The following is a 144179-nucleotide window of genomic DNA, read 5'->3' on the forward strand; positions in this document are numbered from 1 at the left end:
TTGAAAATCACAAGCTTTCGGAGGCTTTCTCCTTCGTCAGGTGAGTGACGAAGGAGAAAGCCTCCGAAAGCTTGTGATTTTCAAATAAAACTGTTGGACTATAACCTGGTGTTGTAAGATTCCTTGCCTTTCTTCATGTGAGAGTTTAGCAAGTTTCAGTTGGTTGTCTGACTATGGAGACATCACAGCGAAACCCAATCCTTTCTTCATCTCATATATCTCATACATGTACTTTTCAGGAGGGGTTACTGAACAATCAGGATTGGGACTAGTGGCTGATTTTTCCCCTCATTAGTCTAGGATCCTAAGGCCAATTACACAGCTGCTACAATCATCCCAGCTGATTCAGCACATACTGGAGATGGTATCTTCTAATCTGCATATCTCAGTATCACCTTGGGAAAAGGAGTTCTCTGTATTAGTTAACATGTTGAATATATACTTTGACTATCATCCTTTGCGTAAATTAAAAGATTTTGTTCAAAAAGTGTGCTTTTGCAAATAGTAGTTGTGGTTTGAGGAAAAAGCAGAAATCAATTGCCTTTTGATCTGCACCACAAATACAAAAGTCAACTTTCAGCAATACACGTTTATGTTTATTTCAGGTCAGTTACAGGCAGTATTATGTACAAGTTGGAATGAAGACCATAATCTAGAAGTTACAGACATTTTCTTAATAGCTACATTTCAAATAACTTGACATCAGATGTAGCAAACACAGACTGTATCATAAATTCAAACTTCTCAGTCTACCCTCCCTCAGCTTCCCCCACCCCCAAAAACACACAAGCAATAGATCAAGGTTAACGTGACATTCCCTGGACTGTATATGCAGGCATTAAGATTACATTGTAAAGCTCTTGTACTCTAATAGTTATGATCTATATGATTCACACACAATTCTTTGTGAATGGAAAATAAATCATTTAGCTGTTCTGCAATATCCCAGACTGCAGAATAATAAAGCATCTTAAAAATGGAATATTGCAACAAATTATATATAGTACATATAAACAAAATGGTATACATTTTAAATAAAACATTTGGAATAATGCTAGAGTTAGGATCTGAATTTTCCAGTAAAGTAGATACAAGAAGCTATCTGAAAAATGGTTTTCTATCTGTATAAATGATGCTCATAATACAGCCTACGGCCCATTGGCAGCCACTCTTCCCAAGACTTTCTGTTCTATGTGCCTCCTGGCCTTCATTCACAGCCTGCCTGGTTGTGGGATGTTGACCTTCCAGGGAATCAATGCTATTCTCTCTTTTTCTTCACTTCAGCAAAAGAAGCCAAGGGAATGAACGCTATTGGTTACTTCAGCTTCCATACAGCAGATGAAAAGACTCCATTGAAATACGTTTTAAGTAGAACTATTGGTCCTATATTTTTCTTCTCTTGTTCCTGTGAGACTGCACTTGTCCTCCACTTGGCAACTGCTCACAATGGCATTATTGATATCTGGAGCTCAATTTGTGGGAATCACAGGCACAGATCCACACCATCTTATTTCACATTGCAGTGTATTGCAACAATCCCAAGTGGCCCTCAAGCAAGACACTGATTGGGATTGCTAGTGAGTAATACTGATCAATACTATCAGGAGTTGAAAATGCAGGAGATGATTCCAGAGATGATATTGTAAAGCTCATCATTTTACCTGGAGAATCCTGTGTTCAATTTTTTTTTATACAGACCCGGCGATGTTACATTGTCCAGCAATTAGTAACAGTCTCAACTACACTATTATACCAATTTCAAAAGGGAAAAAATGTGATAAATTTGAATCACATGCAATATATTTCAGAGCAGAGAGAAAAGGTTTGTGTAAAGATAGGATATAGGCAGCATATTAAATATTGCATTGCAAACAAAAGTGGAAATCACAAAAGAGGGGTCAAATTTTACCTTTCTCTCAAAAAATATCCCTATGTTTGCTTTTCTGTTTTCAATATACTCTTAACAAAACCTCATGTAAAAGGATAAACTGGTCATTAAAACAAGAGTTCATCAGTTGAGAGTGACATCTAAACAATTAATGCAGTAAATGGGTGCCTGTATACATATATACCAAAGGAAAGCAATGTACATCAACATTAATGCAAAAAAAAAATCCACATTCAGCACAGGTACAGAGAGTCAACTGTAAACACAGGCAAGTAGTTTGCATTAAATTAGTAGAGAGGCTTTGGACCTTGACTTTCAAATTCTGACCAGGCATCATTCAGTTCCATGAATATCATCTTGGCATATTGTTCATATGGCTGACCAGTGGCCTGTAGGGATAAAGTGAAAATCCATACATCAGTGTAGAACATGATATTGGGAAACAAACTATAACTAGCTAAACACTACAGAGTTATTCCATTTGATGAATTACTTTGCTACCAATTCATCCTAGAACACAAGGTGAATGGCTCAGGCCAATGGCTACATAATTAACTAAGATTAGGCAAAAGGTACAAACAGTGATCTTATACATTCTTCACAAAAACAAAAATATGGAGTGAGAAAAGGGCATTCGAGCCCATCAAGCCAAATCCTTCCATTTACAATCTATCCTACCATGGATTCTACTCAACTGCAATCTATTCAATCTCCTATTTAATCTTCTTCAACATACATTTATCCCCAGCCTCACCCCAACAGGATAATTAAGCAAAACTTCACTATCAATTTACACTTGCACCACCTTTATGCACCTGCATAACGACAGTGACTGCATTATAATTCATTGTTTGGGAAATTTGAGAGATGTGAAGAGCTGCTATTATAAACACAAGTCTTTCTTTCAAGCCAAACCAGTTATTTTCCCCACAGACAACACTGCCACAGTCCCAGGAGCAGAGGAGGCATTATGCTCCTCGGTGTATTTAATCATGTCTGTCTATAAAGGGAATTAGGGGTTACGGGGAGCGGGCAGGAAATTGGACATGAAGCTGAGTTCGGATCGGTCAAGGCCTTGTGGGTGAGGGAAGCGGGCCCAGGGGCTGAGTGGCCGGGTCCCGCTCCTACCTCTTGTGTTCTTTAGATTTGAGGTTAGGATCAGATCAGCCATGATCTTATTGAATGGCGGAGCAGGCTTGAGCGGCCGATTGGCCTACTCCTGCTCCTATTTCTTATGTTCTTATCCTAATACCCTTCAATCCCATTCATGACCAGATATTTATCCAGCTCTTTTCTAAAACCATAAACATTTAAGAAATTGCAGCATCACGTGGAGAGACTAAAGGTAACACTAAATTATGGTGACTGTTCACCATACAGATGAGGAATAGTAAAGAGGAGTTACGCTTTTATAAGCAAACTTTTTTAATTAAAAATTTACACAGGTAACTGACATTACAAAATCATTATGGCAATGGAGCTGAATTTGTAATATTAATCCAAACTTTGTGCTAAGTATTCATGCTCGCTGGATCAAAATCCTCAAACTTCCGACCTAACAGCAGTATGGCAGCACCTTCACCAAATGGACTTAAAGAAGAAGCCTCACCACTACCTTCACAAGAGCAACTAGAGATAGTCAATAAATGCCGGCCATGCTAGCAACACCCATATTTCCTGAATGATTATTAAAATAAAATTCTAGGGATCAGCACTTGATAAACCTAGAAAATCCCAGTGATTTTCCAAAATTCAAACAGCAGACCAAATGTGATACAACATGGAGACACAATATAATAGATAGAAAAAGCAAATCTATTTGTGGATTTCAAGGATGTTTCATGCATGCTTTTCTACATTACAATTGGATCCAAACCAGAAGAACAGGATAAAATGGCAGGAAGGTAAAACAAGTACTGATTAGATGACAGTAGTATGCTTACATCTACATTTCTCAGAATTTTAAAGACCTGGATAATGTCTGCCTCAAACTGCTGCAAGTTTCTCCCCATAAGTTAGAGCCCCAAGGCCTAATATCATTCTGGTTGTTCTTCTGAGCCTTCTCCAATATATCAATACGCTTTTAGAGATCGAGATCCTGAAATTCCGGGGGGAGGGGGCGGGGAGGGTACCAGTTCACTGATGGGAGAATGGTGACCCACAAGCTTGGACTCTAGCCCCATCCCAAATTGTGAGAATGTGGCCATTTGCACGGTGTGGGCAAGGGCACTTCAGCAGCACCTGCTCTTATCTGGCCTTCCAAGGCAGAGCAGCCCACAGTCACTTTGGGCAGATGCTGCTGAAGTGCCCGAAACTAGAGTCTTAAACTTAAACAAAGGAATTACATAGGTATGAGGGGCGAGTTGGCTAAGGTTGATTGGGAAATTAGATTAAAAGATATGACGGTAGATAAGCAATGGTGAACATTTAAAGAAATATTTCATAATTCTCAACGAATATACATTCCATTGAGGAATAAAAATCTCACGGGAAAAGTGATCCATCCGTGGCTAACTAAAGAAGTTAAGTATGAGGAAATAGCAGACACGTTAAACAAATATTTTGTGTCTGTCTTCACAGTAGAAGTCACAAAAAACATACCAGAAATAGTGAGGAACCAACAAGGCTTTCTCTGTCGACTAAATTCTTGAAATATATGTAAATGAAATTCATATTTCGGGAGAGTGAGGAACTTAAAGTAATTAATATTAATAAAAGTACTGGAGAAATTAATGGGACTAAAAGCCGACATCCCCCGGACCAGACGGTCAACATCCTAGGGTTCTAAAAGAGGTGCCTGCAGAGATAGTGGATGCATTGGTTATGATCTTCCAAAATTCCCTAGATTCTAGAACGGTCCCCGGAGATTGGAAGGTAGCAAATGTAACCCCACAATTCAAGAAAGGAGGGAGAGAAAAAAAAACAGGGAACTACAGGCCAGTTAGCCTGACATCAGTAGTTGGGAAAATGCTGGAATGTATCATGAAGGATGTGGTAACGGGGTACTTAGAAAACCATAATATGATTAGGCAGACTCAACCTGGTTTTATGAAAGGGAAATCATGTTGGACAAATATACTGGAGTTTTTTTTGAGGATGTAACAAATAAAGTAAATAAAGGGGAACCAGTGGATGTAGAATCATAGAATCACAGAAGTTTACAACATGGAAACAGGACCTTCAGCCCAACATGTCCATGTCGCCCAGTTTATACCACTAAGCTAGTCCCAATTGCCTGCACTTGGCCCATATCCCTCTATACCCATCTTACCCATGTAACTGTCCAAATACTTCTTAAAAGACAAAATTGTACCCACCTCTACTACTGCCTCTGGCAGCTCGTTCCAGACACTCACCACCCTTTGAGTGAAAAAATTGCCCCTCTGGACCCTTTTGTATCTCTCCCCTCACCTTAAATCTATGCCCCCTCGTTATAGACTCCACTACCTTTGGGAAAAGATTTTGACGATCTATCTTATCTATGCCCCTCATTATTTTATAGACTTCTATAAGATCACCCCGAAACCTCCTACTCTCCAGGGAAAAAAGTCTCAGTCCATCCAACCTCTCCCTATAAGTCAAACCATCAAGTCCTGGTAGCATCCTAGTAAATCTTTTCTGCACTCTTTCTAGTTTAATAATATCCTTTCTGTAATAGGGTGACCAGAACTGTACAGTATTCCAAGTGTGGCCTAACTAATGTCTTGTACAACTTCAACAAGACATCCCAACTCCTGTATTCAATGTTCTGACCAATGAAACCAAGCATGCTGAATGCCTTCTTCACCACCCTATCCACCTGTGACTCCACTTTCAAGGAGCTATGAACCTGTACTCCTAGATCTCATTGTTCTATAACTCTCCCCAACGCCCTACCATTAACGGAGTAGGTCCTGGCCCGATTCGATCTCCCAAAATGCATCACCTCACATTTATCTAAATTAAACTCCATCTGCCATTCATCGGCCCACTGGCCCAATTTATCAAGATCCCATTGCAATCCTAGATAACCATCTTCACTGTCCACAATGCCACCAATCTTGGTGTCATCTGCAAACTTACTAACCATTCCTCCTAAATTCTCATCCAAATCATTAATATAAATAACAAATAACAGCGGACCCAGCACCGATCCCTGAGGCACACCGCTGGTCACAGGCCTCCAGTTTGAAAAACAACCCTCTACAACCACCCTCTGTCTTCTGTCGTCAATCCAATTTTGTATCCAATTGGCTACCTCACCTTGGATCCCGTGAGATTTAACCTTATGTAACAACCTACCATGCGGTACCTTGTCAAAGGCTTTGCTAAAGTCCATGTAGACCACGTCTACTGCACAGCCTTCATCAATCTTCTTGGTTACCCCTTCAAAAAACTCAATCAAATTCGTGAGACATGATTTTCCTCGCACAAAACCATGCTGACTGTTCCTAATCAGTCCCTGCCTCTCCAAATGCCTGTAGATCCTGTCCCTCAGAATACCCTCTAACAACTTACCCACTACAGATGTCAGGCTCACCGGTCTGTAGTTCCCAGGCTTTTCCCTGCCGCCCTTCTTAAACAAAGGCACAACATTTGCTACCCTCCAATCTTCAGGCACCTCACCTGTAGCTGTCGATGATTCAAATATCTCTGCTAGGGAACCCGCAATTTCCTCCCTAACCTCCCATAACGTCCTGGGATACATTTCATCAGGTCCCGGAGATTTATCTACCTTGATGCGCGTTAAGACTTCCAGCACCTCCCTCTCTAATATGTACACTCAAGACATCACTATTTATTTCCCCAAGTTCCCTAACATCCATGCCTTTCTCAACCGTAAATACCGATGTGAAATATTCATTTAGGATCTCACCCATCTCTTGTGGTTCCGCACATAGATGACCTTGTTGATCCTTAAGTGGCCCTACTCTCTCCCTAGTTACTCTTTTGCCCTTTATGTATTTGTAGAAGCTCTTTGGATTCTCCTTTGCCTTATCTGCCAAAGCAATCTCATGTCCCCTTTTTGCCCTCCTGATTTCTCTCTTAACTCTACTCCGGCAATCTCTATACTCTTCAAGGGATCCATCAAAATTGGCCTTTCCCCAATTTAGAATTTTAACTTTTGGGCCAGACCTATCCTCCTCCATAGCTATCTTAAAACTAATGGAATTATGATCACTGGTCCCAAAGTGATCCCTCACTAACACTTCTGTCACCTGCCCTTCCTTATTTCCCAAGAGGAGGTCAAGTTTTGCCCCCTCTCTAGTCGGGCCATCCACATACTGAATGAGAAATTCCTCCTGAATACACTCAACAAATTTCTCTCCATCCAAGCCCCTAATGCTATGGCTGTCCCAGTCAATGTTGGGAAAGTTAAAGTCCCCTACTATTACCACCCTATTTTTCTTGCAGCTGTCTGTAATCTCCTTACATATTTGCTCCTCAATTTCCCATTGACTATTTGGGGGTCTGTAGTACAATCCTATCAAAGTGATCTCTCCCTTCTTATTTTTCAGTTCTACCCATATAGACTCAGTGGGCGAACCCTCGGATATATCCCCTCTCACGACTGCCGTGATGTTCTCCCTAATCAAGAACGCAACTCCCCCTCCTCTCTTACCTCCTGCTCTATCTTTCCTATAGCATCTGTACCCTGGAACATTGAGCTGCCAGTCCTGCCCCTCCCTTAGCCATGTTTCAGTAATAGCTATAACATCCCAGTCCCATGTACCCATCCATGCCCTGAGTTCATCTGCCTTGCCCATCAGACTTCTTGCATTGAAATAAATGCAGTTTAATCTAGACTTCCCTTGGTCTTTGCCCTGCTTTCTCAGATCATCTGTCCGGTCATGTTTTGTACACTCTCCCTTACTGCCTTTTGTTTCTGTCACCACTTTACTTCCCACTGACTTCCTGCATCGGTTCCCATCCCCCTGCCACATTCGTTTAAACCCTCCCCAACAGCACTAGCAAACACTCCAAGGATATTGGTTCCAGTCCTGCCCAGATGCAGACCGTCCAATTTGTACTGGTCCCACCTCCTCCAGAACCGGTTCCAATGGCCCAGGAATTTGAATCCCTCCCTCTTGCACCATCTCTCAAGCCACGTATTCATCCTAGCTATCCTGTCATTCCTACTCTGACTAGCCCGTGGCACTGGTAGCAATCCTGAGATTACTACCTTTGAGGTCCTACTTTTTAGTTTAACTCCTAACTCCCTAAATTCAGCTTGTAGGACCTCATCCCATTTTTTACCTATATCGTTGGTACCTATATGCACAACGACAACTGGCTGTTCACCCTCCCCCTCCAGAATGTCCTGCAGCCGCTCCGAGACATCCCTGACCCTTGCACCAGGGAGGCAACATACCATCCTGGAGTCTCGGTTGCGTCCGCAGAAACGGATGTCGTATATTTGGATTTTCAAAAGACATTCGATAAGGTGCCACAAATGGTTGTTACGCACGATAAGGGCTCATAGGGTTGGGGGTAATATATTAGCATGGATAGAGGATTGGTTAACGGACAGAAAACAGAGAGTAGGAATAAACGGGTCATTTTCTTGTTGGCAGATTGTAACTAATGGGGTGCCGCAAGGATCATGGCTTAGGACTCAGCTATTTACAATACATATTAATGACTTAGATGAAGGGACCGAGTGTAATGTATTCAAGTTTGCTGACAATACAAATCTAGGTGGGAAAGTAAGCTGTGAGGAGGACACAGAGTCTGCAAAGGGATGTAGACAGGTTAAGTGAGTGGGCAAGAAGGTGGCAGAAGGAGTATAATGTGGGGAAATGTGAGGTTATTCACTTTGGAAGGAAGAAAAGAAAAACGGAGTATCTTTTAAATGGTGAGAAACTATTAAATGTTGATGTTCAGAGGGATTTGGGTGTCCTTGTACACAAAACACACAGTTAACATGCAGGTACAGCAATTAGGAAGACAAATGGTATGCTGGCCTTTATTGCAAGGGGGTTGGAGTACAAGAGTAAGGAAATCTTGCTGCAATTGTACAGGGCTTTGGTGAGACCTCACTTGGAGTACTGTGTACAGTTTGGTCTTACCTAAGGAAGGATATACTTGCCTTAGAGGTGGTGCAATGAAAGTTCACTAGATTGATTCCTGGGATGAGAGGGTTGTCCTATGAGGAGAGATTGCATGGAAGGGGCCTATATTCTCTGGAGTTTAGAAGAATGGGAGGTGATCTCATTGAAACATAAAAGATTCTAAGAGGGCTTGACAGGGTAGATGCTGAGAGGCTGTTTCCCCTGGCTGGAGAGTCCAGAACAAGGGGGCATAATAATCTCAGGATAAGGTGATGGCCACTTAGGACTGAGAAGAGAAGAAATTTCTTCACTCAGAGGGTTGTGAATCTTTGGAATTCTCTACCCCAGAGGGCTGTGGATGCTCAGTCGTTGGGTATATTTAAGATGTGGAGATGCCGGTGATGGACTAGGGTGGACAAATGTAAGGAATCTTACAACACCAGGTTATAGTCCAACAGTTTTATTTGAAAATCACAAGCTTTCGGAGCTATTCACCTGACGAAGGAGGTAAGCTCCGAAAGCTTGTGATTTTCAAATAAAACTGTTGGACTATAACCTGGTGCTGTAAGATTCCTTACGGGTATATTTAAGACTGAGATCGATAGATTTTTGGACTCTAAGCGAATCAAGAGATATGAGGATTGGCCGGGAAAGTGGAGTTGAGGTAGAAGATCAGCCATGATCTTATTGAATGGCTGAGCAGGCACGAGGGGCTGTATGGCCTACTCCTGCTCCTTATTTCTTATGTTCTTAGAAGATAATTAATTTCACGGGACTTCAGATCCAAAAAGGAGCCACTTTGCCTCAAAACATAAGGTAATCAAAACTCAATACTATTTGCCTCAAGGTAACCCTGAAACGTTCCCTTGATGCAAGGAGCGCAGTCGGAATATATGCCCACTGTTCTTCCCTATATCCCAGAAAATGGCTGGACCTGAAATAAAAGAGTGTGGAATTCAGGTGTAAACTGGTTCCATCTAATTTTCTAGGCCCTTGACCAGAGATCTGCCCAAACTAGAATTTCAGGCCCAGAGTGCCCAAAATAGCTGGAACCTTTTAAATCGACATTACACAATAGATTAATTAGCATCCACACCATCTCCAGCAATACTAGAATCAATCCACAAAGAAATTTTATGAACTATTAACCCTATCTTTATTTCCTGTTTCGATAACACATTTCGTTATCAAATTAATTATACTTGCATTTTAAACAGAATACATTCCAAAGACTCAGATTATCCTTCATACCCAACTCATAATGCTGATCATAACTCATAATTGACAAAACGTCATCTCACTCATGGGACACACCTCATACCCCTCGAGTCTTCAGAATGTAAATTCTGTTTCTGTGAGGACAGCTTCTTCACCTTTGGCAAGATTCCATAGGAATCTTTGAACAATCATGGACTGACAGAAAAAACTTGTTCAACAACTTTCTAAATTTAGCAAAAAAATTTATACAACTGCTTAAAATAAATTCAAATTCAAAGGGAATTAGCAAGTTTCACTATTAATTCCTTTTTGTAAAAATCAAAAAAGGTGTGAAGAATCTTCAATTTTGAGTCAAAATTTCACCACACCAGTTGATTTTTTTTGTTTAGACTGGGAGTGATGATATCAATATGGGAAATAGCTAACATGAATTACTGAGCCTGACAGCATGAGAACACTGAATTATCAGCAGAAATGCAGTCAGTAACAGGTTGGTTGGAAAGAATTCCTTCGCCTGAAAGTGCAAAGGATCTGGATTAACATCAGTAGAAATAGTCAGTAACACAGTACAGTACCTGTCAGGAAGTACTCAGCCAGAAAGCATGATGCAGTTGAATACCCAGTGGGAGCTAAGTACTCCCCCTCTTCCCCCCCACCCCCCACCATCACTCCACCCCCAGATTGGTGAATGCATGCAGAGAAATATAACATTGCACTGTAAGACTCAGTTATTCCTCCATCCAGCTCTACAAATACTGTAAAAGCATTTAGTGGTCAAGTGTTAAAAATATTTTCAAAAAATAATTACACTAATGACAGTCTTCAAAAAGCTTTTTAAAAGTGACTGACTATATAAGCAAAAATTTGATTTAAGTGATCAGATTTATATAAGACAATTCTGTACTAAGGAATTACTATTGTGGCTTGGAAATATTGTCCTAGAATAATGTGAAGTTGTGGTAGCTGCAGGGAAAGTTGAAAACCCGCTCCTCTCTTTCCAGCAACACTGTTCTGTAACAAGCTGCATGAAGTTATTTTTTAGGTGTTGATCAGCTAGCAATGGCAGCATAAATCAGGACTGGGGGTGGGGGATTGAGACATACAAGGACACTGATCCTTTATTAAAAAAGGATTCTCAAAAAATTACATACCTAAAGATTAAAAAATTGAAAAAGTTTTCTTTGCTGCAGATATTGCATATGCTGCAGTGCAAACATTCCTAGCAATCACAATGGCAGGTGTGTAAACAGGGATTTGAGCAGGCTGTTCTTTGTTAATCCAGGAGCTGCACCTGCTCAATATCTCTCAAAGTACAATCACATTCTCTAAATAAAGTATTTTTATTTGTGGCTTTGCTTTGCTGAACACCTCCGCTCTGTCCGCAAGCATGACCCTGACCTGCCGGTCGCTTGCCATTTTAATTCCCCTTCCCACTCCTACTCCTACTCTGACCGTGGCCTCTTACACTGTTGCAATGAAGCTCAACGTAAGCTCGAGGAACAGCTCCTCATCTTTTGATTAGGCACTTTACAACCTCAACATTGATTTCAATAACTTCACATCATAACCGCTGCTCCCATTTTTTCCAAATCAGCTAGTGCTGGTAATGGTTCTGCTGCTGCCATTTACAGCTGCTGCTGATCAATCTTTTGTTTCTTAACCTGTCCCATTACCACCTTCCTTGTCTTGCACTTTTGTCATTTAATCACTCGTGCCCTTCACCCTATCAGAGATCTTCCCTTTTCTGCTTTCCTCCCCTCCCTTTCCCTGGCTCTGTACTTGCTCAAAAACTAACTCTTTTAATATCTTCCAGTTCTGACGAAAAGTCTTCGACCTGAAACATTAACTCTGTTTCTTTCTCCACCGAAGCTGCCTGACTTGCTGAGCTTCTCCAGCATTTTCTGTTTTTAAGTTCTTGTTTGATTGCTATCCTGCTGGATCGAGCAGCACAGTGCACATATGACTGAGATACAAAGGAGAAGTATTACAGGCAATTATCGTAGAAGTGGCTTAGTACATTTGATCATGTTTTTACAGCACATCACAAAAAACTACACCTGAAAACTGATGTAAAGACAGAGTAATGAAATACATTTGATCATGATAGTTATAAAATAAAAACTTACGGTATCAGATAAACGCTGAATGAAGGGCTGCAAATGGTTCATTCTTCCACGGAGATGCAGGCATGCTGCTTTAGGAAAATATCCTCAACTTTCTCTCCTTGTCTCTCGAAGGTGCTATTTTTTGCTGGGGTCCAGTCATACAAGAGTTGGCAGCCATCTAGTATCTCACTGAAGTGACCATTCATCATGAGTGAGCCGAAACATTGTCCTCACCTGATAGCTCCACATGCAAACTTTCTAGCAAGGGTCACTTGACAGCAATCACAAGTGGCAATCATGACTGACTTTTCCCCCTCTTTAGTACAGGACACTGAGGCAAATTATAGCACTTCAACCATTGCTCCAGCTGGGATCAGCTAACTCAGCACAAATTATTCCATTCTAGCTTGACTAGATGGACCAGAAACACTGAAACCCAATATTTAGTGTTATGCAAGGTCCCATACCTGACATCTTTAGCATTTACTGGTCAGAAATACATATCTCTGTTTCCAGTTCTAAACAAACTCCTAAATAAAACAAACTCTTATTTGCAAGAGCTTTGTCCTGCCCCTTTGAATAATTTGACTGTTTATCTCTCTGTTCAGGCCGATCTACTTAATGTGCCAAACCTTCAGTTACTCCTACCCAAACCGAGGACATAGTTGCTAGGTTGAGTCTGTATCAGGTGGTAAGGAAACCAACACGAGAAGTAACCTACTTGACATTGCCCTCACAAACTTACCAGTCACAGATCCACCTGCCCATGATGGCACTAGAAGGAATGATCACTGCACTGTCTTTGTGAAGACAAAGTCTCAAATCTACAGTTGAGTGTTGTGGCACTACCACCGTGCTAAGTGGGATAGACTAAGGACAGACCCAAAACTGGGCATCCATGAGATATTATAGGCACTAAATTGGGCCGCGTAGCACCCGTTGTTTCGGCACTACATGGTCTCTTTGACATCCAAGATGGCGTCTTGGATGCGCACGCACGTTTCCAGCGTGACGTGCGCCGGATGCCATCTTGGTATAGGAGTTAGCGCATGCGCAAATACCGAAAGCATGTAAAGTAGGGAGAAGATGGATTCAAATCAGTGTGCAACGCTGATTTAAAGTGATAGATACCATTTTGGAACGTAACGCTCAACTCAACGCATAGTCTTAACTCCGATCATCTGAACATGCCTTACAGTACCTGGAGAACCCCCCCACCAGCGCTATTTAAAGGGACCATGCAAGATTTACAGGTTAGTGGTTGGATTATTGCTTCTGGCTGCCAAGGCATTTGCAACTGTTTTTGGAGGTCTCCTAGACTTGAATACTAGGACGAGGGGACATGCCTAACATTTAGAGCCAGGACGTGCAGGAGTGATGTTGGGAAATGCTTCTACGAGCAAAGAGTGGGAGATGTTTGGAACGCTCTTCTGCAGATGGCAGTTGATGCTAGCTCACTTGTGAATGTTAAATCTGAACTAAGGGTATTAAGGGATATGGGCTAAGGCGGGTATACGAAGTTAAGTCACAGGTCCACCAAGATCTCACTGAATGATGGTACAGGCTCAAGGGGCTAAATGCCACTGCCACTTGCTGCCTCCTGATATGCACCACCTTCTCCTGCAAGAAAGCAGGACATGTGTCTGGGTGATGTGCCATGATCTGTCATGGTTGAATAGCTGCCAGTGTGCATGGCCTGTGAGTTGTGGGTGTGTGGCTTGAAACAGTGGTAATGTGTAAGGGTAAGAGGAAGCATCCAATTGGAAGAGTTGAGTACTGATGGAAAGAGTTTGTTGGTATGTGGGTGATGGGGGGTATAGTGCATGGAGCAGTGGATGCGGCTAGTGGTGTATGGTAGGAGACGCCACTTGATCTCACTCACCTTCATCACTCGTGTCAAAGCAGTGAGCTTCTTCATGCACTGCATCCATGTTTCATGATGCTGTGCGCCTGGCATCGACTTCGCCCCCACCGCCTTTTGGGTATATGTTTGGTGGAGTGCCTCTTGTTCCCAACCCCCCCGCGGATATAGGATGTCCCTCCTTCTGTCCATTTCTTGCACAAAGGTCTCTAGTGCATCAGTAGAGAATCTTGGTGCACGCGCACTCGCAAGCCTGGTACCAACTCAGATCGGCAGTTTGGTGAGGTCTGGCATGCAGATTGGAGGATGTGGGATTTAGTAGTGCGAACCTTTATTCAATGTTTTAACATAACTCAGTGTGTAAACACAGGGATGGGACTTGCATCAGTGTTTCACGTGTGCGATGTCCGATTTCCATTCTGTGCTGGCAGTAGACTGTTATTTTCAGCAAGTAACATGTACCAGCTACCTTTAAAAGATTTCTAAGAAACATCCTCCCTTTTAGAGATTGGGCCCCATCTGCTGGTGAAAAGTGCGAATTGTATTGATTCCATGAGCAAGGCCCGGAATGGAACGCTGATTGCAGGTTAGTCCTCAGGCTGACTGAAACTCGCGTCCTGCCTGTGCAGGGGTGAATGGGCGCGGGGTACTAGCGCGTCACGCTATCCGCGCCCAAAAACGGCCCTTATCCAATTTTTCCCCCTATGGGTCATCAGCAGCAGAACTGTGTACCATCATTTGTAATCTCATGGCCCAGCACATTCCCCCTCCTTGATCACCACGGGGGTCACCATTGACCAGAAACTTAACTGGACCAGCCACATAAATACTGTGGCTACAAGAGCAGGTGATAGGTTGGGTATTCTGCAGTGAGTGACTCACCTCCTGACTCCCCAAAGCCTTTCCACCATCTACAAGACACAAGTCAGGAGTGTGATGGAATACTCTCCATTTGCCTGGATGAGTGCAGCTCCAACAACACTCAAGAAGCTCAACACCATCCAGGACAGAGCAGCCCGCTTGATTGGTATGCTATCCACCACCCTAAACATTCACTTCCTTCACCACTGGTGCACCGTGGCTGCAGTGTGTACCGGCTGCAGGATGCACTGCAGCGACTCACTAAAGCTTCTTCAACAGCACCTCCCAAACCCGCGACCTCTACCACCTAGAAGGACAAGGGCAGCAGGCACATGGGAACGCCATCACCTGCACATTCCCCTCCAGTAACACACCATCCCGACTTGGAAATATATCACCGTTCCTTCATTGTCACTGGGTCAAAATCCTGGAACTCCCTACCTAACAGCACTGTGGGAGAACATTCACCACACGGACTACAGCGGTTCAAGAAGACGGCTCACCACCACCTTCTCAAGGGCAATTAATGCTGGCCTTGCCAGCAACGCCCACATCCCATGAACGAATAAAAAAAATAGCCAGGAAACCAAACATGGCTCAATGGGAATGCACAAGGGCATACCAGGAGCAGTACCAGATGTACCTTAGAATTAGGTATCAACCTAGCGCAGCAGGAGCATGTTAAACACCAAAAAGCAGTAGGTTATAGACAAAGATAAGCTGTCCTACAATTAATGGAGAATCAGAGCAAAGCTCTCCAACCCTACTACATCCAGTCAAGCATGGTAGTGGATAACCAGGTAACTAACAGGAAGAGCAGGCTCCATTTTACATCACAACCCTTGACCATGGTGGAGCCCAGCATGTGGGTACAAGAGAGAAGGCTGAAGTGTTTCAAAATCATTGGACAATCCTATTTGGCTCCCTTCCCAGAATTCCCACCATCATAGATGCCAGTTTCCAGTACATTCAGTTCAAACTTATGTGATATTAAGAAGTGGCTGAGTGCACTAAACACAGCAAAAACTAAGGGCCCTGTTGACATCCTGGTTGTTATGTTGCACTAGAGCTAGCTGGCATCTACTTGACAATATTGAAATTACCCTGATATGTCCTATCCACAAAAGCATGATAATTCTAATCCAGCCAATTACCACCCTATCAGTCTCCTCCCAATCATCAGTAAAGTGCATCAAGCAACCCCTACTCACCAAGAATTTGCTCACCAACACACAGTTTGGGTTCAGTCAGAACCACTGAACTCCAGATCTCATCACAGCCTTGATCCAAACATGGACGCAAAGCTAAATGCCAGAGGATTGGCAATAGTAACTGCCTTCGACATCCAGGCAGTATTCCACCAAGTATGGTACCATGGAGCCCTAGCAAAACTGAAGTCAACAGAGGTCAAATGGAAAACCCTCCAGTGTTGGGAGTTTTACATGATGCACAGAGGATGGTTGTGGGAGGCCAACTGTTACAGCCCCAGGGCAATACTGCAGGACAATGTGGACAACATCCAGACTTGGGCTGACAAAAGTAGGTAATATTCACACTATATTAAGTGGCAGGCAATGACCATCTCTAAGAAAAAGGTCAACCAGCTCCTTCTAACTTTCAGCGGCATCATAATCACCAAATTTTCCACCATTAACATCCTGGCAATCACCACTGACCAGAAGCTTAACTGGACCAGCCATTTCAGCACCATGGTTATAAGAGCAGGGTAGAGTGCAGGGACTTGAGTGGTTCCCTTCCTAACCCTTCAAAACCTCTCCTGTCTACAAGGCTCAAGTCAGGAATGTGGCAGAATTTTCACCACTTACCTGGATAGGTGCAGCCACAATAACACTCAAGAGGTTCAACGCTTTCCAGAATACAGCAGTTCATTTGATCATTGCCCCTGCCACTGGAATCGAAATCCATCATCGGTGCACTGTGGTTGCAATATGTACTATCTACATGATGCACTGCAGCAACTCACCGAGTTTACTTCGACAGCAACTCCCTCCCCACAATCTCTGCCACCAAGATGGACAAGAGCAGCAATGTTGGGGGAATACTATTACATCTAAGTTCCCCTCCAAGTCTCACATCATCCTAACCTGGATATATATTGCCATTCCTTCTTAGTCGCTGGGTTGGTATTCTGGACATCCCTACTTATCATTATAGGAGCACCATCTCAAGGACTACCATGGTTCAAGAAGGTAGCCCACCACCACATTCTCAGGGTAACTAGGGATGGGCAATAAATGCACTGTTGCCAGTGTTATTTACAAATATAATAAAAAGACCCTTGCTGAACTGCACCAGGATGATATTTCCATTTTTTACATCAGTCAGTCTGTGATCTAAGATTACCAATTTAGTATAGAAAAAAAGAGTTTTTTGCAGACCCATGTTTGTATCTCTATGCAATATGTATACATGTCATAGCATGTGAGGTGGGGTATTAATTGGGTGGGGATAGATTGTCTAACACAAGATGTTGTATTTCAACATTCACGATCCATCCAATTTTGAAATGTGTGGGGATCACTACAACTGGGTTGAATGCCCTTCGTTAGTCTTTATCTGTTGGCCCAGATAAAAACTGCATTCCCCGAGGTGAAAGGTCTCCCAAACGATAATGATTTTAATATACTGGGAAGAGACCACAAGCACTAGCACAAGTATACTTATATTGAAAAAGAAACTTACTTTATCAGGGTGAACAACAAGTACTGCCTTCCGATAGACTTTTTTCACCTGTTCAGGAGTTACCAGATCTGCCATGCCAACGGGCTTCCATTTGGTCTCCCCTTCCCACAAAACAGTATGCATTGTTGACAGCAATGCACGTATATTTCGTTCTTTTCCTTCAATCCAATCCAATAACTGAAATGAACAAAAAAAAATTAAACTCAATTCTATGAGTAGCGTGTAACCAAGAGAACAATAGGGGAGATGCTGAATTTCAATTCTGGGCATAAGATGTCCTCTCAGAAGCGAACTTTCTTTACATAGCAAGATATTTTGGTCACAAGAGATATATTTAAGAATACGATTCCAACGCAGCCTTATCCTCAAGCAATTCGCAAAAATAAATCACATGTGAATTTTTACACTCAATGTGAGGCATAGTCGTGCTGGGGATTAGAACAATTTTCATTTTTATTATACTTTATCAACATCTCATATGCCCTGTTTAGGTATAGCAGGAGTCAGATGCAGAATAAGGCTGCTTTTACTTTGCCCAGAGTGCCTTAAGCTCAGCTTCAGATAAGCATTTATTAACCAGCGGGAATATTTCCACCTCCCACACCAATGAAATTGCCAATTTGTGAGCAGTTTTCTGCTATGGACTCGCTAGGAAATGGCTTGAGATTTCCCAAACTCATTTTACACAAGATCCTTCCAGCCAGTAAAGATAGAAGACTTTCATCTCATCAATCTGGGATACATTAAGGCCAGGTCCCATTGGTGAAAAGACAACATTCCACCAGATTATGTTCCTCAGTCCCTTTCTAAAAAAAATGTCCCATATCATTTGGCCTCTTAATTGAATTATCATCTTGGGGCATTTCAGATATAGGATATCTCTCCGCTTGGTCTTGGCTTGAAATCAAAAGTAAAAAAAGTATACAAATTCTGTTTGTTTAGCGGAGACTGCAGCCTCTTTTTTGCGCTGATACATTCTTCCTATCATAATGCGGACAGCCAAATGGAAATTAACAAGGCCTAATGCCACTCATTGTTCTGGAAGATCCCATTTTATTCTTTTAGTTAAGATACCATCTAAGTAATGAGGAACGATTAAGGAAATTTGGCTTTTTCTTTGGAAAAGACTTCAGCTGACTTAATTGAAGGTTTCAAGACACTGAAGTTGATCCAGGAAAATTGCTCGTCAGAAAGTGGGCAGAGTAAAATTGATCAATGAAAAAGGGATGGGCTTGTTTGCCTAAAGTGCTTTTCTTAGTCCTAAAAAAAATTCTTACATTCCCTTTGTCCAACTCAATTTTTTTTGAAAAGGGGAGAATTCTTTTTGATGTCTTTTTCTTCATTTTGACTTTGAAGACATGTTGGAATACCACTGAACTGTCTAGTCAAATATGCACAAGAGCAAAACGACAGGGTTCACACTCAGCCTCCATGTCTGATTCAGCCTTTCTTGGAAGCACTTGGCTTCCTTCTACTCAATTAACCAATCTCATCATTCCCCACAATAACACTGCTGAGATTGACAACTTAGTAGAAGATTGTGTGAGCAAGCATCCGATCACTTTGCCACTAACTCTGGGCTAGTGGTCATTCAGCTCCCAGTGGCCAGTTTCAGAACAGAGGCTTGGGAGCAGCCTGACCATCTGCCCTGGGAAAGTGCAGAACTCCAGAAGATACAACAAAGACAGCATGGAAAAATTCTTTGTAAAATGGTCTTATCCACAAGGAAAAAATGTTTTACAACTGAAAACAGCTATACAGAATGTTACATTTGCCAATTTCATTGCCTGAATGGTAGAAAATGCAGTTCACCTTCAGTTTCTCTGGATCCATGTCTTTAGCCATCTCCTCCTTTCTCATTTCAGATATCGTCTTAGGACCTCTCTTCTCCTTCTGGGATGCAAACCCTTGGCTTGACAGCAGGTCCTCAAAGTTACTGTCTGCAACCTTTGGTCGAGTTACTAAAATAAGTCCAAAAACATTACTATAAGTGACAAGGTGCTTTGGGTTAGCTGAATAGGAATAGCATTTGGGCTGGAAGGCTTTCCTGCAATTTACAGGAACTGCCAATACCTGAATAACCAACACAGCCAGTACCTTTTAACTTGCAATGTACGCCAGTTCTAAATAACTAATTTCTAGAGGACCACAATCCCAACCAACATCTTGCTTAAGGGTCACTCTTTGGAGCAATGCAACATTATGGTGGGATACAGATCCACAGTGAGCTCGGCTTCAACCATGCAACTGAGGACAGTTCCCCAGAGAAAGAAATAATAAAAACAGTTCTATTCAATACGTCTATTGAATTGGTCTGCTTCACTAGCTGTATGGAAGCTAGAATAATCTTTCCCCCTAAATGCATTCCTTTGCTCTTCAGAAAAAAATGCAAACACTAAATCCTAATATGTTAATTAACATCCTGCAGCCAAATAGGCATTAAAAGGACGCTCAGAGGCACATGGACAGCAAGTCTTGCTCCCGTGAATGGAGACTGAGATGGAGCAATTAATTTGTTACACAACATAAGCTGCTTTTGAGGGATTCGGATGTGCAATTTAGTTTCTTAATCCCAGTTTTCTTGCATCCTCTTCTGAAGGCACTGAATCTTGCTGAGATATAGTTGCATGGGTATTGACTGCCCTCTGCTACATTACACCCACCCACCCCCATTCTCCACATGCAAATCCAGACAGTGAAGACTGCAGCCTATTTGATTGTGGGGGCAACACACCTGATCCCGATTTCAAACTACATGCACATCACTGGACAGCAACCAGAAACAGAAATTGAGGTTGATTTTTCCCCTCCCCACCCTAAGAGCATTGATCCCAATTGCAGCAGCCCTACCACCATCCCCACTGAAATCAGCTAACTTGTTGGATGCTATGTTTCTCTAAATTCCTTCCCAAACATTTTGACCCCCTTCCTGTCTTCCCAGGTCACCTGTCTTTGACTCCAAGAAATGTAAGTGACCTGTCCTCTGCCAATGCTTCTCCTGAACCATCCGCAGGAAGGTACACAAGAGCAACCCAGGACAATGCTCCCTTTTTTTTTTGGTCCCTCCTGTTGGGGAGGCATTTTATGCCTTCAAAATTAATGCAACTGAAATCAGTAACTTGGTGGAATGAAGGAAAGCAAAACTGTAGGCCACCAGTCTGCAGTGAAGGAAAACAATGGATTGGATGGGGAAGTACTTTAATCGGTAAACATCTGCAACTGAAATCTTGAAGACCAGTGCAGCGGTGCAACAAGTTATAGTAGTAGTAATACATTATACAAAAGTGATAGGACACAAGTTATGCTGCTGTTATCCTCAAAGCTTCTGATTTCAGCCATGTCATTGTGGGAGAGAAAAAAAGTGTCATCCTTAGGCTACTCTTGCAGGCACCTGCCAGTTCACTCATGTGTCTTCCTTGGATAGGAAGACACAAGAAAAGGGAAGAAAAGAAACCTTCATACTTACCATACCCAGGACCTCGTGGCCCACGTTCCTCTCGAGCACCAATCACACTAGTAAAGCTCACATTATAGTTGGGTCTATTCTGTGGAGATGATTGGGGTATTGGTTGCTGGGGCTTTGTCTGTTGTGGCTTAGTTTGCGGCTGTTGCCAGGCAGTTGAACCTTGTTGCCAAGCAAATCCTGTGTTCTGCTGCCAAGAACTTCCTCCCACTGGTTGAGGGGATTGTTTCTGCGGAGAGCCCATTGGCTGAAAAGATCCCCCTGGTATTCCAGTTGGTGTGGTGGGTTTGCTTGAAAATGATGAACCACCTATTTGTGGAGCATATACAATATTTAGACTTGTGAAAAATAGTTTCAAACACAAATGATTCCTCGTTTTCCATTCACATCAAAATTCTGGGACAAAAAGTGGAGTGTGTTTATGGCATATTTTTTGCCCTCAAAAGCAAGGTATTCACAACAGTCATTGCAACTGTTTCCTATTACAGACATTGAAGCACAGATTTTATAATAGGGTTTGCCCGATTTATAGGTTATAAATCCAATAAAATGAATTCAATCAAAGAAATGGGCATCACCCACATTTCCAGGGATGAAGAAAACATGAGTTGGAAGCATTGCCGAAAACAGGTAGGATCATAATGTAAGTATGATTTGGCCACAGGGGTCTCCTGCCTGCAATTTTCCAGTGTTCTGGCATTTAGGATGTCCTTTCTTAAATCTGAATATGTGAACTGGATATCCAGAGTTGTTAGGCAGTGGTAATACACAGAAGTTCATTTAAAGGGCACAGCAATGTTAAGTGTATTTCAGCCATTTCTTAACAATTTTCCTCTTTTTTTGTTCTTTTCTCTGTTGGCAATTAGGATCTCAATTGTGCCAATTCTTCAAAAAAAAATCCCTATCATCATTACTACCAACAATGAGTTTCCCAATGGGAGCCTCCCCGAAGTGTGTAGAAGAGGAAGACTTACTGAGGATGCCAGGCAGATCAGGCTACATGAGATGATCTGCAACCAACTGCTGGTACCCACATCTGCAGACTGAGGTGAACATACCTCGCTTTAGCACATAATTAATGTAGATGGAGACTCTTCTTCCCAATGAAAGCTGAGACAGTAGTTCCAATGGCACAACTATATAAATGCAAGTTCGTTCTTTCTTCTTTCTACTAAGATATGTGAATGTCTGAATAACCAAAATGTTGGAAGCATATCAATCACAGCATGTCGTGCTTTAGAAAGAAAGAAGGAACTCGTATTCATATAGTGCCTTTCACAACCTCAGGCGTCCCAGTTCACATTCAGATTTAAGAATAGACATCCTAAATGCCAGGTTACTGGGAAATTGCATGCAGGATACACCCACTGCTTAAATAAACTATCTAGCAACCACCATGAGGAATTACCTGTACATCGTACAACTCTTATTTTTATGTTCTTATGTTCATCAAGAGAACCAGTTGCAGAGCTATGCCAGCTAGTGCAAGACACCTGCAGCATAGGGCTGGCACATCCAATGACAGTAGCAGTCACCTGTAGCCTGAAACGTGGCTTCACCACCTTGCAGGCATGCTGCAATGCTGACCTATGGGGATGATGCTGTGAAGGGGAATAAAGGCCCTCCCTCCTCACAACCACCATATGCATCTTCACCCACACTTCAGCAACCATTAAATAAGCGGCCAGTGCTGAGCTGCTCAGTCATGAATTGCAGACATGTGCCTACACTTTGGGATTCCTTTCCTTTTTATTTGTCCATCACTTCTTAGTGACAGTTACATTTTTGGATTTTCTAACCCTCTACTCGATGATTTTGTGTCTCACTTCTTAGATCACTCTTATTAGTGAGTTCCAATTCCCCATATTTTCCCCTAGTGCCTTTTGTGGCTTTGAGATGTAAGGAAAGCTTTCATTAATGTGCCTGGGATAACAAGCAACAAACCTTGGGGTGCAATTTTAATCCTACCCCCGTTAAAATGGCCCGGCTTACTTAACTGCCCTGGAACTGCCAGGATCACACCATCTGCGTTTTTAACCTGCTCTCCTAAGTAGGCAGCAGGAACACCTAATCAGAGCCGGTGGAGTTCTTCTTTACATATACATGTCGGATTCCAATAACATCGTCGGGACCCAACTGCAATTTTAACTCAGGCCTGAGTGGGGAAGCTGCTGCATCAATTCTTCTGATCAGTCTTCAATGCTGGCTTGCTCAAATTCCAAGGACTGGATGTACTTACTGTTCAAGAATGTGAAATTTGTTTTAATATTCCCAAACCACGTTATATTTTCCTATCAGCTTGATGTTATAGCCATAGTACATAATTAGACTTGTTCAATTTTATATTAGCTTCTTGTAAGCTGACTATGACGTACCATTACATCTAGTTTAAAACAAAATATTCTGAGGTCCATCTTGTGGTCAATTGTCCATTCAAAATTATCTTGTGTAAATCATATCCATAAAAAATTCATTCGCACTCTCAAACCACTCCTCCGGACTATGAACTTCCTTTTTTCTTTGTTTGTCTGAGGAGGATGGTTTTGGTTTCGCTTTCTCTACTTTGGCAAAAGCATTTTTTTTAAAGAAAACATCGCATACACTTTTGGCTATAGAATGGATAATTTTTCCTCGTGATTTACTGCAGTATTTACAATGCATAATTTGTTGATGTAAAGCAAGGGGTTAAAACCCTTTGAACGTTGTGAATTTAAAACCTACTGGACCTTTGCAGAATCTACCCGGATTAAGGGTTAATGTTGCCCCTTTGGAACATTTGAACAGAACCAATTTAAAACAACATGCAAAGGTTTCTTTGGTTTGCAAGACATGATTGATGAGAAAGAAAGGGAGTACAATGGGAAACTAAGAAGTCACAGTCTGCAGAACTGATATCAGATAAAACAGCTAAAAAACCTATTGAATCAGCCGTTATAAAGCCACGCAAAGTCATGAGAGAGAGAGACAAGCCATCGTGGCAACACTAATAATGGGGGCCTGCCACATTCCATGGTATCTGAAAAACATACGTGGCCATTGCACCTGGTCCCAAGCAAGATAATTGTCAATCATTAAGGCCTAGTCATGGTTGAAGCCTGGCAACAGGGGGTGATTGACCAAAATGACATTATCCCTATTTCAACGACACCACAAAGGGCAAAAACAATATGAAAAGACATCAGGACGGAATTCGTACAGCAGTCAGGTGGAAGCCTAACGAAGCTGACCTACAGGAGGGACGTCCAGCAATAAGACTTCAAAAGCCCCAAAAGACTTGATCAATCTTAACCGGCCTTGAAGCAGAAATCCTTGATTTTAAGGTGTTATATCAAGTGTAACTTGATTTGCTTGCTGCTTCTTTAAGTGTAGAGTTGTTTTGCATGCATTACTTGATTTTGCTTCACGCTTGCGTGAATTATAACATTAAGTAATCACTTTTGATTAACAAAATTACCACGAACGGGGACTTTCTTTGTCTATTTGTCCATGTTTAAGAACCACTGGAAAAGTAGGCAAATTTCCTACGTTGGCCAGCTAGATCAGATTCATTTTTCATTGCATTAAGTGATATCTTTACTCCACTCATTATTTAGAACACTGCTGGTGTTATAGGTGTTCTTGCTGCATATTGTTTGGCATCTACTGCTCTGCAAATGTCAACTGTTTTCTGTACATCTAGATTTTTTTGTCTTAGTAGTTGGCTCTGACTTTATCCATTGTATGATTCCCATCGTCTTTCATGAGGCTATTTACAAGGGACCTTTTTTGCAAATCTATTACGTATTGAACAGTGCTTTCTCCTTGAACTTGAAAAGTGGTTTTAATCAATGTCTTTTATAAACAATATTTTTCTACATTATGAAATGCTCCTCAAACTTGTAAATTAATAACTTCAGGCTGCATTTATACACTCCCTCAACATACATCAACACCTTTTATGCCTCTTCTGCTTCCTCACCTATTGCATACTGACTTGTACTGTTTTTTTTCCTCCAAGACCCATTTCCATTAAAAAACAAATCAAAATGTTTTCCTCCCATTTTCTCTACATTTTTGCAAGATTTTTTGTAGTCTCAAATGTGGTTCTTCAAATCTTCCATTTTGATTCCAGCTCTGATACCATGTAAAGGCTCACAGCCTATCTGAACACCACCTTTCAAGGGATTGTCCGCAGCATGTCCCAAGCTTTATTCAAAACTGTTTCCTTCTCTGGGCAAATGAGGGTGACATTTCCTGTGGGGGCGTAATCGAGAAGTTACACCCGAATTTAGGTCTATTCGTATGCCCATTTTACCAATATCTATTTACACCCAAATTTCCTGCCAACCTATCAGTATATGCCGGAACATAAAAGTGGACATAAACAAACGGAACTCAGTGTAAACAATCGGGGCCCAAGGAAAGAACGGAACTCACATCATATATTCTTTTTTGTATAAAAATTAAAATTTCAAGCCACCTAACCATTATTCATGCACATTAGTCAAAGCATCATTATGACCATGTAATTGCAGAAGCATTTCAATTTTTAATGTGACTTATAACGATGCTATAAATATGTATTCAAAGAAACAGAAAATATAGTGCAGGTCTCAGTAAGGAAAAAGCTCAGAAAAATTGCAATAAAACGCCAAACATTGTTTCCTTCTGCACCTAAAATTCTAGGCTTAAATTTCCACCCGTTCCGAACCAGCATAATTACAGGAAACTTACGTGTGAGGTTCTTTAGTTTGGAGGCGGAGCCATTATAATAATCTGAGGTGCATTTGAGCGCAGGGATAGTTAGACGGACGTAAAAGAGTGAGAAAATTTGGGCATTGAATAATTATGTGCGTAAAACTTGCACCCAAGTTTCCTCGATCATTTACGCTGGGTATTTGCTTCATGCCACAATTACACATGTCTCTGAGCACAAATACACAGGAAATTCCACCAGATGGTGTTTATATATCAATCCCATCTTTGGCCACTAGATGGTCTGTACAACCTTTCACTTAGTACTGGAAATAAGGTTTGTAAAATGATAAAGGCAAAAAATAACACTTACAAGAAAATGATTCAACTTATCTAAAAACACTTTTATTTTTGAAATGCCCTTAACAATATTTTTCATCAGAGGTCTATGCCTATGTGAGAAGCCAGAGTCTCGAGCTTACTTAGGTTTCAGGACCATTATTATTACCTGAAGATATTCAAGCTAGCTGGCTACAGCTCCAAGCATGCAGTGTGAACAACTTCTACAACAGTTTTGATTGACAAGAAGAATGGCCATTCACGTCAGAACTTCTTTGTAAGGTCTGCTCCCTCCAATGGAAAATCACTCAACAAAAACTACTTTTGAGTAACCTGATTTTTCTTTTTGCATAAAATATTAAAACAAGGTGAAGCATGAAGGACTGTACTATTATTCAGGTTTGGAGGAAAGTTCTAAATAAATGTCCTGAATTTAAACATTTAAGTTTATTTTGGTAAACCATACATTGTTGCAGAAGTATTTGGTTGTGAATGAAATCTGCAAATTAGTTTAATTTTTTAATTTTAAATATATTTTGACCTTTGCTATAAAAACCCATTCCTTAAATAGATGGACTGTAAAATGTAGCTCCTCCATTCTGCACATAGATATTTATTTACATCAATTTGGTAAGTGAGGGGAACAAACTTGTTTATCATCTACTTAGTGGGCAAGGACAACACTATTGATTCATTTTCAAAGAATCAAAAAAAAGTTACTTTAACTGTCTCTAGGAACATCTCTTACAAATGTCTTTCCAAATTCAACAGTATAACCCCTGACTGATCATAAAGAATACCAAGGGAAACTGGCTAACGAATAAAAATCATGCTTTTGGTATGCATTTTGTCTCGTCATATCCCACTTTAGGTATCATGCCTGTATACATGCAAATTTCTTGCAGCTGATTGAGTTTGAGGGTCCTTCAGTGCTCAGCATTATGCAGTTACTGAGAAATATTCACCGTATCTTTGCAGATAGTGAGCTGAGCATGCTCCGACTTCCACTACAAGATCATCCTCAGCAATGATTACCATCACAGCCTGCATCCTATTTCAATCTGATCTATAGTCCCTTCAACTTCTTGCTAAACTTGGAACCTTAGACCAGGAACGTCCAAGCTTTTTAAATCTTTGTTTGCCTCTTATTTGCATACCTTGAAGCCAAATAGACCATCTTAAAAGGTGCATTAATCTTCCCTTTGCACCTCTATTAGTGGCCATGCCTTCAGTCGCCTAGGCCCTACGCTCAGAAATTCTCTCGCTAAATCCCTACACCTCCCTCTCCTTCTTTCAGACCCTTCTTAAAACCCACATCTTTGACTAAGCTTTTGGTTATCCCCAGCACTCAACCCCTAATATCTCCTTCATTGGCTCAGCATCCATTTTTTCCTGATGCTTCTGTAAACTGCCTTGGAATATTTTTCAACATTAAGGGCATTATATAGATATACATTGCTGTTGCTGCTTCTGCTGGTATTACAAGGCCTTCTTCTCTATCATCTCCACTAAGAAAAATAAGTTAGTAACTTTTACAGAACTAACCTGCTAAATTGGCACCAAGAGCACCCAAGTCAGCAAAGGGATCCAGAGTTTGAGGCTTGGGCTGGTGAGTAGGAGTGTTATGTACTGAGTTGGTAGGACTGGTGTTTGCTGATCTGCTGGCACCCCCAACCCCACCTGTTAAAAAAAGAAAATATAGGAAAATTAATCCATTTCTACATCCCACCCTCATGCTATACACCAATTTATTTCATAGACAGCAAGAAGACAATCTGTCCCCAGGTCTATGCCAAAGCCACTTGAGCAATCTATCAGAAGGTGCACTGGAACAGCCATGGTCATCATATATAATTTAAGCCTCCTTCCTTGTGAAAGAAGGTCCTAGCTCCCCAATGTTCCAGAACTCTCCACGTGGGGATTTCAGAACACAGTCACATATTTGTCCAACATGCAACCTCACTGCAAAGTGGCAATTTAATTGAATGCTTTAGGTGGCTCCTTGTTCTCAAGGGACGGGACCAGAACATTTCCACTTTTTAAGCACCCAATATTAACATTAAGCTCTCCCAGGAGAGGTATAGTGTGGATTAGATACAGTTAAAAGTTCTCTCTATCCTGCCCAATGTGCCTTAAACCCCAACTTATAAAAGCACTCCCTGCTGTATGTTTCCATTTCTCAGATCAGCCAACCTTAGAGTGCGATTGCCAATACAGTATGTTTTGAATTGTGGGCATTGTTGTGGTGTGGGTACCTGCCTATAGGCAACCATGTTCAGACACCCCAAAGTTATTTGACATTTAACCCTTACAACCAGAGTGAAGAGACTTTCAGCTTATCATGTCTAAGGTGTATCCTAGAGCTGAAAGGAAGCCATTGTAAATGTAAACCATTTCTCCATTCTCTCCCACCAAACATTAATGCATTTTGGAATCTGGAAATAAGAATCTGGTATTATTAAAAGTGACCATAAAGCTTATGGATTGTTTTAAAAACCCAACTGGTGTACTAATGTCTTTTAGGGAAGGAAATATACTGTCCTTACCCGGTCTGGCCTATATGTGATTCCAATCCCATACAAATGCAGTGGACTCTTAACTGCCCTCTGAAGTGACCTAGGAAGCCACTCAGTTGCATCAAACTGATGAGCACCTTCACCACACAGGGACTGCAGCTGTTCAAGAAGGCGGTCCACCATCACCTTCTCAGGGCAACTAGGGATGTGCAATAAATTCCAGCCTTCCCAGTGCCGCCCACATCCAGAGATTGAATTTTTTAAAACCCTCCCTCCTCCTCTTTTCAGCCTTGGTGGTATCCTGCACTATGGTCCCTTCACATTAGTTTCTCAGTGTGTTTTTAAAAAAGCTCCCAATTTCAGCCTACATTAACAGAGTCAAAGAAAGATATGCACACCAGAAAACATCAACTTTGCTGGAAGAGTCTCTGGAGGGACTGGCAAGAGAGCAAAGGGAAAAGAAAAACACTTCCATGCAAATCTCTAATGGTCACACTGAATCCTTAATCTCAGTCAGACAATTAGAGGAGATAGAGCAAAACAGATGGCATTTTCCCAGAGAAGGGGAATTGAAAATAAAGTCAAGTGAATCCAATTTGTTCTCATGTACTTTCCAAACTTTACCTGTGCGTTATGATGTGAGCTGGCTGCAGGGAACAGCTCAGTCAAATATACTTGTGAACACAAATGTAATTCATTTTGTTTTTACCTGAGGGAGCTGTTTTGTTTGCCCAGACTGCTGAACCACCCGGTACACTTGAAGATCCCAAGCCCCATCCTCCAATTAGATCTGGTTGCACAGAGACAGTTGGAGTACATGGAGGACCAGGGGAGACTCTACCTAAGTAAAGTAAAGTTAACATTTTACAGTGTATCACACTGTTTTTTTTTAAAACAGGAGGTTCTAAAAGAACCATGGGAGTCAGCTAAACAGCTAGAAAAAAAAAAGAGATTACAAATGTACACACTACTAGGATCAGGCCTGAAAGAGCACAAGATATTTTATCTTCCATTTACTAGCGTTACTGAAAAAGTCAGGACAAGTGTAAAACAGGTTTCCCTGCTAAACGTTCACACTTACTTTCTCATTAACATTGTGATCCAAGGAAATTATACCCCCAAATGTGTTTGGGTATTGTTAGAAGTCATCAGTGTCCTGGCTATCTACTGCTTTACAGAGAAGAGTAAACTTAAAAACTGAGTTGAACCAAGTGGAGATGAAAAGAAAAAAAACACAAATGCAGGAAATGTGAAATTAAACAGCAAATGCTGGAAAATGTGCAGCGTATCGATCAGTGAAAGAGAAATGCAGGTTAACATTTCTAGTGGAGCCAGCATTTGGACAGCACATCGTTTTATGCCTGAACAAGATTTAACATTTCCCACAGCACATCTTAACAACTTGCATTCATATAGCATCTTTAATGCAGTAAAACATCCCACCCTTCCAACATTTTTGGCGCTCTTTAATATCACAGTTGCCAAATTTAGCACTTTTCCACTTCAAAAGCCCAGCGTCAGTGTCTGGTTAGGCACGGCACAAATCAAATTTAAAGCTCCCTCTACAGTGCTCCAAGATGCCTCAACTCAAACCTGAGGAGTACCCCCACTGCACCAAGGCCACATTTCCATTTCTGATCCCATCGATTGTGAATGAAATTCCCAACTCAGTATCAATTTGTTGCAAATTAGGAACAATTTTATGCTGTGTACTTGCATCTATTAAAACTGCCCAAATTGATCTGACCCAGTCTAGGGAACAAACATTCATCCCACATGCCTGGACTGAGCTGAAACACACAGGTCGTGCAGGTGAAAGAATCAGCTTTCCAAATCCATTGTTCCAGCCAGCAGCCTATCTCTTAGTACAACTGCGCAGCAACTGACACCTAATGAAAAATGAATTTGACCAAGATACCATACAGATAGCTCTCAATGCAGCCCAAGAGGATTGGCCAGCTAACCGTACCAATATTATTATTCTCGGTTCAAAAATAAAACTTCAAATTAGACTATATACAGTTTCTGAACTCTGTTCAGATGGATAAAAATAATAGATGGTTTTTAAATTGAAATAAGATAAATATCTTGTAATAGGATTTCCTTTTACGTAAATGTACTTTTTATTTTTTTGCTTTATTAAAAATTGTTTCTGCCCCCCCCCCCCACCCCCAATCTGTTTTGACAGTACAGACTCTAGAGGTAGTATTCTGCCAGACAGATACAGAAAGTAGCCAAAACCAGAAACTGTTCTTTCATTTCCACTATCTCATCCTTTCATGCGATAAGAAGAACCCAAAGATTCCCCAATGGCTCAGTTTAGTAAATGTGCTTGTCGTTATGGAATAGATCTCAGATTCAATTTGTGGTCTGTGCTTGCTTAGCTGATCTTAGCTGTGGTAATGACAGGGCACCACAATTTGTCTCAGCATCCCCAAGCTAGGTATGGGGAGAAAAAATAAGCCAAGGTTCCTGCTCCAGATTGCTATCTAGTAATTCCTGTTGGAATGTGATGGCGACTGCCAGGCGAGGATGGAATTAGGTTCAGCTGCTCAGCTGAAGAGACTGCTAACACTCACCGTCAGTGTTCACACATGATGAATGGCCACCGGTGTAAGGTACTAGGGGGAAACAAACTCCTGCAGAATACTACCTCAATAAGAGTCAGTACTGTCAGAACAGATTAGGGGTTGGCAGGGGTGGGGGGGGGGGGGCGGGGAGAGAGAGAGAGAGAAAGAAAAACAAATTTTAATAAAGCCAAAAAAAAGTACATTTACATAAAAGGAAATCCTATTACAAGGTATTTATCTTATTTCAATTTAAAAACCACCTACTCTTATCTTTATCAAGGAGTTACATCACATATTGGAACTATAGGGAGATTGTAGGTACTGTACTTCTTAATGGCAGAAGCAATGCCCAGATACTTGCTCACTAGCAAAAGCACCTAAACAGTATTGGATTAGAAATTAAGTAGGAGCCACAATATACACCAAGTACAGGGAGCATTTGTTTTTACTTTAAAGTCATACTCTGAACTCTTACCCATGTTGAAAGGATCACCAGCAGTGCTATGTGGAGTAGGGGATGGTGTCCTGGCTGGTTGCAGGAATGGGTCAGCCTGTCCAATTGGAGAACCTGCACCACTCCGATTGAGAAACACACCAAGTAAATCCTGACTGGGTTGCTTGGCCTGGGAGTCAAATGGGTCAAATGCTGTTCCTAGGATGAAAAAAATAGTGAGACAAAATGGTTAATCAAAGAACATTTCTGGAACCCAATAAAAGATGTTTTTAAATTACACGATTGTATTATTTAACGTCCAACTCCAGGCATTCTAAATCCATTATCGGTATCAATTCATTTAGTTTTCAACTCAAAAAAGTTTAAATTAAAGCTGCAGACATGTTTTAGTCATTTCTATGCTTAGGATAAAATAATTATATTCAGATATAAAAGGAATGTTACCTTTTGGCTGCTAGCTAGGGTCACTCCTTATAAAACCTGTCAATGCAGGGAGACAAGTTTACAGCTCATGCACAGCAATGCTGCTATGTCAAGAATGGCTTTGTTATAGTAACATGAACCCAAAGCTTTAAATAAAAATTAAAATCATTTTAATACTGTTTGTTCTATCCAGTTATTCTTACTATTCTGTTCTTTATTTTAATTTTACATTTTCTAACATACTCTATTCTGCCAATTTTAACTTTAGAGTTCACTGATCTCTTTTGCTTTTTTGTTCCCAGCATCCAATGTGTAGGTAGAAGCAACTTTGAAAAGATGGTCATTTGGCTGATTAAATATTGGTTCTAAAGGCCACTTTTCCAGCCAATCATATGGCAAAGATTTGACAATCAACATGGTCATAGGTTCAACCAGTTGAGACTTTGTTGTAATAATGTGCAAACAGGAAGGAGCTCTGACCAATGAATATGCTCATGGTGGCTTCCAGAAAAGCGTGATCAAACAGGTGGGCTCATCTGCACCAAGCCAAGGGTTTAAAGCTTGGATTCTTTACATACACTTTAGGAGTATGCGCTGCAGCTTTGTGAGCTTCTGATACCCTCACCCGCAGTATAGAAGGAGTTAGTGATGCCTATTGCACTTCTGAAATTTTCAACATCCAGTTTCTTAATCTGGTTAATCTTTTTCACTGCCCGGGTAATTGCTCACTTTTATCAAGGAGTTAACATTACGTATTGGAACTGTAGGCAGACTTGTTGTACTGGTGCAAACAGGTGGTGCAGTCGGTAAATGTATTGTTCATTAACTCTAGTTCTGCTTAGTTTGCATGGATGAAAGTTCCCTTTCTCCTTGCTGAACCGGTCCAATAGTGGAAAAAGAGTTATGCATTCCCAATTGTTGAAAAGTCACAATCTTGATGAATTTTCAGGCCACAAACCTTCCTAAATATCAGGAAAAAATGTGGATGAGTCCACAATGCAGAAGTGCATTGCTGATTTTCACAGGTGTGCAGCAGGCCATCCACAGCAGGGGAAAAAAGCTGCCTGCCACATCCAGTGCCACCAGACTGACATTTAGGTTTTCCATTGACGGTGCTGCACCTTTAGTAGTGCAGGAAATAATCTCGTGGGGTGGGGGTCTCCATGGCCAGAATTTTGACTCGGAGCCGGGAAGCAGGCCGGGGGGGGGGGGGGGGGGGGGGGGGGAGAAAAAACAGGGAGCAGAGCAAGGAAGAGGATATGAAACAGTAAGTCTTCAGGTAAATCTTAGATTGTATGGATGGGGGGGCACAGTCAGCCAGTTATCGGAGGTCAGTCACCAGGGGAGGAAGAGATCCGGTGTCAGTCACCAGAGTGGGGGGGGGGGGGCGCGCGTCAGGATCGGGGGTGGGGGGGGTGGTGGAGGGGGGTCATTGCGGTGGTCCACAATCGTTTGCGGTGGGGAGTTTGCAGCAGGTAGGCTTGTTGGGCCTGGGGGAAGCACTCCTGCTCCTCCGGGCCCACATGCTGTGCCAGAAAGGCAGTTTCAGACCTTCTTGCCTCTCCTCACGTGGCGTGAAGGAGAAGGCCTGGGAATCCCAGCCTCCTGGTGTTGCAATCGCAAAACTTTTCAAAATTTAGGCCCGCAGCCTCCTTGAAAGGTTTTAGTGACCAACCCGCCTCCTGGGAATGGGTTGGTTGCCTGTCCCTCATTCCACCCCGGTGAAAACTGGCAATGGGCAGGTCTGAAGTTGTTGCAATTTTCAATGCCCCCCACCCCCAACCCACCTGTTTTTCAGAGTTAAAATCCTGCCCCCTGCCTCTGAAGACACAATATGCTGTCTGCTGACAGCTTTAGTGCCACCTGAGAAAGAGGATGAAGTGAGGGAAGACAGTGCTAGTCAGGTAAAATAAAAGAATGTGTTTCTCCTTCATTAAAAACAATGAGGAAATGAGAGAGAACAGTTGGCAAGCAAGGTAGTAACATAATAAATGAAGTCAGCTATCAAGTAACAGCACTGCATATCGAAGTATATTAGAATGAAATAAAATTTCATCTCACTAAAGTTAACACAAATGCTTTCCACATCCTAGAAAATGACAGAACATTGTCCATAAAACACAGGATAAAATGCCTAATGTAAAAAATTGCTTGATCAGGATCCAGTGATAATGTTCAAAGACACAAAGATTTTTTGTATTAGCTGATTAATGTATTGAGTTACAAACGTACAGTCATATGATTCAGTAGCAGGGTATTCATCTGATGGTAATCCTCAAAAGTACCTGCTTTGTTCGAAGTACCTGCTTTGAAAACGAAGCACGTTAGTCTACTAAGCACAAATATTTTATAAATTGGAAGTTGGATGAGGTAAGTTATGATTCCAGGTCAGTATTCAATGACACAAAAAGTCTTAGACATTCAATGAAAAGAATCTTTGAAACCATCACATGGAATTTTTGATTGGTCTCAGTAAATTTCAAAAAAGCTGCCCACTTTTCCATGTACAAGTCTTTACAGTAAATAGAAGTAGACTATATTTTAATGGGGATATTACAACCAAGTCCAATCATTCTCACCCAACACCTACATATGCACATTTTCTAGTAAGGGATCACTGAACAGTGATCAGGAACAAATATCCTGCTAAATTTCTTTCCTCCCTAGCCCAAAGGCCATTTCAGGTGAGTTGATCTCTGCCAAAGTCCTTACTGCTGCCTGGCTGAAATCAGTTAACTCAACATAGATAGAAGATTGAACCTGGGACCCACATAATTCTTTGCAGTGATGTGGCCAAGATTAAGAACTCAACTTCCAATGTGCTGCACCACAGTGCCCAAGGAATTGGACAATCTATACATTGAATAAGTACTGGGATTCTGAATTGCTAAGATTAATTTGCAGATAGAGATTAAAGTATTGTTTGAACATACTTAAACCGCATTTACTCTTTAATTTAGAAACTGTAACTTGAACTCTGTAGCAGGTACTTTTGAGGATTACAGTCACAGATTGTTCCCCTGGTACTGAATCAGATGCCTCTACATTTATAACACAGTAAAATAATTGGTAGACTATTTTGGAAGGCCATAGAGTTCTCTCCCATCAGTAGGGAAAACTGGTTAAATGTCATTGTAAGAAAACATCTGAAGTGCTGATCAGAGATTAGATGCTTCTCATAGGATGAGAGAAACACCCTAAGGATCTTGTTCTGGTAGCCAGTTCTGTTGAAGAGTTCCACCTGAAACAATGACATCTTTCTTTCAGATTTTGACTCGCCTATTGTGATTTTCTAGTACTTTGATTTTATTAAGTTGTCAAAGTCAGCCAATAGTAGGTCTTTAAAGGGCTGAACTGTTTGAATGTTGCACTTATTCTTTCTAAGCCAGAGACTAGAGTCGTTATAAATGCAAGCTATTGTTATTGTAAGCTTGCCTCAGTGGGCAGCACTCTCACTTCTGATGCCGAAAGTTGTGGGTTCAAGCCCCAATTCATGTCTTGAGTACATAATCTAGGTTCAGTGCAATGCTGAGGGAGTGCTGCATTGCCAGAAGTGCAGACTTTCCAACGAGATGTTAAACCAAGGCTCCATTGTTGGTTCAGTTGGTCTCTTAAGATCCCATTCAAAGATGAACAGGGGATTCTCCTGGAGCCTTGGCCAACATTCTTCTCTCAACCAATACCATCAAAAAAAATCTCTGCTGTTTGTGGGACCTTGCTACACATAAAATGTTTACCTATGCAACTTAGACCACATTTCAAAACTAATTCAGTGTGAAGCATTTTAGGATTTTGCGGAGATATATAAATGAAGCATCTTTCTTTCTAAACTGTCAAATTAATTCAGGACTGAAATCACTACAGCTAATGCAAGACTTATTTTCAAAGTTTGCAATGCTCTATCATATAGCTACAATACCTTCACTAATCCTCGGTGATGGTGATAGAGAGGGAGAGGCTGCAGACCTGCGGGGGGTAGAATGTGCTGAACCTGGAGCACCACTGCTCCCCTGTGTTGATGGGATGGAGGAGGTGCTACCAAACAAGTCATTGAGTAAGTCAGAGTTAGTTGGCAGAGGTTTGGCTTGAGCAGTACCGGGAAAGGTCCGACCTGTAGGACCTCCATTAAGACCAAGAAGATCCACACTTTCAGATGCTGAGGATCGAGAAGACTCTTGCTTTTTGCCACTTTTTGGTGTTCCATGCTGTTTTTCCATGCTAGCAGTACTGTGCTGGCTTGAGAGGGACAAAAGTTCATCATCCGATGGCTCGCTGTCCTCATTCACAAGAGCTGTTCGGTCTTCTGATGGATGATTAGCACCATTCTTATCGCCTTTTGTTTCTAGAAAAACATTTTGAAAGTTACATTTTAAATAAAAAATGACCTCACCCTCTGCTGGGTAGTTGTTGTATATTTTGCTAAAAAGGAATTGCCATTTGATTTTAAAAAATGAAGCAACTGACAAAAAGATGGTTCTCTGCAGTTACCAGCCAGGTCTGTGAACTTTTTAAACTTGGCTTTGCACTATACTGTCATTCTACTGCAGCTGGTGTGAAAACCAAATAGCATGAGATTACCTCACAGAAGTAGTCTCACATCCCTTCCTTTTAGTGCGATCCGCAATCAGATCTTTGACCCGACTCCCAAATTACACTGGTTTCATATCATACAAAATTACTTAGCAGCCATGCCAAAGAGATAGTGGGGGTAATTTTAACTTTTAGCAATAGTGTAAAACAGGCACTATCTAAGATCGACGGCCTGTTAGACACCCCGCCTGATACTCCTTTCCAGTGAAGTCAATGGAAGTGAAAATCAGGCAAGGTGTATAACGGGCCACTATCACTTTTAGCGATAGTGTAAAACGGAATGGTTTTACACTATCGCTAAAAGTGTAACTGGCTCATGAATTCCTGAACCTTCTTGCAGCCCTCTGCCAAAGTTAACTCGCACATTTAGAACACAGAAATTTGCATTGGAGATTCACTATAAAAGGTGGAATGAGGTGTTGCAAGAATATGCAAGAGTGCTTAGATACCTTGCCGGGCCAGGGATGGAAAAAATGTGCTTTGTCCTGTGCTCTTTATATTATCTGATGAGGTTTCCACTTCAACCACAGTATCTGAAGCAGCTTTACCTGCAACAAGAAAAGTCAGCTATGTTACTGGGCAATCAATGTTTCAATACCTTACTTTCCATTTCAATTCTTATCAGGAAGGAACTGTTCAGCCTCACATAATTAACATTTATAAAATTAAAGGAACACCATACTCATTGATGAATAATGTATAATTTCAATGATGCCTAGACCAGATCAGATACAACTTCACCTCCACTGAAGTACCCACACATAAAAAACATTTAATATGACAAAAAAATCATTTAATTGCTGGTATTTCTTGGTGTACTTCTGCTTTTTAAAAAATATTAACCCAACCAGAACAGGTTTGCAATTTGCTGCTCTGAAACCTCTCTCTTGATTCTCCTAAGCTCCAAAGACACAGTTCCACATGTTCTTCCTCCTCCTAGCATTGTCACTGTGTTGAAATCAAGTTTTATCAGTCCATTATAACCAGTATCTCAACACTGTTACTCAATACCTCTGTCTTCACTTCCTCCTACAATCTACAGATTTTTCAAACCAAACCTTGCAGTCACTGAACCTTTACTTCTTAATTTATCTGAACATTTATTCTTGCTGTCCTGCATTATGGGGTAAATGTTATGATTTAGTACTCCCAATGCAAAGCTTCACAATGGGAATGTATATCTGGAATTTGGGCCTGGAGGCGATCTATGCACCTGTATTCTCAATATGCACCCCAACAGGCAAAGCTCTGCACTGAGAGCTAAATCATAAAATTTACCCCCATTTACAAATCGGGAAATGTTGTTTATTTTTTAAATTGAGAAATCTAGATGAAAGATTACCCTCACCTAGGTTTCTGAATTTTTTGAAAAGTCAGCAGTTCCCCATTTATAAATTATGTGGATCAAATCATTTGTTGGGTAAATCCAAACAGCAGCCATAGTGCATCTCTCCTTGCTTAAATAAACAGCTAGAATAAAATTAGAGAATTGCACTACAGATGACCGTGGAATACCCAAATTATTCCAGGAATGGTCAGATCCTAGCTTTCAGATAATTTCCCCACTGATTGTGAATTCCATTTATACAAAGCTTTAAAAATATTTAAAACTTTGCATCATCATGAAAGTCGTCTTTCTATGCCATTGAGCATTGCCACACAGCAGTGTGGCTGGAGCGGTAACACAGTGGTGTAGCAGACTGCAGGTGTAAACTCACTTCCCACCGTTACATGTTACTAAACATTGCAGCTGCAAAGAACTGTCCTTGTGTCCAACATAAAGTCCAATATTTTAAAAGTATCATTCTAAAAAGCACGTTCCTGCATGAACATAAGGAGGAATCAGAACAAACCAATCAGCATGTTAAGCACACTCCCCAAAGTAGAGTGCATAATCTACTTTATTCATTGCCTCTACTCTACCCATATAATCTCCTGAGGGAAAAGTTCTACATAAATATTCCCTGATACCAAAAATCCAGACTCGCTATATACCATGTTTCTACTATTCAACCCTAACCTAGTTCCAGTAACAAAGGAACCATTGCTTTCCATGAAGTGTTTGCTTGTTTCAGTCTATACTCATCTCAATAATCTTCAACACCATTTCCAACAAATTATTTATCCAGCAAACACAGAAGCTGCAAGTACTGTACAAAATGTGAATGGTGGAATATTGGCCTTATTCCAAGTATGGACAAGTAGCAATTTTGTCCACCATCACTGACAGAATTATAGTAATACCTGCAGCTAAAGTTTCCTGATGTTCTTGGTGGCTTGAAAAGAGTGTGTTGGGAGCAAGATCTTTGGTGTTCAAATGCTCCCAGGGAGGAGTCAGGTCAAATCGTTTATCAGAGGATTCAACTTCCACTTCCAGTATCACATGAAACAATGGAGGATATTTCTCTGGAGAATCACAGGCATCCAACTCTGGTCTAAGGGTCAGACAGAAAAACAACTGTGCTAATTCAGTCAACAGATACTTAACAATATTAAAATTATTTTGATTGTTGTCAAATTTGATATTCCTTCTAAGATGAGCAGATAATCACAAATGTAAAAATCCTTCAGGATTGAATGTTATATTTATTTCTCCAACAGTCCATTTCAGCTGTTTAATTAGTCCCATTGAACAACTTTGCTTAATAGAAGAATTTGAATTTGTATTCTTTTACATACAAAAGATCATGGAAGAGTTTATTTGGGAAACAGTACACGAAGTTCCACCTAATATTTCACAGGGACATTTTGGATTGATAAGGAATGCTGAACTGTAGCTGCTCTTGAGCTCTTGATATAAACATGAAGGGTTGACTTAAATAACACACAGTGCTGCTGCAGTCATGATCATGTGGAGGGTTGACATCTCTCAGACACTGTGGAAGGTGGACTTAAGAACATAAGAAATAGGAGCAGGAGTAGGCCATACCGCCCCTTGAGCCTGCTCCACCATTCAATCAGATCATGGCTGATCTTCGATCTCAACTCCACTTTCCCACCTGATCCAGCATCCACAGCCCTCTGGGAGTAGAGAATTCCTAGGATTCACAAGCCACTGCGTGAAGAAATTCCTCCTCATCTCAGTCTTAAATGGCCAACCCCTTATCCTGCGACTATGGCCCCTAGTTCTAAACTCTTTAGTCAGGGGATACAATCTCTCAGCATCTACCCTGTCAAGCCCCCTAATAATCTTGTGTTTCAATGAGATCACCTCTCATTCTTCTAAACTCCAGAGAGAAAAAGGCCCATTCTACTCAACCTCTCTTCATAGGACAACCCTCTCATCCCAGGAATTAATCTAGTGAACTTTCATTGCACCGCCTCTAAGACAAGTATATCCTTCCTTAGATAAGGAGACCAAAACTGTACACACTACTCCAGGTGAGGTCTCACTAAAGCCCTGTACAACTGTAGTAAGACTGCCTTACTCTTATACTCCAACCCCCTTGCAATAAAGGCCAACATGCCATTTGCTTACCTAATTGCTTGCTGTACCTGCATACTAACTTTCTGTGTTTCTCGTACGAGGACACCCAAGTCTTTTTGAACACCTACATTTAATAGTTTCTCAACATTTAAAGAATATTCTGTTTTTCTATTCTTCCTATCAAAGTGAATAACCTCACATTTCCCCACATTATACTCCATCTGCCACCTTCTTGCCCACTCACTTAACCTGTCTCTATCCCTTTGTGTCCTCCTCAGAGCTTACTTTCCCACCTAGCTTTGTATCGTCAGCAAACTTGGATACATTACACTCGGTCCCTTCGTCTAAGTCATTAATATAGATTGTAAATAGATGAGGTCCAAGCACCAATCCTTGCGGCACCCCACTAGTTACAGCCTGCCAACCTGAGAATGACCCGTTTATCCCTACTCTGTTTTCTGTCCTTCAACCAATCCTCTATCCATGCTAATATATTTCCCCCAACCCCATGAGCCCTTATCTTGTGTAACAACCTTTTATGTGGCACCTTATCGAATGCCTTTTGAAAATCCAAATATACGACATCCACTGGTTCCCCTTTATCTACCCTGCTAGTTACATCCACAAAAAACTCTAATAAATTTGTCAAACATGATTTCCCTTTCAAAAAACCATGGCCACTCTGCTTAACTTTATGATGATTTTCTAAGTGCCCTGTTACCAATTCCTTAATAATGGATTCCAGCATTTTCCTGACGACCAATGTCAGGCTAACTGGCCTGTAGTTCCCTGATTTATCTCTTCCCTCCCTTCTTGAATAGCGGAGTAACATTTACTACCTTCCAGTCCACTGGACCGTTCCAGAATCTAGAGAATTTTGGAAAATCAGAACCAATGCATCCGCTAACTCTGCAGCCACCTCTTTTAGAACCCTAGGACGTAAGCCATCAGGGGATTTGTCGGCTTTTAGTCCCTTTAGTTTGTCCAGTACTTTTTCTCTAGTGATATTAATTGTTTTAAATTCCTCACTCTCATTTATCCCTTGGTTCCCCACTATTTTTAGTATGCTTTTTATGTCATCTGTGACGTATCTGCCGTTTCCTGACTCCCCATTATAATTTCTCCTGTCTCAGCCTCTATGGGACCAACGTTTACTTTTGCTACTCTCTTCCTTTTTACATACCTGTAGAAGCTCTTACAATCCATTTTTATATTTCTTGCTAGTTTACTTTCATATTCTAATTTCTCCCTTTTTAATCAATTTTTTGGTCATCCTTTGTTGGTTTCTAAAACTCTCCCAATCCCCAGGCTTATTACTCCTCTTGACAACATTATAGGCCTCTTCTTTCAATCTAGTACTATCCTTAACTTCTTTAGTTAGCCACGGGTGGATCACTTTTCCTGTGGAGTTTTTATTTCTCAATGGAATGTATACTTGTTGAAAATACTGAAATATTTCTTTAAATGTTTGCCATTGCTTCTCAACTGTCAAACCCTTTAATTTAATTTCCCAATCTAACTTTGACACCTCGCCCCTCATACTTATGTAATTTGCTTTATTTAAGATTAAGACTCTAGTTTCTGACTTAGGTATGTTACTTTCAAACTGAATGTGAAATTCTATCATATTATGATCATTCTTCCCCAGGGGTTCTTTTACTGCGAGATTACTAATTAACCCTGTCTCATTACACAGTACAAAGCCTAATGTAGCCTGTTCCCTGGTTGGTTCCATGACATATTGCTCTAGGAATCCGTCCCGAATACATTCCATGAACTCATCTTCTAAACTACCTTTGCCAATTTGTTTTGCCCAGTCTATATACAGATTAAAGTCCCCCATGATGACTGCATTTCCTTTGTTACAAGCTCCCATTATTTCATGATTAATACTCTGTCCAACGATATTGCTACTATTAGGGGGCCTATAAACTAATCCCCCCAGTGTTTTCTGCCCCTTGTTATTTCTCATTTCCACCCATATGATTCCTAATCTTCCGAGCCAAGATCTTTTCTCACCACTTTCCTTATGTCATCCTTTATTAGGGCTACACCCCCCCCCTCCTTTTCGATTCTGCCTGTCTTCCCTAAATGTCATGTACCCTGGAATATTTAGTTCCCAACCTTGGTCATTTTGCAACCATGTCTCTGTAGTGGCTATTAGATCAAACCCATCTATCTCCATTTGTGCAATTAATTCATCTATCTTGTTACGAATGCTCTGTGCATTCAGAGCCTTTAATTTTGACTTGGGACCATTTTTTCCTGCTTTGAACTTACTTGTTGTTGCACTGCTTTGGTAAACTCTCTGTCCCTTTCTGCCACACTTTGCTTATCTTTACCCAAGTCACTACACTGTTCTATTGTCTTAACTTTACTCATTAGATTTCTAAATCTTCCCTCACCTGACCCCTCCCCACCTCCTTTTTTATTTTAAAGCCATGTCTGCAGCCCTAGTTATTCGATTCGCCAGGATGCTGGTCCCAGCCCAGTTTAAATGGAGCCCGTCCCATCGGAACAGCTCCCTCTTTCCCCAGTACTGGTGCCAGTGCCCCATGAATTGAAACCCGTCTCCCACACCACTCTTTGAGCCACGCATTTAACACTCTGATCTGTTTGTCCCTATGCCAATTTGCGCGTGACTCAGGTAGTAATCCAGAGATTACCTTTGAGCTTCTACTTATTAATTTTGACCTTAGCTCCTCAAACTGTCTCAACAAAACCTCATTCTTAGTTCTACCTATGATGTTGGTTCCCACATGGTCCACGACAATTGGATTCTCCCCCTCATGCTCCAAGTTCTTTTCCAGCCGCGAGGAGATATCCTTAACCATGGCACCGGGCAGGCAACACAGCCTTCGGGACCCTCGGTCGCGGCTGCATAGAACAGTGTCTATCTCCCTGACTATACTATCCCCTACCATAACCACATTCATTTTTACTCCCCCCACTTGAATGGCCCCCTGTACCACAGTGCCATGGTCAGGTTGCCCATTCTCCCTGCAGTTTGTGCTTATTATGGTGTAGACCCTCATCTAGTCTAACTATTTCCATGGCCTTCAAACTGTAGTTAGTCCAGCAATATAAGATGTCCCATGAGACATCGAATCATAGAAACGTTACAGCACAGAAAGAGGCCATTCAGCCCATCAAGTCTGCGTCAGCTCTAGGCAAGAGCAATCCAGCTAGTTCCACTCCCCCGCCCTATCCCCGTAGCCCTGCAAATTTTTTCCTTTCAAGTATTTATTCAATTCCCTTTTGAAGGCCATGATTGAATCTGCCTCCACCACCCCTTCAGGCAGTGCATTCCAGCCCCTAACCACTCACTGTATAAAAAAGTTTTTCCTCATGTCACCTTTGGTTCTTTTGCCAATCACCTTAAATCTATGTCCTCTGGTTCTTGGCCCTTCCGCCAATGGGAACAGTTTCTCTCTATCTACTCTGTCTCGACCCTTCATGATTTTGAATACCTTTATCAAATCTCCTCTCAACCTTCTCTGTTCCAAGGAGAACAACCCCAGCTTCACCAGTGTATCCACGTAACTGAAGTCCCTCATCCCTGGAATCATTCTAGTAAATCTCTTCTGCACCCCCTCTAAGACCTTTACATCTTTCCTAAAGTGCGGAGCCCAGAACTGGACACAATACTCCAGTTGTGGCCGAACTAGTGACTTCCTTGCTTTTGTACTCTGTGCCTCTATTTATAAAGGCCAGGATCCCGTATGCTTTTTAACCGCTTTCTCAACCTGCTCTGCCACTTTCAACGATTTGCGCACATATACCCCTTTTAGAATTGTGCCCTTTAGTTTATATTGCCTCTCTTCGTTCTTCCTACCGAAATGTATCACTTCGCATTTTTATGCATTAAATTTCATCTGCCACGTGCCCGTCCATGCCACCAGCCTGTGTATATCCTCTTGAAGTCGATCACTATCCTCCTCGCTGTTCACTCCCTTCCAAGTTTTGTGTCATCTGCAAATTTGGAAATTGTGCCCTGTACACCCATGTCCAAATCATTTATATCAAGAAAAGCAGTGGTCCCAGCACCGACCCCTGGGGAACACCACTATACACCTCCCTCCAGTCCAAAAAACAACAGTTCAGCACTACTCTCTGTTCCCTGCATCGAAAATGCATCTTCTTTGCGGCATTGCTCACAGCAGGTTGGATGATACACTTCCATAAGGACAGGAGTGTTATACCACATAATGCACAATGTATTCTCTGCTGGTAAAATGGATTTGTGCCCCTTTCAAGCCACAAAGTTAAATTGTTATGTAAACAAAGCCTCAGGTCATTCAGAGTGTAGTTATCATTTGGTCAAAGAATTTAACAAATTGGATTATACTCAGGCTCCAGTTTAGAAGTATATAGCAATTTAAGATTCTAATCTTAAGTAAATAATCTAATAACCTGGTTGTTGCAGTGATTACAGATAACAGAGTTAAGGCCAATCAATTAACTGTATAATCTGTCTATTGGCATGGAAAGGTTGTCTGGACACCTTAGTGCTGAAAATCTGTCTGTAATTCTGAAATGGCTGTAACTCTACACAAGAGAGAAATGGACAAATTTAATTCTGCAAAACATGTTTTCAAACACAGAAGTTCCAAAATAATCAGATTGTAGCAAGTACTGAAGCATTAAAAGCTCGTGAGCAGTTTACAAATATTGTCCTTATGACACAAAATGGTGTCTGTTGAAACAAAGAATCTATAAATGTATTTTCATTGGATAAAAACACACTAAACAAGTTATTACTCACTTTGTAAACTTTAATATAGAGGTTCCAGGAGCAATGAATCCAGTATGGACTTGGATCTGGAATATTTGTGTGTTTGTTAACTAAAGCAGGGAGAAAAAAACAAGAGCTCTTAAATTCTAATAGGAGAGGCAACACTCAAGCTACAATATGTGCAGACCAGGCATTCCAGTTCATAACACTACAGTGAATACAGTTTATTGCATTGAAGAGGGTAAGTAGTACCAGTCATTTTCAACCGAGGTGTCATTTTCACAAACAGGGTATGTTTTTGAAATTACTTGGACTGTACTGTCGGGTTGGAGATCTTGAAGCTGCAGAGTTTTACTAACATTAATAACCGTGAGGGAAATTGTCAGTGTAACATGAGGCTTAAACAGCAGAATGTGCAAGCAGTTTTAACGAGGGACTAAGGATACAAGTAAATGGAAGAGTGTGCTCATAGACCTTCATGGAAAAATAAGCTATCAGCGAAAAGATCTAGAACAGAGGGCGAGTGACCAGATACAAAAATACAAACATGCTAAGAGTTGAGTTCTGGAGAAAGGGAAACAGAAATGCACAGAAACAGTTCAACAAAATGGGCTTTTTTATTTGGAAGAGAGAAGACTTTGAGGTGACCAACTTTTCTAAGGAATGGACAAAGCGGATCCAATTGTTCACTGTGCCGAAAGGTTCAATTAACAAAGGAACATAGCTTTAAAAATCAAGAAATGAAGCGAACACTTTCACCCAAAGAGTTAACAGAGTTGTGCAATAGGTTATAAGGGAAGGCTGTTGAAACAGACAGTATAAACGGGTTCAAAGGGCAATCAGACGGGTTCCTAGAGAGAGAAGAGATTGAGGCACGGAGTGAGCTACCAGGCAAATATGGTTGATTTATCTAAAGAGGGTTGGGTCTGTTGTGCCTGGAGAGAAAAGGTAACCCTCAGCTTCTCTTCTCCACTACCTACCATCTCCTTAAATCCCTATCCCCTGCCTCCTCCACCCTCGCCTCCAACAAGTGTGAGCTCATTGACTTCTTTGTCAATTAGATGGAGACCATTTGTTCAGCTGCTGCTCCACCCCGCTCCGCCCCACCCCCCGCCCCGCCTTTGCCAAAGCCAAACATCCCCCAGGCTTGCTCCTACCCTAGCCCTGAACCCACACCTCTTCCTAGTTTTGGTCCCATCTCTTCTTATGCCCTTTCCAAGCTCATCTTGTCCATAAGATCCACCTCTTGATCCTTTGACCCCATTCCTACTAAACTGCTGACAACTTCCCTTTTTGATTGCTATGTTAGCTGACAACTCAAATGGTTCCCTTTCTCAGATATTTTCCCCTTCCAGCAGAGGTTATGGAATACCAATGCCGAATTCCAAATAATTTTCCATCCTTCCAAACTTGGGGATGAAGGGAGCATGAGCTTCTCCATTGCTCCAGTGCATTCTGTTATTGGGTAACATGGCACCAATTTTGAACTAACTGATGAAAAGTAAGTCGATCTATAATTAACTAGTACCAAGAATTTATACAAAAATGAATTGTTTGGCACATTGACAGATAAATCCATTATTTCCGCCTTGCTTCATAAAATATTCAGTAAATAGGGATAGGTATGGACATTTGATACAAGAACAAAGACCGGAGATTTACGTATCTGCGGTCGCCAGCTCACGATTTTCCAGCCATGCTGTTTAATGGATGGAAAAATCATAAGCTGACGAGCGCAGAAGAGACAAACTCTGGCCAAACTATCCACATCTCCAGCTGCAATATTTACGTATATTACCCTATATTGGCAAGCAGTTACTGATGAAAATAGCAGAGGACTTTTACACCCCACCCATGGCAGCAAGAGAATACCGTTTAATTGAACAAAGACTGGAAAGCTTTGCAGATAGTAAATTAGCCCTCAACATTAATAATTAACCCAAAATGGAAAAAGCTGGCAAAGAACAGGTCAGTCAACATTTGAAAAAAAGTTTAAAAGTTTGGAGAAGCCAGTCATCAGTTTGCATTAATGAAGGGTTTCATCCCAAACATAAAAACTTATTTTTCTCTTTTCAGATGCTGACCAAGCTGCTGTGCATTTCCCGCATTTTCTATTTTTCAATTCTTATTTCTAATATTTGCAATTTCTCTTTGCCTTTAGCAGTAACCCACTTAAGTTTTTCAGTAATCATCTGTGATTAAAATGTTAAGTTGTCTGGACACCTTAGTGCTGAAAATCTGTCTGTAATTCTGAAATGGCTGTAACTCTACACAAGAGAGGAATGGACAAATTTAATTCTGCGAAACATGTTTTCAAACACAGAAGTTCCAAAATACACAGATTGTAGCAAGCTCGAGTTTTTAATAGGACACAAAATGGTGTCTGTTGAAATAAAGGGCCCGATATTACCATGGCGGCGGGGGGTTGATTGGGCGCGTGGGTAACTCGCCCGGTGAAATCAGTCTGCCCCGCGTGCAATCGCAGGCTGATTGGATCCACTTACCTGGTCTTCCGGGTTCCCCGCTGCTAAGCTGCGCGGCGGGCGGACTGCACATGCACAGTAAGGTCTGTCAGCTGGAGGAGCTCCAGTTAAAGGGGCAGTCCTCCACTGACTGATGCTGCAAGAAATAGGAAAAATTACAGCATGGAGCAGCCCAGGGGGAAGGCTGCTCCCAGGTTTAATGATGCCTTACTCCAGGTATCATTGGATGGGGTGAGGAGGAGGGGGAGGACAGAGATCTTCCCCCCCGGCGGGCGGGAGGAAGCGGCCTGCCTCTGCCACCAAGAAGGCCTGGCTTGAGGTGGCAGAGGAGGTCACCTGCACCACCAACATATCGCGCACCTGCATACAGTGCGGGAGGCACTGCAATGACCGAAGTAGGTCAGCCAAAGTGAGTACACTTACTCATTCCCCTACACTCCGTCTGCCACATCACCACCCTCACCCCACATCTCCTTCTGCACTGCCAACACTACTCTGTCACATCACTCCTCACACCCACTCAAACCTCATCTTACCTGATCAGAATGAAGACTTACTCACCTCGCCAGTACTCATCCCGCCACTACCACTCAACCCAATCCTCATACAATCTCATGGCTCTATCTCATACATCTCTTTCACAGTCAACCTCACTCAACCTGCCACTACCTGTGCTGTAGCCACAGGGCATGCATCACATATGTGCAGTAGGCAGCATAAGGCAAACGTGTTGTGAGCATGAAAGGGATGCACAAGGGTGTTTGAGGGTTTGTCATGGTTTTTACTTACATTTAATTTCTGATCAACTCACATTACATATTATATCGGCACCACTACTGTCACGTCTTTGCTAATCTTGTCTGGTTTGTGCAATAATGCCCTTTCCTGAGGATCACAATGAAGACGCACAACTGATGCCACCCATTGTGTCACTGCAGAGTGGGTGTAGGTGTATTTGCAGGGCTCTTTTGTGCAGACAGCTGAGAGACGTCGGCGATGTCCCCGATGGCACCCTGGAAGGATGCGGAGAAGTTGTTGAGGGCAGTGGTGACGTTGACAGCGACAGGTAAGAAGATGGTGCTCGGGCCAGCCGGGAGCAGCTTGGCATGAAGGAGGCTGCAGATGTCCACGACTACATGTCGAGTGACTCTGAGCCTCCGTGTGCACTGCTGCTCAGAGAGGTCCAGGAAGCTGAGCCTCGGTCTGTGGACCCTGTGGCGAGGGTAGTGCCCTCTGCGACGCATCTCTCTCTGCTGTTGCCCTCCCTCCTGCTGTGCAGGTGGATGTGTCACAGCACTGTGTTGTGGAGCTCCACGTGTCAGAGGTGGACGGCGTGGCCGGTGATGCTGTTCGCCCTCCGAGGAGGTCATGACTGCGGCTACGGCGGCCCCCATCCAGAAGATGTACATCTGAGGGGTCCGCAAGGTAGGTACATGTGTCTGGACACCGGGGTAAGTGTGCAAGTTTGTGAATTTTATTGTTAGGAGGAGGGTGGTGGAGGCCAAACTTTGTCCAAAGTGACAGAGTGGCCTCCTGCAATGAGTGAGGATCTCCCCGCCCCCACCTGTCAAATGGACCTTTGCAGCTGCCACAGGCTGATGGCTGCAACACATCCATTTGAACTGGGAGTGTTTCCTCCAGTACGGGAAACAGTCCCAGTTGTTTGCAAAATCCCAACCCTCCTAAAATATCACGTTAATCAGGTCTCTAAACGACCTGAAATACCAAGATAAATACCTTAAGTGGCACCCCGCCGGCTTTAATTGCCGGTGGGAGTCCCACATGCAGGGGCTGCGTGCACATGTCAGTGCATCAGTGGGGAACCCGGAAATGGGGCGGGTTGGAGCCGGGCTCCCGACCCGCCCCGGGAATCCCCAATTTTCGTAGCCCCCCCGCCAGGAACGCACCCGATTGCGGGTGCTAAAATAGAGTCTATAAATGTATTTTCAGTGGATAAAAACACATTCCAGAGCAACTCTATTTTATTTTATTAGTGGTTTCAACTTCAAAGCTGAAAAAACACATTTGAGGTAAGTAGACCTGAAATTGCAGGCCTTTGTGCCCCAGAAATTAACAACATTTTATAAGCGGTAACATTTCTCCCCTAGAGAAACATTGGAGAAGTACTTTGAACTTTCCTATCTCTTGAATGGAACTTTATGGAATTCACATATCCACATTTAATAAATATTAACTGAGTTAATTTTTGATGCTACATGGACCAACCTTTGCTTGAAGTCTTCCGCCAATTGTTGATCGCATGTGAAAGGCAGCAACAATGACATCACCGTGGGCACTAACACCCAAAGAAGCAAATACTTTTCCCTCCTGGATTCGGTGTTCTCTTCGGGATTTAATAAATTTTAAACATTTAAATTCTATTTAACAAAAGCCTTTATTAACAAAAAATCTTACTTGGCCTTATTTTGTCCACACCCATTATAAGCCATTTTGAAAAAGGGTGGAAGAAAACAGATTACTAGCATAAGAGAAGCAATATGAGATTTTACATTCAGGGTATCACTAATATAAAGGGTGTGGTCTCAAGAACAGTAGGATATTAATTTCAGAGGTCTCTAATTATTGGGAGTTGTAACGCATGACCAGACATCACACTGTTCTCTCTTCTCCATTCAGTCTCCTGATATAACAGCCAAAAATCATCTACATATAAAAGTTTTCATCTCGTGCATGCCCATTATATCACCATTGTAGGTCACTCAAAAAATATCACAATTAACTGAAATTTCAAATAAAAACTTTGCTTCGCACTCACTAAATTATCTCTGAGCATATCTCAAAGAATGTAGTCAAACATTTCAATCAATTTTGTTTAACACCAGTTCTATTATAAAATACACTTTATATTATGTATTACTGAAGTTAAATGTGTGAAAACACTTAAGAATCCAGTCTAAGGTTTTAGGCCCGTTCTACTTCAAAACCTCTCCTGCCAATATAGCTACTAAGTCTAGGCACAAATGTTACATCTTTATCTAGTGAAGCAAATCAGTATGCAGGTAGGTTCACTATTGCTTTATTCATACTTCATTTTATTTCTTTGTACAACAAGCAAATAATTGAGTTTGAGCAAACAAACCAGCACTCCGATGTCGATGTGATACTATGCACACACTCAAAACTTTGACACATATTGTGGATAGGTCTAATTATTTCTTTCACCATCTAATTTCCCCCCCCTCATCTCCTGAAGGTACTAACTAATACTGGGGTACAGTGCCATAAGTCACTGGAGTCTCCTGATATAACAGCCAAAACTATTCTCTTAGAGTGGACGAATGCTAATGTAGTTCCCATTTTAAAATGGTGGGGGGGGGGGGGGGGGGGGGGGAAGGTGCAGAATAAGGCAGAACCTGATAACTCCAGTCCCATTTGCTTGACATCCCTTGAGCATCTTCCCGTAATAGGGAAGATGCTCAAGGGAATCATTAGGGATGCAACATACGTCCACTTAGATAGAGAAGGCCGTATGAGGGACACCCAACAAAGCTTCTGGAAAAGAAGGTTGTGTCTTACCAATCTGATTACATTTTTGGAGGACGTCACCAGGTTACTGGATGGGGGTAACCCAGTAGACATTGTCTACCCGCACATTCAGACTTGTGATAAGGTACCGCACAAGAGACTTCTCTACAAGATAGAATTGTATGGAATTAGTGGGAATCTGTTGCAGTGGATTGAAATTTGGCTGAATGCCCATAGGCAGAAAGTGGTTGCAAATGGATCTGAATCTGCTTGGAGACCGGTTACGAAAAGTGGGTCCCGCAGAGATTGGTGTTAGGACCTTTGCCACTTACTATTTTCATTCATGATCTAGATGTAGGTGTTGGGGGAATGATCCACAAGTTTGCGGACAGTACCAAGAGTATGCGCAAGAGTTAGGACACTAGAGGATACTCGGTTACTACAAACAGATCTAGATGTGCTGGGGGATTTTCCAGTTTTTTTTCCTGAATTGGCCTGGGTTTTTAATCTGCGTTTTTTTGCCTCTCTCAGGAAATTACATGGCTCTGAGCGGGTGGGGAGTGTATGTATTGTGATGCATAAATCATCGCAACTTTGTGGGACAGGCTGGATGGACCTGTAGATCTTTACCTGCCTGTCATTTTCATATGTTGATAAGTCTACCCACCCTCAGATACCTTGCCCAAATGATAGCTTGCCAACGCTCTCTTTCTAGGCTATTTAACCATGGAGGGAGTGACACAAGCAAGCTTGAATCTGCCCTCTTCCAAAGGCCACACTAGCGTCGTTTGTCTATGATGCCCCCGCTGAGATCAGCTAACTCAGCTTACAACTAGGAACAAAACTTAGACCCTTTATGGTCTGTATGGCTCACATCTCCACTGGCCAATGCCTTGATCACTGAGCCATTAGGAGAGCTACCATTAGCTGCTTCATTTCTGTATTGTACGTAGGACTCATGTGGCATCCTCTACACTGTCACCTGATATCTAAGGCTAGAAATTATTGTTCACAATATTAGCAAAAACTTAACACATTCATGGGACACTCCTGTCTACTATTTTAGCAAAGATGTTATGCAGTTTATTTTATACTGATTAATGATTGTTAAAACAACAGACACAGGTGTCATATATACATGTTAAGCATTTGTACACTAACATTGCCTACAGTAATTTTTAAGCTCTGATATTTTAAACAGTAATGACGACTGTTTTGGTAGGATTCACGTCACCCATTAATCAACTGCACAGAATAATGGATTGGCATATTCAAGAAGTCTGCATGGAAAACTATCCAATAATAACTCCCAAAGGTAAATGGGTACATACCTCATTTTATCATAATCTTGTGCAGTTGTAAAAATCTTTGTTTCACCAATAAAAACCTCGAAGAAAGGTCGGCAGCCATTCCTCTGTTTATTGAAGCATGGTACTGGGCTCACAGTGACAGTTTTAATGATGAGGGGCTTGCAATGTGGGAGCGTGGGTTTATCAGAAACCATCTCACAGATGTATCCTATATATCTGAAATGAAAAAAAAATAGGAAATAGGAATATATGGAAGGCAGCAAACTTTTGTACACTGTTCTTGCCTAGATGAAGCAAATTTATTGCAAATTCTTGCAAATGTTCTATAATCAGGCTTTTGAAGCTCAAAGATGGAGAGTAAACAGAAGTTAATGGGGGCAATTCCCATATTAAGACATTTTGTCAAACATCTATCAATTCAAACTACATTTAGATCTTTTGGGAGGAGTTTTTCTGAACAGAGGCTGGGGCCCAAAAGAGAATCAAAGAGGAGGTGGAAGAGGCTGGGTTAAAGTAGATTATTTCACATTCACCAGTATGTTGCAATTAGGAGGCTTTATTTAGACTAATCCTACCAGCTATAGTATAATCCTTGTTGTAGTGCAACGAAAGGATGGACTCCAATTATTTCTTGGATTATTCACTATAGATTTATGGTACTGTTAGATCAAAGAAATGTTTGCAATCTAACCAGAAGGAATGATTCCTCTCTGAAATGTATTTAATACAATTATAATTGCAATACCAAAGCATAACACAGGCTGAATTTTTTCAAGTTTTCTCACAAGGTCACTAATTCATGGCTCTAATTTTTAGGCTATGTCGCCTAGTCCTAGACTCCCCAACCAACGGAAATATTTTCTCTATCTATCTATCCTATCAGTTCCCCTTAATATCTTGAAAACTTCGATCAAATCACCCCTTAATCTTCTAAATTCTAGGGAATGCAACCCTAGTTTGTGTAATCTCTCCTCGTAATTTAACCCATGGAGTCCAGGTATCATTCTTGTAAATCTACACTGCACTCCCTAATGTGGGTGAACAGAGAGATCAAGGACTTCAAATACATAATTCCCTAAAAATGTGAGTGCAAGTGGATGAATCCATAAAAAAAGCTAACAGTGAATCGTGTTTTATAAATAGGGCGCAGAGTACAAGAGCGAAGAAGTAATGACAAATTTGTATACATTAGTTAGGCCATAGCTGGAGCACTATATGCAGTTTTCAGTGCCCTATTATAGAAAGGGTACTAAAACCATAGAGTGTTCAGCATAGATTTAGCAGGGTGATGCCAGAGTTACAAGGAGAGACTGGAGATACTAGGACTATTTACACTGGAATGCTTTGCCACAGAGTGTGGTTCAAGCAGGGACCATTGCTTCATTTAAGGGAAAATTGGATAAATATTTGAAACAAAGGAAGAGACAGGGCTAAAGGTGAGAGAGCAGGGTAGCAGGATCAGTTTTGGGTTGTTCTCAATGATCCGGCACAGACATGATGGATCAAATGGTCTACTTCAGAGCTGTAAACATTTATGGTTATGCTTTATGGCTATGAGGAAGTCCACTTGAAAAAAAAATTCTCTTCTGACATAGCTCATGCACCCCTCAAAAAAATATGGCTCACACAAATTTCTCATTGTAGTGTCTGAATCTTCATATCCATCATTTTTCCCTCACAGAAAGTGAAGAAAGAGTAAAGCCCCAATTTCAACATACCCTGCCTGGCAAGAACGGGACGTGTTTGGGTCAGATGCCAGTTTTACATCCTGCCTGATTTTACGCTCCAGTGTGAAATGCAAAATCAAGCAGGTTGTAAAACGAGCCAAACCTACCCCATTACTACCAGGCAGGTTAGGTTGAAATCGGGGCTCAAGTCTTTTCTTCGCTCTGTATAACTCCCAATGTTTCAAGTTGGTCCTCAACATGTTCCTTTACTGGCATATTCAATTTCTATTTCTTACCTTTATTCAAGCTTAGAGTATGCAGCAAGGTGTACTGAGTCAGAGATGTGTGCCAGGAACTAGTGGGGGACAAGTTGTCTTGGAACTGGTACAGCACATTCAGGCAAGAGAGAGACTAGTGCACTGGGGATAGGAGTTGAGGCCAGGAAAGAGTGGTGGGGGATATGGTGGGAAAAGGTAGTAAGAGGCTAGGAGATGGTGGGCAGGCCTGTTGGCAAGTAGTTGGGGATGGAGCTTCAGCTGCAGCCTGGCAGCACTTGGGTGGTGAGCAGAGACAGGAGAAAATCGGGGATGGGGACACTAGCGGCCATTTGAATCAGTGAGCATGGTATGCTAAACACTGTCTCAAACCCATAAACAGGCTTGACTCCAGTCTTGGTAGATGGGTCACTACTGTCTACACCTCATTCCAATGGTTAGATTTCAAGGATCACATCATATCAATTCATTACAAAAAAGTACTTAGAAATGACCCTTTGGCTCAACAGGTACATTCCTTCCACAGACCATGTAGAATTTGCCTTATGACCTGTAGCTAATTTAATTTCCCAAAGCATGCAACACTTCCACGAAAAAAAGCGCAGTGGAATTTCTTTCTAACATCCTGAGATAATCAAGCAACTGCTATTCAGTATTACATTATTTAACCCGAGCCAGATGAGTTGAACAGATAACATACTTGTGGTCCCAACAGCACAGTAATCATTATGTTCCAAAGAGTATTTGACAGGACAAAAACACACACTCAGATTTAGTGATATTAGAATATCAATGAAAGGTTATTTCTAATATTAATCTCTGAAATTGCTTACCTTCTGTGTGAAGGCCAAAGCACAGGCCCTGGTTTTTTTATATTAAGCAACTGGATGGCCGGAACTGGGCAAGAGAAGAGATGGCAGAAGCAGAACATTGCACAGACTAAAATAGCAGAGGCAGGACAGCCATCCTGGAATTGTAAAAAAACAACTCCATGAGCAGGTTACAAATCACATTCCATGAACTCTTCAAAATAAAAAAAGGCTAAAAAAATCCTGAGGGGAAAGTTTTAGACTGGTTTATGATGGAGGACCTACCCCCTCCCCACCCCTTCATTCTCTCCAGAGCAGCTCCATCCCAGGGTGTCAGCCAGGCGGTCTTCCTACACCTTGCAGAATGAACAGGCATTTCATGCTACTTTATCGTAACCATTCCATCCAGTGTGTACAACACTGAACTGATAATGACAACTATGTACACCTGTAAGCATGCCTTAATTGGCAGCAGTGCAATAGAATATAAATAATACTGGGGCCAGAGGTGCAAAGAACCACCTCAAGAGGCAACAGTGGCGCTTGTGGCAAATGGAAATGGCTAACATATGCCACCATTTCTTTTCTGGTGAGGCCAGAATGAATGTTCTGCCATCCTGTTCAGATTTTCACACATCTGGCCTGTATAAACCATCCCCAGCCACCAAGAGAGGCCCAGTAATCTCACATGCTTGTGTATGCATTTTTGAGTTGATGCCACAATATAAAGGAAGTTTCCATAGCATTGGGAACTCAAGCACATTACAGAATCTTTCCACATAAGGAATATTATAGTACATAGTAATCCCGTAAACAGATACAGAGAGAATATTCAATTGTAACTAGTGTATCTACCACAAATAGAAAAACAATCTTGCTGTTGAATTATCATTTAAAAAGCTGAAATGTAAATTAATGGCACATATTACTGGTGATCTGAGTTCTTGATCATAAATAATGAATACTTATAGTCCTCTTGCCTTCCCCTACAGTACCAACTCTTCATAGTGCACTGTTCCATGGGCAGCTGCAGCCCCCTTATACCTTGATGATCCTATTCTTTGTGTGCGCCAAGTCATGAGTGTCAACCAGCTATTCTATCATCGAGGACATGACAGCAAAGCTCAGCTGGTATCTACGCACATATGCTTTCCAGCTGGAGACAGTGGATTGAAATTTTGAGAGCCTGGTTGATTTTCCCCCTCCCCCATTCCAGTCCAATTATAGTATTCCAAATCCTTCCCTAGCTTAATCAGCACAAACCAGGGAATGAATCTGAAACTTCCTGCTCTGCATGGCTTCACACCATATGGTGAATTTACCCAATAACATTTTTAATTTCTCACAGTTTTACTGCATCTTACCACACAGTGAACAGCACACACATTCTTGGGGTTTTGCTGCAGCCAGTGATGAATGTTCTTACACACTGCATATAAGTTGTGTAAACTGGGGGCTTGTCGAGCTGGCCAGCTGCATTCAGATATCTATTTATAAAAAAAAAGTGTGACAAGAGACCAAACAAAAACACAAGAAAATTCATTGTGTAGAGCACTAAATTCTGCTTTACAAAAATGTGTATCTTCTCCAGTTTGGAAGCAGGAGAGTGTATAAAGGACAATTGTGCATCATGTTTAAATGCAAACAACACTATGACATTGCAATGTAAATGATGTAATCATGACAAGTTTTCAAGGGTAACAATGCCACTTTAATAAAACAAAAGACAAATTCAAAGTTTTCATTAAGTGAAAGTGCTCAATAATAGCTGAAAGACAAAAAGTTTGAAAATAAAATTTTAAAATCTTTTACTGGGTTTTTAATTATGGCAACAATGAACTCAAATTTGAGTTTTTAAAAGTCAAATTTACTAAACAACTGGCTAAAAGGAAAAAGTTCCCAAGCTCCCCCATCACTCTGTAGCTGAGCACCAATTGAGTGCCTGGGCTAAAGAGGGGTGCAGAAGGAAAATCAGTCAAGGCATCAGGTCTTAATGACTGTCCAGTGACCCACCCAGGAAAGTGCATTTGTGCATGTCAGGATCAGACTTGGTTGTGATGTATCCCATGGTCGAGTAGTCTGGCAACAATCACAGTCTAGACTCACGAAAAACATGATCACTTGAGAGGGGTCTGAGGTGCAATCACTCATGCAACTGAATTCCAGCGTGAATCAGCGCCTTCAAGAGAGATGGGAAGAAAAAACAACTGAAAAAAATAAAATCTGGGCTAGTATTTTTTTTTAAACTTTCCAATAAAATCATGCAAAACTATTTGGTTTTAATAATCAAATGACAATTCCAGTTTGGATAAATTAAAATAATAATTCTCATTTACATAGCCCTTTATCATATCTTTAAGGACATCCCAAAGTTCTTCACCTCCAATAAATTTACTTTTTGAAGTGTAGTCACCATTATGTGTGTAAACATGGCAGCCAATTTACGCATAGCAAGATCCCACAAACAGGAAATGAGAAGAATGATGTTAATGTTAATTTTTTTAATTATGTTGGTTGAGGAGGAATTATTGGCTTGGACACCCAGAGAATTCCCTGTTCTTCTTTAAATATTGCCTTGGGATCTTTAATCTTCTTCTGAATCATTAGAACAAGCAGACAAGGCATGCCTGTCATAAAGGATCAATTATGGAGGCAAACAGTTGTGCTTGCCAAGGCAAAACATCAATACTGGCAAAATCAGCAGATACCAGGGTCACCAAGAGCATGGGGCACAATGCAATAATGTTACAATAACATCAATTTTTGTCTGATTACACCTCTGAAGCATTATGGAACATTTTTCTACTTTAAAGGTGATGCAAAAATGCTACATTGTTGAATGACATCTTACTTTTACAGATCAAATCACGTGTCTCTCTACAAACACAGAATAGAGTCTGCCAAACATTTATTTTAAAAAAAAACAATTTACCTTTAACATAATCATTGAACAATACAAACAAAACTCAAAATACTAATAACTTCACACTAGAACAAGATACATAAAATGTGTTCTTGTAACCAGCAAATGAAGTTGGCCACTATACACACTTACTCTATTGTGAAACTTGGCACTTCTGTAAGATTTCTGAGATAGGTTGAAGATCGTATAATGATCCAGGTGCCGTGAATCCAAGAATGATCGGACATCATCAATTTGATTTTTGAAACTCAATTCCACTCCTTCAGCTGGATAGGATATCACTGACGGATAGTGGAAACCAGTGTCAGATAGACATATTAATCTCCTAGACACATTACATTTAATTAAAATGATAATTTCTACTTCTAATCCCCAAAGTGTCTACTTTACAACAAGCTATAACAGGCTCAAACATTTAAATTGCAAAAATGAAAGCACGTATTGTACCTATTATCCGTGATGTAATGTAGGAAATATTAAGTTCTCCCTTGGCGTAACTGAAACAAACAAAAAAATTAAATTAAGCAAGACATTATTTAACAAGAATTCTGAAAAGTTTATAACAATAACTTGAATAAATATCTACCTAAAGGAAGAATAGTTATAAATTTTAATATTTTTTTTCCTTTGGCAAATTTTGTATTAAGATGAGGGATGTAAGATGAGGGATGTTAGCAATGGGAAAAGAAAGACAACCTATTTCAAGCATCCCATTTCAAGCACTCCCAAGCTAAATACTAAGTAACATGCCACAATAATGGGCTCGCTTTTACAATGGTGGTGGGTTGGCAGTGGGGGAGGGGGGGTGCGGGGAGAGGTGAAGGTGCGCGTGGCAAACCCGCATGAACAAAACTTACCGTTTCCGATGCGATCGCACGTTGATTGATAGTGGTTAACGTCCTCTCCGCGTTTCGTGCCCAGCAGCTAGCCTGATTGACAGGCTGGCTGCTGTCAGGAGTTCAACGCGGTTGGGGGGGGGGGGGGGGGGGGGGGGAAGAAAGAAGAGAGGGTGAAGAGGGGGACATCGGAGCAGGTTTCAAAAGGTAGGTTCATTTAGTGTTTTCACTTCTTTGCATGATTTTTAAAATTTATTGTTTCTTTTTCCCTGATCTGGCCCTTCACACCTGGTTTCATCAGGTAAAGTGCCTTAAGTATCTCAACGAGGTACATTTGGCTCTTTAACTGTCATCCTGCTGGCTTTAAGTGCCGGCGAGACTTCTGTTTTCGGGTCGCCCGCGCACACACAGGTGGGTTCCCTGGGAAACTCGGAAGTCGGCAGGTTGGAGCCGGCTTCCAAACCCAAATGGGATTTCCGCGATTTTCGGAGCCCCCCCGCCCCCAACTGCCTCCTAAAATCACCCCCAATGTGCCTCAGGTTCAACTTCAGAAGTGTGTCTCCGACTGCATCAGAGAGAATGTTTGCACCTCTTGCAGCAATCGTTCTAATGGCCTACATGAGCGAGATTACCAAATGGATGTCAGTTAGTACAAATTAGGGGCAGTTTTGCAGGGTGGGTACATGCCCACCAGAACTGGGTTGAGACTGCCCAAACTCAGCACCAAGGATTTAAGAATATAAAAATCAACCTTTTTCATCTCCAGAAGGAATCCACTGCTCTACACTGGAAGCAGCTATTTTTGAGTAATTCGATTAGTAATGACATTCACTGAGCTAGGACAAGAGTCTTCCTCAAATTGCTCTCACCCTCTCTATGCATTGGAGGTCAGCAACCAGATCAACCAGCTAGGGATGCTGGGAAATAAATTCTACCTCTATATAATTTAAACTTTGATTTTTCTTTCCGTCACAGAATAATAGGAGGCATAATGCTGGTTAGGGGGAAGATATTGATTCTGGCAGTCATTGGAAAACAATCAGGAAGAGACACCTTGGCTGGTTTTCCCTTTAGTGCCTCTACTGCCATGTTGGCTGAGCACTAACCAGAGATCAATACTGAAAAATTTCTAGTCTCTATGGCTCAATACCACTGCAGTCAGTGCCTTTACTTCAAGCCATTGGAAGAGCTGGAGATCTGTTTTTTTTTTAAATTTGTGTTCCGGATGTCAGCTGATTTATTCTGTTTTAGTCACTATTTAGGTTTCCTTTCAAGAAAATTAATTATTTTAAATGAAGAGTAGAATCTCCATGGCTGAGATTTTTTGCCTCATTCTAAAATGCATTGTTCTCTTTTAATTTCTGGTTCTCCTTATCACTCCCATCCACAATTATTTTCATTTTAATAATGAAAAGGAAGTCATTAATAACTTAGAAAACAGGAGTTCTCAATTATTGGCATTTAGAAATATTTATAGAATCATAGAAGTTTACAACATGGAAACAGGCCCTTCGGCCCAACATGTCCATGTCGCCCAGTTTATACCACTAAGCTAGTCCCAATTGCCTGCACTTGGCCCATATCCCTCTATACCCATCTTACCCATGTAACTGTCCAAATGCTTTTCAAAAGACAAAATTGTACCCGCCTCTACTACTGCCTCTGGCAGCTCGTTCCAGACACTCACCACCCTTTGAGTGAAAAAATTGCCCCTCTGGACCCTTTTGTATCTCTCCCCTCTCACCTTAAATCTATGTCCCCTCGTTATAGACTTCCCTACCTTTGGGAAAAGGTTTTGACTATCTACCTTATCTATGCCCCTCATTATTTTATAGACTTCCATAAGATCACCCCTTAACCTCCTACTCTCCAGGGAAAAAAGTCCCAGTCTATCTAACCTCTCCCTATAAGTCAAACCATCAAGTCCCGGTAGCATCCTAGTAAATCTTTTCTGCACTCTTTCTAGTTTAATAATATCCTTTCTATAATGGGGTGACCAGAACTGTACACAGTATTCCAAGTGTGGCCTAACTAATGTCTTGTACAACTTCAACAAGACATCCCAACTCCTGTATTCAATGTTCTGACCAATGAAACCAAGCATGCCGAATGCCTTCTTCACTACCCTATCCACCTGTGACTCCACTTTCAAGGAGCTATGAACCTGTACTCCTAGATCTCTTTGTTCTATAACTCTCCCCAACGCCCTACCATTAACGGAGTAGGTCCTGGCCCGATTCGATCTATCAAAATGCATCAACTCACATTTATCTAAATTAAACTCCATCTGCCATTCATCGGCCCACTGGCCCAATTTATCAAGATCTCGTTGCAATTTCTCAATAAGTCAAGCTCTGACAACCCAGGTTACTAAAGTGAGTGAGCAGCAAGTGTTCTAACCAGCATGCTACATGTTTTGGGTCTGCCTTAGATATTCTTTGGGTACAGCAGTGCTGTTTACTTCCATAAGCAGCCCAATAATCTTGTATTCAGGAGTGTGCCTGTACTGCCCAGTAAGTAATTATATGATAGCATAACCCAGAGGAGTAACAACAGAAGTCTTGAGATTTGAATTGAATTTTATGCCTCATGAGCATCACTCCAATCTTTCCGAAGATTTGCTAACATTTTAGTGAGACATGGTCAGATGTGAATTATTAAACTGCTTTATTTTAGAGACTGCAAGTGCGCATACAGAGTAACAAATGTAATCAAATCTCACCTTGATTCAACGGACTCGAAACAAGAAATTTTTTTAAAAACCACCCTTTTTTTTTTAAAAGCAGACTTGCTTAAGCTATCCTGGCCAGTCTTTTGATCCTAATCAGTGCTGGGTTTGAAGTGACCAAGTTTCCTCTCACTGGGCCAGGCTTCCTCCCCAGACCTGGCTGACTGACTGACAAACTGACCCCTCTTGTGCTCCTTTGTTCTCTCTTTTTTCCTGTATTCACAGCAAGCAGGAGGGCTGTTCCTCTGACTTCACCAGTAATTCACCAGTGGACCAGTCAATAAAACCAGCTACCTCTCCTCAATATAAATAGTGACCTTTATGGCTTATCAAGAGTCTGGGATGAGGCAACTGATTCTCACTGTCTCTTTCTGAAGTAGACAGTGAGCTATTACATTGCACAAAGTGGCTCATCTAACTTTAATACACAACTTTAATACCTGCAGTTTGAGGCTTTTTTTTTTTAAAAAGAAACTATTTGCTTTAAAACACAGAACTTAAACATAATTCATTCCTAAAATCCTTTCCAAAGAAGAAAAAAAAATCAAAATTCCTGATACGTGACACAGAGGTTTAAGGATCAACCAAGAAACTCATAGATCCATGGTAGCAATTGAAGAGTTACAATTGGTTTCCATAACCCACCGGCCAAGGGGTAGCTAAAGCTAATCCCATTCCTAATCTCTATCCAGTGAACCTTGCTGGAAAATATACATGTAGATGTCAAATGGGAACAGGATTGGCTTGGCCAACATACCCACATGATTGTACAACATACCAACTCATAGTCTAGCATCAGATTTGAAGAATAACCACTTCCTTAAGGTACCAGAGGACTGCTGGTACTAGTAGAAATATATCACAGGAAGAGTCCCCACCTTCAGGATTAGCAGAGAGAACAATAACAGCAGACAAAAGAAAAGCACAGTAAAAATGAAAATAAATGAAGAGACATGAAGAATGCAATAAAAGGAATGGTTTCACCACCGAGTTAATCTCCCTATCTAAACATCGAACACAGTAAAATAGTTTTATAGATATACTATTATGTCTTATGTGACATTGCTTACAGACACCTGGAGGCACAGAGGAGGAGCAGTGCGTTGTGTAAAGAAGCATCTATTGATGTATTTATATTAGTGTGATTTGTGCATTGTTTCATAATCTTCATTTAATCTGCACTGCTGTTCTGTACTCAGAAACACCAGACACACTAATTGATCCTATAGCAGCAAATTACTCACCAACTAGTCCCTCATTTTCGTAAACACTTCCATTTTTCCATACAAGTGACATCCCAAATATTTATGAACTATTATACTGATAAATGTTTTTTTCCATCAACTGGTTAATTCTACACAGGAAAATATTCTTTATTTAGTGTTATGATCCCCAGACGTTCTTTCACAGCTTAAGCTTAAAAGTCGGTGTACTTGAAACTCTTCGCTTTCAACGATCTGATAAAAATTTATTACCGAACAATGGATCTCCCATAGCTGGAGGTTATGCATGCACAGAAGGCTGGGAAACTAGTAATCAGGCACATGCAGAAGACGGGAAACATTGTGACTACATGCAAGTGTGCCACTGAGAGGCAAAAGAGAGAAGCAAGGGGCTCTGACCTCTCAGATTGTGCTGTGCAGGGACAAGAAGCACACCAGGACAAGGCACAGCTCAAAGTTACTTGAATGGAGCAGTAGGGAATCTCAAGGTCCAAGAGACAGAATAGCTATGCAAGGGCAGTTTGCTGGAGGTTGTGACGAACACTTACGTTCTGTGTTGAACTTTTAACTTGTATTTTGAATTTCTAGAAATAGATTGTAAGGGGTTAACACTCAAGGCGACAAAAGTATTTCTCAACAGAAATGCCTCAGAAAGATTTGCTGGAAAGGTGAACCAAGGTGCAGATTTCCAAAGCCAGAATAATGGGTTGACTGAGATGTTAACTGTTTAATTGATTAGAGCCACTATACTCAATCACAAAATTCTTCGCCATTTTCAAAGGTTGGTTATCCATTGAATATCGATGGATGTCTCATGATCTAATGTAATTATCAGAGATGCAGTCAGATATTGCCTTATGTTCTATAGAACTTCAAAGGGGTTCAGTAATATGTCTGTGGTAAGCTTGCCCGAGAAAGGAGTTGACAGTCAATGTCAGATCTTCAGCCAGCAGCCAGAGAGCTTGGTGCTTAATGTTTCGTATCAGGCAGAATAATTAAGCTTATTTCCAAAAACTAGCCTGTACCAAGTCGCAAGAAGTTAAATGAATGGCATCTTTAATAGTTATATATCAAGGAGTAGAGAAATGCATGATTTACTGTTTGGCACAGTTTATTGTTCATTCACCTGTATTATGTAAATAAAACCATTTGTTTATTCAGAGCTTGAGACTCAGTCTGCCAACTGGACAAAGTAATGGTTCTTTGTTACGATCCCTAGGTCATGCTATTGTTAACCTAAATATTGGGCTGAAAAAAGATGCACTCTGGATCGTAGGGGACACAAGGTCCATTTATGGGAGAACCAGCGAAAATATCAAGCACAAAAACCCAAAATATAACAGAGGTATTAGCAGATGGAATGGGTACATTTTCTGACTTTTCCCCCCCCTCAGCACTGTAGAAATTAAGATGGGTTTATGTTATAAATTTTATTTTTAGAAATATATAAATAAAACAGTAGTGGTAAACATTTAGAACGGTGATCAATGGAGTCCAGGAGAAATACGTCCCACTAAAAAGAACAAACTAGCCAGTAATGACATACCATGGATGACTTTTTTTTTTATTCGTTCACGGGATGTGGGCGTCGCTGGCGAGGCCAGCATTTATTGCCCATCCCTAATTGCCCTCGAGAAGGTGGTGGTGAGCCGCCTTCTTGAACCGCTGCAGTCCGTGTGGTGACGGTTCTCCCACAGTGCTGTTAGGAAGGGAGTTCCAGGATTTTGACCCAGCGACAATGAAGGAACGGCGATATATTTCCAAGTCGGGATGGTGTGTGACTTGGAGGGGAACGTGCAGGTGGTGTTGTTCCCATGTGCCTGCTGCTCTTGTCCTTCTAGATGGTAGAGGTCGCGGGTTTGAGAGGTGCTGTCGAAGAAGCCTTAGCGAGTTGCTGCAGTGCATCCTGTGGATGATACACACTGCAGCCACAGTGCGCCGGTGGTGAAGGGAGTGAATGTTTAGGGTGGTGGATGGGGTGCCAATCAAGCGGGCTGCTTTACCTTGGATGGTGTCGAGCTTCTTGAGTGTTGTTGGGAGCTGCACTCATCCAAGCTAAAGAAATAAGGGCAAAATTGAAACTAAAGAAAAAGACATACACTAAGTACATAAACAATAAAGGAGAGGTTGACAAAAGGGAATACAAAAAGGTTAGGAAAGAAGTAAAAAAAAATCAGGAAGGCAAAATGCCATGAAATTAACTTCATCAAGGAATATCGAAAAAAGTGAAGTATTCTACAGAAACATAAGTAACAAAAGAAAAATCAGGATAGGGCCACTAAGGGATACACATGATAAACTCAAAGGCAATGGCAGCGAAATAGCAGAAATATTAAATAATTACTTTGCCTCAAAATTTACCAGGGAGACTAACAAGGTGGGCATGACATTAGAAGAAGAGATCAAAAAAGATATGAAGACATTTACGATAGAAAGGGGGGAGATAATTGATAAACTAATCAAACTTAGAGAGAGGATAAAACCCCTGATCCAGATGGATTGCATCAGTGCATACTAAAAGAAGTTAAGCAAGAGATAGCAGAGGCACTATCACATATATAAAAATTCTTTAGAAAAGGGAATAGTGCCAGAGAACTGGCGGACAGCTAATGTGATTCCTATATTTAAAAAGGGAGATAGAACAAGTCCAGGGAACTATAGACCAATTAGCTTAGCATCAGTGGTAGGAAAGATAATGGAATCCATACTCAAAGATGTAATAGAAAATCATCAAGAAACCGAAAATATAATTAAGAATAGTCAACACAGATTTCAAAACGGAAGGTCATGCTTGACCAACCTTACTGAATTCTTTGAAGAGGTAACAGAAAGTATAGACAAGGGCAATGCAATAGATGTGATATTTGGATTTTCAAAAAGCCTTTGAGAAGAAGATATTGCATAGTAGACTCATGACTAAGGTCAGAACATGTGGAGTCAGGGAACAAGTAACTGAATGGATAGCAAGCTGGCTACAAAACAGAAGAGAGAGAGATGGGGTTAAAGGTAGTTACTCAAACTGGCAAAGGGTAGGAAGTGGTGTTCCACAAGGATCGGTGCTGGGACACTGCTGTTCACCATATACATAAATGATTTGGACTCGGGAGTCGGAAGTACAATTTCAAAATTTGGAACGACACCAAATTGGAGGGTATAGTTAATACTGGGGAGGACTGCGACAATATATAGGAAGACATTAATAAACTTCAATATAGTCAAGTATGAGGTGGCACATTTTGGTAAGAATAATAAAGAGGCCACATACTCCTTGGAAAATAAGAGTTTAAACGGGGTAGAGGAGCAGAGAGATTTAGGGGTACAGATACACAAATCACCAAAAGTAGTGACACAGGTTAATAAGTCCCACATAAAAAAGCAAACCAAGCACTAGGGTTCATTTTTAGAGGGATAGAATTGAAAAGCAGAGAAGTTATGCAAAACTTGTACAGAACCTTGGTTAGACCACACTTGGAGTACTGTGAACAGTTCTGGTCTCCACACTATAGAAAGGGTATACAGGCACTGGAAAAGGTGCAAGAAAGGTTCTGATATCATCCCAGTAAATCTATCAAGAAAGATTGAGTAGGCTGGGATTCTTTTCTCTAGAAAAGAGAAGACTGAGGGGTGAGCCGATAGAAGTCTTTAAGATTGTAAAAGGATTTGATAGGGCAAACGTAGAGAAGATATTTCCATTTGCAGGGAGACCAGAACTAGGGGCCACAAATATAAGATAGTCACTAACAAATCCAATAGGGAATTCAGGAGAAATTTCTTCACCCAGAGTGTGGAACTCACTACCACAAGGAGTAGTTGAGGTGACTAGCATAGATGCATTTAAGGGGAAGCTAGATAAACACATGAGCGAGAAGGGAATGGAAGTAGATGTTGATAGGGTTCGATGAAGAAGGGTAGGAGGCGGCTCACATGGAGCATAAGCATGGGCATGACCCGTTGGGCCAAATGACCTGTTTCTGTGCTGTACATTCTTTGTAATATATAGTGAGTGGGGAAAAATATGGTAGGTCAATGAACTTTGGAAAAAAAATCAAGAATATGATTAGTTCCTTTACGTGTGAATGGGAATTTGTTTTTGTGATAGTGAAGTGCACCCTGTGTTTCTAAATGTTCAAGTTTTAGTAGCTTTTTAGTGAATGTGAAATTAGCACGATTCACAGCTTGTCAGACGCCTTCCCCGCATCCTGCGGACATACTTTCTCTAAACTGCACCCTATAGATATTTCAAGCACTTTCCTCACGCCCTACGAAGAGGTCAGGCACTTTCCTCACACCCGAAAAGCAAGCGGGACACACACATGACAAGATCTTAATTACGTAAATATCTATACAATGATTTTACACACACACGGTGCTGTTACTCACAAAGTTATTCAACAAATGAACATAATGATGATCAATAATGTAAGCACAATTACATGTCCAACCATTTGTTTTCAGACTTATTGACATTTGTAGCTTACATAAGGCTACAATCATGCAGGTCATCAATACTTCAGCTTCAACTCATTTGCTGTCTGGTAGATTACCAAAACCCATTCCTAGGAATTGTAGCGTAGCCTACGCTGCAATAGAGGGGCTGCATGCATTTCTACTGCAGTTTTTCTCCCAACAGCTTACCTGGCTACAGACTGTATCACCTTTGAGGAGGTGTCTTTCAGGTTGTCCTTTAAGTTGCTGAAGAGTCGTCCAGCTCCTCCTTTTACCATATCCAGCAGCCCTCCCCCAAAGGTTGGTTCCATATCTGGAGAGGAGGTACCTAGTAAAGCAGCAAATGGATCAATACAGTAATATCATAAGTTAAAAATCCAGTTCATGCAATACAGGTAAAGTCCAAGTCATTACAGAGATGTTAAAAGCGTTTCTTTATACAGGAGATGGTTAGAATTTGGAATTCCTTGCCACAAACTGGTGTTGAAGCAGAATCCACAAATTCTTTTAAAAAGGTAATTAAACAGTTGCTTGACAAATTGGGGAACAAGAAGAGTGGGATTAGTCTAGGTGGCTAAAGTGAGGAAAAACACCTGTTGTAATATTCTATGATGAATAACAGCAGTAAAAGAAATAGAAAGAAATTGCTATAGAATCAGTGAAAATGTTGAAAGCACAAAATAAATTAAGGAAAAATGTAAATTTTTTTAATTGAGAAATTTAGGGAGTCTTAACTATCAGGAATAACAGCCTCAAAGATTTAGTTCCTATATTTTTTTTTGAATACCTCCACATTTATCAAGACCATCAACAATAGCAATTCTTCTTAATAGTCATCCCAATACTTTTTAATTAAGTTGGTTAAACAGAGAATAATACTTTATCAAGATATATATTGCCCTTCAGTTGTAGCTGGGCCACCACTCCAAAGGTATAAAGCATTACCCTATTTATGCAACAATCTAAAATAAGCTCTGAGCTATGGATTTCCTTTGACTATTTAAGAGCATCCACATATTCTATTAAATATTGCATGTACTTAAGGCTGAGTGTTCTATACTATAATTTGAGGGGGTACTGGGTGGTGCAATGGGTTATGACCCTGTCCTGTCACCTCTCCAACCTGTGTTCAAATACATTCCAGTTTGATAGGATAAAGTGTTCCTCCTGCAGGCTGGAAGTGAAATAAGTGTGTGACAATCCCAAACTAGCTCCTGGTGGGACATCAATTTTACAGTGCAAAACTGCTTGAATCAAGGCCACTGATGTTCACAGAAAAAAAGGGAATCATTGAATTAGATTCCAAAAAAACAGCAGTTACAAGTCCCATAATCTAATGTAATTAAAAATTAGACTTATTCAGTCACTATAAACCAAATGACTAATCGTAAATAGACAAAATTGCAGAATGCGATCCCAAAACACAGGTAAAAATCCCAGAATCCAATGTAATAACTGAATTTGACTGATTCAATCACGGTGTAGCAATGCCCCTGCTTCGGTAGTTAAATTTCAATAATAAAAATTAAAACCTCAAGAAAACAAAATATTCAGTCTTCAACTTACATGCAAGTGCTATCTTGATGTGTTTTCAACTTACAATTAGCACTTTTGATAAGACAATGCAATAGCACAGACATGCATAATAGTCACTAAAATCATGACTTTAGTCAATGAGAGTTCACAGCACTAGCTCCATAAAAAACAGAAAACATTCTGATCCTACAACCCACTCGACAAGTTTATTTTTGGTGTAAATGACAGACATTTATTGTCATTTGAAAAGTCAAATGACACATCACCAGACTTTCCACACTATTAGCTATTATTAACTCCAAACTTTAAATACATGCATTTGATGAAAAATTTCCAAATTAAGTACCACATGAACATTTTTCAAGAAATTAGCAACTAAAATCTTCAATTAATCTGTGTGGATTAGCGGGTTAGAAGCTTGGTAGTGTGGAAAGTATCATCTGTGGAAAGCAGCTGCTCAGACTCAGAATTTACAAATTCAAAGAACGAACTTGCATTTATATATAGTGCCTTTCGCGACCTAAGGACATCCCAAAGCTCTTTACATCCAATGAAGTACTTTTGAAATGTATTCACTGTTGCAGCCAATTTGCACATAGCAAGGTCCCACAAACAGCAACGTGATACTGACCGGATAATGTGTTTCTTTTGTGATGTTGGTTGAGGGATAAATATTGGCCAGGACACCGGGGAGAACTTGCCTGCTCTTCTTTAAAATAGTGCGCTGGGATCTTTCATGTCCAGCTGAGGGGGCAAGCGGGGCCTCAGTTCAATGCCTCATCTGAAAGACAGCAACTCTGACAGTGCAGCATTCCCTCAGTACTGCACTGGAGTGTCAGCTTAGATTTTGTGTTCAAGTCTATGGAGTGGGACTTGAACCCTCAACCTTCTGACGGGTGAGAATGCTACCACTGAGCCACAGCTAAGTTCAGGTAAATAATGTAAACCAAAGCAAAATACTGTAAGATGTTGAAAATCTGAAACAAAAACAGAAAATGCCAAAAACAATAAGGTCAGTCAGCAATGGTGGGAAAACTGATGAGTTAATATTTCAGGTCCACATCCAAAATGTCAACTCACCTGTTCTCTCCACAGATGCTACCTAATATAATGAGTGTTTCCTGCATTTTCTGGGAGATAATGTGGCATTTTACTCAACTATCTTGGCACAGAAGTAGAGAATGTTTGCAGAATTTTCCCTCAGGAGATTAAATGGGTGAGGCAGATTCCTTGATCAGATAGATTGTACATTGTCAGTTGTAAAAGTAGACTTCTGTTTTGGGCTGAATGGTAATTTCTCATTCTTTACATACTTATGAAACATGAAGAATAAAATGAGAAAATTATGCTGAGAAGATATCTGTACAGGCTAGATGAGTACAAGTTGAACTTTGACAAGTTTACAGCTGTCTTCATGTTATAGTATCCCAATGTCATTGTCTTACAGGAAAATTAAGAAAACTAATATTTACTTTGAGACTATACATCTAACGGTCATCATAATTAGTCTGCTTTTTACCCCTTTAAAAAGGTTAGCAATAGGATGTACAGGTTCAATTCCCCCAAGCTGAAGTCCTGATTTTACTGCAGTGAGGTGGTGTCAAATAAAGGGTAGGAAATAGTCACCAGACCAACAACTTGATTTAAAATAGCACCTTTAACATAGAAACAGCATCCAAGTTCAAAAGTAGTATTGATAGAGGGGATGTTGTTACCTACCCTTTCAGCCAATGGAGAGGAATGGTCGACCAATATCAAAGCTACAGAGCAGAAATGGAGGACTTATACATGAATTAAAAAATAAAAAACAGCACATCTTTATTACTCAAATTAGAATTTAAATGCTCCCCTTGCATGTGTATCTAAGTCACTAATTGAGGATTATTTAATTCAAATTATTAATTATTTTCTCCTCACCTAATTAATAATTTTCTTGGCTTTGTTAAAATATATATTAAAAAGTTGCACCCAATGGTCACTTATCTTGTTCCTTAGTATGGAGGAAAAAGTATTGCAACCATTTTGAAAAATGGACCAGTCTCTTCTCTTCTCTTCCCTCATACCACTGCAACAACCCAAAAGTAATGTAGAAGATGCAAGTAATGATGTTAGTTTATACTGGCACAACAAAACATGTGCACACACCAATTCACAATGAAGTCAGACTAGAACTACCCCAAAGTAATGTGTATAGACATGTTGATAATGGTCTGTAAGATTAGCATTCACCTCAATTAGTAAGTGGCTACCTCATGTTATAAACAGATGGTCATGTGGTGAAGGATAGAATACTAGAGCCTGGTCTTCAGTTGTTTCCAAGCTTTTATTCATAGGAGATTCCCCTTGGACATACACCGCACCCTAGATAAGCTTTCCTATAAAAAGGATACAAGAGACTCCCCAATTGATACCCACCACCTAAATACAATCAACACTGATATAAATCATACAATTAACACTAATTAAGTTCAAAGCATATCAATCAGGAAGTGAAAATTCTAAGTGAATTAACTTGTATGGTGTTTTAGTGGAACTATTGATCCTGTAGTTTTAACCCCGCACATGCGGCCACTACAAGCACACGCACTTCCCTATGCAAAGGTTATGTGATTAAAATTAACTCACTTGTGGAAAAGTCACAGAGATGGTCCAGCATTCCATTGCTCCTGGGTTGTGTATTGTCACATTCCCAAGAGTACCCCTAGAGCAAGACATGGTTTCGGACCGTAGACCTTGAATAAAATGGTGTCCTGTTGAGCTATCAAAGAATTTACAGCACTAAGTATCAAACACCTGCCTGAAATTTGGAATAAGCACTATTTATTATGAAACCTTATGGAATGCAAATTTTTATCACTTATTTGCAAACATGTGACATAAATAGCAAACATAAAATCACATCATTTACATATGATTATATGATATAAATGATGTGCACTCTTCTTTTCCAAAGGAAAGGCAACAGCCCTTCAAACTAACATGACCTATATGGCCACTACCTATAGTGTCACTATGAAAATGTTTGAAAGCAAATTACCCATCAGCTTGGCTTAATTGGTAACACACTCACTCTGAGTCAGGAGGTTGTGGATTCAAACCTCATACCAGAGTTTCAATTTATAATCTAGGCTGACACTCCACTGCACTACTTAAAGGGCAATGCATGGTTGAAGGCACTGTCCTTCAAAGACAAAGGCGCACATCCCCTCACACTGTGGTGCAGTATTCTCGAGTAATCCTCAAGCAACAGACAGTTTGGGCACATCACCCAATTAGGATTCCACTTTCAAAAATATTGGGCAACTTGACTCAACAAGCAAATGAAAAACACAAAACATTGACTGAAAAATGCTAGAACCTACATTACAAAGAACTATTTACATGTAGTCTCAAGATACGACAATTAATCCTTTATTTCTACAACTTGCATAGAGCAAATCCAACCAGACATAAAAAGTTTCATTTAAAATTAGTTATACGGAATGTTTTATTCATTTTTCTCTTTGTGAAAGCTATACTGCTTACATCCTGGAATTCTATAACCAAAAAACTTTCTCTGCTTAAGAATTTAAACAGTATCTCAGGGGCACTAAAGAAACTTAAACAATCGTACAAAAAAATGTGCAAAAGGTTATCAAAAGAATGCTTAGAAAGGAGACAAAGTCAGTTTGTGTGTAAGGGTTATGCAGTTGTCCATCACTCTGATACAAAAAAAAGGTCATTACATACAGTTAAATCCAACTCCTTTAGATGAAACTAAGAAATATATGTATATAATAAAAGATCAGAGGCATCCAACCTTGCAGCACTCAAAGAGACAGTCAGGATCGGAGGAAAAACCGGAGCAGACACTTGTCATTTTCACAATGCTATTTGATACAAGTTGCCTCATCACATTTGATTTATTAAACTCAAAGATTGGTGAAAATATGTGAAGAAAAATAGAACCCCTTTAAAACACAGTTTGGCCTAAATGTTCCATCAATGATCAGAGTTTCCAGAGCAGCATTTCAATTAGCATATGCAATGCCTTCAACCAAACTTAATGGCCAATTTTTCCTTGTACTTATATTTAAAATATATTTTACAGTAAAGGATGATGCAGTGGGTTAGCAGAGACCTTTCCTTGAAACCTAGATTTCATTATAGACTGATGGATTGAACATCTGTTCACTCTCCTGACTCCATGAAATGAGATTGGACAGTCTCAACCCACATCCTAATGTGCATGACCCACAGCACAAACTGCCCCTACAAGCATGCCTGGGGTGTGGGACACAGATATCCATACTGGTGAAGCACAGAGTGAACGGAGTGGATTGCGAGTAGAGTGGGAACTTGAGAATTTGGTGAGGGGGGAGTTAGGTGTAGAGGAGGAAGGACAGTGAACAGAGATGAAGAGCTCAGAGACCTGGAATAAAAGGGTAGGATAATCAGGGTAAGTAAACAGTAAGTCAATTAATAATAAGAGTATCTACAGGGAGTTTAGAAAAAAAAGGTTTCTAAATATAATGGACGGGCAGCTGAGACCCACTGCCTGCAATTCTTGCGCCATGTGGGAACTTCAGGACGCTTCATGTGTCCTGGAGGGCCGCATGTGCAAGAAATGCCTCCAGTTGCTTGAGTGCAATCTGAGGGTTTCTGAGCTTGTGGGGCAGTTGGAGTCACTGCAGAGCATTAGGGAGGTTGAAGGTTGCCTGGATTGTACGTTCCAGGAGGTGGTGACCCCGCAGCCACAGAGAGTTCAGGATAGCAAGTGGGTGGCCATCTGAAAGGGTAGGAAGAGGCAGGCAAAGCAGGAATCTTCTGGGTGTGTGCCACTCACACACTGGTATTCAGCATTGAATACCAGTGAGGGTGACGACACCTCGAAGGAGTGCAGTCCTGAGCATGGAACCATGGGGCAAAGGACCACACGGACGCACAATGAAGTGCAGTAATCATAGGGGATTCGATAGTCAGGGGGACAGACATGCGTTTCTGTGACCGTCAACTTGAGTCCCACATGGTGTGGTGCCTCCCTGGTGTCAGGGTAAAAAAGACATCACGGAGAGGATGCAGAACATTCTGCGGAGGAAAGGGGAACAGCCAGAAGTCACGGTCCACGTGGGTACCAACGACATGGGAAAGAAAAGGGATGAGGTCCTGCAGCTAGAGTTTCAGGAACTAGGGAAGTTAAAAAGCAGGACCTCAAAAGGTAGTAATCTCTGGATTACTCCCAGTGCCACGTGCTAGTGAGTATAGAAATAGGAAGATAATGCAGGTTTGTGTGGCTAGAGACATGGTGCAGGAGGGAGGGCTTCAGATTCTTGGGGCATTGGGATCAGTTATGGGGCAGGAGGCACCTGTTCAAGACGGACAGGTTGCACCTCAACAGAGCTAGAAGCAGTGTACTCGTGGGGAGGTTCATTAGTGCTGTGGGGGGAGGGGGTAAACTAATTTGGCAGGGGGATGGGCACCAGGATGTAGCATTAGAAAGGAGAAACAAGGTGCACAAAGGATTGGGAGAGACAGATATCACTAGAGTAAGAAATAGTACAGTATTAGGTGGGATCAGAGTAAGAGAGAATACAAGTCGAAGATAGCTTTAGAGTGCATGTGTATAAAGGCACAAAGTGTGGTAAATACGATTGGTGAGCTCCAGGTGCAAATAGCCACATGGGAATATGATGTAGTGGCGATAACAGATCTGGCTCAAAAAATGGCAGGATTGGGTACTAAATATTCCTGGATACAAGATGTTCAGGAAAGACAGGGAAGAAAAAAAAGGGAGGAGAATATTGCAGTGCTGGAGAGAGAGGATGTCCTTGAGGGGTCAAGGACAGAATCTATTTGGTTAGAGTTAAGAAGCAACAGAGGTGCTATTACACTACTGGGTGTATTCTATAGGCCACCAACTAGTGGGAAGAATATAGAGGAGCAAATTTGCAGGGAAATTACAGAGAGGTGCAAGAACTATACAGTAGTGATAATGGGGGACTTCAACTATCCTAATATAGATTGGGATAGTAATAGTGTAAAGGGCAAAAAGGGGAGGAATTTCTGAAGTGTGTTCAGGAGAACTTTCTTGATCAGTAGGTCTCCGGCCCGACAAGGAAGGAGGCATTGCTGGATTTGGTTCTGGGGAATAAGTTGGGTTAAGTGGAGCAAGTGTCAGTGGGGGAACATTGAGGGAACAGTGATCATAGTATCATTAGACAAGATTAATTATGGAAAAGGACAAGGAGAAATAGAGTAAAAATACTTAATTGGAGGAGGGCCAATTTGAGTAGATGATAACGGATCTGACCCGGGTAAATTGGAATCAAAGATTGGCAAGCAAAACTGTAATCCAACAATGGGCAGCCTTTAAAGAGGAGATGGTTTGGGTACAGTCTAGGTACATTCCCACGATGGGGAAAGATAGGGCAACCAAAGCCAGAGCTCCCTGGGCGAAGAAAAAGATAAAGTAAGATGAAGCAGAAAAAGGGGGCATATGACAGATATCAGGTTGATAATACAAGTGAGAACCAGGCTGAATATCGAAAGTACAGAGGAGAAGTGAAAAAGGAAATAAGAAGGGCAAAGAGAGAGTATGAGAATAGATGGGTGGCTAACGGATAGTAAGAGGAGTGGGGCCGATTAGGAACCAAAAAGGAGAGCTATGCATGGAGAAAGAGGGCATGGTAGAGGTACTAAATGTGTATTTTCCATCTGTCTTTACCAAGGAAGACGCTACCAAAGGGGAGGTAATTGAGATACTGGATGGGGTGAAAATTGATAAAGAGGAGGTACAAGAAAGGCTAGCTGTACTTAAAGTAGATAAGTCACCCGGTCTGGATGGGATGCATCCTAAGTTGCTGAGGGAAGTAAGGGTGGAAATTGCAGAAGTGCTGGCCATAATCTTCCAATCCTCCTTAGATACGGGGGTGGTGCCAGAGAACTGGAGAATTGAAATGTTACACCCTTGCTCAAAAAAAGGGCATAAGGATAAACCCAGCAATTATAGGCCAGTCAGTTTAACCTCGGTGGTGGGGAAACTTTTAGTAACGATAATCCAGGACAGAAAAAGCAGTCACTTGGGCAAGTGTGAATTAATAAAGGAAAGCTAGCACGGATTTGTTAATGGCAAATCGTGTTTAACTAATTTGATAAGAGTTTTTTGATGAGGTAACAGACAGGGTTGATGACGGCAATGTGGTTGATGTGGTGCATACGGACTTTCAAAAGACGTTTGATAAAGTGGCACTTAAAGGCTTGTCAGCAAAATTGAAGCCCATGGAATAAAAGGGGCAGTAGCAGCATGGATACAAAATTGGCTAAGTGGCAGGAAACAGAGACTAGTGGTGAACAGGTGTTTTTCAGACTGGAGGAAAGAATATTGTGGTGTTCCCCAGGGATCAGTACTAGGACCACTGCTTTTTTTTTATATATATTAATGACTTGGACTTGGGTGTACAGGGCACAATTTCCAAATTTGCAGATGACACAAAACTTGGAAGTGTTGTGAACAGTGAGGAGGATAGTAATAGACTTCAAGAGGACATAGGCAGGCTGGTGGAATGGGCGGACACATGGCAGATGAAATTTAATGCGGAGAAGTGCAAAGTGATACATTTTGGGAGGAAGAACGAGGACAGGCAATATAAACTAAATAGTACAATTCTAAAGGGGTTGCAGGAACAGAGACCTGGGGGTATATGTGCACAGGTCGTTGAAGGTGGTAGGGCAGGTTGAGAAAGTGGTTAAAAAAGCAAGCAATACGGGATCCTGGGCTTTATAAACAGAGGCATAGAGTACAAAAGAAAGGAAGTTATGATGAACCTTTATAAAACACTGGTTCAGCCACAAATGGAGACTTGTGTCCAATTCTGGGCACCACTCTTTAGGAAGGATGTGAAGGCCTTAGAGAGAGTACAGAAAAGGTTTACTAGAATGGTTCCAGGGATGAGGGACTTCAGTTACATGGATAGACTGGAGAAGCTGGGATTATTCTCCTTAGAGCAGAGAAGGTTGAGAGGAGATTTGATCAAAGTGTTCAAAATCATAAAGGGCTTAGATAAAGTAAATAAAGAGAAACTGTTCCCATTGGCCAAAGGGTCGAGAACCAAAAGGTACAGATTTAAGGTGATTGGCAAAAGAACCAAAGGCGACATGAGGAAAAACTTTTTTACACAGCGTGTAGTTATGATCCGGAATGGGTTGCCTGAAAGGGTGGTGGATGCAGATTCAATCGTGGCTTTCAAAAAGGAATTGGTTAAATATTTGAAGGGAAAAAATTTGCAGGGCTACGGGGAGTGGGGGAATGGGACTAACTGGATTGCTCTTCCTAAAAGCCAACACAGGCTCAATGGGCTGAATGGCCTCCTTCAGTGCTGTAACGATGCTAAGTTTCTATGGTGCAGTAAAAGGTGTTGTTCTAAATTTGGGACTAAGGAAAGTTGTCAGAGGGGAGGAACCTTCACCCTGAAGCAAATTAAACTACACCTGAACTTGGAATGTGTGTTGCCAATACCAAATGTTATCAGCATCAAACATCTCTCCTTTATGAAGAAAAATTCACAAAAATAAATACATCAATAAATGTTAAAGCAGAAATGCCCAAATCAAAATGAAAAACCGGCTTCGCTCAAGAAATTGCTATGACTGGAAAGACAAACTTGCAAGAACAATAGGATTGCTGCAAACCTTAACTACAATGGCACCAATGTGATTCTCCAGAATTTTTTTTACTTTATCATCCCACCCCAGGTTTATGTGCTGAAATGTTCTCCTAGTACTTTATACCAGAGGTAACACTTCAACCCCCATTATTAAATACACACCTGCTGAATATCCAATATCAATTACAAATTTGCAATTTAGTAGAGGGGATCAGATGGCATCATAAATTAGTAAGAGCCAAGTCATCTGCCTAATAACTCACCCTCCCAAGGTATATGTAATATACATTGCAAACATGATAGTTTTATGACTGCCAGTGGTTCTCAGTACAGGTGCCAATCATGGCCCTTTTTTTTTTCCATTCGTTCATGGGATGTGGGCGTCGCTGGTAAGGCCAGCATTTATTGCCCATCCCTAATTGCCCTTGTGAAGGTGGTGGTGAGCCGCCTTCTTGAACCGCTGCAGTCCATGTGGTGAAGGTTCTCCCACAGTGCTGTTAGGAAGGGAGTTCCAGGATTTTGACCCAGCGACGATGAAGGAACGACGACATATTTCCAAGTCGGGATGATATGTGATTTGGAGGGGAACGTGCAGGTGGTGTTGTTCCCACGTGCCTGCTGTCCTTGTCCTTTTAGGTGGCAGAGGTCGCGGGTTTGGGAGGTGCTGTCGAAGAAGCCTTGGCGAGTTGCTGCAGTGCATCCTGTGGATGGTGCACACTGCAGCCACAGTGCGCCGGTGGTGAAGGGAGTGAACGTTTAGGGCAGTGGATGGGGTGCCAATCAAGCGGGCTGCTTTGTCCTGGACGGTGTCTAGCTTCTTGAGTGTTGTTGGAGCTGCACTCATCCAGGCAAGTACAGAGTATTCCATCACACTCCTGACTTGTGCCTTGTAGATGGTGGAAAGGTTTTGGGGAGTCAAGAGTGAGTCACTCGCTGCAGAATACCCAGCCTCTGACCTGCTCTTGTAGCAACAGTATTTATGTGGCTGGTCCAGTTCAGTTTCTGGTCAATGGTGAACCCCAGGATGTTGATGGTGGGGGATTCGGCAATGGTAATGTCGTTGAACGTCAAGGGGAGGTGGTTAAACACTCTCTTGTTGGAGATGGTCATTGCCTGGCATGAATGTTACTTGCCACTTATCAGCCCAAGCCTGGATGTTATTCAGGTCTGGCTGCATGCGGGCACTGACTACTTCATTATCTGAGGGGTTGTGAATGGAACTGAACACTGTGCAATCATCAGAGAACATCCCCATTTCTGACCTTATGATGGAGGGAAGATCATTAATGAAGCAGCTGAAGATGGTTGGGCCTAGGACACTGCCTTGAGGAACTCCTGCAGCAATGCCCTGGGGCTGAGATGATTGGCCTCCAATAACCACTACCATCTTCCTTTGTGCTAGGTATGACTCCAGCCAGGTATGACTCCAACCTTGTAATGAAATGTCCAATGATTCTGCAGTAATGCTGTCACAATCTTGCAGGAAGGTTTTTTTGAATTACAGTCTTTGTCTACAGCTCTGAAGTGGACAATCACCCTTCATTTCAATACTATGAAACTTACCTTGCACAGCTAATCTTCACTAACAATCATAGCTGTCAAAATGAGACAATGTCAGATGGGAAATTTATGATCATAAAGAGTGAGGCAAATTGCAAAACCCACGAAGTGTGGAGCGGTGTTTACTTTAAGCATGATCAGCATCAAAATAAATCACATTGTTTAACCAAATGCATAAACACCATGCCTAATGACAGCATTTTGGTAACTTAACAGATAGTTACCATATCTACCAATGATCAGTTCAAATGAGTCATTCATTTACTACTCATCTTAACCAGTCTACAGTATGCACTAGCTCCCCAACAGGCTCACGTTATTTGTGTTGTTTATCATGTGATCCATAGTATTGTTATTGATCATATGATCAAGGTTGAGGTTAAAGAAAACTACATGCTGCTGATACGATTACAGAAGTTCATGGCCAAGCCAGAAAAAAATAAAAGCAGTTCTAAAAATTGTGCAATATTTAAAATCATCTTCAGGCAATGCTATTTTTCCAAAATGACAGCCCACGGATACAGAATTATTCAAGTTGTCTTTCAAAAATGCACTTGTTTAGTTCTATATCTCATCCTAGTATGTCAGAAGTCACAAAATCGCCTGTGCATTGGTGCTGTGATTACAGCCTGGTCCCGTAAATGAAGCTAAGAAAGTAAGAAAATATGGAACGTACAAAGCCATTCGGTCCATCAAACCCTTTCCTTCTACAGACCATATACAATCTATATTGAAAACAATTTTACAACACCAAGTTATAGTCCAACAAATTTATTTTAAATTCCACAAGCTTTCGGAGGCTTCCTCCTTCGTCAGGTGAACACCGTTGTAAAATTGTTTACAATTGTCAACCCCAGTCCATCACCGGCATCTCCACATCATCAATCTATATTGAAATCTACCTACCATATTTAATCTCAAGGAAAAGTTTTAAAATTTCTCCCCATTCACACCTATCTCCTACCTACTCCCACTGCAAACTACAGAAGTTAATCAAATGAAACTTCAACATACCTAAACTTAAACCTGCATTATTCATTTCTGAGCAGCGCCTTCCAGTGTGGAGATGCTTCTACGATCCAACAGCTCTGGAATGGTATTGCTCCACATAATATGTGATTAACATTATCTATACTTATGTTCTGCTAAGCCTCTATTCACCATCTCCCGACAACTCAACTGAATTGGGAATTTGGAATACGCAATATCAAATCTGGATCCTACAGAGTATTTGGTCATTTCAGTCTATGCTTATCTTTATAACCTTTAATTTCATTCCAACCAAATATTTATCCAGCTGCTTTTTGAAGGAACTAACCAATACGGCATATAGTGCTTGTATCAGCAGTCTATTTGTTTATCCATTACTCTGCGGCAGAAGAAAACAAAACATTTTCTGATCTCAATTTTGAACCCATGCCTAATACAGTTGCATTCAAGTCAACTATCTTGTTTGCATCAATATCATCCTAGCCTCTCAGCATTTCAAAAAAGTTTGAGGGTAAAATTCCCTATGATAATTTTAAATCAAAATCAGTGACAGTACAACATAGGATATTGTACTCACGTGGAGTTTTTGATAAAATTGACAGGAAGAATTTAATTCCCAAAGTCTTTTTGTCACTAGGCATATTTAGCATATTTATACCAATACGCTATAGGAAAAAATATCACATTTAAGCCGATAAGCTTTAATATTGTGCCAATGCACCAGCTCAAATTGCTCCCACGACAACTACCGCAAAAAGACCTGCTAACACCAGTACTTCACCCGTGTGTTATATACCTAAAATGGTTTCTCCAGACCCAACCCTCTTTTTCAGGGATAAAATCTATAATCAAACTGAATTTATGTTCTGCTATTTTCATTGTGTCAGTGGGCACAGTATGAAAATTTCACCCACTGCTCTCTACTAAAATCCTAGTGACAACACTAGATCTGGATCACAAGTCCCAATAATAAGCTCTAAATATGTTCAAGAACAATATTTTAAAAGTTTTAAAACCAAAACAGAAGGGCAGTCATGAATACCAGTATTAGCAGGAACAGCCTTTTATTTTATGTATTTGAAAATGAAGGCCTTACTGCTCTACCTTTTGTGTTTGTGACCTTACATTTTAAATATATTACTCTACTTACCAAGTCCCCAAATCAAACTATGTAGTTTCTTTGGTGCATTCAGTACTTTTTTAAAAAAAACAGACAAAGGGTGATCGACTTGTAGGCTAAGTTACCAAAGCCACTGAATTTGATTGAGAAAATTAGTTGGTTTTCTGAAGAGAGAAGGAATTGAGGGATATGGCAAAAAGGTGGGGTCAATCTATGAAAACAGTGGGCTGGATTTTGTTGTGAAAATAATGGCGAGGCTAACAGGGCTCACTGTTATTTCTGTGCAAATGGTTCAGAAACATCCAGCGACCGCACATGCGCAGTTAAACATGGAAATCCAGAAGTTGCTGTGCCAGATGTCCTGCTTCTCCGTAAGCTTCGCGAGAACGACATCTCACCAGCAGGCTCCCCATTCACACAGCGTGAAGTTCCTGCACTGACCTGATGAACACAAACTAATCTCATCAAAAAAAGGGACATCAAGTCTACGCACCCTTTTAACGGTGTGGTAAGTCTTAATGACTGTCAAGCTACCTCTCTGGCACTGAAAATTAACTTTTACAAGCATGGAGTCTCATTCCTTCAGATTTTAATTGTTGTTGGACATTTTAAAAAATGTATTTTTTATTTTTTAAAACTTTTTCTTTCTCTCTTATCTCTGTCTCTTAATTCAACATTTTGCATTCTGTACCTGATTTGACATTGAATTCACTATTCTAACTGGTTCTGACTCTGCGCTGCTCATTAATGATGCTTCAATCGGATTGGTTAAGGGGATACATAATTGTTTGCCCTGTTCACACAGGTCCCAAATGCCTGTGAAGAGTGCTGTGTTGGATTGAGCGCCCAATGAGAGGAACTTGCCGTGAAAAAGCCCATGAAAAGTCTATGGGCAAGTGCAAGTCTAACAAACAGCAGGCACCGTTCGTTCGCCGCTCACAGGGAAATCTGGCCCAATGTATTTGTTGAGCCTAATGGCCTTAACCTGTTCCTACAAATTCTTATGAACAGGCTGCCTCCCCAAAAAACAAGTTTTCTCTTACCAAAAGCATCTCTTTTCCCCACAGCTATGCTGCATCCAGCAATCAAAGGAAACCATCTATTTCATCTTAAGTTAGTACTATTAATCAACCATACTCCCAAAATAATTAAGCCCCTAGAAGTTTAAATACACAGTCCTTGTGACAAAAAGAGCATTTTGTCCATGGCGTATTTTTATTCTGTCATTTCTTTATGGTAATTATAGGGTTAAAGGCAGGGTCTCTTACACAGTTTGAGAGCTGTGCGTTTCATAATGCCAGCACACCACGACCAGAGACAAAAGAACCTGGGGAAGCGGAGTCAGTTTTGATGTGTTAATACTTGTTACTGGAGAAGGCATTGGAGTTGATCTCACCAGAAGCACTTCTATTAACTGCTTGTTGTGTTCTGCAAGTGGCCAATCAAGTCAAATGAGGTTTGCAGCAAGGTGACAAAGGTATCTTAACACCAATTAATTGGAATCTGCTGACACTTCAGGAGGTAGGACCTGTGACTGCAGACAGTCTTTGTGTCTTTATAAAAATGATTTAATAATCAAATATATTTGCCAAAGATACAAATTAAATTTTCTCTGTTCCTGCCAAACTTCAAAAGGTGATTGAAAGTATATCTCAGACAGCCTTGCACCAGTTCTTCAGAGACCACCCAAATAGGGACTGGCAACCCTGTGGTTGTGACAAAACCCCACATAACAGTTGTGTTACGGAGTAAGCGAATGCTCGCATTGTTATTTTTGTATTGAGGAGCCGTAACTAACTTCTATAAGCTACTGTAATCTGCTGCATTTTGTTTTGCTACTGCTTATTTTTTTAATAAACATGTTCCATGGTGTGTTCTGTTTGATCCCTGGACAATGCTGCATTAGAAATTGTACATATACGGTAACATTCAGTCTGTATGGAGCAAGGGCTCACTTATGGGAGTGGTCCTCAGCACAAAAGAAATATGAGCAAATCCAAAAATGTTAACAGCAGTTATATTTTTAAAAAGAATTGACTCAAGAGAACACTTAGAAATATCAGTCACTAACCTGTGATTAACTGTTTCTAAAACTTCATTGAGAATATTGTAAACAGAATACTTTCACCTAGTACACCTATTCAGAAATATGTGCATCAACTTTCATGCTTACAACATTATCATTCAACTTAAGGGACTACAATTGGGTGCACACCACTATACTCATGTCTAGTTTATCACAAATTAGCAAACAGAGGAAAATATATCCTTAGATTGTCAAAAGTCAGATTTTCTGTACCAAATAAAACTGTCCTATAAATAGCTGGAACATTTTGATATAAAACCCTTCCATCTTAGAGAGTTGTTGCTTATAGACAGTTTGAGCAGAATGATCTGATCTATGCATTGAATATGCAACCACTTTGGAGGCCACAACTCAACTGATCATTTCAACACCTGGTATAACCAGTAACCACCCTCTGCACCTACCCACATAATGATTAACCTCAGGTGAAATATTTTCTTACATTCAAGTTAGTAACTACTGGTTAAAAACAAAAAGTGCTGGAAATACTCAGCAAGTCAGGCAGCATCTGCGGAGAAAGAAACAGAGTTAACGTTTCAGGTCGATGACCTTTCGTCAGAACTGGAAGAAGTTAAAGATTTAATAGTTTTTAAGCAAGTGCAGAGCCGGGGAAGGTGGGGAGGGGAAGGAGAGGGGAGGGGAGGAGAGGAGAGGAGAGGGGAGGGGAGGGGAGGAGAGGAGAGGAGAGGGGAGGGGAGGGGAGGGGAGGGGAGGGGAGGGGAGGGGAGGGGAGGAGAGGAGAGGAGAGGGGAGGGGAGGGGAGGGGAGGGCAAAAGGGAAGGTCTGTGATAGGGTGGAGGGCAGGAGTGATTAAATAACAAAAGGGATGATGGTGCAAGGCAAGGAGGGTGGTAATGGGACAAGTAAAGTAACAAAAGATGGGTCTAAAGGAGCTGTAAATGCAACAGTGTTACCATTACCAGCACATACTGTCCGAAAAAATGGGAGCAGTGGTTATGATCTTAAGTTATTGAAATCAATGTGGAGTCCAGAAGCTTGTAAAGTACCTTATTGAAAGATGAGGTGCTGTTCCTCAAGTTTCCGTTGGGCTTCATTGGAACAGCGTAGGAGGCCGAGGACAGAGGGGTCAGAGCGACAGTGGGACGGAGGATTACAATGGCAGGCAACCGAAAGGTCAGGATCACGCTTGCGGACAGAACGGAGGTGTTCAGCAAAGCAATCACCCAATCTGCATTTGGTCTCCGCAATGTCGAGGAGGGCAGCGTGAGCAGCGAATACAGTATATTAAACTGAAAGGAGTACAAGCAAATCGCTGTTTCACCTGGAAGGAGAGTTTGGGGTCCTGGATGGTGGGAAGGGAGGAGATGAAAGGGCAAGTGTTGCATCTCCAGCGCTTGCACGGGAAGGTGCCGTGTGAAAGGGAATGGGTGTTGGAAGAGTGGACCAGGGTGTCACAGAGGGAGCAGTCCCTTTGGAATGCTGAAAGAGATGGGGAAGGGAAGATGTGTTTGGTGGTGGCATCGCGCTGGAGGTGGTGGAAATGGTGGAGGATGATCTATTGAACGTGGAGGCTGGTGGGATGGATGGTGAGGACAAGGGGAATCCTTTTGTGATTCTGGGAGGGAGAGGAAGGGATGAGGGCAGGAGTGCGGGAAATAGGACAGACAAAGTCGAGGGCCCTGTCAACCAGAGTGGAGGGGAATCCTTGGTTGAGGAAAAAGGAAGACATATCAGAAGCACTGGTGTGGAAGGTGGCATTGTCAGAACAGATGCGACGGAGACAGAGAAACTGGGAGAATGGAATAGAGTCCTTACAGGAAGCGGGGGCTATTACATTCTCCCAGTTTCATCCAACGGCTCATCGTCCGCCATTTCTGCCGCCACCAATTACATCTTCCCTTCCCTTTTCGGCATTGTACTATTGTACTCTATGTCTCTATTAATAAAGCTCAGTATCCCATATGCTTTTTTAACAGCCTTCTCAACTTGTCCTGCCACCCTCAAAGATTTGTGTATGTGCACCTCCAAGTCTCTCTGTTCCTCCACCCCTTTAAAATTGTACCATTTAGTTTCTATTGCCTCTCCTCATTCTTCCTACCAAAATACATCATTTCACGCTTGTCTGCGTCTGCCCATTTCACCAGCGTGTCTATGTCCTCCTGAAGTCTGTTATTACCCTCAACATTGTTTACTACATTTCCGAGTTTCGTGTCATCTGCAAACTTTGAAATTATACCCTATATACCCCAAGTCCACGTCATTAATATATATCAAAAAGAGCAGTGACCCCTGGGGAACACCACTGTATACTTCCCTCTAGTCTGAAAAACAACCGTTCACCACTACTCTCTGCTTCCTGTCCCCTAGCCAATTTTGTATCCACACTGCCAGTGACCCTTTAATCCCATGGGCTTTAATTTTGCTAACAAGTCTATTACGTGGTATTTTATCTAATGCCTTTTGAAAGTCCATATACACAATATGAACCACACTACCCTCATCAACCCTCGCCGTTACTTCATCAAAGAACTCAATCAAGTTCGTCAAACACGATTTTCCTTTAAAAAAAATCCATGCTGACTTTCATTTATTAGACCATACTTTTCTAAGTGCCAATTAATTTTGTCCTGGATTACTGTCTCTAAAAGTTTCCCCACCACCGACATTAGGCTGACTGGCCTGTAATTGCCAGGTTTATCCCTCTGCCCTTCTACTTCTTTCAATTTAGTATACCATATTCGCTGCTCACAATGCGGTCTCCTCTACATTGCGGAGACCAAACGCAGATTGGTTGATCGCTTTGCTGGACACCTCCATTCAATCCGCAAGTGTGACCCTGACCTTCCGGTCGCTTGCCATTTTAATTCTCCGTCCCACTACCACTCTGACCTCTTTGTCCGTGGCCTCCTACACTGTTCCAATGAAGCTCAAAGGAAGCGCGAGGAACAGCACCTCATCTTTCGATTAGGCACTTTACAAGCTTCCGGACTCAACATTGATTTCAATATCTTATCATAACCACTGCTCCCATTTTTTCAGACTGCAGCTGTTGATAATGGTTCTGCTGTTGCCATTTACAGCTCCTCTAGACCCATCTTTTGTTTCTTTATTTGTCCCATTGCCACCCTCCTTGCCTTGCACCATCATCCCTTTTGTCCTTTATTTACTCCTGCCCTCCAACCTATTAGACCTTCCCTTTTGTTCTTTCCCTCACTCCCCCTTTCCCTGGCTCTGTACTTGCTTAAAAATTGTTAAATCTTTAGCTTCTTCCAGTTCTGACGAAAAGTCATCGACCTGAAATGTTAACTTTGTTTCTTTCTCCACAGATGCTGCTTGACTTGCTGAGTATTTCTAGCATTTTCTGTTTTATTTTAGATTTCCAGCATCCGCAGTATCTTGCTTTTGATTTGCTACTGGTTATTGGGTTTTGTCGGCATCAGTAGAGTAGGGGGCAAAGACAGAGAAAGTGCAAGATAAAAACGCCAGCAAGAGAAAGAGAGCAAGAGGTGGTAACTTGGCTCCTTTTTGTTTAAAATGAGGAAAATAAGAATACTGGAGGCCCATAGTGCAGACCACCACCAAGATTGAAAAGTGTCGTAAAAAGGGACAACAACAATCTGGATGTAGTGGCTACGCGATGCCAAGCTTGGATTTTAAAAGCCTGTAGAAAGGAGTAAAAAAGCAGACTGATTAAGGCAAGAGGTTCCACAGCTTTGAGGTCCTGGGGATAGATGGGTTATTGTAGAAGAAAGCAAATCTGTTTTTGCACTGTTGAAATCAAGATGAGAAAGACAAGAGGTGTAGAATGCTTTATTTGGAGCTTATAAGAAAATAAAAAGGAAAGTTGAAAGAACCAATGACCTTAGTAATATTGATTAAATATGATGGAAGATGTGGGCAGTGGGGAAGAGGAGGGGGAGAAGCGTTTGTTATAAACACCAATAGAACTCAGGAGATTACAAACATCTGATCACAGCTGCACACAGCTCCCCACCCAGTCCTCCAATTCATTCTCATGCTTGTAGGTACAGAATAAGTTAATAAAATAAAGCATATAATGAACAGAGATAAATGGTCATCCATAATAATGTTCACCTAAACATTAGGTTCTAAGCTCAGTGTTGAGGGAGTGCTGTACTGTCTGAAGTGCTGTCTGTCGGATAAGGTGTTAAACCAAGACCCCAGTCCTCTCAGGTGGATGTAAGAGACTCCATTGTACTATTTGAAGAAGAGCAAGGGAGCATGCCCAGAATCCATGCCAATATTTATCCTTCCACCAATGTCACTAAAACAGGTTATCTAGTCATGTTTCTCATCGTTGTTTCTGGGACCTTGCTGTGCACAAATTGGCTGCCATGCTTCCCTATATTACAACAGTGACTACACTTCAAAAGTACTTCACTGACAGTAAATAGCTTTGGGACATCCTAAAGTCATGAAAGGCACTTTATAAATATAAGTCCTTTCCTTTCCCTTTCCTTTTGATGACAATCAGCCATCAAGAATGGCGATAGCTCCAGACGTTAAGTAGAAAGTTTAGTGGCTCAGCTGTATTCCAGTTTTTCCATGTTGCACCAACACAAAAGCTATAGTACAACTTCAGAGTACAGTCACCACATTACATTTTGCCAGCTGGCACAAGACCACCTTGAGGAAGTGGTCTGACACCACTTCATATCAACTGTGATGCAAAAAAACATTTTCAAATTGAAAAGTTGGGCTTTCTATAGTTCATTTCTAAATATTTTAGTGTGAACAGAAAGACAAATGCTTTGTCAGCTCTTCGCTAACATTAAAAATTTAGCTGTCATTTTGTTGCCAGTGAAGGGAGCTATGTGGACACACACGCAAGAGTTCTGCTTTACCTGATTCTCGAATGATGGAGATGGTTGTCTAACTTGGTGCTGACAGCTCTACATTACTCCAAGCAAGTACTGATCTCAAGCCAGTACCTGCAATATAACAGAATCATTACATTCCACTCACTGAACAGCAATACTTTCAAAACAAGATGCAACTGGCTGACAATGTTTCAGGTTTGTGAAATTTTCGGTAGATAAAACAGAGGAAATGCAACTCTAATAGACTGTTCAAAAGCCATAAAGTTGTAACATTTCAAAGCGTTTTCATCAATGACGCTCATATGCCAATTGCTTTCCTCAACAAAGAGACTGTACGCCATTAAATTTGTTTTTCTTATTCCTCTTCTTGAAATACTTTACTGTTCACAATTCTTCATCCGAAATACTATACAGTTCACAACTCTACACCCGAAATACTATACTGCTCACAATTCTATATCTTAAGTACTATACCGTTCACAATTTTATATCTTAAATACTATACTGTTTACAATCCTATACTGCTCACAATTCTATATCTGAAATACTGTATTGGTCACAATACTATACTGCTCACAATTCTATATCTGAAAAACTATACTGCTCACAATTCTATAATGTTCACAATTTTATACCTGAAATACTATACAGTTCACAATTCTGTACTGCTCACAATTCTATGCCCAAAATACTACAGTCACAATTTTATACCCAAATTCTATACATAAAATTCTGTTCATAATTTTATAACCAAAATACTATACTTTTTTTAATTCATTCATGGCATGTGGGTGTCACTGGCAAGGTCAGCATTAATTTCCCATCCCTAATTGCCCATGAGAAGGTGGTGGTGAGCCGCCTTCTCGAACCGCTGCAGTCCGAGTGGTGAAGGTTCTCCCAGTGCTGTTAGGAAGGGAGTTCCAGGATTTTGACCCAGTGACGATGAAGGAATGGCGATATAATTCCAAATCAGGATGGTGTATGACTTGGAGGGGAACGTGCAGGTGGTGTTGTTCCCATGCGCCTGCTGCCCTTGTCCTTCTAGGTGGTAGAGGTCGCGGGTTTGGGAGGTGCTGTCGAAGAAGCCTTGGCGAGTTGCTGCAGTGCATCCTATGGATGGTGCACACTGCAGCCACAGTGCGCCGGTGGTGAAGGGAGTGAATGTTTAGGGTGGTGGATGGGGTGCCAATCAAGCGGGCTGCTTTATCTTGGATGGTGTCGAGCTTCTTGAGTGTTGTTGGAGCTGCACTCATCCAGGCAAGTGGAGAGTATTCCATCACACTCCTGACTTGTGCCTTGTAGATGGTGGAAAGGCTTTGGGGAGTCAGGAGGTGAGTCACTCGCCGCAGAATACCCAGCCTCTGACCTGCTCTCGTAGCCACAGTATTTATATGGCTGGTCCAGTTAAGTTTCTGGTCAATGGTGACCCCCAGGATGTTGATGGTGGGGGATTCGGCGATGGTAATGCCGTTGAATGTCAAGGGGAGGTGGTTAGACTCTCTCTTGTTGGAGATGGTCATTGCCTGGCACTTATCTGGCACGAATGTTACTTGCCACTTATCAGCCCAAGCCTGGATGTTGTCCAGGTCTTGCTGCATGCGGGCTCGGACTGCTTCATTATCTGAGGGGTTGCGAATGGAACTGGACACTGTGCAGTCATCAGCGAACATCCCCATTTCTGACCTTATGATGGAGGGAAGGTCATTGATGAAGCAGCTGAAGATGGTTGGGCCTAGGATACTGGCCTGAGGAACTCCTGCAGCAATGTCCTGGGGCTGAGATGATTGGCCTCCAAAAACCACTACCATCTTCCTTTGTGCTAAGTATGATTCCAGCTACTGGAGAGTTTTCCCCCTAATTCCCATTGACTTCAATTTTACTAGGGCTCCTTGATGCCACACTCGGTCAAATGCTGCCTTGTTGTCAAGAGCAGTCACTCTCACCTCACAATTCCATACCCAAAATACTATACTGTTCACAATTCTATACCCACGCCACTGTGTTTCCAGTGTCACGGAAAAACAAAGAATCACCTGGACCACCCTGAATGTTTTTGCAACTGATTTCATAGTGGAACTGGGAATAAGGCTCAGCCTATCCACATGCTCAATAGTGTTTGGCCTGAAAAGACCTAATATAGTCATGAAAATACCAATTTACATTGCTGATGACTTGATAAAAGCAAATTCCCAAATTCAGTTGAGAAAACCTTTTTTTAAAAAAAGAATCCAACTTCTTGAAAGTAACTTTTTTTGCTCTTTTCCTGAAGATGCTGGCTCATGTGAGGGTATGGTCCCATGGATACCAGGCACGAGTTGCCCATTTTTGATGCGTTAGACCAGACAGCAAGTGACAGAGGGCTATTCAGTTACCCAAACATCACAGCCAAGTTCAACCTTGGCATTTACACCTGCACTTTCCAACAGGAATCACTGAATGGCAATCAGAACCATGAGCAGTGGTTGATTTTCCCCCCTCTTTTGCAGCCCATAGAACATGGAGACCAACTATTCCATTTTCCCAACCACTGCCCCAGCTGACAGCTAATTCAGTACAAAAGAAGAATCAAACTCCGGACCATTTTGATGTGTATGGCACAACTCCATGCGTGGAAATGCATTTACGTATTGAGTAATTAGTGGATGCAACACCTGTTCTTTCACCTCCTCCCTTCCCACCATCCAGGGCCCCCAAATACTCCTTCCAGGTGAAACTGTGGTTAACTGGTACTTCTTTTAATTTAATATACTGTATTCACTGCTCACGACGCGGCCTCCTCTACACTGGGGAGACCAAACACAGCTTGGCTGATTGCTTTGCTGAACACCTCCGTTCAATCCGCAAGCGTGGTACTGAGCTTCCGGTGGTTTGCTATTTTAATTCTCCATCCCACTCTCATTCTGTCCTCGGCCTCTTACACTGTTCCAATGAAGCTCAACAGAAGCTTGAGGAACAGCACCTCATCTTTCGATTAGGCACTTTACAACCTTTCGGTCTCAACACTGATTTCAGTAACTTTAAATCATAACCACGGCTCCCATTTTCTCGGACAACAGGTACCAATAATGGTTCTGCTGTTGCCGTTTACAGCTCCTCTCGACCCATCTTTTTTTTCTTTATTTGTCCCATTACCACCCTCCTTGCCTTGCACCATCATCCCTTTTGTCCTTTAATTACTCCTGCCCTCCACCCTATCACAGACCTTCCCTTTTGTTCTTTCCTCCACTCCCTCCTTCCTTGGCTCTGTACTTGCTTAAAAACTGTTAAATCTTTACTTCTTCCAGTTCTGACGAAAGGTTATCATCCTGAAATGTTAACTCTGTTTCTTTCTCCACAAACGCTGCCTGGCCTACCGAGTATTTCCAGCATTTTCTGTTTTTATTTCAGACTTCCAGCATCTGCAGTATCTTGCTTTTGAGCAATTAGTGGAGCTTGCTTTGTTTCCTAAATGAAATTCTTTGTATGGGTTAGCGTCATTGACCTCGAGGAGTTCAACCAGCAAATATTTCCGTCACAGTTTTTTAAAAAATAACTGAATATTTTTATAACAAGAACATAAAAAGAACATTATGCCTCTGTTGTAAAAGACACATTGTTTGAACTAGAGATCCAAGTACATTCGTGAAGCAAACAGGACATCAATCAAGCAGACTTCAACACCAAAGGAATAGGGCCTGCTATAGAAGTTGGCACCAATGCCTGCCAACCCAAGTACAAAATGCATCAATCCACACAATCTAGTGAGCAGGTGCCCAACTCAGCATGCACCTGCCCAGCTAGCCCATAGTTCACAGTCACCCCTAAAGAAACAGTTCAGCAATTCAATGCTCCCTATCCCATCAGCGAGACAAGATGCCTCTGAATGGGAGCATGAAATAAGAAAACAATGGATTATTGGAATTAGTTTTTTTTTAAAAAGGCAAATTGAGAGACAGGCTGAATGGGATATAGAAAATTATAAAGCAGATATCCCTCTGTAGCTGAACTGTGCCCCAAACCGCCGATAGCAGAAACCTGGCAAAAAAAAAAGGGGCAGGATTGGCTACTAAAAATTCCTGAATACAAGGTGTTCAGGGAAGATAGGGAAGGAAAGAAAGGGGGGGGGCAGTATTGATTAAGCAGAATATTGCAGTGCTGGAGGGGTCAAGGACAGAATCTATTTGGTTAGAGTTAAGAAACAATAGAGGTGCCATTACACTACTGGGTGTGTTCTATAGACCACCAACTAGTCAGAAGGATAGAGAGGAGCAAATCTTCAGGGAAATTACAGAGAGGTGTAAAAGCCATAGAGTAGTGATAATGGGGGACTTAAAATATCCTAATATAGACTGGGATAGTAATAATAAGGGGCAAACAGGGGGACGAATTTTGAAGTGTGTTCAGGAGAACCAGTACGTTTCCAGCCCAATGAGGAAGGAAGCATTGCTGGATTTGGTTCTGGGGGATGAGGGGGAGCAAGTGTCAGTGGGGGAACATTTAGGGAACAGCGATCATAGTAGCATAAGGTTTAGAATAACTATGGAAAACGACACGGACCACGCTAAAGTAAAAATACTCAATTGGAGGAGGGCCAATTTCAGTAGGATGAGAACAGATCTGGCACAGGTAAACTGGAATCAAAGATTGACAAGCAAAACTGTAACTGAACAATGGGCGGCCTTTAAGGAGGAGATGGTTCAGGTACAGTCTAGGTACATTCCCACAAGGGAGAAAGGTAGGGCAACTGAAGCCAGAGCTCCCTGGATGACGATAGAGAATAAGATGAAGCAGAAAAAAAAAGCAGATAGGGCGGGTGAGTGGGACTAGCTGGATTGCTCTTGCATAGAGCTGGCACAGACTCGATGGGCCAAAAGGCCTCCTTCCATGCTCTAACCTTTCTATGAAAAGGGGCGTATGACAGATGTCAGGTTGATAACACAAGTGAGAACCAGGCTGAATATAGAAAGTTCAGAGGGGAAGTGAAAATGGAAGTAAGAGGGGCAAAGAGATAGCACGAGAATAGACTGGCGGCCAACATAACGGGAATCCAAAAGTCTTCTATAGGCATGTAAACAGTAAACGGGTTGTAAGAGGAGGGCGGGGCCAATTACGGACCAAAAAGGAGATCTACTCAAGGAGGCAGAGGACATGGCTGAGGTACTAAACGAGTACTTTGCATCTGTCTTTACCAAGGAAGAAGATGCTGCCAGAGTCTCAGTAAAGGGAGATGTAGTTGAGATACTGGATGGGCTAATAATTGATAAAAAGGAGGTACTAGAAAGGCTAGCTGTACTTAAAGTAAGTAAGTCGCCCGGTCCGGATGGGATGCATGCTAGGTTGTTGAGGGAAGTAAGGATGGAAATTACGGAGGTACTGGCCATAATCTTCCAAACATCCGCAGATGCGGGGGTGGTGCCAGAGGACTGGAGAATTACAAATGTTACATTCTTGTTCAAAAAAGGGTGTAAAGATAAACCCAGCAACTACAGGCCAGTCAGTTGAATCTTGGTGGTGAGGAAGCTTTTAGAAACAATAATCCGGGACCGAATTAGCAGTCACTTGAACAAGTGTGAATTGACTGGAGAAGGCCAGCAAGGATTTGTTAAAGGAAAATCATGTTTAACCAAATTGAAAGTTTTTTGATGAGGTAACAGACGGGAGATGAGGACAATGCAGTTGATATGTATATATGGACTTTCAAAAGGCTTGTCATCAAGATTGAAGCCCATAGAATAAAAGGGGCAGTAGCAGCATGGATAAAGGATTAGCTAAGTAACAGGAACCAGAGAGTAGTGGTGAACGGTTGTTTTTCGGACTGGAGGAAAGTGTACAGTGGTGTTCCCCAGGGGTCGGTACGAGGACCACTGCTTTTCTTGCTATATATTAATGACTTAGACTTGGGTGTACAGGGCACAATTTCAAAATTTGCAGATGACACAAAACTTGGAAGAGTGGTGAAGTGAGAAGGATAGCGATAGACATCAAGAGGATACAGACAGGCTGGTGGCATGAGGGGACACGTGGCAGGTAAAATTTAATGCAGAAAAATGCGAGGTGATGCATTTTGGTAGGAAGAATGAGGAGAGGCAATATAAACTAAAGGGCACAATTCTAAAAGGAGTACAGGAACAGAGAGATTTGGGGGTATATGTACACTAATTGCTGAAGGTGGCAGGACAGGTTGAGAAAGCAGTTAAAAAAGCATACGGGATCCTGGACTTTATAAAGTACATAGAGTACAAAAGCAAGGAAGTCATGATTAACCTTTATAAAAACACTGGTTCAGCCACAACTGGAGTATTGTGTCCAGTTCTGGGCACTGCATTTTAGGAAAGATGTCAAGGTCTTAGAGAGGGTGCAGAAGAGATTTACTAGAATGATTCCAGGGATGAGGGACTTTAGTAACATGGATAGATTGGAGAAGCTGGGGTTGTTCTCCTTGGAACAGAGAAGGTTGAGAGGAGATTTGATAGAGGTATTCAAAATCATGAAGGGTCGAGACAGAGTAGATAGAGAGAAACTGTTCCCATTGGCAGAAGGGTCAAGAACCAGAGGGCGTAGGTTTAAGGAGTTTGGCAAAAGAACCAAAGGTGACATGAGGAAAAACTTTTTTTTAAAAACAGAGCAAGTGGTTAGGATCTATAAGAACATAAGAATATAAGAAATAGGAGCAGGAGTAGGCCAATCGGCCCCTCGAGCCTGCTCCACCATTCAATAAGATCATGGCTGATCTGATCCTAACCTCAAATCTAAAGAACACAAGAAGTAGGAGCAGGACCCGGCCACTCAGCCCCTGGGCCCTCTCCACCACCCACAGGGCCTTGACCGATCCGAATTCAGCTTCATCTCCATTTTCCTGCCCGCTCCCCATAACCCCTAATTCCCTTTACTTCTAGGAAACTGTCAATTTCTGTTTTAAATTTATTTAATGATGTAGCTTCCACAGCTTCCTGGGGCAGCAAATTCCACAGACCTACCACCCTCTGAGTGAAGAAGTTTCTCCTCATCTCAGTTTTGAAAGAGCAGCCCCTTATTCTAAGATTATGCCCCCTAGTTCTACTTTCACCCATCCTTGGGAACATCCTTACCGCATCCACCCGATCAAGCCCCTTCACAATCTTATGTGTTTCAATAAGATCGCCTCTCATTCTTCTGAACTCCAATGAGTAGAGTCCCAATCTACTCAACCTCTCCTCATATGTCCGCCCCCTCATCCCCGGGATTAACCGAGTGAACCTTCTTTGTACTGCCTCAAGAGCAAGTATGTCTTTTCTTAAGTATGGACACCAAAACTGTATGCAGTATTCCAGGTGCGGTCTCACCAATACCTTATATAACTGCAGCAATACCTCCCTGTTTTTATATTCTATCTCCATAGCAATAAAAGCCAACATTCCGTTGGCCTTCTTGATCACCTGCTGCACCTGCATACTAACTTTTTGATTTTCTTGCACTAGGACCCCCAAATCCCTTTGTACTGCAGTACTTTCCAGTTTCTCGCCATTAAGATAATAACTTGCCCACTGATTTTTCCTGCCAAAGTGCATAACCTCACATTTTCCAATATTGTATTGCATCTGCCAAATCTCCGCCCACTCACCCAGCCTGTCTATATCCCCTTGTAGGTTTTTTATGTCCTCCTCACTCTCTACTTTCCCTCCCATCTTTGTATCATCTGCAAACTTTGATATGTTACACTCGGTCCCCTCCTCCAAATCGTTAATATAGATTGTAAAGAGTTGGGGACCCAGCACCGACCCTGCGGAACACCACTGGCTACTGGTTGCCAGTCCGAGAATGAACCATTTATCCCAACTCTCTGCTTCCTGTTAGATAACCAATCCTCCACCCATGCCAGAATATTACCCCCAATCCAATGATTCTTTATCTTGAGCAATAATCTTTTATGTGGCACCCTGTCAAATGCCTTCTGGAAGTCTAAATACACTACGTCCACTGGTTCCCCTTTATCCACCCTGTACGTTATGTCCTCAAAGAACTCAAGCAAATTTGTCAGACATGACTTCCCCTTCGTAAAGCCATGCTGACTTTGTCCTATTAAATTATGTTTATCTAAATGTTCCGTTACTGTCTCCTTAATAATAGACTCCAAAATTTTACCCACCACAGATGTTAGGCTAACTGGTCTATAATTTCCAGCCTTCTGCCTACTACCCTTTTTAAATTAGCAGTTTTCCAATCTGCCGGGACCTCTGCAATGCACTGCCTGAGGGGGTGGTGGAGGCAGATTCAATCATGGCCTTCAAAGGGGAACTGGATAAGTACTTGAAAGGAAAACATTTGCATGGCTACGGGGATAGAGCGGGGAGTGGGACTAGCTGGATTGCTCTTGCGTAGAGCCAGCACGAACTCGATTGGCCAAATGGCCTCCTTCTGTTCTGTAACCTTTCTATGATTCTATTCAAAGTGTGGAAGGCACTACTAGCAACAACTTTTGATATTTTATTCCCTTTCCTTCTAAACGTGCTGAATCATGCAGGAGTTCAGTTCCTCCGGTGTCAAGAAGCCCTCTGGTATCTCATCAGAATTCATTGCACTGAAACTCAATCCTGTTCCCACCAGACATACACACACAATATTTGCAGCGTCAGTCACTAAACAGCAATTAGGCTGGAGAACAGACTTGTTTTTGCTCTCTCTGGACAAAGGGTGCTGAGGCCAGTTGCAGCAGCACAACCATCATTCCACTTGAGATCAAACCTGGAATCTTATGATCACCATGGAGTTGTGCCACACTGGGCGATTGTGAGAGTGAATAAATTTTGACACTTGCCCCTATTACTGGTAGATACCTATAGAACTGAAGGTACTGAATTTATTGGAAGTAATTGACACAATCTAATTTCAATTGAAACAAGCTAACAAATGGCTATATAACTGTTTCTTTAAAAACTATTGTCAATTATTGCAACCGTCATCACTTCAAAGTATTCTATAACCAAAGCAAGAATATTTTATCAAAGATGTGGAGCATTTTTGGGAAAAAAAACACATTTGAAAAGGGTCAGTAGACAGTCATTCCAGTAACAAATGGAGTTTTGACATTTCTTGGTATGGCTGTCAACCCTTTTCAGAAAATTTTACAAATAAAGTCAGTGTTTCGTTCCTGCTTAATTTTTAAGGTTTATTTTGCTCTCATTTTCAATATTTCTATAGCCGTTTCTTACCATTTGTATTTTTACCCAGTCCTTTTTCATTGTGATCTCACTCCCTAGTGCCTATGATCCTGTATTGCACAGATGTGGACAACAAAGAGACCCGAACCAATCACACCTTTGAAATAGCTCACTATTTGAATTTGATGCCTAGTTGGCAACTGGCCCTATTAGTGACCAGCATACGAAGTTATGCTTTGCAAAAATACCAATCACTGGCCACCAGGATGGCAAAACACTAAATGAGATCTGATATCCAAAGCAACACAAAATTAATGTATTTGGACTAATTCACAAAAACCCATAACTTGCCCATTTGAACCATTTAGATGCAAATGCAGCTATCCCATACAGATGTTAAAGACAACACATGGACAATTAGACAAATTGCTTAATGTTTTTTTCTGTGCAGGCTTTGCATTACATTATTTGTTGCTTTCAGCAATGTTCTTGTAAGCTTTTCGTTGTTAGTGGTTGCAGGAGAGAGAATGCCAGGTTGGAATGTCTTTTTTGCTTTCATTGGGCATTATTGCCAGTCTAATTTTTCTGGATATTGTTTAGTAGCTATGCATCTGTACTGTCTACTTTAGTGGTGGCATCCACTTCTTCTAGCAGTCTAGGAAACTGTACATGGCATTGTATTCCCTCGTTATCGAATACAAGTGTGTCTAACGTTTTATCTTCATGGGCTGCATGGGGACAAACTATGGAATCTTGGGGGCCACACAGAAAGTATAAATCATATTCCCATTAATTTGCAAGTATCTGAAACTTCAGATTCAAGCAGGTCGGTATTCCCATCAAAGAGACAATACTAAAATCAACCATTTCCTAATCTGTAGGCACACAAAATTTAAACTGGCCTCACCAGCAAATAAGAAATAGAAAATCAAAAAGACTGTGTTGACCATGCTTTGGGGGTTGGATTTCCAGGGGTCAGCAGTCGCATGTAGCCCTAAGGTTGGACACCCCCGATCAAGGGATTTAATCACTAAAGTCTTACAGAAAGCGTCTGGGGGAGGGGCACTGCAATGCATTGACAAATGAATTCGGTACATTTGGCAGTATGGCGTCCTTCTGTTACAAATTATAATCGTCTTTAGATCCATACATTCCTGCGTGTTCTGTTTGTGTTTCTGACGGAGCATTCTCAGATGTAATGCAATTGAATTCCTTGGTACTTTCAAGTAGCTTGATCCCACATGTACACTGACATTTTTTTTAAATCAGATGATAACTCACATTATGAACCTGTTTGAATATTGAACCCTGCCAATTATGACACTCCTAGAAGTCAGATTTTGTCAACTATACTTAGCAAAGTCTTGATTTTTTTTAAATTGAGAAATACAGGTGAAGGACCAAGGCCAACAAATGAGGGTGAAAATAGTAGAAGAGAAGGCACGATAAAACGAGCAGTGGTTAGGTCAAGAATAGGGTTTAAAGCCTGGCAGTACACAGAGTTTTAATTTTAACAAAGTGAGGATGGACAGAGAAGGAAGTAAGATAGCATATTTGGAGTTCAGAAATAAGAGAGAAAAGTTCAAAGATACAACAGAATTGAACTTAATTTTTTTTAAATGCTTAAGAATGAAATCAATCAGAAATTATGGTTTTAGGTTAAAACAAAATCATAGTGGATCTTTTAAGAAACCAGAATCAATAATTCATAGACAGAAAATAAAACATATTGAAGCCTACAATTAATCAATTAAATATTGAATTTGACACTGTTCAATATGCAAATAAACATAGCAAATAATGCTCTCTCAATCTCTGTTATGCACTGTTAGCAGATCTCTTGAACAGCAGTGTTAGAGATGCTCAAATTGGCTTCAGTGTCTGGACTAAAGAAAGGAGAAAAAAGTCAAGCAGTATCAGTTGACAATTTACACCACACGCTAATCCTAACAGTCACCCTGTAATTACATTACATATAAACTGGACCAAGCGATTGTTCCAAATTATGTCTACTATGTGTGGATTTTGCGCCTCCAAACCTTTCTATGACACTGTAATTCACAATCAATATTCCAGTTCATAATAATGGTCAAGTTCATTAATACAAGATTTAAATTTCACAGTGGCCATTTAAAAAATCAACTGGACAAGTACAAGTAAACGAGAATGCTCCGTCAGAAACACAAACAGAACACGCAGGAATGTATGGATCTAAAGACGATTATAATTTGTAACAGAAGGACGCCATACTGCCAAATGTACCGAATTCATTTGTCAATGCATTGCAGTGCCCCTCCCCCAGACGCTTTCTGTAAGACTTTAGTGATTAAATCCCTCCCAGGCATATGAAGACTAAAAACAGCATATAAACCATATATTTATGTACCATTTTGTTAACTAAACTACTGATTTTGCTACAAATATAAGACACGTACATAGCAGAATCTATAGGAAGGGCATATTAAACACAGAATGCTTTCTGATTACTACTATACTGTCCCAAACACACAGAAAAAAAACCAAATAAATGCAAGGCAATTAAAAATACCGTTTGCATTTCAACGTGTATCGAGAGTACAGACCACAGGCGACGTTGTAAAGTAACAGGAGCTATCCGGGGGGGGGGGGGGGGGGAAGCCCGCATTCATTTTAAGAAATGCACGAGAAATAGATTAAGTTTATATATGCAGGTACAAGGGATTTTTTTTAAAAAATAATGATTTCAATGAATGCATCGTCTCTGACAATATTAAATCATATACATGCGTTACAAAATGGCACATGGCCTCAAGTAGTGGCAACTATTTACCTGACCTGTCCATGGTGCTGCAGCGGGCTGGCTGCGTGATTGGGCCGCTCGCTACTGTTGCTGCCGCCGCCGCCGCCGCCGTCGCTGGGGCTGAGGCTGGGCTCACCGCCTGGGATGCACCGTCTGATCGCACTCTGCTGTCCAAGTCCCCGTTACTGCTGTCCACCAAATGCAAAGATTCGTAACCATCATAATTGGTCTTCTTGCGATAGTTTCCAAGAAGGCTCATGGGGCACCAAAAAGGGTCACCAAAAAGCTCATTTACAGACAAAGGGGAGAAGAGCAAGTCATGACCTTGTGTAATTAATTTACTTCTTTTAAAAAAAAGTTAAAAAGAGAAAAAAATGAGGGACGGGGCTTTGATTTTTTGTGAAGGGGGAGAGTAAAAAGGGCGGAAATAAAATGAGGAAAAAGTCTCCCAGCCCCAATACTAGATTAGCAAAGCTCCACAGCTGCTCTCTCCGTGCTGCTTTAACAGGTCCTTCTCTGGGCTTCCGCCTGGCTACTAGCCAACTGACTGACGGAGACGGTCATTGCCTGCCTTGAGCTGCCTGCAGCTTGCCTGCAATCCTGCATACGTTTGAAAATATTAGTGCTGCAAGCATCCGTAATAATTTACTGGCAAATTTTGCATCCGATATAAGAATATTTTTAGCGCGGATTTGTCATGTCTCATTTTCTGTCCATTGATCGTGATTTTTTTTTATCCAACGTTGTCCCATTTCTCTTTGAAAGCACTGAATGGTGCTGGGGAACGATTCTAGAGGCTGCCAGCCCTCAAAAGCCTCACACATCTAACCATTCTTGATATGTGAGACTATCAGAAGAGCATTGTAGCCCAATCTTGTCTTCACTCGTTATCCCTACACATGCATTTTCTGCAGGAGTCACTGGATAGCAGTGAGGAGTAAGATACCCAGCAGAGGGATCTTTTCCCCTTTTCCCTTCTATAATCTGGGATGCATCAAAGCCAATTAATTGTATTCCCCAACAGAGCCTGGCTGACACTTAAAAAAAAAGTAATTTCCTTTTTTGTGCTTCACTGCAAACTTTAAAAAGTGGTTTTATTTGTCAGTAATTTTGCAATTTCTTTCTCAAAAATAGCATTGTATCACTGTGACATTACAGCATATAAATTGGCCAGTCCATCTTTATTATCATGTTACTCCGTTTATAATTTTATACATAAAAAATCAGACTAAATTACAAGAAAAAGGCAAAAACGTCATTCCTGTATCACCAGTTCTTAACTGGATATACGACAACAGTTCCACATGCAGCATAAGTATGAAGAAACTTCAATGTGGCCCCATTTAACTGGATCAACCCTCCCCCACAGTTAAATTAAAGCACTTACAAAATGGTTGATAAAAAAAATGACAACTGCTGGAAATCTAAAATAAAAATAGAAAATACTGGAAATCCACAGCAGATCAATCAACATCTGAAAGAGAAAGGTCAGTTAATAGTTCAGATATACTTTCTCAGGGCCAGGTCTGATGGAGAGTTTCACTCATTGTCCATGAGTGTTATTTATATGGACTTTCAGAAGGCATTCGACAAGGTTCCACATAAGAGATTGTTAACAAAACTGACAGCACATGGAATTGGAGGCAACCTATTGCCTTGGATAGGGAATTGGTTAGAAGGTGAGAGACACAGAGTAGGTATAATGGGTATGTGCTCAAACTGGCAGGATGTTACTAGTGGTGTCCCCCACAGATGTGTACTGTGGCTTCAGCTTTCCACTATATTCATAAATGACTTGGATGAAGGAATAGAGAGTGGTATATCTAAGTTAGGTGGCACAGTAAATAGTGTAGATGGGAGCAGAAAGTTGCTACAGGACATTGATAGATTAAATGAGTGGGCAAAACTGTGGCAAATGGAGTTCAATGTGGGGAAGTGTGAGGTCATCCACACTGGATCTAAAATGATAGATCAGAGTATTTTCTAAATGATGAGAAGCTAAGAACTGTGAAGAAGCAGAGAGATTTAGGGGTCCAAATACAGAAAATGCAAAAGCTAGTGGAAAGGTACAAAAATATAATTAAAAAGTCTAATGGAATGTTGGCATATATCTCAAGAGGCCTGGAATACAAAGGGCTGTACAGAGCTTTGGTTAGACCACATCTGGAATACTGCATTCAGTTCTGGGCACCGCACCTCAGGAAGGATATATTAGCCTTGGAGGGGGTGCAGGGCAGATTCACCAGAATGATACCAGAGCTAAAAGGGTTAAATTATGACAACAGATTGCAAAGACTGGGCTTGTATTCCCTTGAATATAGAAGATTAAGGGGTGATCTAATTGAGGTGTGTAAGATGATCAAAGGAGTTGATAGGGTCGATAGAGAGAAACTATTTTCTCTGGTGGGGGAGTCCAGAACAAGGGGGCATAACCTTAAAATTAGAGCTGGGCCATTCAGGGGTGATGTCAGAAAGCACTTCTTCACACAATGGATAGTGGAAATCTGGAACTCTCTCTCCCAAAAAGCTGTTGAGACTAGGTCCATTGAAAATGTCAAAACTGAGCTTGATGGATTTTTGTTAGGCAAGGGTATTAAGGGTCACAGAATCAAGGCGGGTAGATGGAGTTAAGATACAGATCAGCCATGATCTAATTGAATGGCAGAACAGGCTCGAGGGGTTGAATGGCCTACTACTGTTCTTATGTTCCTAAAATGTTAATTTTTCTTGCACTTTCAGATGTTGATTAGCCTGCAATGCTTTTTCTGTTTTTATTTAGAAAATAGTTGTATCCCTCTAGACAAAATACATTAAAGTGGAGGAGAATTCCTTTTTTTGGTATTTGTAGCAAAATCATTAATACATTTTTATACATACAGGTAGAATATGAACAGGGGAAAATCTTTCCCCACTGTTCTTATGCCTTAAGAGATGGACACCAGAATAGCCACATGCCATTGTTGTCACATTGTCACATGTAATGAGGACAATGATGTTTTCACAACACAATTATATATTTAAATACGGGAAAAATAAAGTTTGCAAATACATTTGGATAAAGACCGTGCCTCTTTTCTTTCCTCCTTTGCTGATGATGATGATTCATGTCGGATTATGGTTTCACTGGTACCAATCACTCTCTATTACTTCATTAAGGAGGCAAAATTCTACATGGTGCAAATTTTTCCAATGGCAGAACAGTGATACAAAGGACAATATGTTTGTCAATTGGAGCAGAGATTTCACTTTCTAAATTCTGGAAGTAGATTGCTGGATCAAAGCCATAGATGTGCATAATAATGGTTTTGTGGTCAGATACCATCTGAACATTATTTTAGTGCAAACACTTTCTGCTCATGTAGACCATGGGATTGCAATGAGAAACCCAGATGCCTGGGTGATGGCGTCTTTGCTGCTTTGCACCAGAGGGAACCCTGTCACCCAGCAAGAGCTCAACACCCTATCCAAATGATGCCTTCTTTCCACAGGGAAAATGATGCAGACATTGCCCCTTGCAAACACACCATATGCCACTTGTTTGATACATGTGTGCACTAAAGACAGCCTGCGGTGGCCAGTGTTCTCCATGGAGACTTGGAAGAATCTGATAGCACTGAAGTTTTACACTCTAGTAACCTATACTTCTACAGTAAAAGATGTCCCTATTCCAAATGGTATCAGCAGGTCAGCGTGCAGCAGCTGGTACAATTCTGTGACAGCCTATCTTGTAAACCAGAGGCAACTGACAGGTCTCCTCTGACTTGACCAGGTTCATTTAGAGGGGTCCATAAATGCAAATCCTGGGATAATGATGGATGTGGACAAAATACCTCAAATTTCATTGCACCTGCTTTGTTTGTCCCCTCATGAGCTTCTCTTCCTCAACATAATCATGCAGCACTAAGGCGACCCCCAAAGGAAATCCTGTCCTATCACTTGTTACAGTGAAATATAAACCAAGAATAATAAGGGAAAAAACAAAAAGTGCAAACATGGCAGAATACGAAGTAACATCAACTAACGCATGGAGTAAAATGCAGCAAAATGTATTTGCAAATGCAAAAAAAACTTCTAACAGTGACTCAAACAATAAACTCTCTTTAAGGAGGACAGCTTCCATGACTTCCAGGGTGCCTTTTTTTCATGGGTGAGGTGTGCAATGTGGATGTGAACCTTGCATGAAGAATGGGAAAGGGAATTCAGTCAGGACCAAATTTAAATAAATTTTCAAATTAAATGAGGATTGTGCATGGCTGAAGAGTGACCTCCATCCTCACTCCAAAATCACACCTTGGGAAAAAAAAGGTGCTGTGCAAATTGGTTGCACAAGATTGGAGGCCTTATTTTCCAACCAGGGCCTGCCAGTAACTGCCGGCACAACCTTAGAATTCAGGACTCACATATCTGCTTGTTGTATGTACTTAGGCCATCTGCATTTTTTTGTTTTTGTTTGGAAGGTGCATACCAGAAAATGAAAGAGATGACTCTGATGCTATAGTGCCTGCGCAGGTGCCTAATGTCCACTGTAGATCTCTGGGTGACAGTAGATTAGGCACTTAATCTGGTACCATGGAATCGCCAACATAATGTTAATGAGATAGATACCACAAAACTGGTAGCCCCAGCATCAAGCAGAAGCGATTCTGCAATATAAAGGGGGCATTTGTTTGCTAACTGTAGATACTACAACAAATTCTGGTTCATTGGAAAAATTATTTATCTTTCAGGATTTAAAGTAATATACTCACCTTTCTGATTTTTGAACAACAAAATAAAGCACAAAAACTGACTGAAGTATGTATTATACACATCATATGGTAGCTATATGTAGGAGACAGAATATAATACGAAACCAAAAAATATTGGAGCAAAGGCCAGTTTGTTTTTAAATGTATTTTTCTCCCCCGCTTGCTTCTTACCCTCTCTGCACCACACATCATTTGTTCAGTGACATATGCCAGTGTGGGTGGGCTACATCAGTGCTAACGGGAGATGCCTACACATTTATTGGTGTCTGACATTCTTTTGTTTCTGTGCCTTTTGCTTTCGAACTGCTGCTTAGAGACAGCCAGCAGCAGCCATTTTGTGTAGAATCTACTCTTCATTAACAAAGAGACTGGTTTTATTGTATTTAGGAGTTTACAGATATCAGAACCAAAATTGTGATTTGAAAATCAAAAGTGAAAACGATATAAAATTAGATTTTTGCAGTTCCTCGAATCACTTAATTGATGTGATCCTACCCATAGAGACCAGGTTCAAAACCTGGATCGTGCTGATCTCGGGGTAACCATCAGCGCATTACAATTTTGGAGCTCTTTGGCAATGATGGCAAAAAAAATTCAACCAGGCTTCTTACTCTTGTGTCACCCTTGGATCAGTAGTAGCACTCTCGCCTCTGAGTTCAAGGCCCACTTAATCTAAGCTGACACTTCAGTGCAATACTGGTGCTGTACTGTTGGAGATGCCATCTTTAATGAGATGTTAAACCGAGATCCGTTTGCTCTCTCAGGTGGACGCAAAAAATCCCAATGCACTATTTGATGAAGAACAGGGGGTTCTCCCAGTGTCATAGCCAACATTTATTCCTAGTCTGTCAATACTCACTGCCTAGGCTCACACATAAACAGCAGTGAGGCAATTAAAGCCGATAGCACTCTAGAACAGAGAAACAGGAATAGGCCATTTAGCCCCTCGAGCCTGTGGCGCCATTCAATTAGATCATGGCCGATCTGTGCATCAAATCCATTTACCCGCCTTTGATCCATATCCCTTGATACCCTTACCCAATAAAAATCTATCAATCTCAGCCTTGAAAAGTTTAATTGACTCAGCATCCACAGCCTTTTGGAGGAGTGAGTTCCTGATTTCCACTACCCTTTGAGTGAAAAAGTGTTTCCGGATTTCACTCTTAACTGGCCTAGCTCTAACTTTAATATTCTGTCCCCTTGTTCTGGATTCCCACCATAGGAACTAGTTTCTCTGCATCTCCCCTATCGAATCCCTGTATCGTTTTAAACACCTTGATTAGATTACCCATCAATCTTCTAAATGCAAAGGAATACAAGCCATTTATGCAACCTGTCCTCATAATTCAACACTTTAAGCCCTGGTATCATTCTGGTGAATCTGCACTGTATCCCTTCTAGTACCCCAGCTTGAGTCAACACTTCATGAGAGGAGGAAAGGGGAGAAAATTGGAAAAACAATAGTGGGGTCGATTTTAACCCTTCCTGACAGGTGAGTGGACAGTTGAAAACACACAGGTTACTTACTCGCTGGTAACGCCATTTTAACCTTTAGGGTTCCTCAGGCGGATGAAGCACCCACCTAAAACAGGTGGGGGCCTCATGATTTTATGCAAATCGAGGTCCTATTACGTCAATGGGACCCTGATTGTGTTTTAACTGGGGTCTGAGTGTGGAAGACGCCATAGCCTTCCTGCCAGGCTGGAAGCAGGTCTGCAGACTGAAGAGATAAGCTAAAAACTTTCCTTCATGGGGCCAGAAAGAATAGGATTGCTCCTCCGAGCCCCCACAACGAAAGTCGCAGCCTCTCCTGTCCTCGGGTTTGTGCCTGTGAGCTGCCATTGTGCTGAATTCCAAACTCAAACATACAGCTGTTGGGAGGAACTGCACAGGAGCGAGATACATCCAAAGGGAAGGAGGTAGGAAATTTGGAGAGAGATTTGTCATCAACATACTCTTGGCATCTCCTAGTGCTTGCCTTGAGAATGATGTAGATAGTTGCCCGGGAGCATAATAAGAAATAAAATGGCAGCACAATGATCATTCTGCAGAGTTCATCTGAGAATTCTAATATACCTTGGGACCTGTAAAATATTCAGTGTCATTTAACGTGCTTTGTTGTAAATCATGCTTAAGAAACTTTCATCTGATCTCCATTATTTGATACACTGCACTGCTTTAAAAAGAGTAATAAATGAACGCATCTGCTGCCCTTCAAGATCTTAGTTACGTTACTTTTATGGTTATTTTTATTGATAAATTTCTTCAAAAATAGGGGGAAAATAGCTGATTAGGCATTGTATTTAAAGCTATAGGAGCAAGTATGGACAAAGATGTTCAAATGGAATAAAATGGGGTCAATTTTCTCTGCCTTTGCCTGGTGTTAACTGGGTGGTAACGGCCTCAAGCTGGGGTCAGTAGCCTTATCGTTCTGCTAACACAGCGATGCGGCCAGCTCCATTTTGAAAAGGGCTTATTGCCAGGTGTCCAAAGCGGCTGCCTGTTCCAGACAATAGGCCTCTTTTCATATGGAAATCAAGTCCTATGACATAAATAGGACCATGATTGCCATTTTACTTTGGAGCTGGTTGGAGCCTGCGCCATGTTTCACAGGCGTTGGAACCGAAGAAGCGCACCAAAGGTAAATGTTGTATTATTTTTGTGATCACCAGAGGAGCAGGAGTGCTCATCCGGGGCCCACAAAGCTAATCTGGGCTGCTGCCACCCCAGGACCCCCAACCTCTGTGATTGCAACCAACCCCCAACCATGGGTTAAATGGCAGTGGGTTAACACATTGCTATTTCACCTCTGGGGCCTGGGCAAGGAAACCATCTCTTTTAATATTTAGTCATGAAATCTCATTTAATGTTTGTCCATCAGCATCTTTGTTATAGAGTGATTAGTTGAAAGAAATAAGTCTTGAGCTGACACTTAGAAACAAGTTTCTTTTTGTTTAACCACTAGTGTCACTTGATAATATAAAATGATCTTACGACTCCCCAATGAGTCAAACGGTGAATGCATTATGTGGCGTATTACTAAGCCGAGAAAGTTCCAAATTCAATTCCTGGTCTCTGCCAAGTTAGCTGACCTCAGATGGAGTAGTAATAAGAGTGCAACAATTGGTCTAAGCATCCCTGGGCTAAAGAAGGGAAAAATCAGCAAGGGTTTCCACTTTTGGTTGCTATTCAGTGACTCTTAGTGGAAAGTGTGCAGTGTCGACGTTGGATGAGAGTAGGCTTGCGTTTAGTTGTGCTGTCCCTTTCACTGTTTGGGTTCACATATGAAGAATGGCCACCTGTATGAGGTACCAGTGCCTGTGGAAATGTACTAGGAACATAGGAAAGGGAGTAGGCCATTCAGCCCCTTGAACCTGTTCCTGTCATTCAATTAGATTACAGCTGATCTGTATTTGGTCCTGTAATCTTAACAATCTTTGCTAACAAAATCTATCAATCTCAGTTATGACATTTTCAATTGACCTCACCTCAACAGCTTTTTGGGGGAGAGAGTTCTGGATTTCCACTACCCTTTGTGTGAAGAAGTGCCTCTTGACATCACCCCTGAACGGCCTAGCTCTAATTTTAAGGTTATGCCCCCTTGTTCTGGACTCCTCCACCAGGGAGGATAGCCTCCAGCATGAATAAGCACCTGCAGGAGAGGAAGGGCAGAAATTTGGGGTTAGCATCCATGTTCTGTATAACTGGGACCTATGTATAACTTATAGCTACAGTGAGCTCCCAGCTGATTTTATTTTTCTTGTACATTTGAATTTAGTCTCCTAACCTTTGCATGGCTATTAATGAGATATCCTGTGATGCATATATTTCCCCTGCTGCCACTACCAGTGATATACTATTTTCTCATAATTAATCTTTGTTAAAAGGATTCCTGCTCCCCCAATACCTCAGTTGGTAAATTCATTGCCCTATGTGGAACAGAGTGATATGTCCCAGATTTGATTGTCAGACTACACTGAGTTAACTGATCTCAGTCAGAGTGGCAAGAGGAGTGCAAGAATTGGTTATAGCACTCCTGGGCTAGGAAGAAGAAAGATCAGCCAGGGGTCGCACTCCTGATCACAATCCAGTGCCACCTGCTGGAAAGAGCATTGTAGGGACATCAGATGAGGCTGTGGTGCCCCTCATCGCCCCCTCACCCACACACAATCAAATAGCCTACTGACACACACTGTCTAGATGCACTCATGAAGAGCTACTGCACGGCATCAAACTATACCCTAGCATAGTGATCAGGAGCAGAGGACCTGGCTGATTTTACTTCTCTCCAGCATAGAAGTACTGTCAATTGTAGCACCCATACCACTGCTTTCACTGCTTATAACTAATTCAGCACAGACAAGGATCAAACCTGGGACCTTCCCAGCACTGTTTCAAACTAGGCAGTTTCTTTAATAACTCAGCCTAGAAAATAGATACGATTTTAAATCGAAAAGCTTACAAATAATTTTCTCAATTAGTTTAGAAGATTTTCTTCTCAATAATAGAATACAAGCTTTGATTATTAATTTTACTTACTTGAAATCTTAAATGCCATCCATCAAGTTGAATATGTTTCTAAAATTTTCAGTTGTGCAATATGCATATTTGTGTTTTTTTGTGTTGAACTAAAAAAGATAAAGCTCTTCTCAGTGCCTTTCATTAACACAGAACATAAGAGTTATTAGGAATTGGAATTAGAAAAGGCCATTAGGCCCAACAAATCAGTCTTGTATTTGACAAATAACCACGCCCCCCACCAACCATCTTCTCACCATAGCCACCAATCCTTCTCTCTTCAGAAATACATCCAATTGCTTCTTGCAACTGTTTATATTCACCACGGTGGACGTCACAAATCGAATACATTTTGGATGAAAACGTTCTGCCTGACTTCTCTTTTTACTCCTAACTACCTTGTTTTAAATTGTGTCCCCTGGTATTTGAAATTGCAACCCTTTGTCCAATAACACACTTCAAGACAGTTATGGTTCAAATCTGTGTGTTTGTCAAGGCAAAGGATGTCAATGCTGGGGAATAGAAAACTGTTCCACTTTTTGCATCCAGCATCTGCATTAAACATTCCCAGGTTACGTTTAGTATGCGTTAGAGGCAAAGAAAAGCTTATTCCATACTGTCCCACCAAGCACTCCTTCTTTCAGTCCAGTACAAATTAGATTCATAGTACAGCTCCCTCTACACCTTCCTATATGCTCTTCCTGGTCAGGTAAACAAGGATTAGATGCAAGGCAAAGTTCCTTCTACTCTACCTCAGAAAAGTGACCTTTAATGCACCAGTGTGACATTTCCATTTCCCATATTGACTATTCTCAAAGCCTCCCTGAATAAATTTGTCTATTAAGTGTTGAATTGTCTGTGGCTTTGTGCTGTGGACTTACTTCCATTTTGGATCTTGCTTGACACTGCCCTAAACTCCTTTAAATTAGAATCCTTTTAATTAGCTATCATCCCATCAGTCTACAATGAAACCCAGGACCCAGAGGTGAAAGGATAACCTGCACCACCAATATTCCCTATTAACTCATGTTCAATGCTATTGAGGGGGTGAAATACTCTGTGTGTATATTTCCTGATGAGTCAAGGACTTCTACACTTAACAAGAAAAACACTCAAACAGATAACCAGTTATTTTTGCAGCACATTTGTATTGAAGGCATAGTCCCATATACCCTTTACTTTAGACAGTTTAACTTACCTATAGTTTTGAGTAAAAGATTAGAGGCGTTTCAGATGTTTATGATCTTTGAGATTACTGCGGGTAGAAGGCACTAACACAATGCAAAACAATAAGCAATTCTGACAAATTCCTCAGTGCAGCTACACACTCTAGCTACCACAGAAAAGGTAAGAACAGCAGTCTTAAATATAAATTCCATACCTTAAGAAAACTATTCATCACGTTTCACATTCAAGAGGAAGAACGTTTGACATTTTCCCGCAACTCTGCTGTCTAAAACCTTCAACATTCAAACATTAAACTGACGAATATTCTTGAAAAAATCAACCCTGAATGTTATGATAAAATGCTTTATCCCAGTATATTTGTGCATTACGTTGAAAAATTTCAGTTCTTCAGTTCTTTGAAATCCTTTCACAGCAGAAGCTGAACATTTTCTGCAGTTGCGTTGATGAAAGAATTAAGAAAATGAGATCAGAATTTTTTTCTTGAATATTGTAAAATAAACAGCATTACATCAATTTTAATGACCAAATACAAGCAATAGTGGGCAGGACGATCATATCAGCTCCAGAATAATTTTTCCAAATTTTTACATCATTTCAGAATTACACAAAAAGATTGTTTCTCTCATACCACAACAGCTAAAGGAAGATTTTCGATAATCTAGATTCACAGTAACAACATATAATGGTCTATAAGAGGTTTGTACAACTAGTATAATAATGGTAATCTACAATGTTTGGTGTGTTTCTAGAACATTAAGAACATTTGTTTTTGTAAATATACATTTTGAAATTCACTTACATTCTAATTTTGCATTCTCCTGGTTCCACATTTGTCTCTGTTAGGTTTCAGGCCTGCTTCAGCTAGCTGCAGCTCGATTTAAATTTCCATCAGCCTGCCAGGCAGTTGCAGAAGAAAAAAAACAGCAAGTGAAAAGGGATTATGACTGTCAGCATGGAAAGCACTGAGTTTGTGCCGGTATCGACATAAGAGGAAATGCAGCTCAGGAGCAAAACATGGTTCCTGTTTAACAGATACCATTTCCCACTATCCCTCTGTATGGATGCACTCTGTATGGTAAGACTGTGAATCCTAAAAGCTTACAAACAGTATGCAGTATATAGATATTTATTAACTTGTACATAAAATATAAGAAATACACACAAATTGTCTCTGTACATAATTGCCTTGTGAATCCATCTTTACATTATCATTAACCACATTTTAAAAAATGATGATCCAGAATCCAACTGAATTCAAATGGCTCAATTGCTTGAAAGGAAAATGCATTTTATTTATGCTTTTTAAAAATATATTTTATAAAATGACTGTTATGAAATAATGTTGGATATGAACATTGAAGAAAGAAACCCTTAACAATGCTGTGCTGTGCTGATATAAAGGATTTTAAAAGCTTTTGTCTGGTTTAATCATTGGGTACAGAAGTTTAAAATTAGCATTCTCTTCTCGATACCAGAATGCAAGCTTTAGGCTTTTTTATATTTGGAACATTATATTTAAATGCTTGTTTTGTTTAAAAATATTTCTGAAATCTTAAGGTTTATTTCTTTGGTATCTTATCTTTGGTGCCATGAACTAAAAAGTAATCTTTCTCCCTACCTTTAGTTGCAGTCGTTGCTAATTCTCTTCTCCTATATGCCCAGTATCAGCTGCAGAAATGTACAGGAAGCCAAGCTTGATTTCTAAAGTGCTGACCTTTGATTTGTCATTCACACTCAGTCAAAGGTCACTCAAATTGCTTCCATTAATCCGAGGCTGCTGATGCACAGCAATGTTACGTGATTGTGTCCTGTGCTAGTAGGCAGGACCGTACAGCAGCACAGGAAGCAAACAGCTACAGGCACGACCCAAGCAGATGGTATGAAAAACATTGCTGGGACTGCAGTTGCTTGACATCAAAACAACAATGCTGTACAGATTCAATTAATGTCAACTCGCATCATTTATCAAGAAGACACATTACATTTTTAATTCAGTAATTGTATACTGTCTTTTCTTTTATCATGCTATTAAAATGAGTTCATATTATTGTTTTAGTCTCATTCCATTCTTGTCTTTTTTTAATTTCTGTCCTCCAATTTTATGTTAACTTCTCCTGAAGGCACTGACTCATGCTGGGTATGGTTGTATGGGTGATGGCTCGTGATCATTCTTTGTGTGAGCCCAAACCAGTGAGTGTTGGCCAGCTGCCTACCAACCCTGCCTACCAACACAGGTCACGATACTGCCCTCAACCGATGTCCGTGCACTTTCTAGCAGGAACCAGTAATGGAAATTATGGTTGAATTATTCACCTCCCTAGCTCAGGGCTGCCAAAGCCAATGTTAGTACCCTTATTGACAGCCCAGCTGAGATCAAAACAAATTGGGGATCAAACCAGTGACCTGCTTGTTTCCACACTGGGGATGCATTTACCCACTAAGCCATTGGGAGTCTAATTTTGACTTTTGGAAAGCAGATTGTACCATCTAATTTCACAGAATACAAAATGAACAATTAACAAGGCTAATTTTCAACCTCTTTTATTTGCAGGAGGTTAAGTTTCTGTTTTCTTCTTTGCTTCATAATTTTTTTCAGGCATTTTCAACCATTCATCTGGTATCATGAGGCCAGTTGTAGAAACCCTCCCGCTGCCCGGCTTGGATTAGTTACCTCAGCACAAACCAAGAGTCAAACCTAGAAGCCTTCCTGTTCTGAATAACTGAGTACGATACCATAGGTTGCATTTACCAACTAACCAATTGGGAAGTTCTGTCTTTGATTTTTCAGGAATATGTGCATGCCCATTTTGCCCCCTTGATATATTTCCCCTTTAATTCTCTCACTAATGCCCTCCCTAATTCCATGCTTTCTCCTGAAGTTAGAATAGGTCTGGGTCACATGTTTCATTATGCATCCTTGCTAATCCTGCTTGATAATCAGCCATTAGAAGGGGGCATGTTTGAGGCCACCAGTGGTCAGCAAGGTTGGCAGCATCTGTTTATATTGTCAGCAAAGTGTTGCTGCTTCCAGAGGCAGAAATGACTTCTGTAAGTGACTCTGAAGATGGCAGCACTAGGTCACCACACTATTGCCGAAGTCAACATCCATTGTCAGTTGGAGTGCCGGAAGGTAAGTGCCCTGTTAGGTTAGTATTAGAAGAGGAAAACAAAAAAGGTAGATGGTTGATAACATCAAAATCAAAATAAATTCTTATTTACCCAGGTATGAAGGAGGTGGCGTATGAAAGAGCCAGGAAGATCTCAGATTTGATACCCAGTTTCTGCTGAATTAGTTGATTTTAGCCAGGAGGGGGGAGGTTTTGGGAATCCAACAATTGGCTTCAACACCTCTAGATTAGGGAAAGTAAAATTGGCCACCATCCTTCTCCTGATCAACACCCTTGCCCAAAGTGCACATGTATGGATGGCAGGTGAGGACATGATTAGTTTCAGCTGTGATTACCACGCCCATCCCCACAGTTGAATAATTTGATAACACTCACTGTCAAGGAATATTAACCATATAGGCCATATACCACAGGGCAACTGGTACCTGTGCAACTGTACCTCAAGAAAAGTAGAGAAGTTGATGATAAAAGGGAAAAAAAGGAATGGTGCATAGATCAGTGAATTATACACCACGTGAGTGGTGTGGTGCATTACAGCATCAACTCACTGCACCAAGTGCTGATTATCCAATCTCAGTCATGTCAACGTGATGATGTGCCTGATTGAAGCCAGATGCTTTCCATCAGGAAACAAGAGAGGAATTGGCAGAGTTGAAAATAAGTCATTGTAAAAATGCTCAAAGGCATTTTACAGGACGCTATTACTGTTTCATCTAGAGAGCATAAAGGTCACCAAAGGGAAAATCGTGCATTGGCTTACGAGCAATAGGTCACGCCTCACAAATCTATTGGAATTCTTTGAGAGATAACCGAAACAGTGGGTGAGTGATATCTCATAGCTAGAATATAATTAGATTTTCAGAAGGCATTTGATATTCGTGCTGCATCTGAACCTTTCAAAGAAGGTTATGGTTGCATGGATTTAATGGCAAATTGGCAAGCTGAATTGAAAATTGGCTTCTTTCTGAAGACAGTTAGCCAAACATGTGGAATTCTGCAGAGGTATTTTTGAGCTTTATCTAGGCTTCTTGGGCCTAATGTCCTTTTCTTATTCGTAAAAATTCTTATATCCTTCTACTGTTTCTGCTACTCATGATTCTGGGTATCAAGTTGTGAGGAAAATTTAAGGAAGGTGGACTTTTTTCTCTGAAAAAATAAGAAAATTTCAAGGTTACCTATTTGAATTGTTCAAGCTTGTGAAATGAATTGGTGAATTCCAGCTGAGGCCTAACCAGTGTTTTATAAGATTTAGCATAATTTCCTTACTTTTATTCTCTATGCCCTTTTATTCTTTATTAATAAAGCCCAGCATCCCATATGCTTTTTTAACAGCCTTCTCAACTTGACCTGCCACCTTCAAAGATTTGTGTATGTGCAGCCCCAGGTCTCTCCGCTGCTGCACCCCCTTTAAAATTGTACCGTTTAGTTTATATTGCTGCTACTATGAAACTATGAAAATGGAGGAGAGGCGTTGAAAGAGGATGGTGTGGTCAACCGTGTCAAAGCCTGCAGAGAGGACGAGGAGAGATCGTGTAGCACAGTCAGTCACATGTGATGTCATTTGTGACTTTGATTAGGGCCGTTTCAGTAATGTGGCAGGGGCAGAAACCTGACTGGAGAGATTCAAATGTGGAATTGTGGGAAAACTGGACACAAATTTGGGAAGACTTCACATTCAAGGACTTTGGTGAGGAAAGGGACGTCAGAGATGGAACAGTAATTTGCAAGGACAGAGGGGCCAAGGGTGAGTGTTTTTTTGAAGGTGGGTGGGGGGAGGATGACAGCAGTTTTAAAAAGGGGAGGGACAGTGCCTCAGAAAGGTGATCCATTTACAGTATCAGCTAGCAGGGGGGCCAGGAAGGGAAGTTAGGCGGCCAGCAGTTTTGTGGGAATGGGATCGAGAGACAGGAGATGGGTCTCATGGACAAAATGAGCTTGGAGAGGGCATGAGGGGAGATAGGAGAGAAACTAGAGAAAGACACCAGTTTAGGGCAGGAGAGAACCTTGGGGGATGTTGGGCTTGGTGGGCAAGGGGAAGGAGGGGATGCGGCAGAGGCATAGTTGGTCTCAATCTTAATGACAAAGAAGTCCATGAGCTCCTTACACTTGTTGGAGGAGTGTGGTGTTTAAGGAAATGGTTGGTAGTGAAGAAAAGAAGCCAGGAGTTTTCCTTGCATTCCAGGATGATTGTGGAGTAGTGAGTGATTTTGGCAAAGTAAGGACTGATAGTGCTTGATGCGGTCCAGCCAGATCTGGTGATGAATGGCTCAACCAATTGTGCCAGATATGTTCAAGTCAGTGCTTCTTGGACTTAAGGGAGCGAATATGGGCATCATACCTGTGGAACGACTAGTGTGGGAAAGAGTAAGCATTTTATTGGAGATAAGGGCATAGAGGGTGAGGGAGTAGTTGAGCAAATTAGTAGGGTATGGTAGCATAGTGGTTATGTTACTGGACTAGTAATCCAGAGGCCTGGAATTATGAGTTCAAATCCTGCCACGGCACAAGCAATCAGACATGTTTTGATGCTTCTGATTCGCATTACTGAGCTGTGCAGCTACAGTCTGCATCTCTGCAGGGGCTCTGGACACATCAAGGCAATCCCAAGTACCACATTTTTCATAAAACGTTCAATGCTCAATTAAGCCCAGTGGGGCCCAGCCATGGCCTCTGTACAATGGGATGATGCTGGATACCAGAATAGTAGAGAATTAAATTCATATGACACAGTGTAAACAGCGCAGCGGAATAGGAGGTGCAAGTATGCTGTATCAAGAAAATCTACTCTTTCTGCAAGGGAGGAATTTAGGGCTGGTTTCAAATTGTGATCAAAAGATGCTTCTAGAGTCCCTGGTGTTATATTCTGACTTGATGGTTAATATCATGCAATCTTTTTGTAACTTAAAAAAAAATCCTATGAAAAGCATCGTTGTGATTTATTATATATTTTTATAGAGACAGTATGGATCGTATGTGTACGTGGACGTTGACACCAGGTTAAGTTGGTAGTAATTAATATCATTGTCTAGTAAGATGTAGGGGCCCCAAACCGAACCTTTGCACGGGGCTCTCAGCAGGGCAAACTCAGTGTCCAATCACTATCAGTGGCTTTGTAAAGTGCTGTGAAACAGTTTTCTGTATATAATGAGTACTATAGATCTATAAGTTGTTGTTGTTCTAGGTGACGGAATGAAGCCTTTCACCACATTGAGACAAATCTCATTCCAATTATTATAATAGATCCCGATTGTCAGGAAGTATTATAGTGAATAGACTGATTCTGAGTATGATATCTGAATGTATACTAGTGCAAGGTTAGCAGTGTAGAACAGCAATTTTAGAGCTTAGGAGGAACAAGAGAACAACATTTAAATGATAATAGTAACATCCAACAAAAAGAAAAAGACTCGAAATGTTGCAACAAAAAGAGAGAGGTTGTGGATTAGTGGTGAGAAAAGGATCACCCTATCAGAGAATAAGCCTGTACTCAGATCCTGCCCAGCTGTGTGAGGGGAGAGCTGGAAAAACCTTCTCAAATAGGGAAACAGTATTCGAGTCCCAGTGGATTGGACTTTACAAATTGATATAGGGCTTCTACGAGCCAGGGAGCCAAACTCCCGTATAAGTCAGCACCTTCATGAAAACAAGGGGGAAAATCATTATTTTAATGTGTTTACTTTATTTGCATCTCATCATCCCAATATCAGATAATATCATCTCTAAGTTAAGAGATGAGAAAAATATTCTGATTTTCCTTTTAATTATTTTGGCTAAATTCTATTTTGCTTTAAAGCCAGAAAGGGTAAATGTATTCACCAACTTGTTGCATCATCCTAAATGGTATAAAGGAAATACCAACGCAGTAATTGGAGTCTCCCTCTCCTTGTCACTATGCTACAGGAGTGTCCAAGCTTTTGGTCTTTGTGAGCTTCATAGATGTATATAATGGAGCATCAGGAGCAACTGATAAGGCTTAAATCCATGTTACCATTAAACTGCATATACTAACCGATCTTGGTGTTTTGGTTTACAATTTATCCACCAATGAGCAACAACGCTAAAACGGCCCTTTCTAAATTTTCAGACTCACAAAATCCAAACAGAACAAACCAGTGAATAAGAAGTAGAAGTGCAAATGGGACTGAGTTAGCTGGGCTTTATGCAGCAGATTGCCAAGGCTTGGGAACACATGCAGTTTTGAAATCCCTGTTGTAATTAATGCTTTAAAATTAATCATTAGAAACAACCAGAGAGAGGACATTTCCATGAAATTCCCCCAAATTGGTTGTGAGGAGCACAATTACTTCTATCTTTAATAATTAAGATTAAATAGAAGTTAATTAATTGAATCAGGAACTTTTGAATTGCCAAACCAATAAGCTATACACACACCTCCATCAATCACGGCAGGGGAAGAGCATCATGTCTAACCCAACATTCGCATACAGTATTTTGCAATGGATAGTGGTCAGGAGTAGGGACCCTGGATAATTTTCTACCCCTTTTGCCTTGAGAAACTCGGACCAATTATAGTGCTCCAACTGCTACTCCAGCTGAGATCATCTTGCTCAACACAGACCAAGGACAGAACATGGAATCTCCCATACTTAGCTCAGTACCACAGTGGGCAGTATACTTATCTACTAAGCTATCAGGGAAGCTATTTTTCACTTTATTTGTAACAAAACTGATCACTATACTGATAATAGCAAATACAGGCAATCAAATCACATTAAAAATAAATAAAACTCATATTTTATACTCTGCAAAGTGCATACAAAGTACACATTCCAAAATGGTCAAAATCGCTCCACCAAAATACAATCTCCAACAAATCAGTAATTAAGATAAAGACATGAATATTTTTACAGACATTTGTAGTTGGAAAATTTCACATAAAAAAACTGACATGCAGGTGAATTATAACTTCAAGATTGCATTGGCATTTTTTGTATAAACATTCATCCTTTTATTTGGAAAGGAGCTGCAGACTTTAGTTATGGCCTAACTTGAGTTTTAAAAATGAAATGCATTGCTATAATAATTGTCACCATTTTCTAGCAGTAAAATCACTGCTATGACGCCATGAGTTGGTGATCCTACATCAAATTTCCTTCCCAAAATGGACCCACTATTTCGTCTCTTCCTCCAGAGCCAGTCCAGCGACATCTGCTGGGGATGAGTCACCTGCTTCTTGGGGGAGCTCCATTCATTCTAATGGGGTAGCAACTTCAGTCTAGGCCTGGCAACCAATCTAGATCTTCTTGATTAGTAGGAAATATTCTACCAGCAAGGTACATTAGTGGCATGTTTTGCTTGGGTTGGGCAAGTCTGAGTCACTCCCAATCTGGTCCAAAGTTGCTACCCTCATTGCAAAGAATGGAACCATGTCTTAAAGCAGGAGCAGCTCTTTGTCAGTGATGTCACCTGAGTGGCTCTGGAGTGAAGGAGGTCCAAAAAAGGCAATTTTTCATTGAAGCAGGGAACTGAGATTTATTTTTAAAGGCAAACATTTTTGATGTACAGTTTATGGACATAGAGTCATTTATCTTAAAGTACTCTATCTAGAGTTCCCTGTTCAGTTTTTTTTTTATTTAATTACATGTCAATTGCAAAGAAACTTTGCTTTTTAAAAAAAAAATCAGTGTGCAGTAAATTTGCTGAGGAGGCAAACCTGAACATGCAGTAGTTTTACACAGATAATACTGCATTGGGCTTCTCTGTTAACCAAGTTGGTAAGAGCACTGGCCAACATGGAACTGAGTCATGGGGGGAGGGGGGGAAATTGGGCGCCATTGTGCCTCTTTTTGGGCGCAGTTTGTATATTGGGGGGCCAACTTCTGAAATGGGTGTTAGGCCCATTGAATATGCTCATCAAAGGGTCTTATGTGCCTGTTTTAGGACCCCGCTGACAAATTTGGCAGAAACTGGGCGGAGCATATGCAAGCTCCGCTTAATTTTCCCGGGTCTAAAGTGGCCTAACCAGCGGTTCTTAAAGGGAGCGCTGGAGACCACTGACAGTGAGGTAAGTTTCCGACTTTTTACCTTACCCCAATGTGGAGCCAGCACCCAACAGTGGTGTTCCTCCTGGCTCCACAGCAATACTGCGGGCCGCTGCTGGCACTGGACTGGCCAATTTTGGGAACGCCCCGAGTGGTGAGCTCCATCGGGATGCCCAAATGCTGTCTGCAGCTCTCCAGTATTATGGAGCCGAGGTCCGACTTTAGGCATACTTTCTAGATGTGCTGCCCACTTTGTGCTGATAAACGGCGCAAAAGCAATTCCTCCCCATACAGTCCAGTAAGATCCAAAGTTCAATCACCAGTCAGTATAGGTCCTAGCTTATCTCAGCCAGGGAATTGATAGAGGCACCACAATTGGCCTCTGCCCTAAGCAGGGGAAAGAAAAGTCGCTCAGGATTTCTGATCCTGATCTTCTAAGAAGTACATGCCTGTAGATGTTGGGTGAGGAGAGGGTCAAACTTGGCTGTGGAGCTCCTTACGATAGAATAGCTTGTCAACATTCACTGTCTTGATGCACACATGAAAAATGGTTGCTTGGACAAAATACTGGATGGTCTTTGGTGCCTGTGAAACTATACCCCAACAAGGTGCCATCAAGACAGAATGGAGGGGAGAAAAAAATTGGAGGAGAAAACTGGAGAGCAAAGGCCAAAGAAAAAGCCAAAAGTTTGAGTATAATGGCCTCTTCCTGATCATCTCTATCCAGCAGGATGTAGGTCAGACTTCTGGAGGACTGTCATTTAGGCAATCTCTATTGTGACAGGGGGAGTTGTTTGTGCTTGCTTTCTCTCTCTTGGACCGTTCAAGCACAGGGACTATGTGATTCAAATAGGTGCCCAGGCTACCCAAGGGTGTTTCAGGCAGGCAAATAAAAGGAGGGAAAAAAAATTAAATCAACCAATGTTTCTTATCTTGATCCCGATTCAATGATGCCTGCTGGCAAAGGCTTGAGTGCAGACATCAGTTGGGGACCGGAGTTGATCTAGCTGTGAAGCCTGCTACAGTTGAATAGCCTGTCCACATTCACTGTCCAGGCTTGCCAATGGAAGCTGTATTTTGGGTTAAGCACAGGAAAAAGTATCAGATACCAGATGGTGGTCTGTGGACCTGTACACCTTCAGGTGAGGAGGATTTTTTTTTAAAACTAAAGAAATCCCAAGAAAACAAATACAAAAGCTTGTCCTCAGATTGACATTTACTGCATTTCACTTGCAGCTAGTTGAAATGTGTCTTTAGTGAATGGAGTGTGATGTAGACAGACAGCAAAGAGACTCTGCAATTGAAATATACATTTCATTTTAAACTGCCTTTGCACAAATAAGAGCAAGGATAAATTTGGTCCAAACTGCAGGCTGAAAATCTCCTCTCTCTGCCGACTGCAGGGATCCAAATGAAATGAGTTATGCTTAGTCCTACCCAGCTCCTATTTGAACACAAATCTGCCCTTATTTCAGCTCTAAATTGATAATGTTAATCAGAGAAACTGCAGAAGGGTTGCTGTGGGAAACAGAGAAAGGTTAAAATGGTGCAGTAGGAAAGTCTTGAGGTTGGAGTTGACACACCTTGGGGCAGAAGGGAGGGAGCTTCACTCTGCATCTATCTGACATTGGAGTGTTGAAATGGAAAAGTGGTCTATTTCCTAGCATTAACATTCCATTGCCTTGGCAGAACATAACATTTGTAAAAAGAAAAAGCTTCACACCTGTCTCAGGGTGAGAAAGGTACATCACCACATAATAGCCCGGCTGGACCTGCCACAGTTAGAGTACTGCTCTATAAAGACAAGCACATCCAATACTAAGCAGCAGTCCTTCCTTCTTTGCACATATTCCAATTAATGGCTCGTTTAAACAACATAAAAGAAAGCCATTCCAGGATGTTCCATGTTGTGGAATTGTTTGGAATATATAGAGCAAGGGACATCTGACATGAAAAACATTTATAAAACCCTATCTGGAATGCTTTTCGCAAACACTATATTGTTGCTTACATAATGTAAGGATGCAAACTCTTTTCAGGGGCTTATACAGATTAGAAAGCCTAACCAAAGCAAGCACAGCTATAACTCGCTTGCGCTTAAGAGATAATGTTATCTAGAATCAAGTTGAACGCAGAAGGTGCAAGGAAAATCCACTGTAATTTCCGTTGGATAGCACACTGCCTGGAAATCTTCCACTTGGAATGGCTCAGCTTTCTCTGACTGGTGCCTCAATGTTAAGGGGTGAAATCCTGCCACTCATCAGTGCATGGACGTAGGGCCAAATCTTGTCTGTTTCTGTCCCGGAAAACGTGTGCAAGATTCCCTTAGTCCTGAAAGAAAAATAAAAAGCAGACAAAAAAAATGATCATCATACACTAATGGGCTTTCTACAGCCCAATCTGCATTGTTCAGTCCCGGATTGGGTGCTGCATCGAGGAGCAGGAGGTTGATTTAAAATCTCAACTTTGAGGATCAAGTATCTATGGGACAAGCGCCAGTTAGAGTTTATGCCTTGTTGAAAAAGTACTGAGCAGTATTGACAGCATTCCTAGAGGCTTGTAGAACATGCTTCCTCTACAAGTAGATGTCCAGAGAGGGAGGAACAGGCAGATAACACGTGAAAAAAAAAACCAGTAAAACACCATCTGCTCTCAGCATCTCAAGAATACCCAGTCCACAGTATTCCTAAACAAAGGAAGGCAGTATCTGAATGCTCCCGTCCAGCCACACAACCCTCTCTCCACCAATCCTGAAGAAACACTACTATACCCATATATACAACTGTGCTAACAAATTCATTAGCCCCAATTATAACCTAACCCGCCCAGCTCCATTGAAGTCAATGGAGCTTAAAGTTGGGCAGTGTGTAAAACGGGCATCCGAACCCACGCCACTCCCGCCGGGCGTGATAGGTTAAAATCAAGGCTCTTGTATCAAAGCATGCTTTTGCAAAATGTACAACAAAAGCATCACTGTATAAAATGGAATTTTTAATGTACATTATTACTGCATCATCTCACAACCTTCAATTTATAAATAAGATTTTGCAGTGAGATGAAGTACCTCTCCCAGTCTCCCAACACCACCACCAACTGCAGCAAAGACTGGGCTGGTGAACAATCTGCTTGCAAGCTACTGCCAATAGCACTCTAAACTACCTCCTCATAAGCATGCACTGTGCCAAAGATCAATAACACCAAGGTTTTAAAAAAGCTTAAAAAGAGAATAGTTTCAGCATTGAGAAAAGCATTAAAGACATTGCATCAGCTTTTCCAGATATATCTATAACGAGTCAAGCTCCTGTAGCATTGCACATGGGGAGTCAAGATTAAAGGCAGTATCCATATCAAACAGGGCTAAAGGGGGGGAAGGAGAGAGAAAAGAATGGGTAAAGTAGATGAAAACATAAAATTACAAAGCGATCTTGATAGATTAGGTGAATGGGCAAAACTGTGGCAAATGGAATTCAATGTAGACAAATGTGAGGTCATCCACTTTGGATCAAAAAAGGATAGAACAGGGTACTTTCTAAATGGTGAAATGTTAAAAACAGTGGATGTCCAAAGGGACTTAGGGGTTCAGGTACATATATCATTGAAGTGTGATGAACAGGTGCATAAAATCATCAATAAGGCTAATGGAATGCTGGCCTTTATATCTAGAGGACTAGAGTACAAGGGGGCAGAAGTTATGCTGCAGCTATACAAAACCCAGGTTAGACCGCACCTGGAGTACTGTGAGCAGTTCTGGGCACCGCAGTTTCGGAAGGACATATTGGCCTTGGAGGGAGTGCAGCCCAGGTTTACTGGAATGATACCCGGACTTCAAGGGTTAAGTTACGAGGAGAGATTACACAAATTGGGGTTGTATTCTCTGGAGTTTCGAAGGTTAAGGGGTGATCTGATCGAAGTTTATAAGATATTAAGGGGAACGGATAGGGTGGATAGAGAGAAACTATTTCCGCTGGTTGGGGATTTTAGGAGTAGGGGGCACAGTCTAAAAATTAGAGCCAGACCTTTCAGGAGCGAGATTAGAAAACATTTCTACACACAAAGGGTTGTAGAAGTTTGGAACTCTCTTCCGCAAACGGCAATTGATACTAGCTCAATTGCTAAATTTAAATCTGAGATAGATAGCTTTTTGGCAACCAAAGGTATTAAGGGATATGGGCCAAAGGCAGGTATATGGAGTTAGATCACAGATCAGCCATGATCTTATCAAATGGCGGAGCAGGCACGAGGGGCTGAATGGCCCACTCCTGTTCCTATGTTCCTAGGGGGGAGTGGGGGAGGGGAGGGGAAAGGAAAGGAGGGAAGGGGAGAATGGTAGGAGAGGAAAGAAGGATTAAGAGATTGGGAAGGAGAGACGAGAGGAGAGTGGGAGAGGAGGAGGGTGGCAGGGGAGGGATAGTGGGTGGTGGGAGATCTAAAGGTGATGGGGAGAGGGAAGATGAGGAGCAACAATGATGGGGACAAAGAAGAGAGGAAGGCAACCTACTGGCTGGTAGACTGAATCTCTGCCAGGCCTGGGAAATTCTCTCAATGTGGCTGGGGGGAATTCTATGTCTTGGGCCAGACCCTCAAAATCCTGTGGCAGCAGTCTAGAAGAGGATGGCGGAACGGCCACAGTATTGGCCTAGCGGGACAACCGGGAGGGTGGGGATGTAAAAACAAAGTAGGAGGATGGTTGCAGATGAGGTAAGTTTACATCACAGACAGGACAGTAGCGGATTGTGTGGGTTGGGAAACAGACTGGTTGTGTCAGCCGGGTTACATCTTTTTAGGAGAATCAAGAAAGGGCAGTCAGGGTACTTTTGAAGGTGGCTAGGTTAAATCACTTTACTCAACAACTACATTCAATTTTAGTCAATGTTCAAAGTTTTTACATATGAAAAACTACTCACCTTTCATTCTACTACTTATGTGGCTTTACCAAGGGGCAAAAGCAATGGGGTGAAACCACAATGTCACTTTGGGGTAGGGTTGCATGTTTACTCACAATGCTACCACATCGGTGGCACATCCTACTATTATCGTTACCGCGACAGCTCTTTTAACACTGTGAAGGTCTATCATAGCATCACCTACACCTACTATGATTGGTACTGCACAGAAATATTGACATTTTTAAGTTGAGTTTTTAAATTGTTAAAGCCTGACCAAGGAGTTTTCAATGTATTTAAGATCGAATGTTGTGACCCATTCTGTATTTTTAATATACAGTAGGTCTTGATCTATCATTAGTTACAGACCATTCATTGTGGCTCCCTTGCAGCTTGTTTGTGCACTGACACCTGGCTTCCTGGGAAATTCCCTTCGACAGGCACACAGTCTTGCATTCTGTCGCAGTCCCCTCGGACTCTTTCAACACAGTAAGGGCACTGATTTGTTCCCTGGAAACCCCCGACACCCCTTTGTGATTATTTACCTGCCCTAACAGAGTGATCCACAGTGAGTCAGAATTTCCCCCACTGACACATTTGTGCCACCATATCTCCCTCAGGTAGCCCCCAAGACTTTTTTCAATATCTCTTCACGCACTTGCCGTTCTCGTGACCTTTTGGCTTCCCCTTTGAGCTGGCTGGCGACCTTCATATGTCCTATAGCTGTTCTAGGGCTCTACTTGGTGCTGCTTCCACTCTCCATTGGCTGCCCGTCCTCACCTGGATTGGGGCGGTTCTTGGGCCTATATTAGCCCATTCCCACTACCCACCACTGAGTTCTGGGATTGAAGCAGCTTTGCCAGTAGAATAGAGAGCATTACTCTGTGCTATAATTGACCTGGGAGTGCTTGACGCTGCCAGTGGCTACCTAATATGGAAAGTGCACTATTTCCAAAACTAACACCCCTCACCTTCATTGGAAGAAAAATTCACCCAAAAAAGTTTTAAAAATGCATTATCACAGACAGCAATGGGTAATTCTGGTTCTGAATTCCATTGTTTGAAAATCATTTTTCTGGATACTGAAAGCTGATTTTAAAAGTCAAAAAATCATTAAATGATTAAAATAAAACTTGCAATAGGAGAAAAAAGAAAATGGAAAAAATAAAGTTTGGTTAATAAATTAAAATATCTCTGGGTCAAAAGACATTGGCTTCATGGTATTTTTACACACACAACTAAAGTATCTGACTTAAAAGTTCATCCTAACTGTGTTTATATACACATTAATTATTAAATGAATTCTCTTTGAAGTACAGCACTTTCTTCCATATCTGGCAGTTATTTTATCTCTTGTTACTTACAGGATGTGTCAGAAGCTGCAGGCTAAGCACTCTTGGGTATGTTCTGTGCTGTATTCACCCATTGATATTGGTGTTAAAAGGGGTCTCTCAACCAATTAGTAGCATTTTCCAAGATTGAAGGGGGAGGGGATTAAGGGAGGACAGGCAAAAATGAAGGGAAAGAAAAACCAAGGTGCACGTAGAAGTCTGCAGGAAATGACCAGAATAGCCTAGCACCCTGTTTGATGGATGCCGACATGGAGGCCATGCTGCATGAGGTGATCATGAGGAGAGTGGCCCCCTGTGCCACTTCACAGCATCATCCCTACAGTTCAGCATTTTATCATGCCTTCAAAGAAGTGGAACCAAGTTTCAGAGCATAGCTGGCCATAACTATCTGTGGCTATGACAGCCCTATCTATGCTGCATTGTAGCTGCAATTGTCCTTCCCCAGCTCTGCATCTGGATCTGTCCTGACCCAGATCCTGTGTAGACAGTCCCCCCTAGTTATTGCCAGCTAAGTATTCCAGGACCTGCAGAAATGGTTGGTGGCACCTTGGCATGTGCAAACCATGCCATCAGGGTACACTGGTTGTTGGTCATCCTAACATGCCTTCTTTCATGTAATGCCACTGAAAGCATGAAATACTGTGGTTGATGTGCTTCTGAGGAAGTATCCAACATTAGTTCGTCAGGCAACCACATATCTCAAATGTTGCCATCGGTATCTACTTTCCCAGCTTGCTTTGGGAAAAGCAGCTTTCGCATATACTAATTGTTTGCTAAAGTGACATCTGGCCAGCTCTGCTTGCAATGAATGTTGTTAGGTAGAGAGTTCCAGGATTTTGACTCAGCGATGATGAAGGAATGGCAATATATGTCCAAGTCAGGATGGTGTGTGACTTGGAGGGGACCTTGGAGCTGATGGTGATCTCATGCACCTGATGCCCTCATCCTTCTAGGTGGTGGAGGTCAGTTTGTGAGATGCTGCCAAAGAAGCCTTGGCGAGTTGCTGCAGTACATCCTGTAGATAATACACTGTTGTCACGGTACACCAGTGGTGGAGGAGGTAGATGTTTAGACTAGTGGATGAGGTGCCAATCAAGCAGACTCAGATGGTGTCGAGCTTCTTGAAGGCTGTTGCACCCATTCGGCATGTTTTTATTTATTCATTCTCGGGATATAGACATCGCTAGCAAGGCCAGCATTTATTGCCCATCCCTAGTTGCCCTTAAGAAGGTGGTGGTAAGCCTTCCATCACACTCCTGCCTTGTGCCTTGTAGATGGTGGAGAGGCTTTAGGTAGTCAAGTGCCTAGGACACTGCCCTGAGGAACTCCAGCAGCAATGTCCTGGGGCTGAGGTGATTGGTCTCCAACAACCATAACTATTTTCCTTTGTAACAGGTCTGATTCCAGCCACTGGAGAGATTTCCCTGATCCCCATTGACTTCAATTTTACTAGGGCTCCTTGGTGCCACACTCAGTCGAGTGCTGTTTGATGTCAAGGGCAGTCACTCTCACCTCACCTCTGGAATTCAGTTTATGTTTGGACCACAGCTGTAATGGGGTCTGGAGCTAAGTGTTCCTGGCGGAAACCAAACTGAGCATCAGTGAGCAGGTAATTGGTGAGCAGGAGTGTTTAATGATCACTCCTTCCATCGATTTGCTGATAATTGGAAGTAGGCTGATAAGACTGGAATTGGCCAGGTTGGATTTGTCCTCCTTTTTGTGGACAGGATATACTTAGGTAATTTTGTGTTTGTTGGTGAATTTTGCATTCCTCAGGGTGAGTGAAGAATGTTGAGTGCTAGAGATTGGAGCATTTTCCTATTTCAAACATTGAGTGTCAGTATCAAACATTCTGAGCTCAAGTAAAGCATTAGTTTAGACACAGAGTAAAGCTCCCTCTAGTCTGACCCAACAACACACCTCAGCCCTGTCTTTAGAACATCACCTCGTGCTAGTGTGGCATTTTTCCATTTCTCATACCAGCCATCCTGTAACTACTCCGGAAGAATTGCTCAAATCAGTGTGAGTGATAACTTTGTATTTTTGAATGCATTCATAACGTTGTTAAAAATAGCATCCAGAGAAATTCTTCCTCCGCAAAGTAAGATTGGGAATTAGTCCCAGCAACAATTCCTTTGGAGTATTTAATTATCTGTGTCACTACATCCATTTCTTCCTCCCTGCATCCCTCTTTGTTCAAATCAAATCTCATCATTGTCCGAGCTGTTTCAGTACAGCTACAACACTGGCATCCACCCGACAATGTGGAAAATTGCCCAGGTATGTCCTGTCCACAAAAAGCAGGACAAATCCAATCCGGCCAATTACCGCCCCTCAGTCTACTCTCAATCATCAGCAAAGTGATGGAAGGTGTCGTCGACAGTGCTATCAAGCGGCACTTACTCACCAATAATCTGCTCACCAATGCTCAGTTTGGGTTCCACCAGGACCACTCAGCTCCAGACCTCATTACAGCCTTGGTCCAAACATGGACAAAAGAGCTGAATTCCAGAGGTGAGGTGAGAGCGACTGCCCTTGACATCAAGGCAGCATTTGACCGAGGGTGGCACCAAGGAGCCCTAGTAAAATTGAAGTCAATGGGAATCAGGGGGGAAAACTCTCCAGGTGCTGGAGTCATACCTAGCACAAAGGAAGATGGTAGTGGTTGTTAGAGGCCAATCATCTCAGCCCCAGGGCATTGCTGCAGGAGTTCCTCAGGGCAGTGTCCTAGGCCCAACCATCTTCAGCTGCTTCATCAATGACCTTCCCTCCATCATAAGGTCAGAAATGGGGATGTTCGCTGATGATTGCACAGTGTTCAGTTCCATTCGCAACCCCTCAAATAATGAAGCAGTCCGAGCCTGCATGCAGCAGGACCTGGACAACATCCAGGCTTGGGCTGATAAGTGGCAAGTAACATTCGTGCCAGACAAGTGCCAGGCAATGACCATCTCCAACAAGAGAGAGTCTAACCACCTCCCCTTGACATTCAACGGCATTACCATCGCCGAATCCCCCACCATCAACATCCTGGGGTCACCATTGACCAGAAACTTAACTGGACCAGCCATATAAATACTATGGCTACAAGAGCAGGTCAGAGGCTGGGTATTCTGCGGCGAATGACTCACCTCCTGACTCCCCAAAGCCTTTCCGCCATCTACAAGACAAAAGTCAGGAGTGTGATGGAATACTCTCCACTTGCCTGGATGAGCACAGCTCTAACAACACTCGAGAAGCTCCACACCATCCAGGACAAAGCAACCCGCTTGATTGGCACCCCATCCACCACCGGCGCACTGTTGCTGCAGTGTGTACCATCCACAGGATGCACTGCAGCAACTCGCCAATGCTTCTTCGACAGCACCTCCCAAACTCGCGACCTCTACCACCGAGAAGGACAAGAGCAGCAGGTACGTGGGAACAACACCATCTGCACGTTCCCCTCCAAGTCACACACCATCCCGACTTGGAAATATATCGCCGTTCCTTCATCATCGCTGGGTCAAAATCCTGGAACTCCCTAACAGTACTGTGGGGAACCTTCACCGCACGGACTGCAGCGGTTCAAGAAGGCGGCTCACCACCACCTTCTCCAGGGGAATTAGGGATGGGCAATATATGCCAGCCTCGCCAGCGATGCCCACATCCCATGAACGAATAAAAAAAATCCAATTTTTTCTTTCTTAGGGCTTTAAAACATGGAACTGCTCACATTTCTCAGTCCTGTTTTTCTACTGCAATCTGCAGGCGGTTGAAACTTAAGCTAATCAATTAATGATGACTTTTTGCCTAAGCTTCTTTCCTACTCTTTTTAATCTTGGTGGTGGTGCACTGCATTATGGACTTGGGTTTCACAATAATAATAAAAAAATAGCCTTCAAATCCATTCTTAACCAGATACTTGTATAGTTTCTTATTAAGAAAGATAATTGGCTTACCATCAGATTTTGATGGGAGTATATACCACATACCTACTATTTTGTAGAAAAGATTTTCTGTGGTTCAGTGGTAGCACTGTTGCCTTTGAGTCAGAAGGTTGGGGGTTCAAACCCCACTCCAGAGACTTGAGCACATAATCTAGGTTCTGAGGGAGTGCTGCACTGTCAGAGGTGCCATCCTACATTACAACAGTGATTACACTTCAAAAGTACTTCATTGGCTTTAAAGCACTTGGGATGTCATGAAAGATACTATACAAATGCAAGTAAATCCCAATATTTGGTATCAACATCTCCAGGATGGCATGAATTTTACTTTCAGTATCTAGCTGACAGATGCCTGCATCACAGTCATTTCAAGTTCTGTTCAAAATCTCAAAGGATCTAGTCTTTTTTCTTAAAATATAAAGGAAAGCCCACACTAGTTCTGGTCAGGTCACACTCCCTATTTATTGTTTAATGGTATAGAATCCACTTTTTCAGATGTCTCTAACTTATTGGGTTCTGAAGCTGTGCTTTCCAATGATCTGCAGCTGCCATTGGTCTCATTTCACCTTACTTCATTGTGGTCTACCATTCGGGCTATGCAGATAACCATTTGATTTTTTTTGAAGATATTGACTCGTGTTTTGGGTAAATTGACGCTCCAGCATCTCGCCAAAGTGGCCACTCTTAGCATGTGTGCTTAAAACGTATTTACATTTCCCTATTGGGGTGGGAGTGGGGTGGGAGGGGGGTGCGGACATCACAGTTCAAAATGGCCATTCTTTACATGTGAGCTTGAACAGTGTTTGTAGACAATTCAACCATTGGGGCATCACACAAGAACCTGATCCTTTTTTTGCCTAATGTTTGTTATGTTTATTAACGATTTTGAGTGGAGCATGGATGGTATTGTTGTTAAATTTGCAGATGATACTACATTGTGTGGTAGAGACAGGATCTTAGAAGAAGGAAATAGATTACATCTGGATTTTGGATAGATTGGGAAGACTGTGGAGATGGTGACAATCTGAGGCACTGGAGAAGTGCAAAAACAATTTACAAGGATGATAATGGAACTGAGAGCTTATAACTATCAGGAAAGACTGAACAGGCTGGGGCCCTTTTCTCTCGAAAAGAGAAGGCGGAGGGGTGACCTAATAGAGGCCTTTAAAATTATGATGGGGTTTGATAGGGTAGATTAAAGAAGATGTTTCCATTTGTGGGGGTGTCCAAAACTAGGGGTCATAAATATAAGATAGTCACTGATAAATCCAATAGGGAATTCAGGAGAAACTTCTTTACCCAGAGTGTGGTTAGAATGTGGAACTTGCTACCACATGGAATAGTTGAGATGAATAGCATTGATGCATTTAAGGCGAATCTAGATAAGTACATGAGGGAGAAAGAAATGGAAAGATATGCTGATAGGGTTAGATGAAGTAGGGTGGGAGCAGGCTCATGTGGAGTATAAACACCGGCATAGACCAGTTGGGCCGAATGGCCTGTTTCAGTGCTGTTAATTCTGTGTAAGTTTTTTCTTCTTTCTTTAATCTCTAGTGTCCTTTAGCACCTGCCAATTTTATACCGATAGTAGTAGAAATCGGTTTTGGGCCCATTTTCGGGCGCATAACCAATGGCGCGCAGACAGCGAGCACCCCATCCGGCAGGCCTGAGGCTTGCCCGAGATTGGGCCTCGTACCTCATTTCAATAATTTTAGAAAGCTGCCGGCACCTGTCGAGCCTCCACAGGCAGCTCACTCATTACCTAATGATCAATTTTGGGCCTGGAAGAAGGTGGTGGAGAAAGGGAAGTGGGAGGGTTGATCGCAGGCAGGCAGTAGCCTTCAGGAGTGCTGCTCCTCCTGGCTTCACATCAAAGTTAAAAAAATTAACTTACCTTTCTGATGGCAGCTGCTTGCTAGACCACATCCATGCCAGGAAAACCCAAGTAGAGCAGTACACGTTCTGCTCAGGACAGCCCAATTTCCCAGACAGGTCCAAAAACAGACCTTAGGCCCCTCATTAGCATATGGAAGGGACCTAAGCCTGTTTTAGGTGGCTGCCATGGATATCTGAAATTCATCCAAGACCAATATCACATTGGACTTTATCAGGCGTCCTGAGGACACAGGGCATAGCCCTGTGAAATTGGTCATTTTTGACCCCTTTTTCCGTCTGGAAAACAGGTGCAACAAGGACCAATTCCTATGCCATGTTATCTGATTCTGGGTTCACAATTTAAGTTGCACCCAAGACCGCGCCTGACTACTAATCCTAAAATAGAGAGATCTCTTGCGGAATGTCACTGCAGCTGGAGTACAGTACATTACTTTACAATGGTCCTGCATTTATTCAGCACATTTTCTCTATCTGGATTGTGACACAACTGAAGAATCAGGGCCACAGTTTGGATCAGAGAAGCGGTTCCAACAATAGGCTGATATTTGAAGCCACAAAGACACTATAGTTTTTGTTTTGGACAGAGGCCAGTCCAATCTGTATCTTTGTTTAAGATTTTACTGGTGTGTTCTTTCTCAAAGATAACAAATTGTTTCAGAGATGCTTTGTTTTCCCCATTAAAGGGCCATTGTCTTAGCAAGTGTTTGGAAAAGCTTTATATCTGTTAGCGTGTTATCTGTTACTGTGGTGCAGTGATGCAAATTGCATCAAAACATGTATTTCACTGAACAAATTACTTTTAATTTTAAATGATAGAAAAGCTGTTCTCCTTCTCTGTAATGAAACGGTTCAATTGAAGAAGTGGTCTGTTTATAAACTGTAGGTGATTATAAAAACTCTTGGTCCTCCATTCTCCAAAAGATTGTGAGTGTTTTCCCTTCCAACCATGTAGCCAATTGGGAATTTCAATAAGCTATTCTTGATTAGGACTCCAGGGCTTCCCCAAAGACTCAACAAGTAAATATAATGTGTGGTGTGGTTCTGAGCAATACAGGTTAGGAAAGTCCCAGGTTTAATCCCAGATCTGGGCTAAATTGTCTGACTTCAGCCAAAGTAGCAGTGGGGGAATGCTACAATTGGCCTCAATGTCCCCAAGCAATGGAGAACAAGAAAAAGCCAATGATTTGGCTTTTTCTTAACGTTTCTGATCATTAGCCAGTGATCCCTGGTGAAATGAACATATGTGGAGTTTGATCATGAGTATTGGGATCATCTGTGATGTCCCCAGGGTGTAATAGTCTGCTGCTACCCACTACCTAGATCCACATATAAAGAACAGCTAACTGCTAATGAAGCAGAGGGAATTAGTGCCTGTGGAATTGTACCCAAGCAGAAGTCACTGCTTTCAAGAGAATAGTGTATAAAGCTGGAAAAAAAACATTCTAAGTAGAAACTTATCTGTAGCTAACAGGGAAAAAATAACCACATAGCTATATGAATGCAGAGGTCAACTAGAAATATAAATTTTGTACACCAGTTGTTATTCCTCCCCTGCTTCTACCTGCGGGATTATGGATTGGCTACTTCTATAAGTACTGTTTACCAATATTACATATTAACCAAATTAGAGAGATGTCCCCCACTCTAATAGTTCTAAATACATTTCCAAACTAGTCTTCTGATTAAGAAACATTGAAGTTTACATCACAAAAAGAGGCCATTCTGTCCATCGTGTTTGTGCCAGCTCTTTACAAGAGCAATCCAAAGCTACTCACACTGCCCTGCTCATCCCCATAGTCCTGTATGTTCCTTTGCTTTAAACATTTATCTACTTTTCTCTTAAAAGGACACAATAGCCTAGTGGTTATGACAGTGGATTAGCAACCCAGAGGCAAGTTATAAAATTAAATGTGGTCATTTGTGGGCTAGCAACAGGATTAAAAAACGTACAAAAGTTACATATTGGCTCGCTAATGCACTTCAGGGAAAGAAGTCGTAGCAAAACTGAAATCAATGGGGAGGTTAAAGGAAAAATTGTCCAGTGGCTGGAGACATATCAAACACAAAGGAAGATGGTTTATGGTCATCAGAGACCAGTCATCACGGCCCCAGGACATCCTCAGGGAAGCATCCTCAGCTGCTTCATCGATTATCTTCCCTTGGTCCCCAAGCTCAGGAGTGGGGGTGTTCTCTGACAATTCCAGTATTCAGCTTCATTCATAACTTCACCGATAATTAAGCAGTTCATGCCAGTCTACAGCAGGACCTGGATAACATTCGGGCTTGAACAGACAAGTGGCAGGTAATGGCATCTCAAACAGAAAGTCCAGCCAGCTCCTCCTGACATTCAACAGTGCCTCCATTGCTGACTCCCCCACCATCAACATCTGGAGATCATCACTGACCAGGAGCTGAACTTGACCAGCTATATCAACACCATGGTTACAAGACAAGGGCAGGGGTTGGGTACTCTGATGTGTGGCTCGCCAGCATCTACAAGGTTCCAACCAGGAGTGTGTTGAAATACTCACTTACCTGGATGGGTGCAGCCACAACAACATTCAAGAAGCTTGATGCCATCCAGGACAGTCATTTGCTTGATCAATGCCCTACCACTGGACTCAATATCCACCCCCTTCACCAGAACAGCAAGGTCATGGGAACACCATCACCTCCAAGTCACACCCCATCTTGGTTTGGACATAAATTGCTGATCATTTATGGTTGCTGGGTCAATATCCTGGAATACCCACCGAACGTCATTGTGAAAGCACCATCATTACGAGGACTGCAGTGGTTGAAGGAGAGGACCCACCACCACCACCTTCGGAGGGTAAATAGGCCTGGGCAATAAATGCACCCTTGTCAGCATTGCCCACATCCTGCGAAAATTAAAAACATGCAATGGTCCCTGCCTCATCTACTCCCTTTGGCAAAGCATTCCATGCTCACACAATTCTCTATAAAAGAAATGTTTCTTTCTCACAGTTCTCATTTTATATTGACAACCCCTTATCACAGACTCTCCAACTAGAGAAAATAATCTTTCTCTTTTCACTCTATCACAACCTCTCTTAAATCTGCTCTGGGCTTTCTCTGCTCCAATGGAAATAGTCCCAGGATTGTGCAGGGCTAGATTGTTAAATTGCAGCTCTTTAATTACCTATTAATGGACACCAATAGGGGGAGGGGAGTGACAAAGGATCAATCAACCATCTACAGAATCAATTGTTGTCAATTCACAGATGACACCAACAAACAGCTATGCTTTTTAAAAAAAGGGGAGTAAATGACAGTGTGGAAAAATTGTTAAATTGTCACTTAAATCACTCTAACTCAAAACAAGATAAATGTATAAATCTCTGAAACCACTTTGCCTTGCTTCATCCTTCAAAAGCCTCCATTAAACTACCTCTTCAGCCACTGTCCTTAAATTCCCCTTAACTTCTGCTCAGTTCTTATCTTGAACTGTGAAGCACCTCAGGATATTTTGCTACATCAAAGGCTTTATATAAATGGAAATTTCTTTAAAATACTAACTTGTATAAATCTATAACTGGCTTTGCAACATCCTTGTACTGGCGCAGTCTAGAAGCAACCATTTCTGGCTTGTCATCATCTTGCTGGATTAAAATTTCCCCAGTAATGTCATCAATTCCCTGCATGGAAAAACTAACAGTTAAATGACAATAAAAAAAGCAATTTTCATTAAAAATCCCTCACGACAACTATGTAAATGGCAGTACTGTATCTTTGAAACAGGCAACACAATGGGTTAAAGGGGAACAGACAAACAGACATTCATATTTAATTTTAAATTCAAAGTCTTTATTTATAGCTCCAGCCGTGGAAGGAGAGCAGAACCTCATACCTAGATGTTGCAGTAAATAAGATCAGTTGTTGATTGTATATGTTACAGTCTTGAAAGCTGCTTGTGTTTTTTTTAAATTACAGTTTGATTAAAATATTATCTCAGCTCTTTAAAAGTTTATGCTTAGATCAAGATTTTTAAAGATTAATTATTTTAAAAATGGTAAGTTGTAACACAAACTAGTACCTTTAAACACTCTCGCTAAAACAGAACTTAAATTGAGACTTTAGAATATAAAGGAAGATTTTTTTTTTCTCTACAAGGGTAATGCTCTATCTTCTTAAACTTATTTTTTCTTTCTTCCTTGAGTTTTCCCACACCAGGCAACCTCCACAAGTGACAGGGCAGGCAGAGTGTTGTGTTCCCAGGCCACTACCAATGCTTTTCTGAATCTGGATGCTAAGACACCCACTTCCTTAGAAAAAAGGTGTCTCTGCCTCTGATTTTCTCTCCCTTCCCAGGTCTCTTGAGCAGCTCACCCACTTTGAAACACTAGAAATCAGAATTGCAACGATTTGGGGACCACTGCGTAAACTCAAGCTCCACCACTCAATGCAACCTCTATGAGAGAGAGCCTTATATCTTGAGTACTTTGATATTTGTTGATATCTTAATCATTTTTGGATTAGGGTTTGGTCTTAATAATTAATGAAGACAGGTGAAGCAGTCAGGGCAGCCTTAACTTATGCATTCCTGTATTATGTATGGTGTGACAGTCTTAATGATTGCAGTATCTTTTCCTTTAGACGTTAGGTGCTAAAAGCAGATTTCAGCGATTACAAGCAAAAACGCTTGGTCTATCACTTACATGTGCATGGGGAGGGTTGAATTCCATGTTGTATACTCTTCCACTCGATGGGTGAACCCATCGCGCGCTGAGTCTCTGCTTTAATGTTTCAAATGGGATGTTCAAGTGAATGACAAGATCGAGCTGGTAGATGCTGTTAAGTGCTTCTGTCTGGGCTAGTGTACGGGGAAAACCTGCGCTCAGAAGAATAAAGGGATCACATTACCAGCCTATGGTTTATCAGTTAAAGCAGGAGGAGCTATTCCTCCAAACTTCAGAGTAAAACTAATTAGAAACAGAAAATACTGGAAATACTCAGCAAGTCAGGCAGCATCTGTGGAGAAAAAAAGAGTTAATGTTACAGGTCGATGACCTTTCGTCAGAACTGGAAAAAATTTAAGGTTAAACAGTTTTTAAGCAAGTACAGAACCGGGGGAAGGCAGGAGGGAGGAAGGGGAGGGAGGAAGGGGAGGGGCGGAAAAAACAAAAGGGAAGGTGGAGGGCAGGAGTGATTAAATGACAAAAAGGGATGATGGTGCAAGGCAAGGAGGGTGGTATTGGGACAAGTAAAGAAACAAAAGATGGGTCTAGAGGAACTGCAAATGGCAACAGCAGAACCATTATCAGCACTTGCTGTGTGAAAAAAGGGGAGCAGTGGTTATGATCTGAAGTTATTGAAATCAATGTTGAGTCCAGAAGGTTGTAAAGTGCCTAATCGAAAGATGAGGTGCTGTTTCTCGAGCTTCATTAGAACAGTGTAAGAGCCCGAGGACAGAGAGGTCAGAGTAGGAGTGGGAAGGGGAATTAAAATGGCAAGCGACCGGCAGGTCAGGATCACGCTTGCGGACTGAGCAGAGGTGTTCAGCAAAGCGATCGTCCAATCTACGTTGGGCTTCCCAATGTAGAGGAGACCGCATTGTGAGCAGCGAATACAGTATACTAAATTGAAAGAATCCAAATGCAGATTCTCCCTCCTTGTTAGTGTCTGGCAGGGTTATGACTAATCATGGCTAGGAGAACTAGAAGATTAGTGCATTAAGTTATTTGTCTATGGTTGTTCTAAAGAGGTGCATGAGAACATCCTCATTATAAAACACACACTTTTTTTTGATCCCCCCCCCCCCACAATGTCATAATACCTGGCCTCTGTCTGTAGTCTCTCCACAGCAGCTTGGCTGAGTCAGCAACTTAGTGGAGCTATAGACCATGAGTACATGTCTCACCAGTCCCGGCCCCGTACTTTGAAACTCTATTTTGTTCTATCTGCCAACAAAATCTCTAATGAAAGTAAAAAGAGCGAAAATATGACTCTGGACATGTTACCGGCCGCCTTTATGTCTTAGATGGTTAAGGAGTTCACATGGGAAGTGTCAATACTACTCAACTTTATATGGTTGTGTTTCTAGGGACTGTGGCATGAAATAAGAGAGCTGGACTAGAACACATTGCCAGAAGGAAGGAGTACAGAAAATAAATGCAATGCTTTCAAGAACACATAACTTAGAACACAAAGTGATCATATTCTGTTGGGAAAGAAGTGTTAGAGAAGAAACCAATGTGGCACCAAATAACAGAAGGATAAAGGAGGGAAAAAAAGAATGTTCCTCAAAGATAATGAGGAGGTACTTAAAAGATTGGCAGTAATCAAGTAAAAAAAGTCACCCGGTCCAGATGAGAGGCATCCTAGGTTACTGAGGGAAGTAAGTGTGGAAATTGTGGAGGCTCCAGCAACAATCTTCCAATCTTCCTTGGATATGGGGGTGGTGCCAGGGGACTGGAGGATTGTAAGTGTTACACCCCTGTTCAAAAAAGGGGAGAGGGATAAACCCAGCAATTATTGCCAGTCAGCTTAATGAAGGTGGTGAGGAAACTTTTAGAGACAATAATCAGGGACAAAATAAATTGGCACTTGGAAAACTATGGGCTAATAAATGAAAGTCAGCACGGACTTGTTAAAGGAAAATCGTGTTTGACTAACTTGATTTAGTTCTTTGATGAAGTAACGGAGTGGGTTTATGAGGGTAGTGCAGCTGATGTTGTATATATGGACTTTCAAAGGCATTTGATAAAGTACCACATAATAGGCTTGTTAGCAAAATTAAAGCCCATGGGATTAAAGGGACAGTGGCAGTGTGGATACAAAATTGGCTAGGGGACAGAAAGCAGAGAGTAGTGGTGAACAGCTGTTTTTCAGACTGGAGGGATGTATTCAGTGGTGTTCCCCAGGTGTCACTGCTCTTTTTGATATATATTAATGACGTGGACTTGGGTATATAGGGTATAATTTCAAAGTTTGCAGATGACACGAAACTCGGAAATGTCGTAAACAATGTGGAGAATAGTAACAGACTTCAGGAGGGCATAGACACGCTGGTGAAATGGGCAGACACATGGCAGTGAAGTACGAAGTGATGCATTTTGGTAGTAAGAATGAGGAGAAGCAATATAAACTACATGGCACCATTTTAAAGTGAATACAGGAACAGAGACACCTGGGGGATGCACATACACAAATCTTTGAAGGTGGCAGGACAAGTTGAGAAGTCTGTTTAAAAAAAAAAGCATATGGGATCCTAGACTTTATTAATAGAGGCATAGAGTACAAAAGCAAGGAAATTATGCTTAACCTTTATAAAACACTGGTCAGGCCTCAACTGGAGTATTGTGTTCAATTCTGGGCAACACACTTTAGGAAGGATGTCAAGGCCTTAGAGAGGTTGCAGAAGAGATTTACTAGAATGATGGCCAGGGATGAGGGACTTCAGTTATGTGGAGAGACTGGAGAAGCTGGGGTTGTTCTTCGAACAGAGAAGGTTAAGGGGTGATTTAATAGAGGTGTTCAAAATCATGAACGGTTTTGACAGAGTAAATAAGGAGAAACTGTTTCCAGTGGCAGAAGGGTCGGTAACCAGTGGACACAGATTTAAGGCGATTGGCAAAAGAGCCAGAGGCGATATGGGAAACATTTTTTTATGCAACGAGTTGTAATAATCTGGACTGCACTGCCTGAAAGGGTGGTGGAAGCAGATTCAAAAGTAACTTTCAAAAGGGAATTGGATAAATACTTGAAGGGAAAAAATTTACAGGGCTATGGGGAAAGAGCAGGGGAATGGGACTAAGTGGATAGCTCTTTCAAAGAGCCGGCACAGGCACGATGGGCCGAATGGCTGTACCTTCCATGATACTATGAAGTAGGTCAAAGGCCAGAGGATATAAGGATAAGGTTAAGAACTGGTCAGGACAGCTATAAAAGAAAATAAAATTGCAGGAAATGTAGAACACAGTGTAGGATTCTGTAAGCAAACTGTCTGGTGCAGGACTGAGTAAGACAGACAAGGGTGGTTCCAGGTTTCATCATTGGCCTGTGCTGAAATGGCTGATCTCAGTTAGGGTAGCAATGTGTGCTACAATTGGCTTCAGCTCCCCTGAGCTAAGGATGAGAAAAATATGTTGTTATTCATGCTTGTTATGGCTATCCAACAATTGCTGCTTAAGCTGTACGTGTGGATGTTGAATGAGGTCAAAGTCAAGCTTGCTTTTAATGCTCCCAGTGGTCAAATAACCTGCCTGCACTCAAAGAATAACCAGTTGGGAAAGTTAGTGGCCTAAATTAGCACCTGCAAAAGGAAATTTAACTGAAAAAAATACTTTAGCTATGTTCTGATCTGATCTTGTCAGGAATTAAAGCATGGACTTGACTGGCTACGCTGTTTACTGGAGAATAGGAAGCAGGAATAAATATCGGCCTGGGTTGAATACCATTCCCAAAAGAGTTATTTTCTTGCTGAATGTTCAAAGTGGTGCAAATACAATGTTAATAGTTTCCTATTATGCAATTCTATTATGGTCGTTCTTTCTGTGAGCTTTTCTTCCTCCTGCCTACAATATTGCAGTATTGAAATCAAGACTTATTTCACTATCTCCTACTAACTCATTTTTCCAGGAGTTTAAAGCTGTGGAACTCCTCGCCTCCTTCTGTCCTTCCTTCCTCCCTCCTACAATTTTTTTTTTATTCATTCATGGGATGTGGGCATCGCTGGCAAGGCTGGCATTTATTGCCCATCCCTAATTGCCCTTGAGAAGGTGGTGGTGAGCCGCCTTCTTGAACCGCTGCAGTCCATGTGGTGAAGATTCTCCCACAGTGCTGTTAAGAAGGGAGTTCCAGGATTTTGACTCAGCGACGATGAAGGAACGATGATATATTTCCAAGTCGGGATGGTGTGTGACTTGGAGGGGAATGTGCAGGTGGTGTTATTCCCATGTGCCTGCTGCTCTTGTCCTTCTAGGTGGTAGAGGTCGCAGGTTTGGGAGGTGCTGTTGAAGAAGCCTTGGCAAGTTGCTGCAGTGCATCCTGTGGATGGTACACACTGCAGACACAGTGCGCCGGTGGTGGATGGGGTGCCAATCAAGCGGGCTGCTTTGTCTTGGATGGTGTCAAGCTTCTTGAATGTTTTTGGAGCTGCACTCATCCAGGCAAGTGGAGAGTATGCCATCACACTCCTGACTTGTGCCTTGTAGATGGTGGAAAGGCTTTGGGGAGTCAGGAGGTGCGTCACTCACCGCAGAATTCCCAGTCTCTGACCTGCTCTTGTAGCCACAGTATTTATATGGCTGGTCCAGTTAAGTTTCTGGTCAATGGTGACCCCAGGATGTTGATGGTGGGGGATTCGGCGATGGTAATGCCGTTGGCTGTCAAGGGGCGTTGGTTAGACCCTCTCTTGTTGGAGATGGTCATTGCCTGGCACTTGTCTGGCATGAATGTTACTTGCCACTTATGAGCCCAAGCCTGGATGTTGTCCAGGTCTTGCGGCATACGGGGTCGGACTGCTTCATTATTTGAGGGGTTTCGAATGGAACTGAACACTGTGCAATCATCCCCATTTCTGACCTTAATGTGGAGGGAAGGTCATTGATGAAGCAGCTGAAGATGGTTGGGCCTAGGACACTGCCCTGAGGAACTCCTGCAGCAATGCCCTGGGGCTGAGATGATTGGCCTCCAACAACCACTACCATCTTCCTTCGTGCTAGGTATGACTCCAGCCACTGGAGAGTTTTCCCCCTGATTCCCATTGACTTCAATTTTACTAGGGCTCCTTGGTGCCACCCTCGGTCAAATGCTGCCTTGATGTCAAGGGCAGTCACTCTCACCTCACCTCTGGAATTCAGCTCTTTTGTCCATGTTTGGACCAAGGCTGTAATGAGGTCTGGAGCCGAGTGGTCCTGGCGGAACCCAAACTGAGCATCGGTGAGCAGGTTATTGGTGAGTAAGTGCCGCTTGATAGCACTGTCGATGACACCTTCCATCACTTTGCTGATGATTGAGAGTAGACTGATGGGGCGATAATTGGCCAGATTGGATTTGTCCTGCTTTTTTGGACAAATCTACAAGCTTTTAAAACACAAGCTTTGCATCACCATTTTCTGATTCAACTCATCTTTTCTTTTATTCTTTTCAACCTTGTTGGTATCCTGCACCATGGAGCTTGGCCTTTCACCTAGGTTGCTCAATCAAAAATAATCCCTGCGACAGAAGTGCTGTAAATGTTAAAATATTGAAACATTGTAGACACATACCATCTAGTAGCCAGCTCTGTTCTCCCATCTTCTTCAGCTCTCTCAACATCAGATGGGTTGTTACATGATCCGGAACTAAATACCCTCTATCCAGATACTGTTTTGCCAGAAGCCCAATTTCTGCAAGACGCAAAGAAAAATATTTTTTTCAGTGCCAAAGGGGAACAAATGGATCAAATCAGGAATTTTGAAATATTAAAATTTGAGCTCCTTGGATGCATCTTCCAGCATGTAACTAAGACGTACTTAAGAGAAGGTCACAGATTCAATTTATGGTCTGCATTCTCAGCTAAGGTAGCAATGAGGCTTTATTATTGACTTCGGGGTCCCTATGTTTGGAAGGGAGGTGGGGGAGGTGGAAATCAGCTATGGTTCTTGTTCCTGATCATTATCCAGTGAGCTAGATGGAAAATGTACATCTTTGGATATCAGATGAGCATTAGACTCACTGCCAAGGCGAGAAGTAACCATTACATTAATATAAATACAATTCAGCCACATCACAAAATATATCAAATTAATCCTTTATTGTTTTAGCCCAACTTCCCTTTGAAAAAGGCTGAACAAAAACCCCCACCACCATGAACAGAGTCGATAGTTACAATACAGCATGATGTGGTCCGGTTTTTCAGTTTAATCACAAATAGGAATTTCTAGAAGGAATGATGCATACAGTTGAGGAGAATGTCTAATTATTTAATACACAATATGAAAAAGATCCCCAGAAGTCAATTTACAAAGATATAGGCAAGAAGCCTTAAAATCATAAATAATGAAAAATTGTGTATAAACTTCAGACAGCAGTGACCAATCTCAGACTACGCTCATATGAGCAAAACCTTTACCTGCTTCCTAGATGATTTCTAATTCTTTTATCTATTTAGCAACTGCTGCAGGAATTTAATCTACTGCAGTAAATCTGGAACACTACTTGACTTTAAAAAAAAATGCAGAATGCATAGTTACATGGTTTTTTGGAATAACTTGGTCTCCTTAGGAAATGGATGAGGGCAGAAGTGATTTCCTGCACAGTTGAATAGCCTTTTGCCATTCTCTGTCTCTGCTCACACATGAATAATCTGTAGGAGCTATCAGACAACTGTTAGCACTGACAGACCTGTACCTCATTAGGAGTGAGTTTCTTCAGGAAAAGGAAAGGAAATGCATGAAAGAAAGGAGAGAGGAAAAGGAGAAGGAAATGAGAAAAGATAGAAGAGGGAAGGAAGAAGAAAAGAAGGAAGGAAAGAAAGTAAGAAAAAGGAAGTTAGAAAAGGAAGTTACATTCATATAGTGCCTTATCCCTTGTCTCAGAAATATGTCAAAGTGCTTTACACACACATACTACTTTGAAGTACTGTTATGTAGGCACATAGAGCAGTCCCACAAATTACAATGAACTGAATGACGAGTTAAATGTGTTTGATTAAGGGACACCAGGGTAACTCCCAAGGATAGAATTCTTTGAGGAGGTAACAGAATAGGTAGATGAGGGAAATACAGTGGATGTAATGTACGTAGACTTTAGGAAAACCTTTGACAAGATACCACATGAGAGATTACTAGAGAAGATTAAGGGATATGAAGCTAGGGAGAGGATAGCAACCTGGATTAGAAATTGGATAGAAGGGAGAAAATAGGAATTAGGAGTTAAGGGAAGATTTTCAGAGTGGTTGGAAGTGGGTAGTGGTGTCCCCCAGGATTCAGTTCTGGGACCACTTCTGTTCACTGTGTATATTAATGATTGGATATAGGCCTAGAGGGAGTGGTGTCAAAATTTGCAGATGATACCAAAATAGGAGGTGCAGGTACATAGGATGTTAAAGGCAGCTCCTCAGGTTCATACAGCTGTTAAAAAAAAAGCTAATGGAACTGTAGGATTTATCAAAAGAGGTATAGAATATAAAAGTCAAGAGGTAATAATGACCCTATATAAAACCTTTTAATAGAACCTCAGTTAGAGTATCGGGCACCACACTATAGAAACAATATTGAGGCTTTAGAGAAGATACAATGCAGATTCACTAGGATGCTGCCTGGTATGAAGAAATACAAATATGAGAAAGGCCTTTATATAGAATTTACAGCACATAAACAGGTCCATGCCGGTGTTTATGCTCCACAAGAGCCTCCTCCGCCCTACTTCTTCTAATTCTATCAGCGTGTCCTTCTATTCAGCATATCCTTCTATTCCCTTCTCCTTCGTGTGTTTATCTAGCTTCCCCTTAAATGCATCTATGCTAGTCACCTCAACTAATCTTTGTGGTAGCGAGTTCCACATTCTAACCACACTCTGGGTAAAAAAAAGTGTCTCCTAAAGTCTCTATTAGATTTATTAGTGCCTATCTTGTATTTATGGCCCCTAGTTCTGGTCTCCCTCACAAGTGGAAACATCTTCTCTATGTCTATCCTATCAAACCCTTTCATAATCTTAAAGACCTCTATCAGGTCACCCCTCAGTCTTCTCTTTTCCAGAGAAAAGAGCCCCAGCCTGCTCAATCTTTGGTTATACATATCAGGAATCAGTTCTGGTATCATCCTACTGAATCTTTTATGCACCTTCTCCAGTGCCTTTATATCCATTTTATATTATGGAGACCAGAACTGTTCACAGTTGAAAAACTAGGGATT

At 41.5% G+C, this 144179-nt stretch overlaps 2 protein-coding genes across 4 annotated transcripts in view; both read right to left on the bottom strand.

Annotated features, from left to right (window-relative positions):
* Positions 1–584: 584 nt before the first annotated feature.
* Positions 585–110997, bottom strand: dnajc6 (DnaJ (Hsp40) homolog, subfamily C, member 6). Of its 3 annotated transcripts, none has more exons than XM_067990386.1 (19): positions 110929–110997; positions 67234–67372; positions 58259–58308; positions 57944–58092; positions 56253–56375; positions 54913–55046; positions 52159–52353; positions 49568–49685; positions 44889–44968; positions 38941–39131; positions 37146–37244; positions 36026–36448; positions 31705–31881; positions 29369–29500; positions 27689–27823; positions 21134–21439; positions 19480–19628; positions 17668–17844; positions 585–2277 (listed from the first exon to the last, which is right to left on the bottom strand). In XM_067990386.1, the coding sequence occupies exons 1-19, from the start codon at positions 110957–110959 to the stop codon at positions 2176–2178; spliced, it is 2910 nt and encodes a 969-aa protein (XP_067846487.1). In that variant the 5' UTR covers positions 110960–110997; the 3' UTR covers positions 585–2175. The 3 variants fall into 3 exon arrangements, with proteins under 3 accessions (XP_067846487.1, XP_067846485.1, XP_067846486.1); XM_067990384.1 differs by lacking the exon at positions 110929–110997 and adding an exon at positions 99706–100128; XM_067990385.1 differs by lacking the exons at positions 29369–29500; positions 110929–110997 and adding an exon at positions 99706–100128.
* Positions 110998–116933: 5936 nt separating this feature from the next.
* The window catches only part of ak4 (adenylate kinase 4), a 36347-nt gene continuing 9101 nt past the window's right edge, over positions 116934–144179 (bottom strand). The window contains exons 3-6 of the mRNA XM_067990387.1: positions 141552–141671; positions 135999–136171; positions 134860–134978; positions 116934–121590 (exon numbers count right to left, since the gene is read on the bottom strand). Of these exons, the coding sequence (XP_067846488.1) occupies positions 121467–121590; positions 134860–134978; positions 135999–136171; positions 141552–141671 (536 nt within the window). The 3' untranslated portion in view covers positions 116934–121466. The remainder of the gene's footprint in view (positions 121591–134859; positions 134979–135998; positions 136172–141551; positions 141672–144179) is intronic.

The sequence above is a fragment of the Heptranchias perlo genome, chromosome 9 (genome assembly GCF_035084215.1).
Source record: "Heptranchias perlo isolate sHepPer1 chromosome 9, sHepPer1.hap1, whole genome shotgun sequence".
NCBI lineage: Eukaryota > Metazoa > Chordata > Chondrichthyes > Hexanchiformes > Hexanchidae > Heptranchias > Heptranchias perlo.

Coding starts and splice junctions, on each gene's coding strand:
- dnajc6 (XM_067990384.1), bottom strand. CDS start 99,934: ATGAGCCTTCTTGGAAACTATCGCAAGAAGACCAATTATGATGGTTAC. Junction 58,093..58,258: donor CATTACATCACGGATAATAG/GTACAATACGTG, acceptor ACTATCCGTCAG/TGATATCCTATCCAGCTGAA. Junction 44,969..49,567: donor GCGGAAGACTTCAAGCAAAG/GTTGGTCCATGT, acceptor TCCCTGCTTTAG/TTAACAAACACACAAATATT.